Below are 144,179 nucleotides of genomic sequence, written 5' to 3'. Positions count from 1 at the left end.
CAAGTGTCCTATCTCCTTTTTGATAAACTGTACCTTGCTTCGGGGAACCGATAGGACAGCCATTCCTCTTCCTTCCTATTGATAACTAAATGTTCCAGTTAAGGACCTGTGTTATTAGTCATGTCTGGCAAATACACAGACTGCCTGCTAACTTACACCAGGTTTCAAGTATCAAAAGGAATTTGTGTTCAAATTTAGGGGCAGATTTACAAGAAACGGATGTATCTGTACAGATGCGTCAGTTTCCCTGCGCCTCCATAGGGAACCCTTGCGCCACCATGGATGCACCGTATTTACAATTTGGCACAATATATCGCAAGGATTGACTGATGTGTCAGATATTCTGACACATCTGTTGGCCCAAAAGTGATGCAATGCTGTAGTTGTTCATGAAAGTGACGCAACTCCAGCAATTCGCCACAACAGATAGGTGAATCCCATTCAAAAAGCCCTGCGTCACTCCTTACATCTGGTCTGAGCAGGCGTAGCGATTTTGACGTAGTGAAAGTGTAGAGTCAGTTCTACATGGCTTTTTGCTTTGGAACGCCCACCCTGCATACATTATACCTGACGCAGGTATAATGTGGCGCAGGGCTTTACAAGATAACGCATCTCCCTAGATGTAGCAAGTTGTAAATCGGCCGCAAAGTGGCAAATTTGTTTCACCACCACTGCCTCACAAAAAGTGACGCAACAGCGGCTCAAAAGTGTCACAAGGGTCTTGCAAATCTGCTCCTCAGAGATGGTGCCATTGAGCACTCGGATAATTTACAGTACTTCCGCGTACATTAGTATTCCAGGTGAACTGTGCCGCATAGTCATCTTGCCCCTCATTACAAACTCTTGTTATAAGTCCGTATACTCACTTTAGAGAGAAACTCCTTTTACTTTGACTGAAACTTTCAATGTAAGTTTACAGCAGTGCATACATGGAATGGATAGTAATCCCTATTAAAGAATAAAAACTGAAGAAAAATTATCTCTCTACTGCCTCATTGAAATCCCAGCAGGCCATACATGTGACAAGGGATACGTAATTTATGGCTGCCCCCAATCTCCGTATGCTTCATCTGAGCGTCTCATGTATAGTTATGAGGGAGTATTGTTAGAACTTTCCAGAAATCCATCAGCGCGTGCAGTCTGAGGATGAGCTGGAAATAAGCTCCAGGAAGACGGCGGAAGTCAGTCAAGTCCACCTCTCTCTGACAATTAGTAGCTCTCCAGGGCCTTCCCCTGCACAGAGCGGCTTCCACAATTATCTGCGAGCCTATTAAGGATCCAGCTGCTGCTCCTCCAAGAACGTAAGAGTATCATAGTTTGCCATCTGTGTCTCGATAATTGTCAACTGTGCCCCATATGTGACTTTCAGCCAAAGACGAGGATAAAGTGAAAAATCGCACAAGACACACTTTATCGGCGGTAACGGAAGGAAGAGAGTCAGGAGGTAGAGACTGTGTCAAGAAGCTGAACTTTCAAAGTTGTGCATCGAATGCACAACACACAGGGGCAGATTTATGATAACTGGCGCATCCCCAGGGATGCGCCAGTTATTTTGCGCCGCTGCTCCGCCACCCATGGTGCGCCGCATTTACAATGCGGCGCACCATGGGGCAAAAACGGCACAGATGCGCGACGCATCTGTGCCGTAAAGGTGGCCCATTGCTGGAGTTTCGTCCCAAGCGCGACACAGCTCCAGCAAGGCTCGGGGGTGCCCTATCTGTCCAATGCTGCGTCAAGCCTTACGCCTGCTTCAAGCAGGCGCAGGGTTTTGACGCAGCATTGGCCTGAAAGTGACTGAGTGAAATGTTATAGATTTCACTCAGCCACTTTTGCGAGGCGCACCTGCCCCGGAACGCCCACCCTGCGCAGGAACGCCCACAAGTGGCGCAGGGCTTTACAACGTAACGCATCTGCCTAGATGCGTCACGTTGTAAATGGGTCGTAGGGATGCGCCACGTTTACGCCTCAGTTGCGTGACGCAAATTTGGCCCATTACCAACATAAATCTGCCCCACAGTGCCTTATTAACAAACTGCAAGTTGTAGTACGTAATGCGATACTGCAGTCAGGTGCATAGCTGCCAAGGTTTCAGATTGCTATGTGTGACATTTTAATAATTTTAGAGTGATTATGAGTGACATTTCAATGACTATGAGTGACACTGTCTCGCGAGCAAAATCAAGCAATGAAGATGAGGGAAACAATATTATCAGAAATTACACACATTGAGGAACGAGAAACTAAGTTAATTGCTGCAAAACGTAAGAATATAAACAGCTTCCATTTATTAGACTCTAGCTAAAATTGCTGAAATTAGATAAAGCAGCTTGGAAGAGGTTCGAAGTGCAATCAGCTGTGACTTGCAGTCTCACTCAACTGCCGCCAGTGACCTGGGCAATAACGCAACTGAAAAACAAAGCAGAGACATACTGTGTGATTGACAGAGGAACAGGTAAACTAAGAATAAGTCTAGGGTGGAGTGCATTTGTTAGGAGGTTTCTGGGAAGGCATCTGATTGAAATGATCCACACTTTACACATTGAACTGGGTAAGCCATCAGCTGTTTGCACTGTCCGTTTCCATTTGTTTCAATGGTTGACGTTCTCTGCAGTTTAAGATGCCCTAATAAATCGAAAGTAATCCGTGGCATTTAATTGGGCGCCGTGAGCAAACAGGGCACAGCCTTTTCTATTTACTAAGACGCTCTAATAAATATTGCCCCGGCCCAGGCAGACTCAATGTAAGTGAAGGATCCGCCCCAACATTGTGCTTCTTCGGATTTCTTTTCCTCTACTTGTGAGGAAAAGAGACCTGACGCTCTGAACAAACAAGGAGATCCGATGAGTGGGATTCCTTTACCAAGAAATAAGAGCCTACAGGCGGCTACAGAGACCTGCAGCCTCTCCCAAGGCTCCACCGGGGAGATAACCGAGATGCAGCGGAAGAGCTGCACATGGGAGCTCAGTCAGCACCTTAACTCAGAGCACACAAACTCTCTCTCCCACTGACCACAAAAAGTCAGACATGAGGCAATAGCAAAGTTTCACTAACCTCACAGAAGAAGGGCCCTGCAGTCTGTCCAGGCGGCCCTGGTGCCACTGACTTCTCTCCGTCGGCTACAGTAAGATATTGAATTCAAGGTGGGAGGTAATAACAATTGCTAGCACGTGGGTTTCCCGAGCCGATGCAAGCCCGCGGCCCGGCGCCATAATTATAAGCAGCGCTCCCTCTAACCATGATTACATTCTGCGCCTCCGCAAACTATCCAGCCGCCTTCTAGATTGGAAAATAAAGTCCATGCGCTTCCGCAGCAGGATGTTACGTCCCCCGTGATGACATCAGGCTGCCAGTTAGAGCTGAGCCTCAGCAGTTAGCTTCAATTAGGATACATTGTAGCAGCTGAGCTAAAGCTACCTGTAGCCTTAGCTCAGCTGAACACCAAGCCTGCTTGAGCAGAGGCGCGCATAGTGCGCTGCCACACTCTTAGTTTTAGTCAGGCGTTCAGTGACAGCTGGCACACAGCATAGGCGTGACAATGCATTCCAGTGCGTTAATGCGGAGTACCACGCTGAAATGCGTCAGTCTAACGCCTGATGCGTGAAACTTTGCAGGACGGCAGGTGCTCAGCAGGTGCTAAGATGGGGCCCTATCTGGCTCTCCAGTTTTGCCCTCACCATCAGGGTAAAAAAAAAATCTTAGCTCGGCAGCAGTACCACATGTCATTGCTTTTGATGTCACTTCAAAGAGACTCATTATAGTTCTTTCACAGTCTCATCATTTCAGAACAGAAGCATTTTCAATATTCTATACAACTAAGCCATAGTTGTTGCTTATTTATCTTATGCAACTAACAACCATTAACAAAGCCAATAGTTCTGGCTTGTGGTAGATGTAATGTTACGTGTAAAATATATCCAGATGCAATGACAGAAGCAGAAAAATACCAGTCGAGTAAGCATGGGCGGAAAATCCGTTACGCTCGCGGATTTTGCGGATTTTCGGGAAATCCGCAATCCGCGAGATTTGCGGATTTCCCGCAAAATCCGCAAATTCGCAGGCAGCGGATTTTTTTGGCGGCGCGCGGCGTTGGTGATACAATTTTTGCGGCGCGCGGCGTTTATCATCGTTTGCCGAGTTGTTTTTTTCGATAGTTTGCGAGTGCTGCGCCATTTTGGATCTTGCTGTGTGATCCCGCGGGAATTGGCGAGCGCGATTACGTCATCGCGGCTTGCCAGCGATAGTTTGTCAACGCGAGTACGGCGAGATCACGTCTCGCGGTACTTCGCAATTGCGAGATTTGAGATGCGGCGAGCGAAAATATAAATTTGCAATTCTGCACAAGAAATCCACCAGCAAGCAGCATAAACCTTCTAGAAATGATGATTTTTATGTGAATAACTCCTTAGTTTGACATTTGCCTGCACTTTTTTAGCGAGGAGTCCATTTTGGGGAGGGGGGCAGGGGGGTGGGAGGAAGGAAGTGCCCCATAGTCTTCAACTTCCTGTTCCTGTTCAGCAGGCTCCTCCCAGTGCTTTGTCCATCTCCTGGTCACTTTTCATTTGGATGTGGAGCTGGAAGGATTACTTTTTGTGGATGCTGCTGGATCTTTGGATTTGAGGCCTTTTTGACTTTCTTTGGATCACTGTTGGATTAGAAATTTTACAAGTAAGTTTGTTTGGGGCATTACAGTTGCTGCAACTAAAATTTTGGAATTTTCGATTTTTGGGCTGTTTTGGGGCCTTTTGCCCAGGGGTACTCAGTGGTGGGTGGACTGATTCTTTCTGTGGGTTGTCTTGAACTTAAACATCATGGAGGCCATAGATGAATTGGGATTGTGCTGATTTTTCTGTGTTTTTCGATTTTTGACCTGTTGTTGGGGCCTTGACCAGGGGTAGTGAGTGGTGCATGGGCCTAGTCTTTCTGTGGGCTGTTTTGAATTTAAACATCATGGAGGGCATGGATGGAATGGGATTGTGCAGATTTTTCAGTGATTTTCGTTTTTTGGGCCTGTACTTGTGGCCTTTTCACCAGGGGTATTTGAGTCTAGCATGGGCCTAGTCTTTCTGTGGGCTGTCTTGAATTTAAACATCATGGAGGGCATGGATGGAATGAGATTGTGCTGATTTTGCAGTGTTTTTCGATTTTGGGGGGTGTTCATGGGGAGGGACATGCCATGTGGCTGGTGGCCATTTTGAGTGCAGCTACAGGCACTGGCCATGTGCTGGCAGGCAAGTGGCCATTTTGAATGCAGGCTTTGTTGTTAGGCCTCCAACCATTTTGCCTACTTTTCAACCTTTATTTATGCCCAGGGGTAGTGAGTCTTGCATGGGCCTAGTCTTTCTGTGGGTTGTCTTGAATTTAAACATCATGGAGGCCATGGATGGAATGGGATTGTGCAGATTTTTCAGTGATTTTCGTTTTTTGGGCCTGTACTTGTGGCCTTTTCACCAGGGGTATTTGAGTCTAGCATGGGCCTAGTCTTTCTGTGGGCTGTCTTGAATTTAAACATCATGGAGGCCATGGATGGAATGGGATTGTGCTGATTTTGCAGTGTTTTTCGATTTTTGGGGGTGTTCATGGGGAGGGACATGCCATGTGGCTGGTGGCCATTTTGAGTGCAGCTACAGGCACTGGCCATGTGCTGGCAGGCAAGTGGCCATTTTGAATGCAGGCTTTGTTGTTAGGCCTCCAACAATTTTTCCTACTTTTCAACCTTTATTTATGCCCAGGGGTAGTGAGTCTTGCATGGGCCTAGTATTTCTGTGGGTTGTCTTGAATTTAAACATCATGGAGGCCATGGATTTAATGGGATTGTGCTGATTTTGCAGTGTTTTTCGATTTTTGGGGGTGTTCATGGGGAGGGACATGCCATGTGGCTGGTGGCCATTTTGAGTGCAGCTACAGGCACTGGCCATGTGCTGGCAGGCAAGTGGCCATTTTGAATGCAGGCTTTGTTGTTAGGCCTCCAACCATTTTGCCTACTTTTCAACCTTTATTTATGCCCAGGGGTAGTGAGTCTTGCATGGGCCTAGTCTTTCTGTGGGTTGTCTTGAATTTAAACATCATGGAGGCCATGGATTGAATGGGATTGTGCTGATTTTGCAGTGTTTTTCGATTTTTGGGGGTGTTCATGGGGAGGGACATGCCATGTGGCTGGTGGCCATTTTGAGTGCAGCTACAGGCACTGGCCATGTGCTGGCAGGCAAGTGGCCATTTTGAATGCAGGCTTTGTTGTTAGGCCTCCAACCATTTTGCCTACTTTTCAACCTTTATTTATGCCCAGGGGTAGTGAGTCTTGCATGGGCCTAGTCTTTCTGTGGGTTGTCTTGAATTTAAACATCATGGAGGCCATGGATGGAATGGGATTGTGCAGATTTTTCAGTGATTTTCGTTTTTTGGGCCTGTACTTGTGGCCTTTTCACCAGGGGTATTTGAGTCTAGCATGGGCCTAGTCTTTCTGTGGGCTGTCTTGAATTTAAACATCATGGAGGCCATGGATGGAATGGGATTGTGCTGATTTTGCAGTGTTTTTCGATTTTTGGGGGTGTTCATGGGGAGGGACATGCCATGTGGCTGGTGGCCATTTTGAGTGCAGCTACAGGCACTGGCCATGTGCTGGCAGGCAAGTGGCCATTTTGAATGCAGGCTTTGTTGTTAGGCCTCCAACCATTTTGCCTACTTTTCAACCTTTATTTATGCCCAGGGGTAGTGAGTCTTGCATGGGCCTAGTCTTTCTGTGGGTTGTCTTGAATTTAAACATCATGGAGGCCATGGATTGAATGGGATTGTGCTGATTTTGCAGTGTTTTTCGATTTTTGAGGGTGTTCATGGGGAGGGACATGCCATGTGGCTGGTGGCCATTTTGAGTGCAGCTACAGGCACTGGCCATGTGCTGGCAGGCAAGTGGCCATTTTGAATGCAGGCTTTGTTGTTAGGCCTCCAACCATTTTGCCTACTTTTCAACCTTTATTTATGCCCAGGGGTAGTGAGTCTTGCATGGGCCTAGTCTTTCTGTGGGTTGTCTTGAATTTAAACATCATGGAGGCCATGGATGGAATGGGATTGTGCAGATTTTTCAGTGATTTTCGTTTTTTGGGCCTGTACTTGTGGCCTTTTCACCAGGGGTATTTGAGTCTAGCATGGGCCTAGTCTTTCTGTGGGCTGTCTTGAATTTAAACATCATGGAGGCCATGGATGGAATGGGATTGTGCTGATTTTGCAGTGTTTTTCGATTTTTGGGGGTGTTCATGGGGAGGGACATGCCATGTGGCTGGTGGCCATTTTGAGTGCAGCTACAGGCACTGGCCATGTGCTGGCAGGCAAGTGGCCATTTTGAATGCAGGCTTTGTTGTTAGGCCTCCAACCATTTTGCCTACTTTTCAACCTTTATTTATGCCCAGGGGTAGTGAGTCTTGCATGGGCCTAGTCTTTCTGTGGGTTGTCTTGAATTAAACATCATGGAGGCCATGGATGGAATGGGATTGTGCTGATTTTGCAGTGTTTTTCGATTTTTGGGGGTGTTCATGGGGAGGGACATGCCATGTGGCTGGTGGCCATTTTGAGTGCAGCTACAGGCACTGGCCATGTGCTGGCAGGCAAGTGGCCATTTTAAATGCAGGCTTTGTTGTTAGGCCTCCAACCATTTTGCCTACTTTTCAACCTTTATTTATGCCCAGGGGTAGTGAGTCTTGCATGGGCCTAGTCTTTCTGTGGGTTGTCTTGAATTTAAACATTATGGAGGGCATGGATGGATTGGGATTGTGCTGATTTTGCAGTGTTTTTCGTTTTTTTTGTGCTCTATAACTGAACTGATGTTCCTCTGTCTTCCATTTTTTTTAGGTGCACAAGACTCAAGAGAACCACCAGTGCCAGGAAGAAGTCCTGCAGCGGTGTGTGTGTGCAGCATAACGTCACGCGACGTCACGTCTGGCCTCAGACAACTCTACAATTCGTGCAACTGCGGCCTGCTGTCTGACCTGCTCTGAAGAAGATGGCCCCGCCCCCAAAGAAAGTTCTCCGTAGCTCCTCTAGCAAGAAAGTTGCTAGTAAGGAGCAGAAGAAGCAAGTTACCAAGGAGGCTGGTGTGCCACCCGCCACTTTTTTTGGGAGCAAAAAAAAAGTACGCCTGCAGCAGCAGGATCTGCTGGGGACCAAGCTGGGAGCAGCACCCCTGCTCCATTGGGTTCAGTGCCTCCACCACCACGCCAACTTAAGTCAAAGCCCTTGAGTGCTTCAGAGGCAGTCAGTGTACTTCTCCAATCACCATCGACCAGTGATGTTGGCTCATCGCAAGAAAGTAGCAGCAATGTCCCTGAATCAACACAGGTTGTTGTAACTCATCTGACAAGTGTTGAACAACCACAGCCGCAACAACAACACCATGTGCAAGTACACGCCCAAGTACATGTGGAAGGAGAGGCAGCAAAAGGAGATGCGCAAGCAAAGGTGCATGGAGGTTCACAAGTGCCCACAATAGTTGTTCCTCCCGAAGTAGGGGCACATTTGGAAATCGACAATGAAGCCGAGGTATCATTGGAAGCCACTCCTCCTGATGATCATTCATTGTCTTCCACATCCCTAGCAAGGAAAAGATCAAGGGGGGTGTCTACATCTTCTTCAAGCCCACCTCGTTCTGATGCAAGTGATCCGTCTTGGGAACCACAACTGCGGTCTGACAGTGAGGCACACCATGATCTGACACCGGTACCTAAGCGTAAAAGGAAGGTCGTCCAAAAACTCAAACCTATGGAGTGTGATGAGGCTCAACAAGAAGTGACAGATACTGCTGGTGATGAAGCCTCTCACGATGACGACGAGCCAGTCATCACAAAGGTCACTGCAGCCCCACCGGGCATGCAGCAAAGAGACATTTTGACCCTATCCCGAGAAGCTGCTGAGCGTGATGATGATGTCGGCGAGGAGGCAATGGAAATGGAATCATTAGATTTGGAGTTAAGTAGTACACCAAAACCTACCGCTTCCATATTTCTTCGCAAGAAGGTACCCACCTCGTCCTCGACCTCAATTCGTGGTGGTGAAAGTGCAAAACGTACTGAAGTTCGGTAATCCACATCCTCCACTTCATCTGGCTTTAGCAGCAGGACCACCACCACCAGTATCGCCGCCTCCTCCGGCCCCCGAAGACATTTCAAGTCTCCAGTTTGGGACTTCTTTAGTGTTTGCCCAAAAAAGGAAAACGTAGCCATTTGTAGCCTTTGTAAGCTTCGATTTAGTCGTGGTAAGCTTGGTTCTAACTATGGTACCGGAGGCCAGAGAGGTCATCTTGAGAGAAGGCACGCTGTCCAATGGTTTCCGCACCTAGAGGCGGTCAAGAAAGCCGGAATTGCACGTAATGAAAACGTTGATTTTTCATCTGCTGATGACGAGGAGGTAGAAGAAGACGATTCAAACACTTCACTTACACCCAGTTCCCATGTCAGCAGCACACCCCATGGGAGCCACACTAAGAGTGTGGGAGAGAGTGAGACATCAATGCGGTAAAAAGTTCATCAGCGAGCGTAACTGGGTCGAAGAGATCATCATCATCCCGTAAATCATTGGTCCAGGGCAACATTAAAAAGATGTTGTTTACAGAAGCGCAATATGAACGCAACCACCCAATGACCCGTCTGTATAACACTAAGCTGGCTAAAATGCTAGCTCTGGACCTACTCCCTTTTTCTTTTGTAGAAGGGGTTGGTTTTCTAGAATTAGTGACAGCGCTCTGCCCTAAATGGAAGGTTCCTAGCCGGTTCTATTTTGCCCGAGTTGCGGTTCCAGCACTACATGAAGATGTTCTGAAGGTGATTGGGGCAGCTTTGCAGAAGAGTGCTGTTCACACTATACATCTGACAACAGACATGTGGACCAGTGGCGCAGGCGCTGATTACATGTGCATCACTGCACACTGGGTCTCTTTTTCAGGGGCTAAAGCAAAGCTAAACTCAGGTGTTGACACTAACATTGTTTTTAAAGGTGCTCGGAAACATGCAACACTAGCCATGTTTGGTTTGGAGAAACGTCACACAGCAGAAAACATTTTGGATGTCTTTAACACAAAGGTCCTTAACTGTCTGTCCCCACTAAAACGCAAGGTTGGTTATGTTTCCACGGACAATGGCGCCAATATAGTTAAGGCCATGAGGGACGGTTACTATTTCAGAGTGCCGTGTTTGGCGCACTGTATAAACCTGGTTGTCCAAAAATTCTTGGGTAATAAACGCAGTGCAGCGTACAGTGTATTGGAGACCTGCCGAAAAATTTGCAAGCATTTCAGGCATTCTTTTAAGGCCCGGAAGCAGCTGAGGAGCCTGCTATATCAATGTCAAATGCCAGTGAAAGCACTCATCCAGGAGGTGGTAACACGTTGGAACTCAACCTTCTACATGCTTGAGCGTCTGTATGAGCAGTATACGGAACTCGATCAATATTTCTTGAAAGAGGGTATAGAGGAGCTGAGGATGGGTGGGCCGCAATGGAACATAGTTGAAAGCCTGACACGCATGCTTCGTCCTTTTGAGGTCTTCACGCGTGCAGTCAGCAAGGAGGACTCTAATTTGGGAAAAGCTATCCCATTGTTGTACATGCTGGAGGACCAACTGAAGGAGGTGTGTTCTGTGTTTGGAAAAGATGACAAAAAGCAAGACTCTTTGCTTCTGGCTGAGCAATTATTAGAGCTCCTACAAGGTGATGAACGTCTTAAAAAGATCCACTCAGAACAGCATTACATTTGTGCTACTATTCTGGATCCACGCTACAAAAAGGCGCTGGCAGGCCAAGCATTCTTTCCTTTTGATGATGAACATGTTCCAAAGTACAAACGTTGGCTAGCCTTGTCAGCCAAGAAGTTTGAAACAGAACGGCTGGAAATTGAAGGAAATGGCAGTACATCAGCAGGCCATCCCCAGTCAAAACAATCCACTTCTGCACCTGTGGCTGTGGCACAAGTGACCTCTCAGCCGTTAAAGACACCGGCAACCGGATCATCTGCACGAAAGACAACAGAAACATTGGAGGCTGAAGAGGATTGGCTAGCTCTGCGTGGGTATGGTTCTCAAAAGGTCAGAGGCACAGCAAGAGCTAAGCAAAGTGGAGGAACCTTGGATGAGGACCTTGAGTCGATGGTGAAGGACTATCTGAATGACTCAACAGAGGTCTATGTTAATTCTGTCCCATTGGCGTATTGGCATGGGAAAAAAGAATTGTGGCCACAGCTCACCAACCTGGCTTTAAACTACTTGTCTTGCCCACTCGCAAGTGTGTCTTCTGAACGGGTTTTCAGTGCGGCTGGTGGGATTGTAACTCCCAAACGGAGCCGCCTCTCGCCCAAAAATGTGGAGAGGTTAACAATGATCAAGATGAATCAGCACCTCATACCACCAGATTTCAGAGTACGAGAGAGCGTGCCGGATGAAGAGGAGGTGGCCAGCAACATAGATGAGGGAATTTCTACTCTGTCAGGTGACACTGACCTCACCCTGCCTGAATTCGCAGAGTATGATGACGAAGCCTTATTCTTATTCCTGGACCGTGATACCGACTTCGAGCCCTGAAAATGAGACAACGAATCAATAACTTTCTTTTTCATCCTTATTCACTTTTATTCCTGTGTGTCTGTCTTTCTTTGTTGTGCACAGTTAATATAATTCAAACTTTAATCAGATAATCACAAAAACAAGCCCATCAGCAGAACTGTCTTCACTTGTTTGCTAATTTATTTGAAGGTGCCGCAGTCTGCATTCCTCAGGTTCACAAGTTCAGAAGAACATGCTCCTCTATCCTCCTCCTCCAGACTCCTATTTCCATCAAAGCAGAGGGCTGGTTTACGCCCAATGAAGAAAGACTCAGCACTTGTGGGGGTGTTGTTCTACCTCTTTGCAGGTGAGTTGACGGGTCTGGGGCCATTGCTGGGAAGCACTAAAAGTGGTTTGGACCAAATCCGAGGCGGAAATTTTTTTGTGTTTTTGATGACTTGCTTGCCTTTGAGGTGCTCTTAGGGGGGGTTCCGTCTGTTTGTAGGTGAGTTTCGTGGTCTGGGAGCATTGCTGGGACACTCTAATCTTGATTGCATTTGCTTTTCAGGAAATCCGTCGTGCCAACCCCGACTTATGGCCTAGCTACGCAGCGCGTTTGGACCGAAGGCCCAGAAATATTGCAAGTATGAGATTTTGCTTTTGGCCTGTTTGGGGGTGTTATGCTTCTTGGCGGGTGGGTTGACGGGTCTTGGGGCATTCCTGGGAAGGTCTAATACCGGGTAGAAGTGGTTGGGACAAAATCCAGGCCGATTTTTTTTTTGGCTATTTCTGACATTTTGCTCTATGTAGCGTTTTCGGGGGTCCTGTTTGGGGGGCTTCCTGGTGTTTGTGGGTGAATTTCGTGGTCTGGGAGCACTGCTGGGACACTCTAATCTTGATTGCATTTGCTTTTCAGGAAATCCGTCGTGCCAACCCCGACTTATGGCCTAGCTACGCAGCGCGTTTGGACCGAAGGCCCAGAAATATTGCAAGTATGAGATTTTGCTTTTGGCCTGTTTGGGGGTGTTATGCTTCTTGGCGGGTGGGTTGACGGGTCTTGGGGCATTCCTGGGAAGGTCTAATACCGGGTAGAAGTGGTTGGGACAAAATCCAGGCCGATTTTTTTTTTGGGCTATTTCTGACATTTTGCTCTATGTAGCGTTTTCGGGGGCCTGTTTGGGGGGCTTCCTGGTGTTTGTGGGTGAGTTTCGTGGTCTGGGAGCACTGCTGGGACACTCTAATCTTGATTGCATTTGCTTTTCAGGAAATCCGTCGTGCCAACCCCGACTTATGGCCTAGCTACGCAGCGCGTTTGGACCGAAGGCCCAGAAATATTGCAAGTATGAGATTTTGCTTTTGGCCTGTTTGGGGGTGTTATGCTTCTTGGCGGGTGGGTTGACGGGTCTTGGGGCATTCCTGGGAAGGTCTAATACCGGGTAGAAGTGGTTGGGACAAAATCCAGGCCGATTTTTTTTTGGGCTATTTCTGACATTTTCCTCTATGTAGCGTTTTCGGGGGCCTGTTTGGGGGGCTTCCTGGTGTTTGTGGGTGAGTTTCGTGGTCTGGGAGCACTGCTGGCTATATATACTTTACTTTGCAAGAGGTTTGAAGCAAATCCATGGTGGCAGAGGGGACTTAGGGCCTAGCTGCAGAGCGCGCGCGGAGTGATTTTGGAAATTTGTGAAAAATTGACTAAGTCCCCATTTTTGTACTTTTGCTCTTTGGCTGTTTGGGGGTCTTCTACTCGTTTTCTCCTGGGTTGACGGCTCTGGGGCCATTGCTGGGAAGCTCTAATACCGGATAAAAGTGTTTTGGACCAAATCCCAGGCGGAATTTTTTTTGTGTTTTTGATGACTTGCTTGCTTTTAAGGTGCTCTTAGGGGGGGTTCCGTCTCTTTGTGGGTGAGTTTCGTGGTCTAGGAGCATTGCTGGGACACTCTAATCTTGATTGCATTTGCTTTTCAGGAAATCCGTCGTGCCAACCCCGACTTATGGCCTAGCTACGCAGCGCGTTTGGACCGAAGGCCCAGAAATATTGCAAGTATGAGATTTTGCTTTTGGCCTGTTTGGGGGTGTTATGCTTCTTGGCGGGTGGGTTGACGGGTCTTGGGGCATTCCTGGGAAGGTCTAATACCGGGTAGAAGTGGTTGGGACAAAATCCGCGCGGAAAAGCCTTTAGTTTTGGCACTTTTTGTAACTTAGGGTTCGTTAGGGTTAGCCCTAGCAGCAGGATTGCATGTGTTTCGGGGTGTTCTAGATTTTTCCAACTGAGTTCTGGGGTCTTAGAGCACTCGTGAGAATGTGTAATTTTGGTTGCAAGTCATTTGAAGAAAATCCATGGTGGGAAAGGGGGGATTTGGCATAGTTAAAGAAAGCCTTTGCCACTATTCTTAACTTAGGGTTCGTTAGGGTTTGCAGTATTTCTATTGCATGTGTTTGAGTGGGGGGGATTTCGAGTCTTGGAGCGATGCTGGCTATGGCTACTTTTGCTTGGTTGCTTGCAAGTGGTTTGAATGCAATCCACGGTGGGTAATGGGTAATTAGGAAGGGGGTACTTCGGCCTACTTTTACTTTCAAAGTAAGTTTTGTCACCAGTTTTCTGCTAGGCCTCGTTTTTTGAGATTTGATTGGGGGTCTTCTACATTTTTGCGACTGGCTTTAGTAAGGGTCTGGGTGGGAGCACTGCTAGGAAGATCTAATTTTGTTCTAAAACACAGTTTACAGTACACCTAGCTTGAGGGGCAAGATCCGCTACATTAATTTGCCCATACTTATTTATCCTTCAAAAGGTGACTCAGAGTACGCACTTTCAAAAATATTGTACTGTCTACTAGGAAAATCAAATTGTGACTTTTTGCACTCCACAGCCTACATACCTTATATTTATTTATCAGTGGTGTTGTAATATTATATCACTTCCTGTTTTTCGTTGAATAATTACAGGCCGGGTTTCAGTCTCTGCAATGGGGAAAAAAGGATGGAGTCAGGCTTCACAGTAGCGAGCCACAATTCAGCATCAGGCAGGCAGTGGACAGGGTGTCTTCTGGTGACCAACATCGATGGACGAAGCGTCGGCTGCAATGGAGGAGTGCCGCTAATAGGAGGATTTATTTTCTGCAGGCAACTTACTTACCACTTCCAACAGGACCACTACAACCACATAGATACAGTATCCCTTGCCTTTTTCTCTGACTGTGACTGCATTTCTTGGCTCTCTCTCGGCTTCTACATTGATCCCTTAACACATCACTTAGTCCACTCCACTATCACATCTGCACCACACATAGTCATTTGTAAGTGCTCCTACGTAATTCGCAAGTCGCAGCACGCCCCAGGCCGTAGAGGACTGGGATGGCCCCAATGATGAAGCATGTCACCAAGGGGCAACCCTGGTGAGTGAGGGGACACCTAGAAAAAAAGCAATTTCTCCTTTTCTATCTACTATACCTTCCAGACCAACCCCACTGAGTGTTGTTGTGAATGGATTTATAGTGACCAGCAAGGCTCTCGGGTATCTGGCTACAGAGACCTTATGTTGAATATCGTTATCAATAATTTACACATAGGCCCTTTACTGTTGCATTCTTTCTTCCACAGTTGTCGAATGTACTACTTACTTTTCACTGACATGCATGCAGTAGTGCATGCACTTTCAAAGATTGATGGATAGGTTTGTAGTGTACCCAAAGAATTGTTTATGTTCAATTGTTTGTCTATGCTGTGCTTTTTTTTGCAGGGTGTCTTCTGGTGACCAACATCGATGGACGAAGCGTCGGCTGCAATGGAGGAGTGCCGCTAATAGGAGGATTTTTTTTCTGCAGGCAACTTACTTACCACTTCCAACAGGACCACTACATCCACATAGATACAGTATCCCTTGCCTTTTTCTCTGACTGTGACTGCATTTCTTGGCTCTCTCTAGGCTTCTAAATTGATCCCTTAACACATCACTTAGTCCACTCCACTATCACATCTGCACCACACATAGTCATTTGTAAGTGCTCCTACGTAATTCGCAAGTCGCAGCACGCCCCAGGCCGTAGAGGACTGGGATGGCCCCAATGATGAAGCATGTCACCAAGGGGCAACCCTGGTGAGTGAGGGGACACCTAGAAAAAAAGCAATTTCTCCTTTTCTATCTACTATACCTTCTGTCAGGTTACGCAGCCCCTAAGCGCCTAGCGTACTATGAAACTACATTTCCCATGAGTAGGCGGGAGACTTGCAGGAAGTTTATCTGGGGAACAGACGCGCTTCCTGTTGCGCGTTATTCTGGTTTCTGTTCTGCACCGGCATGAGAGCGGACGCTCTGCATGCTTTTCTATCGTGTCTCCTGTGGACTATCACCTCCCCCCCCCCCTGAGGCTCAGTGGGGAGCGCTTCCGTGTTCTGTCCTTGGCGGTAGACGGACTTCACGCGTCTTCAGGTAAAGCCGCTCTAAACTCTTCGGCCGCCCGTGCGGTCAGCTGATTACTGCCTGAACGGATTGTTAAGGGAGGTTCTGTCACTGTTTTCTAACAGAATTCTACCTTTGATGAATTCCTGTTTGGTTGAATTGTGTGTGGCGGAGCACAGTGGCGGTCTATACCACGTGTTAGCGTTCACATCGGGGATCGTTTTTGTACTATTAAAACGGAGCGCGGTAGTAAGGACAACTACGCGTCTCCGTTGTATAACTGTGTATTTCAAAGGAAATCCATAACTGGGCATGTAGTGAGGTAACTACAGGCTACCCCAGTTCTCTTTGTGTAGTGCACCGTGGGGTGTGTTGTTGGCAGAATTCAGTGGTGGTCGCAACTACGTTTTTCTGTTTGACCTTCACCAAAGATTCTCTACTGGGTCATTACTTAGAGAGCGCAGTGTTGTAGTTCTTGCTTCCTACACACTACCGTTTCCCTCTTCCTTTTTGTTGGACCATACATCTTTGCTTTGACTATTTGGAACCCCCTTTGTACATTGAGTCCTCTACCATGTTTGTGGTATGTTGTGAGTAGTGGGTTTGATGTCTTAGTATAACGCGAGTGTGTTTGGTGCGACAGGAGTGTGTTCGTTAACTATATGTTTATGTGTTTCTTAGGCCTTCCTCACAGATTGTGGCAGAAGGGCTATAGTATTTCCTATCCAAGGTCATGTTTTCTTGGTGCTCAGGTACTTGTCTACTTCCTTGGTTATTTAGTGAGACTATATGAGAGTACCCTTGTATGTTAGGACAGCACTTCACTGATGCCTGTCTTGTCTTCTGTTACAGGTATCCTTTCCCTGCTGACCCTACCTTTACCCATCCCACATTTTTTATTTTAGTTTGTTATTTTTCTCCCCCGCCTAATGGCTCGAACACCCTGTGTTTACACTTCTGGGTGTTGGTGACATTTGGAGGTGGAACCATATTTGCATCGACTGGATCACGGGGAGTAAACCTGACACCTTCCAGACCAACCCCATTGAGTGTTGTTGTGAATGGATTTATAGTGACCAGCAAGGCTCTCGGGTATCTGGCTACAGAGACCTTATGTTGAATATCGTTATCAATAATTCCACACAGGCCCTGTACTGTCGCATTCTTTCTTTCCACAGTTGTCGAATGTACTACTTACTTTTCACTGACATGCATGCAGTAGTGCATGCACTTTCAAAGATTGATGGATAGGTTTGTACCCAAAGATTTGTTTATGTTCACAATAGTTTGTCTATGCTGTGCTATTTTTTCTTGTCTCCCAAAACCTTTCCCAAAAACCCCCGTACCCATCCATTTTTCAAACCCTAACCCTCTTCCCCCGGGCTGTGTGGTTTTGATTGATGTGTGACTAAATTATTATGACAGCAATAAATCCACACACTTGCTGGGGAGGATAAGGTGATAGCAACAGGCTGGTGAAGAAATCCGAGGATATATTCTTACTCTGCTTGACAAAGAACCATTGCTAATGTGAAAGAACTTCAACCGAATTAGTAGTTATACTTTACCATTTGTTAGGCTACAATGTGGCACTGCTCTACTGTACTTCTGTCACCTGCTATATTCTCAGTTGTACCGTTGAATTGCTCAGGAGGACAAACCAGATTTCATTTTCTTTTTTTTCATAGGCATGCAACTGCCACTGTGTCACACCACTAGTACCACCGCTATGAGGAAATTTTATCCGACCAAGATTGCCAACCTTATTCGGTGTTTCCCGTGGAGCCAGCCCTGGGTCTAGCCCTACTTTCAAACACAAATTACAGGTAAGATAAGCGTTTGGTGGTTTGGGGGTATAATGGAGTATTAGTACGAGAGACGAGAGACTGAAGGTAGTACTACTAAAGTCCTAGGACTCTTGGATTCACTTCACTTAGTCTGTGAGAGGCACCTAGTGTTGAAAACATTTGGGCATTTACACTTAAAGGAAGAAAATGGAACTAAACTTTCAGGAAAACAGTCAACGTTAAACCCCCACCCACCAGGCAAGCAGTAAAAAACAGGTATGCTCAGATAAAGTTTGAAAAAGTATATTTATATCCCTAACAAAATAATCTCCCGCAAGACCCTCCCTAACCCCAACGATTGTCCTTCAAAAGTCCCCAAAAACCCAACTCCCAATTCCCACCCCCCAAAAGTCTCTAAAAAAGGGGCAAGGGACACTATGGGTGGATGCTGTTAACTTTTTGGGCCAGGGCATCATGCTCCTCGCGGAGCAAGGCGAGCTCCTGCTGAAGGCGGGACACCATCAGGGTAGTGCGGCGCAGGCGTGCCTTCACTGCCTTGCAGGTGCAATGCCTGTGAGAGGCAGCTGTTGGCCTTGCTGCTCGGCGGTGGCGTTTGCCTTTGGCAGCCCGGCTCAGTCTGGGTGGACCACTGTGCTGGGTGGCAGCCCGTGGGGCCACGGAGGCCGATGCAGACGACGTTGTTGTTGTTGTCGACTGCACACTTTCCTCGTCCTCCAGGGCCACCAGCCGCCGATATTCCGCAACAGTGGCCTCGATCCTCCGTTGCCGGGCCGCTCTAGCCAGCTCCTTCCTCCTTGTTCGTTTGGAAGGAGAACCTATATGAAGAAAGAAAGACATAGTCTGTAACCAATGCTCTTTAAGATTAACTCAATCATTCAGCAGAAATTTGTGTTGCACTACAACTAGCAACTTGCAAGCGCATTACATAACTATTGAGGCCAGTATCTATCTAACCTCACACTTCTTCATCCTTGCTCTAACATTAGTGGGAGTTTAAGGAACAAATTCTACGAGCACTGTGGACTTCCATTGGAGTCGACTATGAAAGTACACCAGTCTTATTCTTCTTCTTATCTCTTGTTTTGGAAAATTGGTACGTTATTTTCTGCAAGCCGGCATAATGCCAGCGCAGTAAACTTGCACCCGAGAAAAAGAGACGCACGCCATGAGGAGTGACCTAGACTTGCGTTGCCGTTGCGTTACTGTACCCATCCAGTACATGCAGGTGGTGAAGCTCTTACTTTTCTATTACGGGTGGCACTGAGAATACTCTGTTACAACTCAAGGGCTACTGCTTAATTAATGTAACTTTCACCCTACAGTGGAAATGAGTACTAGAAATGGAAAATTGAAGAAGATAAATAATCTGATTATCTATCACTTCACATGGGATGTTTTTGCTTATATATGGGATGACTTTAGGTGCTTTGCTTTTTATTGAGTGACCAGTGATACATCCACACATGAATGACTGAGTACTACTAAACTTATTAAGAGAGGTAGGGAGTGGCCACCATAATAACCGGATCTATGCAGTGCTTGCAATACAAACTACTGCTACTATTTATGGTAGTATTTGGACAAAATTAAAAGTTCTTTTCCTTGCCTTTCCTACACTGGAACGGAAGTGCGGGTGCAGCAGTGTTACATGCTCTTCAAAGTTACACTTAGTTCATCCACTGACCGTCTACTCTCTCTAGATCATGGGTACTCACAAACTTTCTCTCAGGGGCTACATTTACAGTGTAGTTTGGGGCCGAGGGCGGCACTGGTGGGGGCGGAGTCAGAGGGGGCGGGGCTAAAGCAAAACGATAACTTGTGACCATGAGGTTGCACACAGGTCCCTGCAGCAGATGCCCTCATCCACTGAGCCACCAGACCCAGCATTTACATACATCTCTCTCCCTCCTGCTCTCCCTCCTGCCCTCCCTCCATCTCTCTCTCCCTCCTGCCCTCCCTCTCCCTCCCCCTCTGTCATCTCACTGTGTGAGTGTCTATCTGTGTCAGCCTTCAGCCCGGGTTGAGACCGCTTCCTCAACGCGCACACACAGACAACAACACCAAAGTACTTAACAGGTCTTTAAAAGACCATTAACATATTATTGAGGCTTTGTTTGTTGTAGCGCCCCTGCTTCTCCACCCTGACAATCACTGCTTGCCCGGCCCCACAGAGCAGAGGCTTTGTTCTATTTCACCTCTTTGTGGCCTTGCATCTCCACTCTGCTCTGTGGGGGCCGGGGGAGCAGTGATTGTCAGAGTGGAGATGCAGGGGCGCTAACAGGTGAAATACAAAAAAGCCTCTGCTCTGTGGGGGCCGGGGGAGCAGTGATTGTCTGCAAGGTCTGCGCACCGCCAAGGAAGGCTTCCCGGGCCACCACCGGCCCGCGGGCCGTACTAGGAGTACCCCTGCTCTAGATACACATATGCTATCTAAGAGTCAGATAGTAGCATGATCCAGGTATATGGACACATACAGTTTCTGTGTCACCCACCCAGGCTGTTGTCCTTCCACCCATCATTGCTTCATCATTCACCCAGCCATGCATCTCATATTCTTGCCTTCCCAGCTAGTCTTCAATCTCAATAAGTAAGGAATATATAAGAGCTTACCTCTGGCCGCCACCACCACCGTCTCAACTCTCACAGCCGCCGCCGCCGCCTCCTCCCCTGAAGAATCGCCCTCCGCCTCCGTGTCGAGCACCACCACCTCCACACTGGCCCCGCCACCAGATGTTCCACCTACAAAGTACATTTAAGAATGTTAGAATAAAGCACTCACTAGTCACTAGTCTTTGGTCTAGGAATGAAGACATGTGAAAACAATGTAATTTGTGACTGTGTACGTGAAAGTTAAAAAAAATGTCCCTTTTTCCAGGGAAGGTTGTCTTGCTGCACTTTTTGGCACAACTGATGAAGGCTGTTTTTTTAACACGCACCATTTTTCTCCACACAGACAGAAGATGGACTTCTAACAACAAGATCAAGTTGAAACCAGGTGAGAGCTCGGCTCGACCACAAGAAATGTCTTCAATTAATCGTCAGCACTAACCACTTTTCCATTATCAGTTAAACGTTTAGTTTTATTATGACTTCATTTTAATAAATGTGTTTACTTTTAATAAAGCTTTTAAACTTAAATACAATCTGTGTTTTTTGGTCCAGACTAGAGTGACTGAGCGAAAGGTTTTGCAATTTTTGCAAGCATGAGTCCAGATAGAACACTTCAAAAGACATTATGGACAATCCCAGAGGACTGCACTAAGTTGATAGAGCTATTGCTGACTAGAATCATGGGAGTTTCGCCAACCGTGCAATCTTAGTTAGCTACACAGACAGACTAATAAGAATAATCTAGTAATACCACAGGGAGTCATAGTAGAGGCAGGATAAGAATTTAGATACAGTCTACAAGAAGAGCAAAGACAATTTTGAAAAAAGTCAAATGAGGAACGCTAGGAAAAATAGGTACTAGTCTAAAATGAAAACTTACTGGGGCCAGCAGAGGAGCCCTCGCCTGCCCGATCCTGGCCCTGTTGAACAGCATCCGCCGCCTGCTGCTCCTGTGTCCTCCTCTCGCCCCTGGGGGGAGCTGACGTACAACATGAAAGAAAGAACAGAAAACATGGATGATTGTTGCTTGTCAATGTCAACCAAATCAAACATTTCAAAAGAACAATAACAAAATATTTCTGCGAAATTATATTGATTATGGTTACTTTTCATTTATTTGCGGACCTGTGACTTCGAAAGTCACGTAACTCACTAAACAAAGTACTGAAACGTTCACCTAGGACTGGCAGGCAGCAGTCCGCAGGCAAGACGCAAAGTGACAGACAAACTCCATTGTGATTTCAGTCAGATCAGTGACAACACTAACAGTTGCCTGCTACATTACCAGTCATTTAAATAGTCAAACTATCAATCCACCGCCACTATTTTTCTTATTGTCAGGGGTACAAAGGAAGGGGCAGATTTAAGCCCTTGCGGCTCTTTTGCGCCGTTCTTGCGTGACTTTTGTGACGCAGCAGCTAAACAAAAAAGGGCGCCATGGTGCGGCGTATAATATTATAACAACGTGACGCATTTGGGAGATGCATCCCGTTATAAAGCCCTGCGCCATCAGGGGGCGTTCCCGGCACAAGGGAGGGCATTCCTGCGCTGGAACACATCCTAATAGTGGCTGAGGGAAATCTACAAAATATCAATCAGTCACCTTTAGGACAATGATGCGTCACACAAACCCTGCACCTGCTTGAAGCAGACGTACAGCTTGACCCAGCATTGGGGAGATAGGGTACCCCAGAGCATTGATGGAGCTGCGCCATCGTTGCGATGCAACTCCAGCAGTAAAGCTTCGGTGACGTTTTGGGCCCATGGTGCGCCGCATTGCAAATACGGCGCACCATGTTTGGTGGTGGTAGCGGGCCGCACAATTAATGGCGCATCCCTGCTACTTTGCAGGGATGCGACGGTAATTGCAATTCTGCCCCTTAGGGGCATACTTACTTACGCGTTCTGGCGCATCTCCAGAGATGCGCCAGATCAAATGCGTCACGCAAAACTACCCTTGCGACACGGCAGATGTGCCTCATTTACAATGCGGCGCGCCCTGGCGCAAGGGTAGGCACTTGCGTGAGGCATCTCGTCACGTAAGAGCGGCGCATCGCTGGAGTCACGTCGCCAACGCAATGCAACTCCAGTAATGCTCAGGGCCACCCAATACTTAACATGCTGTGTCAGTCCTTTCTCCTGCTTCGAGCAGACATAAGGAATTGAATTGAGGTAGCAGCGTCGCAGAAGTGCCTGCGTTAAATCTTGTACATTTCACGCAGGCAATTTTGCGAGGCGCACAGCCGCTGGACCGCCCACCCTGCGTACTAGGAACGCACCCATTATGGTGCAGGCCCATGGCTTTATAACGTGACGCATCTCCCTAGATGCGTCATGCTGTAAATGACTCGCAGGGATGCGGCACGTTTACGCCGCTGTTGCGTCACGCAAGGCAACGTAAACGTGGCGCAAGGGGCTTGTAAATGTAATCTGCCCCCTAGTGTCTAGCATTACGCAGTTCTGTAAAGTACACTCATACATAATAGTTACTCAGGCCAATGAGACCACGAAATAGAAAACAAATAAGCATAGTAGCAACGCCACTGAGAAGGAGAGCAGTGCACCTGAAATGCACAGAAGATTTTGAAATATAATTTAACTACAATGTAATCGTCATCAGCGGCATTATTGGCTTGCTCCATGTAAAAAACAAATATTTGCAATACAACAACACAGAGCAGGAGAAAACATCATAGTAGTGAGTGATTAAATGGCTACTACTACTCACCAAGCCCGGGGATCTCCAAGCCGAGCTGGTCCAGCAGGTCGCGCTCGCGGTCCAGGAGGTCCGTCCAGCGATGGGTGACCTGGCTGTAGGTGCGCTGGACCCCGTAGAGGTGGGATATGGCCCAGCACACCTTCTCCCACCGCTTCCGGCGCTCCCGCATGTTGTAGCCGCCGGCCGCGATCCTGCCGCCTCCCGCGATGGTCTTGGGCAGGCGGCGCTGGACGAAGTAGACCAGCGCGCCCACTTCCTCCGGGCTGAATATCTCCCGTCGCGTCACCTGCTCCCCCCTCAATCTCCCGCATGCTGTCCTGCCACTGGGTCCAGCACTACTCCCCGCCGCCGCTGCGGCCCTCAAGTGCCTGGGCAGCTTCACGGCGCCTGGCTTGACCATGGTCTGGGCAGGTAAGGTAGGAAGAAGTAGAAAATTAAGAAAGAATAGGATAGGGAAGAAGAAAAGAAAAGAGTTTAAAAAAGTAGTTTAAAAGTAAAGAAAAATAGCAGAAAAGACAAAAATATACAGCTAGGAAAAATATACAGCTAGGAAAAGAGAGGGATAGATAAGAAGCAAAATCGTAAAAAAAAAACTGAAAACAAGCAAAGGATGGCAAAGATACCAAAAGGATTAAACACCATGCCCAGACACAGGAAATGAATGAAAAACAAGATGGCCGGCGCCCGTTCACGAGCGCAAAAGTAAGTTCGCGCGAGATTTTCCTCGCGATCTCGTGCGAACCTCTAGATTTCCCGCGCGATCTCGTGCGAACCTCTACTCGCAATGCGCTTACTGCGCGAGATTATACATAGCGGGCGGAAACGGAAATACGTCACGCAAACAAAATGGCCGCGCCCGTACTCGACCTTGGGGTAAATTCGCGTGTTGCGCTGCAAGCGGCTCGCGAATACTGCAAAAAAACTCGCGAAACAACAAGCCGCAAAAAAATAAAATGCTCATTCGCACGAATTGGCGGCTTCCGCGGTCGGTTTCGCACGATGCCGCGCCCCGTGAATAGCGCGAAAAAAAACGAAAAACGATTTCAGCAAAAGCAAAAGCAATGAGCAGGTGCAAAAGGTCAACCTCATGATTTGTAACGATTCTTTGTAGTGCTTCCTGAGGGGGCCCTCCAGAATTCGGTTGCCTGCTTGCAACTATTGTGTGACCCTGCTCTGACCTTAACTGTATGCCACAAAGGTCCTGATTTACAGCTAAAGGAGCAGACAAGCAGGTGCCAGGCTGGAACTTTAAATTCTTTCAGTGACACATTAATTAGCCCCTAATTCATTATTGTCAGTTGGGGCAGGGCAGGTGTTGTTAATAAACTAACCCCAAATTAATTCATGTCAGTTCAAGCAGGGCAGGTGGGCTTGCTTTTCCCCCCCATCTTCTACAGTGATGATGAACCAGAGGGTGGCATTGATGTAACAGATGGGTCAAAGAGAGGGTGCCAGTGGTAAAACAGAGGGTGCTGGGAGGCTGTGATGATGAACCAGACGTAGAAACAACATAGTCGCGACCGTTGCGAGCCGACAAGTAAGTTCGCAATTGCGAACTAGTACCAAATCCTCGCGAACTGGCAGAAACAATTGCGAACACAAAAAAAAAAAATCCGCAAATTCGCGGGAATTCGCGGATTTTGCGGATTGCGAGTTCGCAAATCCGCAAAATTCGCGAACGCGAGATCCGCAAAATTCGCCCATGCTTACAGTCGAGGGGGCACACACTGCTAAGCACAGATTTTTAGCTTACGCTTTTAGCTTAATTACATCGGCCACGGCCCTTTGAAAGACCCCCTAGTTTTTTCATCCCACTTAAAGCCCTGACTAACTACAGTAGTACTACTCGTATTACAAAAAGCTGTTCACAAACCTACAGGCACCAAGGTAGCAGAAATCTCCCCACATGTAGGCTTATGTTTCAGTAGTAAATGTGGGAGGAAGAAGGGGGAGAGTGGATAGAAAGCGGCAAAATACTTATTACTAAATAGGAGGATATTAGGTAACTTTAAGGAGTGTTTTAGTGAGGGAAATGCTAATAGAAACCAGCACCAATAATTGCTATTCACAAACTTCACTTTAAAAGATACTACAGCCCTAAAGGTGTTAAAACAAGTGTAAATGTTCTCCAGCCCAATCTGGGGGTACGACAAGCACCAGGGGTACGACAAGACCACTTAAAGGTGCAGCAGCACACTTCCTTAGAAAACAGTAGAAGCAGGGAAATTCTGTTTTTAAAAATATTTGCACTCTACACCACAGGTGGCAAATTTCTTGATGCGCGTGGCCAGGCTCCAGGCTCTCTGGCGAAACCCGCAGTGACTGTCCAACCCCCACTGCAGATGGCTTTTGGTTGTGCCGAATGGGGTTGACTGCAGGGCCAGGTCCCTTGCCAGGCCCTGTGCTCAACCAGCTTTGGGTGACCGATCCCCCACATGGGAACCCAACCATTGCTTTCTTCATATTTATTTAAAGAAAAAAGTTGTTTCTGTACTCTAGTAGTTCTGCAGTACCCGCCACCCAAGCTTCACCCCTTAGTATCGCTGCACTCTGCATGGAGTTTCACCGGGCCCGATTCACAGAACTAACTTAAGAGAAAATCCTAAACTTACTACCATTTTGATATTCACAGAAGGCACTTACTCATCTCGGTATTCACAGAAGGCACTTACTAATTTCGGTATTCACAGAAGTCATTTAGGAGTCCTAAAGCTAGGAGTCTTATATTTAGGACTCCTAAATCCCTTCTTTGAAACCAAAAGTCTTAAAGTTAGGATTTTTCTCAGTTTAGGAGTAGTAAAGTTAGGACTCCTAACTTCAGGACTCCTAAATGCCTTCTGTGAATACCGAAAGTCTTAAAGTTAGGATTTTTCTCAGTTTAGGAGTAGTAAAGTTAGGAGTCCTAACTTTACTACTCCTAACCTGAGAAAGATGAGGCACATAAGTCACAAAATCTTAGTGATATATTAGACCATGGTATACCACAATCATTTTCTGGTATACTGCGGCACATGCCAATGACAAAAGAGTAAATCCTTGGATAATGACTGCCCTTACAAAAGTAAAAGGCAGCCATATTGTTTGGACAACACTTTGGCTGTGTTCATTCCTCTAAGTGTAAATATATTATCCTACTGTTTTATAAGTGTATAGGAAGGGATGAGTCAATTTATATGTGTCTAAAGGTATGTAAAGGTATTTTATTAGTTTATATATGTTTTAAAAGTTTGCTGGGTACCATGGTACTGCCATATTGTTTAGAATGCACCTAGGGCCTAATTACAAGTTCCCCGGTGATTTGGATTGGACGAGGAAACGGAAACGGAAACATAAAGCATGAAGCCTTCGGATGTGGGCGTAGCCTTACCTCTCTGTGCTGTACATCGGCAGGAGCAAGGAATAAGCTCCGGTGCGGGTTCTAAGACTGGGAGAAGGTGGTGTTCAGCCGTGTTTCATGTCAGTGGTGGTGTAGAGTCAGGCCAGGGGGGGTCTGCTGCAGCACCTTGGCCTCCCTGCCACTTGCTGCATGGTCAGTCTCCAGACCGCTGCCGGTCACTCCCCTCCTTCGGCCTGAACCAGAGAACCTGAGACCAACCAAAATGCACTGCCAGACCCGGTCAGATCGCGGCAGAGACAGTGACCTAACCTGATTTGGCTATGGGCTTGATCTGCATCTGGAGGGCACCGCAGGAGTCTGAGTAGGCCATCAGGACTCCAGATAAAGACTCCAGATAAGCTGCAGTAAGTGTTTCCATGTCTTCTGCCTCATTTTGTCTTTCCCTGTAAAGCTCACTGATTAGCAGAAGCAAATAAACTGAGCCACTAGGTGTGAGCCAGTGAGTCATTGCGTGGGCTGCAGAGAGTGGCGAACTATGCACTAGGCCTTGGTTCTCCTTGGCAGTGGAGTGGACACAGCCAGTGTTAGATTGGTGTAGCTTGCTCCACGTCAAGAGATCCGGTAAGGAAATCATCCGGCCACTACCTGCCTCAGTCCGGACCCCCATTGCATCAGTAGCATGACAAAACCACAGTCAAGACAAAATTCACAGCAATAACCAATAAGCAGAACAAAAAATATTCTTGGGCCGGTCAGCCCATTGAATAATCCTCCAGCAGTAAGCAGATAAGCAATTTCAACAAATATAATCTTTAGCATAGACCTCACTGAATAGCTGGTGTGCCCATTCAGAGGGACAGCGCCCATACCAACCTGACCCTTTCATTGGAATAACAAGTTTCAGACTTGACTAAGGCAATATCAACTCTGATATTATCAACACTACTCTAACATGCTGATTTGCTGCTATTGAGCCCTGAGGCGGAAAGCCCGGGCTTTAGGCCATTGTTAAATGTATTTTGCTGCTACTTTTTAAACCATCTCGCACTTTTGCACAATTGACTTTTAAATACATTTTAACAACTGCTGCACTATCTGGGGCACTTTCGAACTTATCTGGATACTCTCAGCTGTCCCGCAGCCGATTTTGGGGCTGTTGTGAGACGCTGATTGGAACAACGCCATCTTGGGTGAGGTGACGGGTTGCGGACCAGCTGGTTATTCCGCCTCACCCTCGCCAGCATATAAGACACTTTTCTTGAGCCCCCCCTCCTGATTTGCTGCTTTTGAGCCCTGAGGCGGAAAGCCAGGGTTTTAGGCCCTTGTTAAATGTATTTTGCTGCTACTATTTAAACGATCTCGCACTTTTGCACAAATGACTTTTAAATAAATTTTAACAACTGCTGCACTATCTGGGGCACTTTCGAACTTACCTGGATACTCTCAGCTGTCCCGCAGCCGATTTTGGGGCTGTTGTGAGACGCTGATTGGAAAGACACCATCTTGGATGAAGTGACGGGTTCCGAACCAGCTGGTTATTCCGCCCGCCCTCGCCAGCATATAAGACGCTTTTCTTGAGCCCCCCTCTCCTGATTTGCTGCTATTGAGCCCTGAGGCGGAAAGCCGGGGCTTTAGGCCATTGTTAAATGTATTTCGCTGCTATTTTTTAAACCATCTCGCACTTTTGCACAATCGACTTTGAAATTAATTTTAACAACTGCTGCACTATCTGGGGCACTTTCAAACTTACCTGGATACTCTCAGCTGTCCCGCCGCCGATTTTGGGGCTGTTGTGAGACGCTGATTGGAACAACGCCATCTTGGGTGAGGTGACGGGTTGCGGACCAGCTGGTTATTCCGCCCGCCCTCTCCAGCATATAAGACTCTTTTCTTGAGCCCCCCTCCTGATTTGCTGCTATTGAGCCCTGAGGCGGAAAGCCGGGGCTTTAGGCCATTGTTAAATGTATTTTGCTGCTACTTTTTAAACCATCTCGCACTTTTGCACGATTGACTTTTAAATTAATTTTAACAACTGCTGCACTATCTGGGGCACTTTCGAACTTACCTGGATACTCTCAGCTGTCCCGCAGCCGATTTTGGGGCTGTTGTGAGATGCTGATTGGAACGACGCCATCTTGGGTGGGGTGACGGGTTGCGGACCAGCTGGTTATTCCGCCCCCGCTCTCCTTTCCCCAGGCCCCCCCTCTATTTCCCCTAGTATTTATGGCAATAAATTCCCGTCCGCGCACCGGGCGGGCGCAGCGGGCGTGCCGGTGGCGCACCAAAGGCGTGCCCGTCTGCGCCCGTCCGCGTCCTAACAGGCCCAGGGGCCATACCCCCTGGCAAAATTACTAAGCCTTTTCCAAGGCTTACTTACAGTGCCTGCTTGCTCCGTGCTTATAGGCCCCATTGCCCTGCAGACTGTTCAACGTTTAATTTAACAACTAAGTCTTCACAGTCTTGCTTAAACTGCTCTCTGTCCCTCGAGGCTCCTCAACTCTGTCATAGTTGTACACCTCAATTGCCGACTGTTTTTAAAACAGTATATAATTTTCTCAGCATGAACTGTCGCTCTGTACGTAAGCACAGACGTGAGATCTTTGACCTTCTAAACGAGGAACAACCGGATGCCCTCTTCATTACGGAGTCTTAGCTCCATGAAGGTTCGGGCCCGGATATCGCAGAAGCACTTCCAACTAACTATGCCATGGTCAGGTGTGATAGGGTGGCCAAAATTGGTGGGGGCATTGCTATTATTTTTAAACATGTGTATCAATGCTTCATAGACCGTATTAATTTACAAAACTGCGAATCTGCATCTTTTAGACTTGTTCTTCACCCTAAGTTCTCCCTAAATGGCATCCTTATTTACCGAGGTTTCAAACAAAGGAGGGAGAGAGAGAGTCAGTGGATTCAGTCTCCCTAGTTATATGAATAAACAAAATAGAATCCACTCAGAGTGGCGGTGATCCCTAAAGTGATGGGGAACACACAGTGTTGTTTAAATGCCCCTCACACACCAACAGGCCCCTTGGTGTCATGCTTCATCATCGGGGCCTTCGCACCCCTCTACAGGATGCGGCGTGCTACGACACGCGAATACGCAGGAGCACTATAAAGTGAACTATGTTAGGGGGTGTGTTACTAAAGTGTGAGTGAGGTGAGGTGAAAAAAGTGAAAGGTTAAAAAATACCTGGCGCGTGGGTGAAAAAATATTTTATTAAAATCCCGGCTGGTATTATTAAAAGAAGTGCAAGGTAGGGTTGTAAGGATACGTATTATGGTATAACAACCACTATGAAAGTGTCAACATGTTTCGGAGCGCGGGGGCTCCTTCTTCAGGACAAGGATAAGCACTTACCCTCCCCTTACTCACATGTAAATGTAAATGTAAAAGTGTTTTAAAAGTTACATCAATGTGTAATATACCTAACAATGTTATATATATGTAGGTGGATGTTGTTGCGTCCAATTGGCGATAGATGAGAACCTGTGGAAAGAAAGCACAATAAACACACTAGTCTACAGTGCACAGACCAAGGGAGAAGTAAATGCTTCTCTAAGTACAACAAGGTAGACCCAAAACTAAGGGTCAGAGAACCCTGTAAGGAAAAAATGAAAAGATGGACATACACAGCACTTACAGACACACATACATAACATTAAAATACTCTCTAGTCAGATGGAAAAAGAGAGACATAAAAAACAGGTAATGCCAGTCTTACTTATTGTTCTCAAAATAAAGACCTCATGAGCCTATGCGTGTTATTGGGGGATCCTTCCTTACTGCTCAGAAAAGTAACCTAGAAAACATCGATAATTGGGATTCAGTAGGTAATAGGCACCAAAAGTACTAAAGCGCCAGAGTATTGCTCCTTATCATGACCCAAACTCACGGTTACTGCAATGGCTAATCGCCTGCCTTCCTTCAACGCGGCTCCGATGAAGTGAGCGTAGGTCGCGTTAGTAACCCATTTATACTCCACCGAAAGGTAATTAGTGGTGGTAGATTGAATAATGAGGCCCGGTGAATGCCCAAATACGGAGACCGCACCATGAAGGAATACGGTGCTGCGCGATCGGCTTACGCTATCTACCGCGCATGCGCATCAACGACCTGTGATGCATCGAATGCGCATGCGCGGCAAAACGGAACGACCGCGCATGCGTACAGATGAGGCACTACGCCGGGGGGGAAAAAGACGCCTGCTAGGCGGATTAAAGTGGTGCGAGCATGCGCGCTGGATCTCAAAGTGCATTTATCAAGTGGTATTATAAAGGGCTGGTGTGATGGGGAATTCATCCGTAAATTAGCCCGATGGATACCTAAAAATGGCAGTGAATCTGATGGTAGTAAGGGGGGGATTTTATCCTACTGAGACACAAAATAATGGTTATAAATGGTCCCTTTAATTGTGACTGTTCTATAACAGGCTGGAAGGTCCCTAAAAAAAGAAACAGTATAAATGACTCATATGGAGGCATGATACCTTGTTGAGACACCAAAAATAAGATGTCAAACTGGATGCAGAGTTCAGATTAGGATGACCAAATACAGTTTATTTTAGGAGGTTCCAAGGGATGGAATCATTAAGCCCAGTGGTATCGGTTCCAAGACAGAACACCCACCGCTGTTCTTTTTCCAGAAGGCCTACTTCTGAGGGCAGTTGTTCAATTACTGTCCACTGTAACTCGTTGACGCAGTGTTGATGTTCAATAAAGTGGGCTGACATTTTTGTTGTAAGTTTTTTGCACCTGATATTACTTTTGTGCTCATTGAGTCTCACTCTGACTGGTCTCGTTGTCATCCCCACATATTCTTTTCCACAGGGACATGTGATCAAGTATACAACATTCTTACTGTTGCAATTAGTAAATGCACGTTGTTCCCAGTTTGTCCCATTTGAAAAAGTCAAAGTTAGGCTTTTTTTGGTGAGGTGGCAATTGTTACAGTTGCCACACGGGTGGTGGCCGTGTATGCCCTGCAGTCTTGGCTGATCAGTTTGTGTTGGGCTTGGTCTTGTGTGGACAAGCATGTCTCTCAAGTTCCTGCCCCTTCTGTGTGCAAACAGAGGCTTCTCCAGTGATAGACTGCCACTTGTTAGTATGCGCCAATGCTTATTGACCAATTTTGTAACTTGGTTTGTTACTGGGCTATATGTAGTGACACATACTGTTCTCTCCCCTTGATTGTCCCTCCGTGGATTGTCCTCCAGGAGGGCCTCACGGTTGTTATTTCTAGCTCTTTTCATAGCTTTTTGGATCACCGCATCTGGATACTTTCTCTGTCTTAGTTTTTTGCTGAGGTCTTTTGCTTGAGTTTTGTATTTGGCAATGTCACTACAGTTCCGACGTAAGTGAAGGAACTGTCCATACGGTAAGTTCTCCCTCAGATGACGCGGGTGGAAGCTGTCAAATCTGAGGAGACAATTCCTGGCCGTCGGTTTGAAGTGGGTCTCTGTCTTTAAGACACCTGCCTCATGATAAATATTCAAGTCCAGGAACACCATGTTCTTGTTTGACACTTGGTGTGTAAATCTGAGATATGCATTCTGGTTGTTGAGCCAATGAGTGAACTCGGATACCGAGGTCTCATCTCCTTCCCAGATAACCAAAATGTCGTCAATATACCTTCGCCAGGTGCGGATCCTCGCCCTATACGGATTGTCTGGATGGAGGATCTTTGTAGATTCCAAATGATAGAAATATAATCCGGCTAGGCTCGGGGCAAAAGTACTGCCCATACTGGCCCCATGTCTCTGCCAAAAGAGGCCCTCATACTCGAAAAAGTTTTTTGTAAGAGCCAGTGAGATGCACTCCAACACTACACTGCGGGGGTGTGGTATTCCCAACTTGTAGAGTGCAGTACCTCCTCAATAATTTGTAAAGTCTCATCATGTGGGAGGCTCGTATAGAGGCTCTCCACATCCAGGCTTAGGAGCATCTGAGAGGTGGGATCAAAAGTCTGGTTTTGTAACAGCTGTAGCACTGCTTTTGTATCCCTCAGATAGGTGTCTGTGGCTTGTACGAGAGGTCTCAAAAAGGCATCAGCAAACTTGGATAATGGTTCCAAGATGGATGAAATACCGGACACAATGGGGCGTCCTGGAGGGTTTTCGAGGTTCTTATGTACTTTGGGTATGGTGTAGAAATATGGGATTCGGGGATTTTTCTGAATCAAAAACTCAGACTCTTTTTTGGTTATCCAATCGTGTGCAAGAGCCTCCTCCACCATGCCACCTATTCGTACTCGCAGTGACTCAGTAGGGTCTTCAGTTAGGATTTGATAATTCCTATTGTCGGAGAGAAGTCTCCTGCATTCCTTGTCATAGGCTGGGGTGGTTTGAACAACCACTGCTCCACCCTTGTCAGCGGGTTTTATGGTAAGGTTCTTATTCAACCTCAATTCTTTGATTGCCTCATTCTCCATTCTGGTCATATTCTGAAACACCCTGTGCTTATTTTCCAAACATTTTAGTTCTTGCATTATAGCTTTTTCAAAGGCCTATACCTCGACCGGGAGTTGGTGATCCAGCGGTGTGAAGGTTGACCTAGGTTTCAAACCTGTGTCTGAGGTCTCTACAGGTGGTTCCTTATCTTTGAAAAAAGCCCTCAGCTTGATCGTTCTGAAGTCCTGCATTTCTTTATGCAGTAAAAAAATGTCTGGTCTGTTGGTGGGGACATACCCCAAGCCTTTATTGAGTACTTTTCTTTGCAAATCAGTAAGGGCCATGGGGTTATATTAATAACTAGGTCCCCCTGTTGCTCGTCGAAGCTTGATTCGCCGTCATGCTCCGCGTCAGCACCCGTGGGTCTGCCTCCTCTGTGGGCTGCCAATTGACGTTGTTGCCTTTCTTGTTCCTCCCCCTGCGGGATCCCTGGCCCCAGGATAAAAAAGGCTGTGCATTCTGGGGTGCATTGGTTTGATCAGGAACCCATTGGGGGTACATCTGTCCCATTTGTGGAGGGACAAACTGGTACTGTGGGAATTGGAAAGGGGTCTGATAAGGATTGAATTGAGGTCCTTGAAAGCCTCGCCAGCCTCTCTGGCGTGGAAATTGAGGTCTTTGGTGTCGAAACCCTCCTCTCTGCTTTTTTTGTGGGAAACCACCTGACCTTGTGCTCGAGTTGCTACCATCAGAGTTCACACTGTCCGTGTCGCTTGTATTGTCTTTCATGACATAGTCTGCTCGTGTGTATGGGTAGGCTCTTTCGGGGGTAAATCGATCTTTATCTTTTTTCAATTTGTTAAATTTACTTTGTTTCAAGGTTGCCTCGAATTCCTTCATTTGCTGGTTCATCTCTTCCAAACCTTTCTTTAAATCCGCTGGTGAAATGAAAGCTTTTAACTGGACTTCCAGTTTTTGGATCTCTACCTTCATTTCTACAGATTTTCTTGCGGCAGTTTGGACTATGAGCACCAGCCAATCCCTGGTGCAGTGCCATGAAATGAGTGACCATGCTTTTTTAAAAACAAGGTCGTCTTGGAAAATGAATGGTTCAGTTTTTACCAATAAACCCTGCGGGGCCATTTTATTTCTTAAGTATTCCCTCATTAGTAAGCCATGTAGAGCTGTTCTGGTTTGTGTTTTACGGGCATTCATCAATTCGTCCCAGTCTGTTACAGCTGGGCCTGGGTCAGTGTTGCTGAGGCCTTCAAAAGGATTGACATCCGCTAGGATACGGTCAATGTCATCCTCACTGTAGGTCAATCCATGTTCGTCCTCCATGGTGTTAGTGAGGAGAGCAGGAAGGTTCAAGATGATAAACTGTTTAGTATGAGTAAGTGTCTGTGTATGTCCAAAGGTGGTTAAATAACAATGGGAAGGGGCTCCCACAGCTGTGCGCTGTCTTTATCCTTGTCCTGAAGAAGGAGCCCCCACGCTCCGAAACATGTTGACACTTTCATAGTGGTTGTTATACCATAATACGTATCCTTACAACCCTACCTTGCACTTCTTTTAATAATACCAGCCGGGGTTTTAATAAAATATTTTTTCACCCACGCGCCAGGTATTTTTTAACCTTTCACTTTTTTCACCTCACCTCACTCACACTTTAGTAACACACCCCCTCACATAGTTCACTTTATAGTGCTCCTGCGTATTCACGAGTCGTAGCACGCCGCATCCCGTAGAGGGGTGCGAAGGCCCCGATGATGAAGCATGACACCAAGGGGCCTGTTGGTGTGTGAGGGGCATTTAAACAACACTGTGTGTTCCCCATCACTTTAGGGATCACCGCCACTCTGAGTGGATTCTATTTTGTTTATTCATCCTTATTTACCGCTCACCTGGGCCAGTCACTGACTGGGTCACTCATCTGTCTGAGCTTATTGCCTCCCTGTTGCCTAATGTTGGTACTCTTGTTGTTGTGGGTGATGTTAACATCCACTTGGATGACCTTAGTAATAGTGTAGCTAGAACCCTGATCACCGACCTCCAGCCGATGAACGTTATCTTACATAATCATGGTCCCAAACATAAAGATGGGCACCTCTTAGACCCCATTTTCTCCAATTTGCCTTATCTTCAATGCCTTCCGGCCTTGCCTGTCCTTTGGCCAGATCATTATATTGTAAACTTTAGAATTTCGGCTCTGACCACCGCAGCTCTTGATAGAGGCAACCGCGCAGAATCGAGCAGGGCATGGAGGAAATTGGATATTGGTTCTTTGAATAAAATTCTTGCCTCCCATTTCCCTTTGGAACCATCCACACTAGGCGATGGGGAAACCTCTGCTATGTTGATCAATCTTTGGCTAAAAAATGCCATTGATACCGTTCTTCCTACTTCTTTAAAACAGGGTGGTTCTCATAAGATGCCCGCCCCATGGTACACCCAGACATTAAAAGCTGAGAAATCTCGGTGCAAGAAGCTTGAGCATGTCTGGCGTAAAGACTATTCTCAGCATGCAGCTCAGACTTATAGATTTGCGCTAAAATCTTACCACAAAGCATGTGCCTCTACTAGGGCCAACTTTGTGATGAAATCTATAACAGATGCTATTGATAACTCCAAGGCCTTGTTTAGCTTAGTGAAAAATCTTGCAGGCTCTTCCACATTAGCTAAATCTCCTCCTTTGAAAGACAGGAAATGCGACAAAATTGCCCAGCGCGAGTGATCAGTGCCCATTCCGACGCCGCCCGGCTCCAGCGCGTAGAAGAAACCTTGGGATTCCTTCCTCCCGCACACGCGATTCAGTCTGCATGTGCTGACGCTGCCACCCCCTTCTTACAGCGAAAATCGGCAGAAGCTTTTCATTTTCGACCGCTTCTTATAGGACTCAGAGCGTATTTTAGCAAGCACGAAACGCCGCCATACCATGACCACGATGTTTTCATTCATCTTATAAGTCGACGCCCCACTTCATGGTTCACTCGACTGTGGCACATATTTCACTCCAAGATTGCTTACTTGGACATACTTATTCCTTTGCCGCCTGGGTTCACCGATTTTCACAGAGCGGCTTTGTACCATAGAGAAGTTCTCTTTATCCGGACCCACACAGGCTTTCTGGTTAGCAATACTTGTGTTGCCCGAGGCCCTGATGAGAATCTCCGACGATTTAAAGGGGATTTGAAACGCGTAGGCCTAATATCTCACTGGTCTGCTTTTGTGTATAGGAGTTACGTCTACCTGCATACTCCCTACAATTTCTTGTACATTACCTATTTGTATTAAATCGTAATGAATGTCTAAAAATGTAAAAATTTATGGTTTTGTACTATTTTCAAACAATTGTTTTGAATTTTTGTTTAATTGACGCAGACCCAGTTTTGTATTTCTCTCCTTTTGCAGCAGTAATATGTGGTATGCTTGAGTTAAGTCTGAATGTGTTGAATGTGTTGTGACTGTGACATGATTGAAGTTCTGAATGTTTGATGTGTTCAATTGAATGCAACCTGATGTGTCCGTTCTCTTCTTGATTTTTTCCAATGTTTTCTTCTCTAATGTAAAGATAAATTTTATAACAAATTGTTGATTTTCTACAAAATAAAATTGCGGCTAAACAGCAGTACCCTTTCTGGAATTAATTTTCTGTCTGCGGAGGACTAGTCCTAGCCCTAAGTAAATATTATCAGCACTTGCCCCTTCTTTTGTTATTTGCTAAGATCCACCAGGACATCTCCATCTGCAAATCTAATAATACGACCACAGCCCTACCCACTCCGGCAGCGAACGCACTACGACCCGAGACCTTTTTTCCCCATCCGCTTTTAGCTTGGCCTGAATTATAGCCTGAGGGTCTTCAGGAATTGCTCCGTAATGTAAAATCTGGCTCCCCACTGGACCCCCTCCCTATTACTGTACTTCGAGCGCTTGATCTCCTCCATTTGGCTAAAATCTGTTCCATTCTGAACCTATCACTAAAGACTGCTACGGTCCCGGCCATCTGGAAACACGCTATGGTCACGCCACTTTTAAAAAAGCCAACTGTCGATCCCGACCTTCTTGTCAATTACCGCCCAATCTCACTGTTACCTGCTTTCTCCAAGGTCCTGGAGCGTCACATCCATTTTCATCTTACCCAGCATGTGAATTCAAACAACTTACTTCATTCTTCTCAATCAGGTTTCCGGCCGGGCTTTTCGACAGAGACCACTCTTTTAGGTGCTACTGAAAAACTACGGTCCCTGATCGACAATGGTGAAACGGCCGCGCTGATACTACTTGATCTCAGCGCGGCGTTTGACACCATCTCCCACAAAATCCTTCTTGACGCCTTAGCCACCATGGGCGTGGAAGGACTAGCATTGGACTGGTTGGCCTCTTTTCTTTCTAAACGCACCTTTCAAATTTTCTCCCAGTCTGCTTCTTCTAATACTTATTCACAGCTCCACGGTGTCCCTCAGGGTTCTATCCTCAGTCCCCTACTTTTTAATCTTTATGTCTCTCCCTTAGCTCACATAGCTGATGATGTCGGCCTTACGTTATTCACACATGCCGATGACTCCCAGTTTATCTTCTCGCTTACGAACAGTGGCGCGCCTCCTCCTCCCGCCTTCAGTTTGGTCTCGGTGAGATAGCTAAATGGATGAATCACAACCTCCTCAAACTGAATGGCGAGAAGACGGAGGTCCTTGTCCTAGGTCAGAAGCCAAACCTGTGGACCTCGAGACACTGGCCAGCAAACCTAGGTCCCCTCCCTGTACCAGTGGAGCAGGTACGAAATGTGGGCGTTGTCATGGACAGGGGCCTGACAATGCAATGTCAAGTTAGCAAAGTATCTGCCACATGTTTCACCATTATACGCTGGCTTCGCAAGATCCTGTGGATGCTGCCTGATGACACAAGAAGGACGGTGGTGGGCGCCTTGGTCACCTCTAGGTTGGACTATGGCAATATACTCTACCTGAGGGCGGCCAAGGCTGTCATTCGACGCCTGCAACTAGTCCAAAATGCTGCAGTGCGCCTTCTCAGCGGTTGCAGCAAAACTGACCATATATCTGACCACCTCCGGGATCTTCACTGGTTGAGGGTCGAAAACCGAGTGAAGTACAAGGCCCTCACTTACATGCATAAGATCAGGTATAAGGTGGCTCCGAGATACCTACAGACCCTAGTAAAACCTTACTTTCCTTCCCGTTCCCTCCGCTCCTCTTCTCAATGCCTCTTCTCTGTTCCCAGGATTAAGATTTCCAGAATGGGAGGTCGTTCCTTCTCTTATTTAGGGCCCAAGCTGTGGAATTCCCTCCCTCTGGCCATCCGGTCTGTGGATAGCATTATATGTTTTCGTAAAGCCGTTAAGACCTGGCTTTTCGACCTATAATCTTTTGGCCAATCCATCTTTTGTTAGCTGCAGTATCTAAGCGCCGGGAGACCCTCACGGGTAGCTGTTGCGCTCTATAAGTTTAAATAATAAATAAAATAAATAAATAAACATTACAGCAAAACTAAATTTGGGAAATGAGAAAACGGAACTCAAAAATGTATATAACTGCCCAAGATCCCCACTCATCAAAAAAAGCTGCATTGGGGGAAACCCAGCTAAGCAGTGTTCCATAAGGGATTTGTGCTCTAACTAGCCCGAAGGAATGAACAACTTAATCCGGTTGAACCTGAAACATCAACAGGAACTCCCCCTAGAGAGGCCAGAAGAGAGAAGAAAAAGATCAATGAGTCAAGGCTGTCTAAAAATAAAATCTATGAATGGAATTCAGAAACAAACTAACCCTACACACAGGAGCCATTCAGTTAGCTTCCTCTGCCCAAATATTGCCAGCACAGAAAAAGGAGACCCCTCCAGCGGTGTTAAAGGTCACTAGGGAAAAGGGTACCATAGAACAAATCTACTCGCCAGACACTAACCACACATTGGAAAAAGTGATAAACAAAGAGGGAGGAAGTACACAGAGACAAACGATTGCCCCCAATGAACATAAGAACGACTTCGAACTTGAGTTATAGCTAAAGTGGAGCCCAATATCAGTAGACCCTTGCCTCTCTCTAGATATCATAATCAAGACCAGTCCTCTGCCTATAATGAATAGGACGAAAGAGACGACTTCTATCAAAACCAATGGAAAAGTGAAGAATAGCATTCCTCTGTGCATCACATCTCTAAATCAGATGAAGAGGCGGAGGAAGATCTCGCCTTCGCCACAGCAGCAGCAGCAGAATATGACTTACAAGCTCCTCAAGTTATGCCAAAGATGGAAAAGGATAAAGTTACAGAAGTCAATCTAACTTACCATCTTCCAGGAACACCAGAGTATACATCGATAGGATCACCCGACAATATAGAACTAGTAACAGGTGACACTCTAATTAAAACCCTCTCAGCTATTACAAGGTCCTGCATGCCGATAAACTGGATGCCAAGATAAACGTGTTACCAACTCTGGCTACAGTCACAATGGCAATTGATGCAAAATTGGATCGCTTAAACACATTAATAAGGCGGGCCCAGGATTTTGAAAAGGATAAAGCAATATACTGCCAGTGTGATCTGATAGTGGAAAAACCATCTACCTTACCAGAAATAATGCAAACAATCATACACGACATAAAAACGAGCACCGAACAACAAGTGGTGGTAAGCACACAGGGCAAAGAACTGTCAAAGGATTCCCTAGTAACCACTGAGGCTGAGACGAAGTCCACTGAGGCCGAAGTCCCCCAGTCTAAACTGAACTTTGCATGAACTGGCGGTCACGCGGATGCATCCCCATCGAAAGCAAATGAAAATGGGAGTGTGAATAAGGATGGGAGTAAGCTGTCCAGGAAAAACTCAAAATGGTTAAAGAAATTAAATAAAAACAACAAAAGGAATGAAAGGCTCGTAATAGCCACCAACCTCCCACATTGTAAAATTTCCGGTCCAACTCAACACAAGCCATGTCCCATCTTTCTAAGGACCGTCGGAAGCGCCGGAGGGACTCGGCAATAGTGGCTGTGGCAATTTCCAGCCATTTTTGGGACACGTGAAAATTTGGCACGGTGTCTTACAGAGTGGTGCCAGTACACGCTGACTTAGCACCCTCAAGGTCCAGATTCTTCTGAAAAGACTGAGAATAGATAACGCCTCTTATGCCCTGATGAAATCGCTGAAACTTGGAGCGATGAAACATGTCGGCTTGAGGATATAAATCATTATGGTATACAAGTAACCATTTTTAACTGGTGGGGCTTGCTGCAACAGAATAAAAAACGAAAAGCAAGCAAAGTCCTGCTACACACAATCTTTTTGTGGTTGGTTAGGGGTCTGTTTGTTTGTTTATGTACACAACATTTTGGTGTCATTGTTTATACGTTTGTCACTATTTGTGTCTTCACCACTATTCTCACGTTTGGACGATTACTTTATCTAGTGCACTTCTGTCTTTTCATATAGAGAGAGTGGCCAATGATGAGAAGTGGGTATACCGGCAATTGCTAACCGGGAACCCCCTCGGGTTGTTCTACCTTGAGGTACTCTCTCTATTTTTCACACCTTTTCTTGAGTGAATTGCATGTGGTCCTGTGTGATTTTATATTGAATTAGTACGCTTCTTGACCTAAGGATTAATGTTATTAGACACATCCTGGGAAGTGATACTGATAATCAGTCCCTGTCCCTTGGTCATGTATATGGATGTGGTTGCATATAGGTGAGGCCTCAATTGTTTGAATACTGTATGAGTGGGGGGCTGCCTTACCTATTACCTCCCCCCTCTACCCCTTGAGATTGTTCCATCTTTCTAAAAAACAACAACCCTGACAAAAACCATTCTAGCTTAATAAGCGAACTGGCAGCATGCCTCACGGAGTAGATATATCCAGCGACAAAACCAAACTCGCCCCACTAAAGGTAGGACTGAAGCATGTAGAGCAATATAATTAAAGTGAAATGGGAAGCGAGTATCTGATAGCTGGTGCCGTATATGGGATAGCCCACCTAACCAACAACATTGCAAAATGAGACCCAGCCAAAAGAAAGGGAGTCATCGCAGCAAATTTCACCATCATTTTAGATAACGCCCAAATGCAAATGCAAATGAAAATTAGAATAAATAACGGCAATGGGAAGCATTCCTTTCAATGCTCAGTAAAGTTTGATACCCGATGAATCAACAGAGGAAACCATCCAGCCCTATACTCGGGCCTCGAAATGGTATGAATGCTTAAATTACAACGTCGTACAACTTCCAAACATAAAACATATCAATGATCCACAGAGGCCGGAAGAGAGGATTAAAACAGAGGAACCCGTGATGAGAATCAAGACAATCCTATTACAACCAGAATATGTATCTGAAGGCAAGTGGGACATTCTAAATATGCAAAATATTCTCAGACTGGCAATCAAACTATGAGGTCTGGAAAACTCGAGTTTAAAGAATATGGAATAAGTTGCATTTGAATCCTGGGGCCCGGGCAGAGGAACGAGCGTAGTGAGATTCATTTCAAAGAGGAGAAGTTTGCTTTATGCTTTTTAAAACATAAAGACCAAGGGGCATATTACCAAGCAATAGCGATAATTATCGCTTTTGCTTGGTTAGCGTGAAAAAATTAACGCTGAGCTGCGGCGATTTTTATTGCAGATAAACCTTGGTATTACCAAGGTTTATCGCAAATGCGATAAAAATCGGCCGCAATGCATGAATATCGCTGAAAAGTCAGCGATATTCATGCATTAGCGAGCTAATGCTCTTAGCCATGTTATCCACCTCCCATTGGATAACATGGCTAAGAACTGCTCAGGGCAGGTGTCAGCTTTTGGAGATATTCGCGCTTAGCGCGAATATCTCCAAAACTTGGTAATAGGAGATAGCGATGTTAGCGACTGTTTTCAGTCGCTAACATCTTGGCACGCCCACTTTGCATGTCATTAGTGATAAATATCACTGACATGCAAAGTGGGGCCCAAGATGGTCGCTATCTCCTACTAGCTGTCGCTAACTGGTGGTAGCAACAGCTAGGTAATAGGGAGATAATTTTATCTCCGCTTTCTTGGCTTTTAAAGCCTAAAAAGCGGAGATAAACCCCCTTGATAATATGCCCCCTACTGCCTAGGTGGGGAATACACCTGTCATATATCCAGCCCAAGAGATACCCCACCCCTCCCAACCTCGGCCAATCTACCAAGAATAGCAACTGGTGCCTCTGCACCACATCAGTGCTAAGGAATACAAAATGAGCAAATTACCATACCCCAATGAATAGATCACCCCCAAAATCAACAGAGGGGCACCAAAACATGTGGAAGGCAGCTCAGGAAAAAAATAAACAAAGTGGAGGTTTTTCCTCCTATATTACAATCAAACTGGGCCTAGCTGGCCAGCTGCCTAAATAGCCGTTTGTAACTAACGCTATACAAGCAGAGAGAGCCCACCTATGAGAGTGATCAAAATCTGTTATTGGAATGCGAGAGGCCTATCGGAGCAAGAAGACAAACTAAGGGAACTTGAGGAACTAACTAAGCATGACATAGTCCGACTGCAGGAAACCTGGGACCTGGACCAAGAGCTATTTATGGAAATGCACACTTTGCATTCCCCACCCTACCATTCCAATGAGGCATACAACCCAGTGGAGAGTCTCAATCCAAGTAAAGATTGATCTAGCTGTAAACTCCACAATAATCTAGGCAGGAAAGGAGATTGTATTGTATTGTATTGTAAGGGGAACTTGTAAAGCGCACTGACACCGTGGGTTTCCTGGCGCTGGTTGGATGCAGAAGGACCAGAGGGACTTAGCTGGATAGAGGGAAAAGCCATGTTTCTAGGGATTTACGGAAAAGAATGAGAGAGATAGAGGTTTTGAGAGAGAGGGGAAAGGAGTTCCAAAGTTTAGGGGCCAGGAATGCAAATCTCCGGCCTCCAGATCTGCAGAGTTTGATAGGGGGGGTGGACAGGAAGTGAAGGTGGGAAGATCTCAGGTTCCGTGAAGGGCAGTAGGGCCTGGTGAGGGATTTCAGAAAGACGGGACAGGAGCCAGATAAAGATTTAAAGGTGAGGCAGCCGATCTTAAAGGCTGCCCTCGAGATGACAGGGAGCCAATGCAGTTTAGAGAGAAGGGGTTTGGCGGATTGCCATTTCGGAATCCCAAGGACCAGTCTCGCCGCTTGATTTTGAACAGATTGTAGTCTGGAGAGAGATGTTTTAGGCAGACCGTGGTAAATAGAGTTCGAAAAATCTAAGCGGGAGAGGACGAGGGCCATGATAACTTGCAGAAGGGCTTCAGGAGTGAGGAGATAGGCCACCTTCCTGATCCTGCGCAGCTGGAACATGCAGGAGGAGACCACCGTCCCCACTTGGGGCCCGAGAGAAAGATCTGCTTTTAACAAAAACTGACCAACACAAAAGCAAAAGTGATCCCACAAATCCTCTTCTAACAATTGGAAACATGTATCCACACCCAACGGTGGATAAGAAAAATGAGACAGCGAAGTTATTACTGGGCAATTAGAAGACTTGCAAATAGAATATCTCACAACACAGATACTAATCGGAGTGGATTTAAATGCAAACTTACTCATATACAAAAATATTAGCAAGGACCCACAAGTATCCACGCAGGATCCGAAGCAGGACAAATTTGCCTCCAACTTGGTGAACATCCTAGAAGCTGTTGGAATGCAACAGCATTAAGGGCTAGAACAAATTACTACCTATATTTTGCAGGTCTAACAATATTTCTGGAACTTTTCCTGGAAATGGTTTGATTAATACAAGGAGGAACCAAATTCTCCTAACATGAGGTGACCTCTTTTACACAAACCTTTACCACCCTGTTGAGGTTCCACAACTTTTACTGCATTTCCAACAATCTTGAGAACTTTGACTGGTTCACTGAACTTACTGTCACCCTTCTTAGTATGAACAGCAGATTTAATCTTAATCATGTCCCTCACCACAAGCGGATTAACTTTGACACCCCTTCTGAACTATTGCTTTTGTTTAGTTTGTGTACCCATCATATTTTCATTAGCAATATACATTAGCTGGGCAACATCAGATTCAGACCTGATCCACTTACCCGTTCACCCAGGCCTGAAACTTGTGTTAGGCTTCCATCCCCTCAAAAGTTGATAGGGGAAATCTTGGTGAATCTTAAATTTTTCTTCTAAATGACTGCATTTATTGGTGTGCTGGGACCGGTCCTTACTTCTTTTACTAAAGATGTGTGTTCAAATCTTCTTCTAGATTGAGCCTTTGAATTGAGCTCCAAAATATACCTTGATTCGAAGCGTCTTAATTTCTTTAATCTGTCTCCGCCTCTCACATTCTTTGGGACACAATCAATTACAAAATAGCAGAGCCCTGCTTCATTTTTATCATGTTTTGCTTCAAAGTGGCGAGCCACTGGGTATGATTTGTCAGCGTTGCGTCATTTAGAAGAAAAATGTAGAAAGTGTAGAGTAGGCAGCGAAACCTCAATTTTAGCAGTTTTATGTATAAGTTTGCATTTGTATGTCTGAGCACTATGTTTTCACAACTTATGGTTATTCTACTGGGATAATGTTATGGTGTAGTTGGTAGTTGTTGCCCACTTGGGCGATACTCCAAACAAACCTGCCTGGAACGGTTGATAAAATTATCACTTGAAGCATGTTGTAGGAGAGGCACTATATGCCCACTTGGGCAACACGAGTTGAATGTTTAGCATGTAACTGTGTTAGGCATAATAATGGTGAGCCTCGCAACAGCGCTTGTAACCAATTATCAATAAAGTTGTTGATCGAAGCAGAGAGGAAAAAACATCTCACGCTTCGAACTCGAGCGTTTATTTTCGCCCTATCACATTATTACGTGATGAGGTGACGGCGCCTTTGCGAAGCTTGATATGTATACATATTTTTGCCTCTCGCTACATCGCATTGTTGAACTGCTTTTAATAATGCGTTATCCCAGCAGATTTGTAATGAAATTTGATGTATTCGCCATTCAATTGAAAAACTACGAGTCTTTTCTCACTTTCATTCCCCCAGTAGTCCTTGTCACATGATTGTATGTGTTGCACACTGGTTAAAATGTCGATTGTAATTAATTGAAGCTTCGGTGATCAAGCCTGCTGGTCAGGCGAAACGCGTCCGAGGGCTGACTGAAAATAAAATACTTTGGCCAGTACATAGTTTCGTCAACTTGTGGTGTTACTGCTTGAGAGGAGGAGTGTTTTGAAGACCCGACTTCGGAGGTCTTTTCTACGACGAAACACCCGCTGTTCTGGCAGCCGGCAGTTAAATTCTGAAGTGAGGAGGATTTGAATATATATATATATATATATATATATATATATATATATATATTTTTTTTTTATATATATTTTTTTATATATATATTCACTGAAAAAACCATAGGTTTCACACACGTTATAGTTAAAAATTAGCATTTAAAAAACCTTAGAAATTCACTGACAAAACTAAAGGTTTCACACATGTTATAGTTAGCTGGACATTTCACTCATACAAAACCATTGAAATTCCCCCGTTATAGTTAGTTTAGTTAACTATAACTTGCGTGCCCGCAATGCACTGCTGATGACGTCACATACTACATCACTCATGACATGGTCAGTGACATCACTCATGACATCACTGATGACATCTCAAATGACATCACTGATGACATCATCCAGTGAATGTGTGCCTTTTTGAAAAATAAACATTTTTTATATATGTATATCTAAAGGTCGATGGAACAATAAATGGGTAAATAAATGTCTAAATGGATTTTTTTTGTAAAATTGATTCTATAACTGACTTATTAAGTGTATCTTAGTGAATACATGCATTAACGAGTAATGTTTAAATATGTAAATATCTGTATCAGTGTCTCACTTTGTGTATAAGTGGCTGCATGGGTTAGTGAGTAGCTACATGAGTGTGTATATGGCTTATTAGTTGGTTTTTTGAGTATCAGTATGAGAGTCTGTATGGTTCGGTGGGGTTATTACTTAGCGTATAGATGAATGAATGAGTGACTCACTGTTTGTATGTGTTTTGAAGACAGCATGTGTGCAAGACTGTATGGGTGGATGAGTTTGTGTATGGGTGTGTTAGTGAGTGAATGACTGTCCCAATAGTGTCTTTATGAGTAAGTACATATGTTTTAAAATAGTATATGTGAGTATTGATGTATATAAGTGAGTATATATGAGAGTGAGAGATTGGAAGAGTTCCTGTATAAATAAGTATTTGTTTCTATAAGTGATTGTTTAAGAGAGTAAGTATGTGTATGTTTCTGTAGAAGTAAGTGTAGTGTGGTGTGTGTATAACTGTATATGCAAGTCAATCGATGTTTGTTTCCCTCCCCGTGAAAATGCCAGTCGCAGTATACGCCCCCGTACCTTGCTCAGCCACACTTCTCCAGAAGTGCGGCAGGTCGCCTCGTGATGACGGTGGCCTTCTGGCTGGTCGACCTTCCTGGATCCACACTCCTCGGCGTTTGCAGCTTCTGTCTTCTTCGGGTCGCGCTCCTCCTGGTCTCCAATCTCCGTCTTCCTGGGGACTTATCAGCGAATGCTCTTCGGCTCCGGGTTCTCCGACGGCGCTCCTCCTTTAAGCTTCACAACACCGTCTTCCGGGTCCAGCGTTATGATGGCCTCCTTAATCCCCAATTTGCAGGGGACTGATGATGTTGTGGGTGAAGTTTCCACCCCCGGGAATGTCCATGCAGCATTATAGGGGCCGTAGGTATCCTGAGGACGTGGTGGAAAGGAAGAATCAGTAAGGTCCTCGGCCTGCCCACGACAGACAGAGCCCCTGCGACACATTCCACCCCCGGGATTTTCCCGATCGAGGGGAAATTGGAAAACGGGATAGAAAATCAGCGTTCCCTTGTTCCATGCCTTTCCGATGACGTACTTCAATTTTTTATGGCTGGAGAGCCAAGAACCATCGGAGTATGCGCTCATTGTGGCCGCGGTTTCTCTGGAGCCAAGTCAATTTGGCATGGTCCGTGTGTAATATGAAGGGCCTACCTTCTAGATAATAGCGGAGCTTGTCCACTGCCCACCGGACTGCCAGGCACTCTTTTTCAATGGTGGAATAGGCAACCTCACGGGGGAACAACTTCCTGCTAATGTAGAGTATGGGCTTTTCACAACCTCCCTCATCTTCCTGGGATAGGACCGCCCCAATCCCCAATCCGATGCATCCGTCTGAACAATGAAGGATTCACGGAAATCCGGGGAGACAAGAACAGGTGCGGAGGTGAGGGCGTTTTTTAAGGCCTGAAAAGCAGTAGATTCTTTTTCAGTGGGAGCTGGCAACCTGGGGGAGGATTGTGACTTCTTTAATAAATCAGTGAGGGGTCCGGCTAAATCAGCGAACTGTGCCACAAACCTATGATAATACCCCACAAGACCTAAAAAAGACCTCAGATCTCTCTCAGTTTTGGGATATGGTACCCTCATGATGGCTTTGATTTTCTCTGTCTGGGGTTCGACCAGCCCGTTACCGAGCACATAGCCAAGATATTTTACTTTCCTGAAGGCAACACGTGACTTTTTGGCATTAATGTGGAACCGTGTTGCCCTGAGACTAGAAAGGATGTTCTCTAGGTGTTTGGTGTGGTCCTCCCATGTTTTACTAAACACAACACTGTCGTCCAGGTAGGTGGACAAATAAGAACGGTGGGAGGCAAGCATTGTATCCATGGCCCTTTAAAATGTTGCCGGTGCACTGTGCAATCCAAAAGGGAGGACGGTAAAATGGAAGTGGCCAGAGGAGTGGAAAACGCAGTCTTTTCTTGGTCAGCAAGGGCCAGGGGAATTTGCCAATAGCCCTTGGTGAGGTCTATTGTGGTGATATAGGTAGCCTCACCAAGGCGTTCGAGCAACTCATCCACTCGAGGAAGAGGATAGGCGTCTTGTTTCGAGACCCTGTTCACGGCTCGAAAGTCAATACAAAACCGGATGCTGCCATCCGATTTTGGGACAAGAACTACCAGTGAACACCAGTTACTATGCGATGGGACTATCACTCCAGATCGCAACATTTGGTTAACTTCTTCTTGAAAGACCTGGCGTGACGCTTCAGGGATTCAATATGGTTTTTGTTTAACCACAACACTGGGAGGTGTAGGGATAGAATGCTTAGCTATTTGGGTTTTCCCTGGTTGGTCTGAGAAAAAGTCAGAAAAGCGGAGCAACAGTGAGAGGATATCTTCTTTTTGTGTATCGGTTAATTCAGGATTGATAGGGGTATCATGGACCGTGTGAGGGGACGTTAAGGTAGTGAGAGTGTGGACCTGTTGAGGGGGTTTACCCAGCCACTTCTTCAACAGGTTGATATGGTACATTTGTGTCTTCTTCCCAGCCAACTGTAACAGATATGTGGTTTTTCCTATTCTTTGGATGATTTGAAAGGGGCCCTGCCACTCTTTTCTGAGCTTGTGTGTTGAAGTGGGCAACAATACTAAGGCCCATTCACCGGCATTCAGTTCCCTCCATTTTTTTCCCTCTGTCATAGAAAGTTTTCTGTTTTGTTTGAGCTAAGGCTAGATGTTCGTGAGCTAAGGTTCTGAGCTTATGGAGCCTGGTTTGTAATTGGCGAGTATAGTCCAACAACGCTTCAGCGGCTCCTTCTTTCTCCCAACTGTCTTTGGTGATCTCTAATAATGTTCTTGGTCTCCGACCAAACAATAGTTCGAAAGGAGAAGTATCCAGGCTGGCCTGTTTTTGGCTACGGAGGACAAAAAGAGCCAGTGGTAGCAATTGGTCCCAATTTTTCCCATCCCCAGACAGGAGCTTCTTTAGGGTAAGCTTTAGACTCCCATTGTACCGCTCGACCAAGCCATCTGTCTGGGGATGGTAAACGGAGGTCTTGATATGTTCGATCCGTAGCTGGTGGCAGACCTGCCCCATTAATCTAAACACAAAAGGTGTGCCTTGATCAGTAATGGTCTCCCTGGAAAAAACCCATACGTGAAAACTCCTCCACTAGTCTTTGGGCTATGGCACAAGAGGTAGCGGCACGGAGGGCAAAAGCCTCCTGGTAGCGGGTCGCATAATCCACCAGTACCAACGCGTACTAGTGTCCCCGAGCAGACTTGGGTAATCGACCTATAAAGTCCATTCCCAAACGGTCGAAGGGCTTCCCTATAATAGGTACGGGATTCAGAGGTGCTGCAGGAGGGACATAGGGATTGCGTTGTTGGCAAATTTGGCATTCTTGACAATATCGCTGTATCTGCGCGTATACTCCCGGCCAAAAGAAGTGCTGGAGAATGGCCTGCCCTGTTTTCTCCACGCCAGAGTGGCCCGCTAATAAATGTGCATGGGCAAAGAAAAGTATCTGGTCCCTGAAGTCTGTCGGCACTAGGAGTTGAGGGACCCCATCGACTTTAGCTAGTCTATACAACAGACCATTTTTTTCAATAAAAGTAGGATAAGTCCTGATCGGAGCGGGCTTTTTGCCAAGCATTGGTGAGGCTAGCATTGTTTAGCTGAGCAGTCCTAAAATGTGTATCCCGAGCCCAGGGTTCTGATGTTAGGAGGGTATCGCATGATGTCTTAGAAATGGCATCAGACATGAGGTTAATGAAGCCGGGATTATTGATCCCTATAATGACAGGCTCGGGGAGAGATGCTAAAACCCCTACTACTACTTCTGTCTCCTTCCCTGAAGAACTACGAAGGGCTATTCTGGCTAAGGGATACTCTTTGATGTCCCCATGCACGCATTAGATATGAACTGTTTTCCCAAGTAACAGAGGAGAGGGGGGTACCAGCTCTTGTCTCACCACCGAATGTTTACAGCCCGAATCTAATAGTGCTTTTACCACCCTCCCATTGATAACCACACTCACATAGAACATTGGGCCAGTTGCTTGGGTGTATAGGAGCGAATGGGGGGCGTAGCTCACATCCATGGGCTCTTCCTCTTTTTCTTTCTTCCTGCGGCAGTACCGCGCTATGTGGCCCCACTCCCCACAGTCATAGCATTGAGGACCTGAAGTTGGTAGAATGTCAGGTTGAGGATATCTAGGTCATGGCAGCTCAGGAGGGCCTTTCACCAACTTCTTGTCGGGTTTTCCTGGTGTGCTTCTGTTGGTCTTTTCAGGTTCTTTTATGGAAGGGCGGCCTTGGGCCCGGGCATATGAGGTAGCCATCTCGATTGCATGTTCTAGAGTTAACCCTGCATGTTGTTTCAGCCAGCGTTGGGTCCCATAGGGTTGTGCCTCTAAGAACTGTTCGAGGTATATTTTATTCATAACCTCTTCCAGGTTACCCTCGTGTGGTTTGAGCCACAAATCTGCTGCCCCTTTTAATTTATAAAACAGAGTCTTGGGAAGGTCCCCTGGGGCTCCTCTTTCTTGGTGAAACTTTAACCTATGGGTCTTTTCGTCCACTCCCAGACGGTCGAGAATATACTGTTTGTTCACGGCATAGGTAGAGGTGCCATCTTTATTCACCATCTGATAAGCGGCTTGTGCCTCTCCTGTTAACAGAGGTGCGAGGTAGAAAGACCACCTATCTCCTGACCAAGCGCTGGCCCTGGCGGCTCTTTCAAAGTTCAAGAAAAACGCCAAAGGGTCATCCCCTTGTGTATACTTTTGGAGGGGGACGACTGTTCCCGGAACGGGGCGGTAGCTCTTCCTTGTCCAAGGACTGCCATAAGTTGGTTTTGGCCTTCTGCTAACTTTGTTAAATGGTCGGACTGACTCTGTATAGCTGTGGTAAAGGCTGAGCGATCTGCGTCCATTTGAGTAGACGTTTGTTCTATAGCCCAGGCCAGTTTTGCCTGATCCTCTTTCATTTGTTGGATTAAATTCTCCATCTTGTATCAGATGGTGGTTCTTCTCTTTTACCTCCTGGCTGGCTCGCCACTTGTGACAGGGTGATTGGCAGGGGGGGGGGACCAAGGAATGACCCTTCACAACTGTGTCCGTATAAGGTGGATGTGTTTTTATTCTTTACTTCCAACAAAAATAAAATAGGCAATTAAACATCCATCCGATGCTTTAAGGGAATGTCTGTAGTTTTCACGAGAAGCTGTAGACTTGTTCCTGCTCCCGAGTCTTTCTTTATCTTCGGGGGGCCTCTCTCACTGGATTCACCACATCTCCGTTATGGGCGTGAAAGGAAAAGAAACAACAAAGATTTCCCGATTACTGCGGGGGTCTGATTTGTAAGAATATTGAAGAGAGGGGGCGCGGGGTGTGTGAGGGATCACCAGGTTCTACCACCAGTTTAGAGTAAAAGTGGAGGACTGTGCCCTCACGTTTTGTCAGAAGTGATCCGAAAATGAAATACAGACGTTCTTTGAAAGTTTTATGTGCGTAGTTTTTATTTCATGTTATATCTGTGAATATAGAACAGCCGACAAGTGTTTCGCCCTGGTGGCCTATAGGCCGTGGGCTTTTTCAAGGCAAGGGTCTGGTGTTGGCGTAGGTCAAGATCATGATTCTGTTAGAAAGCTGGTATCTCGTCCCAGGAACAAGGACCGCAGAGACGAGATACCGGCTTTCTAACAGAATCATGATCTTGACCTAAACTTTCAAAGAACATCTGTATTTCATTTTCGGATCACTTCTGACAAAACGTGAGGGCACAGTCCTCCACCTTTACTCTATACTTACCCTTACAATGGCTCTTGGGTGAAGCCTTTCGCAAGGAATGTGCCACAACACAATTGGGCCCTGACAATTGTAGCACTGAGACCCAGCAATTTCCACCCAAACATTTATCCTCTACCACCAGTTTAGACAACAGAAAGGTCTCGTATCCTCAAAGGACATAAGTGGGTAGTGTGTTTAAAACGCGGTGTGCACTATCCTAAAAAGAACGAACACGAATAAACACACTCTCGACCCCGTGACCTCCCTCAACCCTCCCCGGACGCACTCCCTTCCCTTGAAAACGCCAGTCGCAGTATACGCCCCGTACCTTGCTCAGCCACACTTCTCCAGAAGTGCGGCGGGGCGTCTCGTGATGACGGTGGCCTCCTGGCGGGTCGACCTTCCTGGATCTGCACTCCTCGGCCCTTGCAGCTTCTGTCTCCCTCGGGTCGCGCTCCTTATGGTCTCCAATCTCCGTCTTCCTCGGGACTCCTCAGTGAATGCTCTTCGGCTCTAAGTTCTCCGACGGCGCTCCTCCTTTAAGCTTCACAACACCGTCATCCTGGGCCAGCGTTATGATGGCCTCCTTAATCATAAATTGGCAGGGGACTGATGACGTTGTGGGTGAAGTTTCCACCCCCAGGAATGTCCATGCAGCATTAAAGGGGCCGTAGGTATCCTGAGGACGGGGTGGAAAGGAAGAATCAGGAACCTCCAGTATGCACCAGGGAGCTGCTATGCAGAGAGGTGTAATGAGGGCCCCTAGTTACAACACTCTGCAAAGCAGCTCCGCGGCACTTACTGGAGGTACCTGGTGAGCTAGTTGGCCCCCAGGGACCCCCAATATGCAAGGGGAATTAGTCTCCCCTCAGTAAACGCGCCAGGGGACTGCGTTGCAGAGACTTGTAAAAAGGGGCGTGGCCTTATTAGACCTCTCTGCAATGCAGATTCCTGGTGCATACTGGAGGTTCGTGGTGGGCTGGTTGGGCCCCAGGGACCCCCAATATGCAAGGGGAATTAGTTCCACCTCTGTAAACGCGTCAGGGGCTATGTTGCAGAGACTTTTAAAAAGGGGCGTGACCTCATTACACCTCTGTGCAACGCAGCTCCCTGGCGCATACTGGAGGTTCCTGGTGGGCTGGTTGACCCCCAGGGACCCCCAGTATGCAAGGGGAATTAGTTCCCCCTCTGCAAACGCGCCAGGGACCCCTAGTATAAAAGGGAAATTACTTCTCCCTCTGCAAACACGCCAGGGGGCGCCTTTGCAGAGTGGTGCAGGGAGGGGGCAGGGCTTGAGGTGACAGATTGCACCACTCTGCAAACGCGCCCCCTGGCGCATTTGCAGAAGGGGAACTAATTCCCCTTAAATACTGGTGTCCCTGGAGGCCACCTAGCCCACTAGGAACCTCCAGTATGCGCCAGGGGGCTTAGTTGCAAAGAGGTGTAAAAAGAGGCGTGGCGCTTTACTCGTCTCTGCAAGGCAGCCCCTTAACGCATACTGGAGGTTCCTGGTGGGCTACTACCAGAGACCCCCAGTATTCAAGGGGAATTATTTCCCCCTCTGCAAACGCACCAGCGGGCGCATTTGCAGAGTGGTGCCTTTATGTTTTTTTGGGATCGGCAGGGTACGTGTACCCTGCATGTATCCTGGGATTTTTTCAACAAAAAAAAAATTGGGGGGGCCTTGGGGGTTCTTGTGGGACCCCCTGAGCAGCAGGCCTAGGGGGTCAGGAACCTCCAGTATGCGCCAGGGGGCTGACTTGCAGAGAGGTTTAAAAAGGGGTGTGGCCTCTTTACAGGTCTCTACAAGGCAGCCCCCAGGTGCATTTGCAGAGGGGGAACTAATTCCCCTTGCATATTGGGGGTCCCTGAGGGCCAACTAGCCAACCAGGAACCTCCAGTATGCACCAGGGAGCTGCATTGCAGAGAGGTGTAATGAGGCCACGCAACTTTTTACAACACTCTGCAAAGCAGCTCCATGGCACTTACTGGAGGTACCTGCTGAGCTAGTTGGCCCCCAAGGACCCCTTGTATACAAGGGAAATTACTTCTCCCTCTGCAAACACGCCAAGGGGCGCCTTTGCAGAGTGGTGCAGGGAGGGGGCAGAGCTTGAGGTGACAGATTGCACCACTCTGCAAACGCGCCCCCTGGCGCGTTTGCAGAGGGGGATCTAAGTCCCCTTGAATACTGGGGGTCCCTGGAGGCCAACTAGCCCACTAGGAACCTCCAGTATGCGCCAGGGGGCTTCGTTGCAGAGAGGTGTAAAAAGGGGCGTGGTGCTTTACTCGTCTCTGCAAGGCAGCCCCCTAACGCATACTGGAGGTTCCTGGTGGGCTACTTGGCCCCCAGGGCCCCCCAGTATTCAAGGGGAATTTTTTCCCCCTCTGCAAACGCACTAGGGGGCGCATTTGCAGAGTGGTGCCTTTATGTTTTTTTTGGGATCGGCAGGGTACGTGTACCCTGCATGTATCCCGGGACTTTAAAAAAAAAAAATTGGGGGGGGCCTTGGGGGTCCTTGTGGGACCCCCTTAGCAGGCCAAGGGGGTCAGGAACCTTCAGTATGTGCCAGGGGGCTGACTTGCAGAGAGGTTTAAAAAGGGGTGTGGCCCCTTTACAGTTCTCTGCAAGGCAGCCCCCTGGTACGTTTACAGGGGGAAAACTAATTCTCCTTGCACATTGGGGGTCCCTGGGGGCCAACTACCCACCAAGAACCTCCAGTATGCGCCAGGGTGCTGCTTTTCAGAAGGTGTAAAAAGGGGCGTGGCCTCTTTACACGTCTCTGCAAGGCAGCCCCCTGGCACGTTTGCATAGGGGGAACTAATTCCCCTTAAAAAAGCCAACTAGCCCACCAGGAACCTCCAGTATGCGCCAGGGGCTGTGTTGCACAGAGGTGTAATGAGGCCCGTCCCTTTTTACACCTCTCTGCAACTGTCAGAACCGTAAAGGATACACTGGTTCAGCCCCCTCAGGAACAGAAGCTTTTTCCTCAGTCCCCCTCAAGCCAAGACCAGACACCGCTTGATATTACAGTCTCTAGTCCTAACCCGCAAGGGAAAGGGGAAGTGGACAGTCAAAACAAGAGAGACTTCTTCCTCGACTGGTCTGCCTCGGGAGTCTTCTGGATGGACTCGCTAAAAAGGAAAAGACAATTCATTAACCCTCTCTACTTAACATTTTGAGTTACTCTGCTCTATATTATCTTCTCTGAACTCCAAGCCTTACCCAAGCAGACTAGGAAGATAGCCACTCTCCTTATTGTAATGTCTGAAGTGTTACTACCGGTTCACTGGAAGAACACTCAAAGGTCTTTGGAAATTTTTTGACTAGATAAGTTGCTGCGATACACTCTCTGAACTGTGATACTCAAAGTCTTGAACTCTGAACTGTGAAATCTCTCACACACTGGAATTCTCCTGAAAATTCCTTGTGGATAAGTCTTTTCGAAAACAGAGTCTTTACTATTTTGGCATACTCTGATGCTTCAAAGTTTTTTATCGAAAGTTTCTCTTCAAACAGTCTCTGATAGGCTCTAGACGCAAACGCTCTTCAGCCTTCTTGCTAAAATGAGTCCTTAGCGTCTTTAGTTCATTGCCTTGAGACTTCTCTTGAATAACCCAAAATTACTACGCTTACTTGAAAGTCTTTGAGGGAACTTCTCTTGACTGAAGTCTTCCCAAAACTCCGACTCCTCCTCACGGCTACTTCTCTTGACTCCGACGTCGTGATGCTTCCTGGTCACGAGATTACTGAGGGAAAAAATGTGAATTAGGAAATGCCATTTTCATTCTGAGAAAACGTAACTCAGTTACTTTCCTTGAGGTTTCAGTTCGGAAGCCTTATCTGACTAACTCTGGTCGAAAGGAGAATTTTCTCTGAGGAGAGCGTGAGGAAACACTCTTCCCCGGCAAATTCTTCAGTTGAAGTGCGCAGCACGAATTGCGCGCGTGCGCGAAATACAGACGCTCTAGGAACAACTGCAAGGCTAACCGCCGAGCGGAAAACGGAATTACTTCCGCATTCCCAAGATGGCGGACCTCCGCAACGCTGTCACTAGAAATAGCAGTGAAGTCTTCCAGCAAGGGTTTCTTAGCTTGTACCTTCTTCTTGATCTACCCTTCTGGCGAGGAGATGGGCGGATCCTGACAGTACCTCCCACCAAGGATGCTCTCCCCAACCTGGGTTTGGAAGGATGAAGCTTATGAAAATCTCTGAGCAATTTTGGAGCATGTATGTTTTCACTAGGCTCCCAAGATCTTTCCTCTGGACCAAAGTTCTTCCAGTCAACCAAATAGTATAGTGTGCCTTTTCTGAACCTTGAGTCTAAAATTTTATGTACTTCAAACTCTTCCTCACCATCTATCTGAACTGGCTTAGGAGTCAAACCTACTCTCAAATGCGCTGGACTTTTCTTAATCAAAGAAACATGAAAGGTAGGATGAATTTTCAGAGATGAGGGTAAATGTAGCCTAACCGTTACAGGACCTAACATTTTCTCAACTGTGAAGGGCCCTAAAAATCGGGGTTGGAATTTCCGATTAGTTTTTAATTTCAGATTTTTTGTTCACAGCCACACCTTTTCTCCAGGACAAAAAACTGGGTCTTCTCTCCTCTTTTTGTCAGCATGTTTTTTGTACGATTCCTTGGCTCTGGACAGATTTTCTTTAACTTGAGCAAGGGACCTCTGAACTCTTGAAACTATGTCATTCATTGCAGGGACTGAACTCTCTTCTTTTTCCACATTTAGGGTAGGGTGTCTACCATAATTTACATAGAAAGGCGAATGACCAGTGGAAGAGTGAACCGAGTTATTATAAGCAAACTCTGCAGCCCACACCATCTCAGACCATTCCATCTTTTGATCCAATAGGTATAGCCGAAGGTACTGCTCAAGTTCCTGATTCACTCTCTCAGTCTGGCCTTCCGTTTCTGGATGGTAGCTTGTGGAGAACCGAGTGTCTATTCCTAGCCTGTGGGTGAAAGCCTTCCAAAAATGCGAAACAAACTGAGTTCCCCTGTCCGAAACCAGAATCTTGGGAATCCCATGCAATCGCACAACATGCTGGGAAAAAGCTGTGCCAAGGTGGGTGCATCAGGAACCTTTTTTAAAGGGATGAAGTGTGCCATTTTAGAGAATACATCAACAAACACTAAAACTGTAGTGAACCCTAGGCTAGGAGGTAGCTCCACTATCAAATCCATTGACACCGTGTGCCAGGGATAAGGCGGCACCGGTAAAGGTCTTAACTTCCCTTGAGGTGATCTCCTATCAGCTTTCCCTCGCAAACACCTCTCACAAGAAGTTACATATTGTTGAATCTGCGGTCTCATGTCTGGCCACCAAAAGTTCCTTTCCACCAGCTCTGTGGTCTTGAGGATTCCTTTATGCCCTGCCAATAAATGATCATGACAAGATTCCAATGCCTTTTCTTGGAGCTCTGATGTCGGCAGGAACAAACGTTGATCTTGATATGGCAAACCATTCTTAATTTCTCGACCTTTCTCCTTCTGAGACCAATCTTTCATTTCTTGAAGGGACATACTTTTCTGCACCTTGTCTCCCAGATCACTCGCCGTAGTCACCATGACGATTTTTTCCTTCGGAATGATGCTCTGTTCCTCTCTTTCTTTTTTCTCTGAAGTGGTCGAATCAATTCTTGACAATGCATCTGCTTTGGCATTACTCTTTCCGGGACGGAAGGTAATGACGAAGTCAAAGTCCGCAAAAAACAATGACCACTGCAATTGCCTTGCAGTTAAGGTACGCGCTGACTTGAGGAACTGCAAATTCCTGTGGTCCGTAAAGACTGTCACTTTATGCCTCGCTCCCATTAAATAGTGGCGCCATTCCACAAAAGCACTCTTTACGGCCAAAAGCTCCTTGTCAGCAATAGAATAATTACACTCAGGAGGATTTAACTTTCTAGAGTAATACGCCACAGGATGATGCTGACCTGAAACGGGATGCCGCTGAGACAAAATTCCTCCAATGGCTACATCAGAAGCATCAGCTTCTACATAGAAAGGGTCTTCAGTTCGTGGATGTAACAATATTGGAGCTCGAGTGAAAGAATTCTTCAGAAATTGAAAAGCCTCCTCAGCTTCTTCTTTCCATTCAAACTTGATTCCCTTCTTAAGGAGTCGAGTAATGGGGGTTACCTTCTGAGGGAAATCGGAAATGAACATTCTGTAGAAGTTCGAGAACCCCAAAAAACTCTGAACTTCCTTTACAGATCTGGGAGAGGGCCAATCCTGGACCGCTTTAATTTTTGTGACATCCATACTCACACCTTCAGGGGATAGCACAAAACCCAGAAACTCAACTCTGGTAACATGGAAGGCGCACTTTTCCAACTTGACATAGAGATGATTCTCCAGTAACTTACTCAAAATTGCCCTCACATGAGGAATGTGTTCCTCCAGGCTGTTGGAGAAAATTAAAATATCATCGATGTAAACCACAGCCACTCGATCCAAAAACTCTCCCAACACATCGTTCACAAAATGTTGGAAGGCTGCAGGAGCATTACAAAGGCCATATGGCATCACCTGGTATTCGAATAGCCCATAATGTGTTCGAAACGCAGTTTTCCACTCATCTCCAGAGGCTACTCTGATTAGATGATATGCCCCCCTAAGGTCCAGCTTTGTATAGACCTTAGCATTCTTGACCTGATCCAGCAGTACTGAGATTAGTGGGAGCGGGTACCTATTCTTAACAGTCACCTGATTTAATGCTCTGTAGTCAATACAGGCTCGCAGATCTCCATCACGCTTTGGGATGAAAAAAAGAGGCGAGGAGACAGGAGACTGCGAAGGACGAATAAATCCATTGGCCAAGTATTTGTCTAGGTACTCTTTCAAAAATCGATTCTCAGTCTCTGTGAGAGCATAAATTCGACTGCAGGGCAAAATAGCTCCAGGCTCAATGTCTATCTTACAGTCGTAAGGACGATGCGGAGGAAGCGTTTCTGCCTTTTTTTTTTATCAAACACAGTTGCTAAGTCCTGATACTCCGCTGGAATCGATTTTACTTCCACCACACAGATTTGGGCCGGGTGAACAGAGGCTAAGATCTTGACCTGTGACTCATCTTCTGGAATCTTCTCAGCACCAAAACAATTTTCAACACAATAAGGTGAGCTCATTTCTATCGTTCTTTGACTCCAATCGATTCTCGGACTGTGCTCCGTTAACCAGGGAAGTCCCAAAATTAACTGGAACTGCGGAGCATCGATCAAATTAAAAGTGATATACTCCGAATGTTCTTTTAACCCTGTTAATTGGACCAACTCCGTTTCATGAGTAATGGGCCCCGAGGACAAGTTGGTGCCATCCACCGCTCGTACAGGTTCAGGGGTAGTTTTCTTCACAAATTGAATTCCATGTCGCCGAGCATATTTTAGGTCACAAAAGTTGCCTGTTGCCCCAGAGTCAATCATGACAGATACTTCTTTGATCTCTTGATCTCGAAATCTCACCACAAAAATTGCGATTAAATGTGGAGCAGCAGACTGGAGGGTATTCATAATATGCTGTGATTCTGGAGTTGACTTTGCTGTCGCTTCTACCCGTGCAACTCTCTCTACGGGCGAAGCCGATCTTTTACTGGCAGCGAAGTTTTCAACCTTTTTGGACATTCTCTGACGAAGTGCCCAGACACACCGCAATATAAACACAATTGTGAGTTCCTCCGTCTCTCCTTCTCTTCTTTTGACAAAGGACCTCGAACTGATCCAATTTGCATGGGTTCTTCAACAGACGATGCCTCTGAACTCTTTTGAGATTCACTTCTTATCCGATCAAATTGAGGAGGTATGGGACGAAAGTCCTTTCTTTTTTCATGTTTTCGTTCATTTAGCCTATGGTCCAACTGTAAGACCAAGTCTATGAGAGCGGAAACTTCTGTGGGTCGTTGCGGGATTTGGGCAAGAGCATCTTTTAATTCGTCCCGAAGGCCTCTGTAAAAAATTGCCGCTCTTTTCTCCTCAGGCCAGTTAGTTTCCACCACTAACTTATTAAAGTTAGCCAAATATCCAACCAAGTCTCGACTTCCTTGCTTAAGGTCCAGCAGCTCATTATCGGTAGATTGAGCACAGGATCGTCGATCGAATATTCGGGCAAACTCCACCTTGAAGTTTTCATAATTGGTTAGGATCGGATCTTTTTTGGTGACCAATGACATGGACCAAGCAGCAGCATCTCCCGTCAGATAAGACAATATGAACGCTACCTTAGCCTGATCATCAGTAAAAATTACAGGACGACACAGAAAGTGTAATGAACACTGCGTCAGAAAAATCTGAGCCTTCATCGGATCCCCCCCATATCTCTCTGGGGACGCTAAAGGAATGACTGGGGAGATGGAATGAATTACTTGAGTTGAAATCCCTGACGAGGATGACTGCTGTGGTGTCGAAGTTCTAGGTAAGGACCCTGCCGTCACTAAACTTTCTAACCTCTGATGAGTCTGCATGGTCTCTAAACTAGATCTTTTAACTTCCTCCCTTAAGGCCTTATTTTCCTCTAAAGCGTTATTTAACTACACTTGCATGCTACCTAAAACTTCATTTAAAGCCTTCAAGTCAAAGCCTTCCGTCATTCTGTCCGGGAGGGGACCTGATTCCTCAATAAGAGGCAGGCACTTCAATCTGTCAGAACCGTAAAGGATACACTGGTTCGGCCCCCTCAGGAACAGAAGCTGTTTCCTCAGTCCCCCTCAAGCCAAGACCAGACACCGCTTGATATTACAGTCTCTAGTCCTAACCCGCAAGGGAAAGGGGAAGTGGACAGACAAAACATGAGAGACTTCTTCCTCGACTGGTCTGCCTCGGGAGTCTTCTGGATGGGCTCGCTACAAAGGAAAAGACAATTCATTAACCCTCTCTACTTAACATTTTGAGTTACTCTGCTCTATATTATCTTCTCTGAACTCCAAGCCTTACCCAAGCAGACTAGGAAGATAGCCACTCTCCTTATTGTAATGTCTGAAGTGTTACTACCGGTTCACTGGAAGAACACTCAAAGGTCTTTAGAAATTTCTTGACTAGATAAGTTGCTGCGATACACTCTCTGAACTGTGATACTCAAAGTGTTGAACTCTGAACTGTGAAATCTCTCACACACTGGAATTCTCCTGAAAATTCCTTGTGGATAAGTCTTTTCGAAAACAGAGTCTTTACTATTTTGGCATACTCTGAAGCTTCAAAGTTTTTTATCGAAAGTTTCTCTTCAAACAGTCTCTGATAGGCTCTAGATGCAAACGCTCTTCAGCCTTCTTGCTAAAATGAGTCCTTAGCGTCTTTAGTTCATTGCCTTGAGACTTCTCTTGAATAACCCAAAATTACTACGCTTACTTGAAAGTCTTTGAGGGAACTTCTCTTGACTGAAGTTTTCCCAAAACTCCGACTCCTCCTCACGGCTACTTCTCTTGACTCCGACGTCGTGATGCTTCCTGGTCACGAGATTACTGAGGGAAAAAATGTGAATTAGGAAATGCCATTTTCATTCTGAGAAAACGTAACTCAGTTACTTTCCTTGAGCTTTCAGTTCGGAAGCCTTGTCTGACTAACTCTGGTCGAAAGGAGAATTTTCTCTGAGGAGAGGGTGAGGAAACACTCTTCCCCGGCAAATTCTTCAGTTGAAGTGCGCAGCACGAATTGCGCGTGTGCGCGAAATACAGACGCTCTAGGAACAACTGCAAGGCTAACCGCCGAGCGGAAAACGGAATTTCTTCCGCATTCCCAAGATGGCGGACCTCCGCAACGCTGTCGCTAGAAATCGCAGTGAAGTCTTCCAGCAAGGGTTTCTTAGCTTGTACCTTCTTCTTGATCTACCCTTCTGGCGAGGAGATGGGCGGATCCTGACAGCAACGCAGCCCCCTGGCGCATTTAGAGAGGGGGAACTAATTCCCCTTGCATATTGGGGGTCCCTGGGGGCCAACTAGCCCACCAGGAACCTCCAGTATGCGCCAGGGAGCTGCATTGCTGAGAGGTGTGATGAGGCCACGCCACTTTTTACACCTCTCTGTAACGCAGCCCCTGGTGCGTTCACAGAGGGTGAACTACTTCCCCTTGCATATTGGGGTTCCCTGGGGGTCAACTAGCCCACCAGAAACCTCCAGTATGCACCAGGGAACTGCATTGCAGAGAGGTGTAATGAGGCCATGCCCCTTTTTACAACACTCTGCAAAGCAGCTCCATGGCACTTACTGGAGGTACCTGGTGAGCTAGTTGGCCCCCAGGGACTCCCAGTATACAAGGGAAATTACTTCCCACTCTGGAAACACGCAAGGGGGCGCATTTGCAGGGTGGTGCAGGGAGGGGGCAGGGCTTGAGGTGACGGATTGCACCACTCTGCAAACGCGGCCCCTGGCGCGTTTGCAGAGGGGGAACTAATTCCCCTTGAATACTGGGGGTCGCTGGAGGCCAACTAGCCCACTAGGAACCTCCAGTATGCGCCAGGGGGCTGCGTTGCAGAGAGGTGTAAAAATGGGCGTGGCCAACTGACACGTCTCTGCAATGCAGCCCACTAGCGCATACTGGAGGTTCCTGGCGGGCTACTTGGCCCCCAGGGACCCACAGTATTCAAGGGGAATTGTTTCCTCCCCTGCAAACGTGCCAGGGGGCGCATTTGCAGAGTGGTGCCTTCATGTTTTTTTTGGGGATCGGCAGGGTACGCGTACCCTGCATGTATCTCGGGATTTTTTCAGTTTAAAAAAAAACAAATGTGGGCCTTGGGGGTCCTTGGTAACCCCCTGAGCTGGCTTAGGGGGCAGTAACCTCCAGTATGCGCCAGGGGGCTGCCTTGCAGAGAGGTGTAAAAAGGGGCGTGGCCTCTTTACAGGTCTCTGCAAGGCAGCCCCCTGGTGCGTTTGCAGAGGGGGAACTAATTCCCCCTGAATACTAAGGGTCCCTGGGGGCCAACTAGCCCACCAGGAACCTCCAGTATGCACCAGAGGGCTGCATTGCAGAGAGATGTAAAAAGGGGCGTGACCTCATTACACCTCTCTGTAATGCAGCCCCCTGGTGTGTTTACACAGGGGGAAGTAATTCCCCTTGCATTCTGGGGGTCCCTGAGGCCAACTAGCCCACCAGGAACCTCCAGTATGTGCCAGGGAGCTGCGTTGCACAGAGGTGTATTGAGGCCCCGGCCCTTTTTACACCTTTGCAACACACTCCCCTGACGCGTTTACAGAGGGGGAACTAATTCCCCTTGCATATAGGGGTCCCTGGGGGCCAACCAGCCCACCAGGAACCTCCAGTATGCACCAGGGAGCTGCATCGCAGAGAGGTGTAATGATGCCACGCACCTTTTTACAACACTCTGCAAAGCAGCTCCATGGCACTTACTAGAGGTACCTCGTGAGCTAGGTGGCCCCCAGGGACCCCCAGTATAAAAGGGAAATTACTTCCCCTCTGCAAACACGCCAGGGGGTGCATTTACAGAGTGGTGCAGGGAGGGGGCAGGGCTTGAGGTGACGGATTGCACCACTCTGCAAATGCGCCCCCTGGCGCGTTTGCTGAGGGGGAACTAATTCCCCTTGCATATTGGAAGTCCCTGGGGGCCAACTAGCCCACCAGGAACCTCTAGTATGCACCAGGGAGCTGCATTGCAGAGAGGTGTAATGAGGCCACGCCCCTTTTTACAACACTCTGCAAGGCAGCTCCATGGCCCCTACTGGAGGTACCTGTTGAGCTAGTTGGCCCCCAGGTACCCCCAGTATACAAGGGATATTATGTCCCCCTCTGCAAAGACGCCAGGGGGCGCATTTGCAGAGTCGTGCAGGGAGGGGGCAGAGCTTGAAGTGACGGATTGCACCACTCTGCAAACGCGCCCCCTGTTGCATTTGCAGAGGGGGAACTAATTCCCCTTGAATACTGGAGGTCCCTGGAGGCCAACTAGCCCTCCAGGAACCTCCAGTATGCGCCAGGGGGCTGCGTTGCAGAGAGGTGTAGAAAGGGGCGTGGCCTCTTTATTCGTCTCTGCAAGGCAGCCTCCTATCGCATACTGGAGGTTCCTGGTGGGCTACTTGGCCCCCAGGGACCACCAGTATTCAGGGGGAATTATTTCCCCCTCTGCAAACGCACCAGGGGGCGCATTTGCAGAGTGGTGACTTTATGTTTTTTTTTGGGATCGACAGGGTACCCTGCATGTAACCCGGGATTTTTTCAAAAAAAAAATTGGAGGGGCCTTGGGGGTCCTTGTGGGACCCCCTGAGCAGGCCTAGGGGTCAGGAACCTCCAGTATGCGCCAGGGGGCTGCCTTGCAGGGAGGTGTAAAAAGGGGCATGGCCTCTTTACAGGTCTCTGCAAGGCAGCCCCCTGGTGCGTTTGCAGAGGGGGAACTAATTCCCTTTGAATACTGAGGGTACCTGGGGGCCAACTAGCCTACCAGGAACCTCCAGTATGCGCCAGAGGGCTGCATTGCAGAGAGGTGTAAAAAGGGGTGTGGCCTCATTACACCTCTCTGCAAGGCAGCATCCTGGTGCGTTTGCAGAGGGGGAACTAATTCCCCTTGAATACTGAGGGTCCCTGGGGGCGAACTAGCCCACCAGGAACCTCCAGTATGTGCCAGAGGGCTGCATTGCAGAGAGGTGTAAAAAGGGGCGTGGCCTCATTACACCTCTCTGCAACACAGCCCCCTGGTGTGTTTACAGAGGGGGAACTAATTCCCCTTGCATATTGGGGGTCCCTGGGGCCCAACTAGCCCACCAGGAACCTCCAGTATGCACCAGGGAGCTGCATTGCAGAGAGGTGTGATGAGGCCATGCCCCTTTTTACAACACTCTGCAAAGCAGCTCGGTGGAACTTACTGGGGGTACCTGGTGAGCTAGTTGGCCCTCAGGGACCCCCAGTATTCAATGGAAATTACTTTCTTCTCTGCAAACGCCCCAGGGGGCGCGTTTGCAGAGTGGTGCAGGGAGGGGGCAGGGCTTGAGGTGTTGGATTGCACCACTCTGCAAACATGCCCCCTGGTGCGTTTGCTGAGGGGGAACTAATTCCCCATCAAAACTGGGGGTCCCTGGAGGCCAACTAGCCCACCAGGAACCTCCAAGGGGAGCGTTTGCAGAGTGGTGCCTTAATTTTTTGGAGGGATCGGTAGTGTACGCGTACCCCGCGATTTTGTCCTTGTGGGACCCCCTGAGCAGGCCTAGGGGGTCAGGGTGATTCCACCCTGCCCCCTTTTCTTTGATTTTACCTTTGTTTCCCTGTTTTCTTGTGACTCGGTTCTACCAAGGTACAATCAAAAACAATGTCCCAATAGGTAAAAATAAACAGTCAATTAAATATGCATGCACATCGCATTGCTGAAAGGAAAGAAGGAGAACACTCTTCAAGTTTAAGACAAGATAATCAATCATCTTATTTTATGATATACGTGCATGGTCAATAATATACAGTTATTAGGCAGCACTGCATAAACTCAATTAAGTGACAACCATATAAAACTTGGTGCTCTACAAAAGTGACTATCGTGAAGGTGGCAACGCAAGTGAGGGAGTGGACAGCATAGACGGTGCACTGTGAACAAGGTGCAAGTTATCTACAGTGGGTGGCTCAGATCATGTGACAAAGTGATATCACAGATTACAGATTTTTTCATTATTGGAACCACAGTAGTAAAGTACGCCAATTATTAAGCTGTAAAGTCGACGGCGTTTCGATCCACGTTAGTAAGGATCGTCATCAGGACTTGGTTGTCTGACTTGGGACGTTACTTCACGCGGAAGTAAATCTCCATTCTGCACGAACACTAGCGTTCAGCAGACCCTTGGATTCAGTCCGGATCCGACACGCAGATCCTTAGGACTCGTGCAGTTTTTTACGGCGGATTGGAGACGACCACCCAGCCCTCCCTTGCCTTGCCTCCACGCAGGCTTCAAATTCAATTCCTGACGATCGCTTCTGGTCGCCCCTTATCAAGTTCTTTCCCAGCACGCCCCAAGTCAGACAACCAAGTCCTGATGACGATCCTTACTAACGTGGATCGAAACGCCGTCGACTTTACAGCTTAATAATTGGCGTACTTTACTATTGTGGTTCCAATAATGAAAAAATCTGTAATCTGTGATATCACTTTGTCACATGATCTGAGCCACCCACTGTAGATAACTTGCACCTTGTTCACAGTGCGCCGTCTATGCTGTCCACTCCCTCACTTGCGTCGCCACCTTCACGATAGTCACTTTTGTAGAGCACCAAGTTTTATATGGTTGTCACTTAATTGAGTTTATGCAGTGCTGCTTAATAACTGTATATTATTGACCATGCACGTATATCATAAAATAAGATGATTGATTATCTTGTCTTAAACTTGAAGAGTGTTCTCCTTCTTTCCTTTCAGCAATGCGATGTGCATGCATATTTAATTGACTGTTTATTTTTACCTATTGGGACATTGCTTTTGATTGTACCTTCCTTACCCAGTCCTAATTAGGTATATGGGTCATACTCCTGTTAATTGTACTATCGGTTCTACCAAGGCACAAGATGGCTACCAACACTGGTATCAAGTGTTGACAGACAGTTGACAGCCAATCAGCATGCAGCTCGTGCTCGGGAAGGTACGCGTACTGTACTCCGTCTTTAGATATTGCTATGATTTTACTTTTGATTTTCTCAGGAACTACTGAACGGATTTACACCATTTAACAAAAAGCACAATCTGCGAATCAAAGTCTACCTCTCTGCCAAATTTGGCATATATATATGCGTAAAAAAGTATTTTTTTATTTAGTAGAGGGGGAGATGTAGTGTGAGTTATCAATGATGGGACCCTGATTTACTGTTTAGTGGAGAGGGTACTCAGTTGCAACATAGTCGGTGTACCCCTTCACAAAACTGAGGGTTCTCCCATTTAGATTCATGCAGACCTTGATTATGTCAGCAATGGATACTACTCTATCTCCTACAAGCTCCTCTGATGGATCCATGGAGTAATGGCAGTCAGAGGTTTTGCCATTTGACCTCCTGCATGATTTAGAGTGGGTGATAAAATGGCCAGTTTTCCATGTCCGTCACCGCTGGTAATGGGCAGCAAAAAGTGCAAAATGATCCTTAGACCACGGGAGAAAACTGCTATGAGGTGGGAGTTTTATTTTTTCTTTTCAAAACAATAATCCTGCTTTGAGATTTTAGATTTGAAAATAAAAGAAATGTGTTAAAAGTTTGACGGACTGTACTGTCATGTTGACAGAGCTGTCCATCAACTCTTTAATACATCGACAGAAATCATAATGACGGAGGTTCCCGCCAATGTAAAAGATGTCCGCTGGGCCGGCAAACATCTCTGAGTGTAGAGTTTGGTTACTCTGTTATACCTCGTAGGTGATTTGTCAAAGGTATAACCTCAATGTAATTTCTGTAGTATAACCTCATTTCTGCGCCTTCTCAGTATGAAGTGAGCAGGAATGCCTACTTCACATTTTATTACTCTGCACCTATTTAAATGTGGACTGTTCATTCTTGAATGAGTTTAAGTTTAGTGCAGGGCTCTTATTTATTTTCTTGCACTCTTAATCCTCCAAGCATCTCATTGTCCTCTTATATGACTTCTTGATTTTGTAGCATTCTACTTACTTCACTTATAACGTAATTATTAGTATCCCTTTTTAGGTTGAGCCTGAGACACCGCGCAAGCACTGCTCTGAGAATGATCTGTGGTAGTTCAGTACAGGAGAGAAGCCACGTCCACTCCCCTGCCAATATTTTTCATTGGCTTGTGTCTTTGTCATTCGTAAATGCTGTCTTCTGATTCCCTAATAGGTTGGTAGTCCCTTCTTAGTACTGCCACGTCATCAGTTGTATACTCCCATGGCTACTGCCCCCTTTACTTGGCTGTAACACCGTATGTGTTCTATTTTGTTAATTGCCTTTCTCCTACGTTAGGCACAGCGCGCGCCATGCCCGCTTTCACTTGTGAAGCAGCAAGGACAATGGCGGCCCCTTGTTTGCAATGCCATAGGTCTCGCATTTATATACAAGACCTATAGCATTGCAAATGGTTTTGTTGTCAGGAGTTTCACCCAGGACTGTAGCTATGCGTGTCACCTCCCACTACCGATATATAACCCCGGGTCAGTGGGGAAGGATTGTTTTCCGTGGTTGATTGTACTGAGAAGGAGCTCTCTGTGTGTGCAGGTGTAACCTGGGCTTCAAGCGCAACTACGAGTTTAATAGCCCCTCTCCTGCAGGGCTCGCCTCGTGATCTTGGGGCCAGGAAACAAGTTGGGCTAGTTTCACCTGAGAACCAGAGTGAAAGAAAGCAAGGCTACTTCGCGCCCCGAGAGCTGACCGGAAAAGCTGTTGGATCTTCTAGCCTTATCCCAACCGAGACCTCTTCATGCTTGGGGAGTATTACGGTGCTACTGGGAACTCTGCTTTTTCTTTTCATCGCAGTCGTCTGTGCGCAGAATGGTGAGTACTCTCCTTTTGTGTTTGAAGACTTTAAAAAAATATATAAATATTTATTTTAACTGTGTTGTTTTTATTGTGTGAGCTTTAGCACTCTTTTATTTGTTTTTCTGTATGGCCACAGAGGGCGTGTGAACCATGCCCTTCTGCTTACAAAATGGTGTCCGGGCCCTGGACCATAGCCCACGAGCCTCCAAAGTGTGGATTTATTTGAACTGTGCACCATCGGGGAGTGCAACTTTTTATGTTGGTGCGCAGACGGACTTAGACTTCATAATTTCAGTGCCTAATGGAAGACCGGATACTGTGAGAAGACGGCCCAATGCTAAAGATGGGAACAGTTGTAGGGTGGGGCAGGGGAGCAGCATGCCAGCTGGTTACAGCCAGGTCTGTGCAGGACGTTCATGCGCATCTAGAGCATGTGCATAACTTTCCTATAACGAGAGAAGGCTGCTGCCAGGACACTAACCGGTTTGGGATGCCATTATGTATTCAGAGGATATGTGGGTGAGACGTCCTCACGCTTTCTGCACAGCGTTTTCACTGCCTGAATGGAAGGGAAGTATGGTGGTCTATTTATGACCAGCAGTTATATTTGCATATTAAGCAGCCTTACAGAGACCTGACATTAAAAGAGGCCTAGTGTTCATTGCAATCTCCTTAGACCAGAGGTCTTCAAACTTTTTTGCTCAGAACCCCCCTAAGTAAAATGTTTTGAGGTCGGGCCCCCCTCCACAATTTATGGCAAGGATTGGGGTAGTAGGAGGGACATGGCTGCATGCCGGGGGCGGGCTTATGACATACTTTCAGGAGTACTTTTTCTATAGCTTATAAACCGCACTACGAGACATATAAAACAGCAAATGCATCAAACAAAAACATGTATTATCCCAAACATACTTCTCCCCATAATTGGGGTGTTATAAGGCCCTCACACTCTTGGACCCCCAATGCAACCACACCTGCTGCACTAATCATAAATACAGTCCTGAGTAGCAGACAATAGCCTCTAAATTTTTGACCTCTTCCCCACCATGACGAACCATCACCTCGGTCCTAATGCAAGAAAGGAAAATACGCTGCCATGCCCTTTCTTTTAAAGGTACACAGCCTTAAATGTAAATGAAGACAGCCTGGAAATGTAGCAAATAAACATTGCTGCACTTCCAGGTCATCTTCATTTACATATACTTGAAGAGGCATCTGCGCCCACCTGGAACCCATCGGCGCCCCCCAGAGGGCCGCGCCCCACACTTTGAAGACCTCTGGTTTAGATGAACTGAACTATTACCTTTTTTGGTCCTGAAGATTTAGTTTGTTTCTTCTAGCTATGCATTCATGAATAATGTGATCCCATCCTGGGGTTACAATACACAAGCTGTCACCAGTTTGTAGGAAACTATGGATCTAATGCCGACTAAAGATGAAGGCGAAATGAGTCTGTGCTATTGACAAGCTGGAGTTGTGTGCTTATAGGATTCATTCTGTGGGCATTGGTAATTCAGTAAAACAAAAGGAACCCCTCTGTGGTGAAATATGGGCAAAGGCGACCGTGAGAGATAGTGGCTTGAAACCATTTATGTTGCCCACTGGTTGAGCAGAGACAAAGAGAGCTATTTTCGTCCTTCAGATGCTAATGTTCACACAATATTGGTTTGCAGAGTAATGATTTTGAGTGTACTCTTTTGAAATGCAAATATTATCCAGATAGGTTGGTAGATACGATGTCCACTTATTTTTTTTTTTTTTTTTTTAAGAGCAATGGTCCCAAATTTTATTTAGTTTCACAAGTAATAAGTCAATTGATCACACAATGTCATAAAAATTAACTACTACAATCGTTACCCAGCTAGTAGCATGCTTTGACATGCTGGTCATACATAAGTGAAAATAAACAGTAGCCAGGGGAGATGCATTAGTCCGCAATCATCAGTGCCAGGAAAAGTCTTGGGGTGCAGTGCTTGTAGCATGCAGCACTGCAAAAGGACCAAGGTGGTCATGAAAGCCAACAACCATTGTCCCTGGTCGGCACAGATGTAGTCAAAGGCAGGAATCACATCCCATATTGTCATATGGGTTGCTGGGTTACAGTCTCCTGATCTTGGCAGTGTCCAATAAGCATTGTGTGAAGAGTAAACGTGGAGGGGAAATCGAACATCATCATGAGTACAGCAGAAACAAACTCACTGTCAACCAAGAGACACAACAGGGAAATAATGAAAGAAGAAGAAAAAAAAAGAAGAAGAAAAAAAAAAAAAAGGGGGGGGAGGGAGAAACGTTTCAACAACAGTTGGACTAGTATTAGCGTGTGCAGTAATGTATCAGTGATCCTAGCTGTGTATGTTGCGCCCTATATGGACCGTGTGGGGGTGGGGACGGCTGTGGATTTTAGGGTTGCTGTGACCGCAGGGCGGGGGGGGGGATGACAGGGGACAGCTCTTGTTGGGTATGACCTCGGCAGCCGGGGGGGGGGGGGGGGTTCACGCCACAACAGGACGGTGGATGACAGGTCCCTCACTGTTCCGTGTCAGGGTAGTCACGCTATACCGGCCTGGGTGCACGCCCGGTGGTACGCAGTCAGGGTAGTGTCCCAGTCTTGGGCAATCGGGTACTTCCGGAGGCCCGCTGTCTCTTCCCTGTGTAGAGACACACTCTCCGCGCAAGCCCAGTTGTCAAATGAGCGACGCCAGTCAGCAGGGCGCGGGGGGCGACACTCTTCCATCGTTTCGTGATGAGTCGCTTAGCCGTAATGAGCCCTAGGTCCCAGAAACGTGCCCTTAGTTTGGTCTGTTTGGTTCTCTTGTAGAGTCGCAGCAGGCATGCTTCCCACGTCTTGGGGAGGGTATCGCCCGTGGCCGCTGTCAATGTGTTAGCGACCTCCGACCAGTACAGGGTGAGGTGAGCGCAACTCCAGAGTGCGTGTAGGATGTCCGAGTTCAGGAGGCCGCACCTGGGGCACGCTGACGATGTGAGTCCGAAGTAGCGGTTCAGTTTGTCTGGGGACAAATATGCACGGTGTATTATGTAATATTGGATGATCTTAAATCGCATGTTGCGAGGAATATTTCTGGCGCCCGCCAACACCGCGGCCCACTGTTTGTCTGTCCATTCACTACCCCGGTCGGTCGTCCACTTCTCCCTTAGCCTTTGGGAGGAGAATTGAGTATGGCTGTTTAGCGCCTGTGCTAACCAATGCACTATATGGGAACCATCGCCCATCACATGTAGGTACTGAATAAGCATATGTGTGGTCGGCTCGTGGGTCAGGTCACCCCATGCCTCCGTTAGCGCATGAAGAAGCCTGGCACGTGCCAGAAATTGGCCTGCTGGCAGACCGGTGTCAGCGGCCAGAGTCTCGAAGGGCAACAGCTCTCCGTCGCTATACAGGCTGCCCAGGTCGTCCAGGTCTGCCGCAGTCCAACTGCGTAGCTCGGATGAAGACAGCGCGCCAGTTCCCAGGGGGGGTCCCCTGTAGAGGTAGGTTCGGGGCATAGGGTACCGTACTCTTGGTGAGTCTGAGGCTCCGCATAAAGCACTGCCTTGCGACTGCCACATGGACCTGAATGGGGGGCCGGCCCCGCGTCAGGGGGTGGAAGAGTGTCAGCACCTGCATGGGGGACAGGGTAGTGTCTACCGTGGCCGTATCCATCAGGTTCTTACCACTCAGCCAGTAGGCAACCCATTGTAGCTGGGCCGCTAGGTAATATAGCTCCTGATTGGGAACCGCCAAGCCTCCAGAGTCCGAGGCCGCGTAGAGGGTCCTCAATGCTGCCCGGGGGCGCCCTTTATTCCAGATGAGGCGCCTGGTGAGGGCTTCCAACCCCTTGAATATGCGTGTCGGTTCATACACCGGTAGGTTAGCATAAAAATAGAGGAGCCGGGGGAGCATTATCATCTTAGTCAGCGCCACTCGGGCTGGCACATTCAGTGGGAGGGAGTTCCAGAACGTGACCTGGGCTGACAGCGAGGATATGGCTCTCAGGAGGTTGCCCTCCAGGAGATCAATGGAGTCTCGATATATGAGGATCCCTAGATACCTGAATACCGTCGGGTGCCATCGGAGCATCTCTCCCATCATGTGCACATCACATTGTGGCATTGTGTCACTGAATGCATAAGCTCCCGATTTAGCCCAGTTAACACGGAGCCCGACATGCCCACGAACATTTGAAAGATGTCCGTGATTGCCGCGGGTATATGGGCGAGGTCCCTGATATATAACAATAAGTCGTCGGCATACAGAGACACCAAGTGGATGCCATCTGCCAGTGGGATACCCCAGGTGACGCCGGAGGCACGGAGCAGTTCCGCCAATGGCTCCATCACAAGGGCGAATAATAGAGGGGAGAGGGGACAGCCCTGCCTGGTGCCCCTCCCAATCCGAATTCTGTCAGAGAACAATCGCCCAGTCCGGACTCGTACCTCGGGTGCCTGGTAGAGGAGCCCCACCATCTGGACATAGGCGTCGCCCAGCTCGTACTTCCCGAGGACTCGGAGGAGATAGGGCCACTCCACAGAGTCAAACGCCTTTTCCAGATCAAGTACTATGCATCCTGAACGCGGCCAGGTGGAAGTCGCATATCGTTGGACTCTGAAGAAGCGGCGTAAATTGTAAGATGTGCTTCGGGTGGGCACAAAGCCGTTCTGGTCAGAGTGCACCAGCGTGGGGACTAGGGGTGCAAGCCTCCGAGCCAGCGTCGCTGCTAAGATTTTGTAATCGGTGTTGAGAAGTGCTAATGGTCTGTACGAGCCAAGCTCACTCGCCTCTCTACCCGGTTTTAGCAGGGAGATCACGTTGGCTTCGTTCAAGGACGCCGGAAGTGCAGCATCCTCAGATGCCACCTTATACACCTTTAACAGTTCCGGTATTAATACCAAGGAATAGGCCTTGTAGAATTCAGCCGGGAGCCCGTCTGGGCCCGGTGCCTTGCCATTAGAGAGGGAAAAAATCACCTCCCGTAGTTCCTCACTGGTAATCTCAGCTCCTAGCTCCGCCTGGTGGGCGGGAGTGGCTGTCGGAAGTTGTAGTGTCGCCAGATAGTCCGTGATCTCCACCTCAGTGGCCCGCAGTCGTGAGCTGTATAAGGACCTGTAATGCGACGTGAATGCTTTGTGTATCTGTTTCTGGGTGAAGACTTCAACGCCCTGAGTCGTACGGATCGACAGTACCGACGTGGACTGAGTGTCTTGTCGTATCAACCACGACAGGAGGCTGCCAGGTTTGTCACCTGTGTTGTGGGTGCGTGCGGAGTGTGCTGCGAAATTAATGTTCTTCAGCCTCTCCATCAAAAGAGCGTGATCTGTCCTGGCCGAGACCAGTTGGGAGTCATCGCCCTCCGCCGCCTCCCGTTCCTTGTCTAGTAGCGCCACTTCCGCTTGTATCAGATCTCTCTCCACCTGTCCCCGTAGGCCCGCTTGCACGCCGAGGCAGCTCCCCTGGGTCACTGCCTTGAAGGCGTCCCACTCAATTTTCGGGGACGAGGCCGAGTCGCTATTGTCCTCGAAATACTGTATTATCCTCCTAGATATCTCCTCTCGGAATGGGGTATCGAGTAAGAGATCCGGTTGTAGGCGCCATGTGGGTACAGGTGGGCATGGGCGTCTCCATCCATAAACTAGAGTGTGCGGGTTGTGGTCTGAGTGTGTCCGCCCCAGGTAGTCAGTGTCTGTTACGGAAGTAATCAGGTCGCGGGACATCATATATCTATCTAGTCTGACGTGCAACGAGTGTGCTCCAGAGTAGTAGGAATACACCCGGGCGGTGGGGTTTCTGACTCGCCAGGCATCCTGTAGGTTCCACTGTGCCGCCCAATCAAGTAGGGCCCTGGAGGTTGCCTGCGCTGGGGCGATGGTCGCCGGGGGAGACGAGCGGTCAAGGGAGACATCCAGTACACTGTTGTAATCACCACCCAACAGTAGGGGCACGTCAGGCCAAGGTGCAATCACCGCTGATAATCGTGTTAGGAATTTCCCCTGTTCGACATTAGGTGCGTAGATGGAGGCTATAACTATCTGCTGCCCGTCTAGTCTGCCCTGTATGAAGACATAGCGCCCCTCAGTGTCAACGTTGCTGTGTGTCAGTGCAAATGGAACCCCCGGCCGTACCCAGATCAAAGACCCTCGTGCAAACGCTGAAAAGGTCGTGGCGAATATTTGCCCTCTCCACCTACGGCGAAGTGTGGCTACCTCTGCGGCTACCAGGTGGGTCTCCTGCAGCAGTGCAATCTGTATCTGATGTCTTTTAAGATAGGAGTACACCTGATATCTACGTGAGGGTGTGTGCATGCCCCTGACATTCCAGGTACAAAATGTAACCGTAGTCATCATAGTATCCATCTCGCCCAAGCACTCGCCCCCCCCTCCAACCCCCAGCCCGCCCCGCCCACACATGCACAGCAGCAGATATCAATGACCTTTTTTCCAACCCGCCATCCCACACAGACCCAGGAATGTGCGCTGTAACACTTCAGTGCCAACACTAGTCTCAAAAAGAACAGTAACAGAACCATAATACCAAAAGGGCAACAACAAAACAAGTCGCCGCCCAAACGCTCTAACGAGCTTAATCAATCCGTGAGTTCAGTGGGGGGATGACAAAGTACGTTACTTAGGTAATACAAGATAGTTCACTAGGCCAAGAGAGCCGTGGTGACTCCCCTCCACGGGCAGTGGGCCAAAGGGCATCAGAAGTCAATGGCAGTGCCCACAATCAGGGCCAGAGTGTCTAATGTCACAGGATTTGGATGCTTAGTTCCGGGGGGGGACCTCCTCTGCTTTCCCCCGAGGGGGCACTCACCTCTAGGGGTCCGTCCACCCCTTCAACACCATGTTTCCGGTGTTACTCCAGTGGAACGGCTCCGACCCCCTTCCCGGTTGCAGGGGCAGCCCAGAGTCCATCCGGGAGGTGGGGGGGGCGGAAGCAGAGCACAGGCCCCGGGGACGGAGCCGGTTGTGGCCACCGGAGCCTCTAGTAGTGCCGGTGGGGACCCCCAAGTTGGCCAACCATTGTAGTGTATAGACTGCTAAATGTCGCCAGCAGCAGTAGTCCAGCCAGGACTAGGGTGAGGAGGGTTGCTATGCTATTAGGTCCGCCGTTTGGGGTGTGACATCTGGTAGGCCCTCTGTATTCGGGTCATCCGGCAGTCCGTACAAGTATTCGTCGTCTACCGTCGTGGCCCGCCCTTCCGCATCCTCCGCTCTGTCCTCCGCTCTGTCCTCGAGGAACTCCACCCGGTTGAGGAGGTCGCGTATGTGCTTGTCTGTCTGTGCCAGCTTGGGCGAGGCCTCCGCCATTGTTTGTTCCAGGACTGTGGTGCGTTCGGATAGTTTCTTGTGGTCCACTCAGAGATGCGTCAGGTCCACCGCTACCTTATCGATCTTGGTCTCCAGTGATGTACGGGTCAACTGCATGGATTCCTCCAGGCGCTCCATGGCCGCCAGCATAGTGTCGAGTTTGGAGGCAGTCTGGTCAGCCTCGGAGTTCTTCACCATCTTTCCTTTGTTCAGTGTCCCACCGGTGCCGGTCTTCGCTCTAGTCCCCCCTGACATGGGGCTGGTCGACGCTGCAAAGCAGCCGGGTGGGTGGGCCCCCGCGATCAACACTGTTGAGTCCCGTGTGTGATGGCCACAAGGTCAGGCACTCTGCTCCACTCGTTCCGGGCGGTGCGTGGTCAGCGAGGGGACCGCTATACTGCCAGGGGCCCTCAGGATCCTGCTCTATGACACCGTCTGGGGAGGGCGAGATGGCGGCGTCGTGACTGATGCAGGAGCTCCTGTGCGTCACCGGGTGTCACTGCGAGTGTCTCAATGGCGAATTGCCTCCTGGCAGTGCCACGTGTAGGCCGGCTAGGCCGGACCGCGTGGTCTCTCTGGCCGTTCCTGTCCCTCGGGTCTGGAAGGTTACGCCTGTCCGGGCGACCCTGGACACCACCCAGCGCAGTGTAGGGCTCTGTGCGTCTCAGCGTGGGGCAAGCAGTGGTGATGAGTGCGGGTCCGCACTGGTTCTGTACCCGCGCGGGCAAAGGTCAGTCCCCCCAATATAAGGGCCGGCCGCCGGTGGGGTTTCTCAGGTGCGGTCGTGGTCTGCATAGAGCGCAGGCTGGGTCTCAGAGGGTGGGCCAGGTCCGATGCCGGTTAGTGACTGCTGCAGGGTGGAAAGTGGGAACAGGGGCCCAGGATATGGGACTTCACAGCCTCCGTTGGTGGTTGCCGGAGCCCAGGGGCAATATGGTCAATGAGGGCCCCCAATCGGTAGAACACGATCTCCCTCCGGAGACCACGAGTCTCGGCTGGGTGTTCCCGGCGCCGCCGGGCAGGAGGGCCGGTGTCACAGCCTTCGGTGGGCGAGGGTGTCGTCTCCGCTCTCAGCTTCTGGGGCCCCCGAGTAGTGGGGCCGCCGGGGGCACCAGGCGCCATGGCGCGATCCCGTTCCCCACTCTCTGTTGCGCAGGGGAGGGTGCACGCGTCGCGGCCTACCTCGTAGGGCCGGATCCCTGGCCTCTGGTAGTCAGGTTCGCCGGCCGGAAGTGAGCCCAGGGCGGGTAGATGCCGGGATTGCAGTCGGTCGGAAGGTCCGTCGCTCCGATCTGCTTCAAAATCGCACTGGCGGTGGATTAGGCTCCGGGGTGCACTCGGTCCAAGTCTGGGCCAGCCATAGCTAAAAATGACGGAGAAGTGGCCCGTGGTAGGGGAGCTTCACTCGGAGCTCAGCCCGGGCACGTCTGTTCACATCGCGCTCTTAGCCACGCCCCTACGATGTCCACTTATGAGGAATCCTTAGTATGAAGCATGTATTAGAGATCTCATATTCAAGAAACTGGTATTTGCATATTACATGGTTGATAAAGAGAATGCTAAAGAAGAGTTTTCCATACAAACTATTTTGAACACATAGCATTTCTCAGAGCTGCCTGGTTGTATGGTTCATGAGGTACAATACAATTCCAAATGATATAAGTAAGATTTATGTTCTGCATTTTCAAAGAGGGGGAACAAGATGCATCCTCTAATGGTATCAGCAAGTATTGTAATCTTTAAGGTTATATTCAGGGCAGAAGCATTATTGTCACCTTTACTTTGGAGCTAGAAAGAGACATGGCCAGGACAAAGTGAGCCACTGGGGTTTAGTGATGGGCTGTACCAGCAGCGATCAAGAGAAAAGAGAGAGAGAGAGCCAGAAAGAAAGGCAGCCCCACGGCACAATACAAAGGAAAGGCTCGCCTACGTGAAATGGACTCACTGTCACTTACATTGCTGCGCAGACACCTTTGCTTCACAGGTTACAGGGATTTTTGCAAGAAACCACCCAAAAAATTAATTTATCAGAGATAAACAGCAAATTTAAATCTATTATTCAACTATCATTCAGAGTGTGGATAGATTTGCACCAAATCCACATCAGTCGTCGTACAAGAGGACCCCACCACCCTTGGCACTCACGTGCCTCGGAGTGTGCTTTCGGCAATCATGTTTGATTCCTTCGACCTTCACTTAATCAACACTAATTGTTCTGAGCATTTAAACTGTCACTGCCGGTGTGAAAGGAAGAAATGCAGATACTCGGACATTGATTTGTGGTTTTATCAATGTTCGTTAAAAGAATACATGTGCTTCTTTGCTGGTGCAACAGCACCATTGTGACCTCTTAGTCCTGAAATGTGCCGTAGTCTGCTGTGTAAACACCCATTCTCAGCCCATTCAGAGTTGCAATCCGTCTCCTCTGCTTATGGGTTCAAGACGAGTCTATCCCCCCCACCCCCCAATTCCTCCTTCCCTCCCACTCAATGACTAGCACGTGAGCAATGCCTGGAGGAAGCGACACCCATCGCTTTCTTCATTTACATATACTTGAAGAGGCATCTGCACCCCCCTGGGAACCCATCGGCGCCCCCCCAGGGGGGCGCGCCCCACAGTTTGAAGACCTCTGCCTTAGACAATGAGCAAATAAATAAACGGATACAGCGTGTGCTCCACCCACATACACAAGTTGTCTGTTGCACTCCCATATATTGAGCCAGCGTATTCGGAGTGGGACAGCAAACAGACACAGACACCAACATAAAAGAGGCTGCAATTAGCGAGTCACAGGTAAAGGAGTGACCCACATCTGCAAATCGGGGCAGTTTTGAACTTGTAAAGCCGTGTTTGTAGGTGATATGGTAATTTCAAGGAATTCTCTTCTTTTTATCTTATTATTTTATTAGGTCATGATATCAGCGTGAGGCAATAATTAATGTCACTTATAGCTTACACATGAAGAATGAAATTCAGTATTTACATATATACATAATTCATACATAATATTACACAGCCATATTACATATTAAAACAAACAACCACCAAGAACAATTGTTTATAAGTAGAGCAGTACAATAGTACAAAAAAGTAAATAAATAGACTGTGCAATCAGGGACTAACAGGTATGATAGATATCCCTAAAATACTAACGACACAAAGAGTATATAAATCATTGATTTCCACTTTCATTATTCACATAGTCTGCTATGGCTCCCCATACCTTTAACCCCAAGTTCCTTCTCTGAGAACTCTTAAGGGAATACAGATTGTACTCTAAACTGAAAAAGGCAAAGACCCTCACCTTCTACATTTCAAAAGAGAGTGATTCTGCAGCCATGCTGATGTGATGCAAAGCCGTGCTGCAGCAGTAGTCATAAAAATTAATATACCCAACCTTTGGAGTGCCACTATTAGCCAATGATTCCTCTGCCAAGCCTAACAGCATGGATATCGGAGTTAGCTTGATTTCTACCCCAGTTACGGAGGTTAGGAAATTCTCTATACCCAAAAGAAGGGGGTGCAATTTGGTACATGCATAAAACACATGGAGGCTGCCAGCTTCCTCGGTTCCACACCAAAAGCATTTACAGTCATTAGCACCACCCCACTTTAGCATCTTTAGGGGGGTATGAATGAAAATTGAAGATGTTTTTTTAATGCTAGGACCTGAGACTTGAGGAAATCAGTATTTCCCCTGCAATACTAATCAATCTCTGTATCAGACCCTCACCCTCACCCTGCCCCAACCTCACATTCCATTTCTTATCCTGCTCTTTCAGATCATCCCCTTGTAAGTCAACCAGGTTCCCATAGCTTCAATCATATCTTTTTCTCGATATCAGCCGGCTGCATTTTTTTTCTAGATAATCTCTTAACTGAAGATAGTTAAAAAAATCTCTATTTGACAACCCATACCTTTCCTTAAACTGAGGAAAACAATACAACTTACCCTTATCAAAAATATCGCCAATAATCGAAATCCCTTTTCATTTCCATCCACCCATGATAGTATCCCAGAAAATGGGGGTGGAGGGGTAATAGCTGTGTCGCATCAATAGGAGTGTAATAATACATTTTCCCAAATTTCAAATATTTGCGAACCTGCTTCCACATTTTGAAGGCTGTTCTTAATACCTTAAACCAGGTCTTTTTGTACTAGTTGGGCTTGATTAACTTTAAAAAGCACCTCTCAGCTTCGGTCCCTAACAGCACATAGAAACTAGAGGGAGCATCAGCTGAGTTGTTCCCCTTTTCTCTCGTTATTAAAATGTTCACATCCTGAAGAAGAGATGCATAATAGTAAAACCAAAGCTAGGGACTGCCCACCCTCCTCGGGACAGTAGAAGAGTCATATACTTCATCGTTCTCCGAACTTGTTTCTGACCCCACATAAACCTTCCACAAATGGATTGTAACTTTTGTAGCTGTATTGTAACTTTTGCAGCTGTATTCTGGTCAGCTCTAATGGGACATATCTGAAAAAATACAATACATTAGGGAACATATTAATCTTCAGTACATTACAGCGCCCTACGAGTGAGAGATGGAGACACTCTATATTTGCCAGTTCTTACTCAATTCAAGCTAATAATGTGTTGTACTTTGTACATGAAGACACTGGTAGCCAGGTTGTAAGTTCTTAACCCCTTAAGTGCTGCTGACGGCCAATGGTCGTCAGCAGCGCTACCTCCCCAGTGCTGCGCACGACCATTGAACGTCCATTCAGCACTAGTGCTAATGGACAGCGCAGCACTGGGGAGAAATGTTTACACGCAGCTAAGGTGTTAAAGTCTTCTTTATTAATCCATGTCAAGTGGTATCAAACAAGGATCAGCCATGTAACAGCTCTTAAACCAGCTCCCATATATCCTACGCCAGCCCCACCAGGAGCAGCCTGCCTAGTTGCTCAGCCCATCTCCAACTGTCACCCACTCATACACACAGTCACCCAGGCATTCCATTCATCACAATCACACCAACTTTCCATCACCATCTCTCACTCTGGCTGAGCAGCTAGGAGGACCTAGGCTGATTTACATATACATGTAAACCTTAGGATATAACATTATCCCTTTCCTTTTAAAATGAAAACAAAACTAACAATTTTAAAAGAAAAGAAGTATACACAAAAAGGTGATAATGTTCATAACTAAGGGATGAGAAAGAATTCAAAACATCACCAAAGAGAGAACAAAGCAAACAAGAAAAGATGGACATAATACGACATATTAAGAACATGCATCAAAATCCCCCATCCTCCCTCATGAAAATTGTTAAGATTTATTAGATATAAACAAACAAACAATTGCAAATTGGGAAGGAAATAAAACAGCAATATTACATTTCAAACTAGCAATATTATATTTCAAACTAGCAATAACCCCATCCTTTCCAAAAAACACAAAAGAAAATATTGTAGTGAAAGGTGCACACACACCACAACAAACACCCGCGGCCAGAAACAGACAACAAGGGTGAACCAGCACTACAAATACACGTGTACCACAATATGGACCACATAGAGGGTACACACAGTGGGGCGCAGGGCGACTTACACAAGACAACATCTGAAGCGCGGGGCGACTTACACAGGACAACATGTGACGCGCAGGACGACTTACACAGGACAACACGTGAGGCGCAGGGTGACTTACACACACCAACATCTGAAGCGCAGGGCGACTTACACAGGACAACATGTGAGGCGCAGGGCGACTTACACACATACAAACATAAGATGTACAGCGCAAGGCGACTTACCAACACATAACACAAGAAAATGGAAACCACCCACCAAGACCAGAACCACCCACAATAACATGTGATGTCCACCCTCCAGGAGACCAAGACGTCCCAAGCTATAAATAGCGTAAAAACTGTGGCATCACAACATAAACACAATGTAGAGCATACACAATATCCTTTAAAAACACCATGAAATATACGATAATGCCGCTCATAAAACTCATGTGCCCTTAAGCAACACGTCGGCAGGTGATACCTAACCCGAGCAGCAAAACTCAGTAATAACAGGGCAGACAGAAAGAATAATTAGCCCCAGGGTGAGCGCTCAACATGTGAGCGCCTAATCGATGTCACACAGCAATGAGAGCGGTGCGAAGTGATAACAAAACAAGAACACTACAATGCTGCACTAGACCTTACTATAAAGACGTTTGACATTAATCCTTTTTTCCCCCCAATAAACAGCATTGTAAACCTGTCTTTTACATCAATTACACAGCATCATTGACAAATCCCTTGAAATAGTCAATTTCAAGGGATTTCTTGGATTCTCTTGTTTTGAGAATGTAAAACATCCCAACAAAGCAAACAAGAAAGCACCAATACAACAGCCAGACATTTTATAGATTTTACAACCAAAGTCACAGCGTTGATGACTAATCTCTTGAAATCGTCTCATCATGTTTATTCCTTTTTAACAAACATCTTCAAAGACTTCGAATGAAACTACTTTCCGACATAAACGAAACGGAAATCCTTACCCAAGGAATGCCTCTTCGATGATAGTACATGCAGATTCAGCAGGCAACAAAAGAATGCGTTCGCTTTATTTGCCCGAACTCTGTCTCGAAATTGGAACTTTATTGAGACTTCGAGACTAGCGTGAGACAGCGTTGTTGTTAAAATGCATAAAAGTGAAAGGCCGCCAAACACAAGATGGCGCCACGTTTTCTCCGTAGCTGCAGAGTGGCACACGGTGCATACATGCACCACAGCATCCTTTCAGTCGATAAGCAGAGCCAGATCCGAAGCATGAACACACAACGTACATTTAGGACATCAGAAGACTCCATGGTAACAGAACAGGAAACATCGATTGGAGGTAAGGCTGCGCGCGGTGTACAATACACGTTGAGAGAGAGCGCGCTGTTGATAGCTCGAGGAAAGCTGCGTGCGGTGTTCAATACACATTGAGCAAGAGCGTGCTGTTGGAAGCTCGAGGCATGATCTGAATTCAATCGCTGAGTCCCAACCGCCAATAGCCCAGGAAATGCCCGCATTAAATTAAATTGAATAGACTCATCCCCAAAATACCTCAGGAATCCAGGAAATAATGAATTAGCCGGTGCAGCAAACACATTGGCAGGAAAATACCACAAAGAATTCAATTGGTAGAGTTCTTCATCCCAAATGCGTGCGCTTCCCTGTGTTACACAAGCGATCAATAAACACAACACCACCAATCCAGTGTGGCACTTAGGACGTCCTCACACTGGCAGGAATACTCCTCGCAGTTAGCAGTGGCTTCTTATACCAGAGAAGTAGCAGTGGCTGGATCACCGACATGTGGCATTGGTAAGCCTTACGCCACATACACACCAATCCGTATTGTAAATCCAAAGAAGTGTTACCAAGGTGGGCTGTAACAACACCTCCACTCACTGAAATCTCCTGTAGTGAACGCTGTGGCTGACTGATATGTCAGATGTAATTACAGCTTTCTATGCATGATGAAGACATCAAACTTGGCATAACCACACAGCTCATGTGTGGTACATGTGAATTCTCTTCACTGAGTTAGACCATAACTCATATCTTGATCAGCCACAGTTCCCTTGCGCAGTGGATACATCCATACAGCAGGTTCAAAGGGAAGTGGTAGGGTGAAAGTCAGTACATTCATACCCTAACATACAGACCATACCTGTGGTCAAGTCCATGGAGTAAGATCAGGCAGGGCACAGGTTGGGGCCGTCCGATGACAGGACACTGGTGGGGCTGACTTGCCTTTTACTCCATACCGCTTCATGTATTTTTCTTTCCTTTTTTTTTTGTAGTTGCGCTGGTTACAATGTTTTCGTAATAGTCTGTGGATTACTGTTCAATCCATATGTACGCTTGGGTCCAGGTCCGCTCGTCGCCAAAATGATGTTGTACTCTGTACATGAAGACACTGATAGCCAGGTTGTAAGTTCTTAAAGTCTTCTTTATTAATCCATGTCAAGTGGTATCAAACAAGGATAGCCATGTAACAGCTCTTAAACCAGCTCCCATATCTCCTATGCCAGCCCCACCAGGAGCAACCTGCCTAGCTGCTCAGCCCATCTCCAACTGTCACCCTCTCATCCACACAGTCACCCAGGCATTCCATTCATCACAGTCACACCAACATTCCATCACCATCTCTCACTCTGGCTGAGCAGCTAGGAGGACCTAGGCTGATTTACATATACATGTAAACCTTAGGATATGACTTAATGGGTCCCAGTTCACAGTAACTAACTCATCTAGGGATGTTTTAATTTTAATACCTAAATAGAGTGCCTCCTGGACAACTCTCGGATCATTAAAGACAGCCTCCTTTGTACATATAATCTGTGTTTTGCCATTGTTCTATTTATACCCTGAAATTGATCCAAATGAGGCTGCCAACCGTTCTATCTCGGGCATGGCTATATCAGGTGTTGGAGTGACAATTGCCACATCGTCCGCATACGTCAGGACTTTATATGTTTCCGGCTGAATCTGTATAGGTTGTATAACCATATTCTGTTCTATTAGAACCAACAGAGGATTAATATGAAGTGCAAATAATAAAGGTGAACATGGGCAGCCTTGCCGAGTTCCACAGGTTATGAAAACAGGTTCAGACACCATCCCCAGCATACATATCTGAGCGACTGAGAGCCTATACATTGTTTTGATGGCATTAATAAACCCACATCTAAACCCTAAGCGGTCCATAACTGCCCATAAAAACTTCCACGAGACACGGTCAAACTCCTTCTCAGCATCAAGAAGTATCAGTCCAAGTGGAGCCCGATGGACTTTTGTTATATCAAACATGGTCACCACCCGACTGATATGATTGACCATGCCTCCTCCCTGGATAAAGCCATGCTGGCGTATTGAAATCAGAGGAGTTATTACCCGAGATAGCGGTGCTGCAAGAACTTTGGCATAATTCTTACTGTCGCAATTTAAAAGGAAAATAGGCTAATAAGAGCCAGGAAGAGTTAGGGGTTTGCCCGTTTTCTTAAAAACAATGATGTTAGCAGTATCCTATGATGCTGGGGCCTGTCCTTGTTGAGCAGCTTTAAAGATTGTCAATGTTTCTGTTTTAATTTCAGGGAAAAAGACCGTATAAAATTCTAATGGTAGCGCATCAGGGCCAGCTGCTTTACCCATTGCTAGTGCATTAATGGCACTCTCAATCTCCTCCTGAGTTATAGGTGTCTCTAATTCTGCTGTATCTTCCCTGCTCAGTGTCTGGTTAAATCCATTTTGTGGTAAGCATAGAGCTGCATTTCCATCTGGTATATCCTCCCCTGCATATAAATCTTGATAAAAAGATCTTAGAGCTGCTAAAATCTCTGTAGGTCTGTCAACTAATTTTGCAGCTGAATATTCTATTTCCACAATGCCATGTTCAATCTTCCTGTTTCTAATTCGTTTAGCTAGCCATCTCCCAGCCGTCTCCCTGAATTCACAGCATTCTCTCCTGTAGGTTAAATATTTACAAGGAATGTCTTTGGACCATAATAGGTTAATCTTCACCTTACAGCAAGCTACATTACGTTGCGCCACAGAGCTTGATGTCTTTTGAATTACACATTGTGTCAGGCCACATTCGGCTCACCTGAGCTTATCATAAAGTTCCTGGAAAATAATAATTTGCTGTTTTTGCTTGTATTCCCCCCTGAGACCTGCTTTCAGTGTGTCCCATACAACAGCGGGCGAAGCCGTATTCCTGTTCATCTCGAGAAAATTCCTAATACAGTCTCTCATATGAAGCACAAACATATCGTCTGCCAATAATTTCAAATCAAAAGTGAAGCTCCACTGTGGCCTGAAAAAGCTTTGAATTGGTAAAACCATCACCACAGGGCTGTAATCTGAAGTAAATCTAGGAAATATTTGAATTCTAGCCATGGAAGCCTGCCCTCTGGAGATAAAGAAGTAGTCCAGTCTCACCCATTTCTTATGGGGGCAGGAGAAATATGTAAATCCTGGATCAGGATGCCTATTTATAAACGAAAGATCTTCTAGCCCATGCTCTAGTATTAGCTGCTGTAAAGCCTTAAAAACTTTAGGTTTCCTCCCCTGATAAACCCCATTATAAGTTTGCAATTCTGGTCAAGCTAGATGTATATTAAAATCTCTGCAGAGTATTAATGGAGTTGCCCATGACGCTAGCTCAATATTAAGCAATATTAAAATCTATGCCCTGTCCATATTTGACACACACACTGAGCAAATGACAAATTTCCATTCTCCCGCAGCACATTCAGCTATAGCCCACCAGCCATATTTATCTGCCCGAACCCTTCCCACCAGTTGCATATAAGATTTGGCCAGTATAGCCACACTCCTAGTTGTAGTGCTATGTTGCGTATAGACTACGACGGTATATCCCAACTCAGCCAAGACTCTTTGTTTCTCCCATGAGACACGTGTTTCCTGAAGACACACTACATCTGGAGAGAAGCTTCTCAATTCCCGGCTGTTCTTTGTCTCTTAACCCAATCATTTAAACCCGAAACATTAAATGTGCATACCCATAGTCTTCCTGTCATCATTCTACCCTCCATCTTCTCACAACATACTGCTCCTGATTAGTCATGTCCATTTTCAGTAAACATTGCTTCTCACGTCTCCACCATGGCCTCCTTTTTAGGTCTCGCAGAGAGACCTATTGCCACCCATCCACAAAGCTGACTTTTTACGATGAGGATTTTCAACAGTTCACGTGAATCACATGACCACAAGCTCCTCGTGCATGAGCTTGCATTCGATCATCAAAGGCACACAAGCTTCTCCCAGCTGGCAGCCCTCCCCCCTCCCTCTCCATATGGTCGCTCGAGTTGCAGGCAGCCCACTCCCTCCCTCTAATCTGACATCTTCCCCGAGCCTTCTGCATATCAGCCTCCCTCCCACCTCCCCCCTAATTGCTTTTAATTTTCACGGCCTCAAGGCCGTGAGCTACTTCAAAGAGATCCGCTCCGCAGCTAATCAGCCTGCCCACCCCCTCCCTACATCTGACAGAACATTGCAAACGTGTCCTGCAGAACTTGTTGTTGAGACTTTCAAAGATTTAAGCAATTCACTGTTATATTGTGCCGAGATTGCTTTAACTGGTCGTGCTATTATGCTTGTTTTCATTAAAGTGAAAGCATTATGGAGACAGCTTGTTTCTTATTTGCAGGCACGACGTGCTTTGCTACATTCAGCACGCCATGCCTGCTTTCTGCCCAGTTTGCCCACCCCATCACCGTTCCGAGATCTCAACTTTACATTTTTAAACTGATGCGGCTGTTTACTATGTTTGCTGTGGTTTCTGTCCTCTATGGGACACTGCACGCCAGGGCTTTCTTTGCTGTTCCTAAGCCGCCTGTCCTGACAAATGCGTTATCGTTCTGATTGCAGTGCAGGGGTAAGCGTGACGGTAACAGCTTGTGTTCCTTCCTAACGGCGGGGAGCCCAATAGAAACCCAGCTGATGTGATGTCCTCTCATTGTAGACTGCATGTCAGTGTCACCGGGTTCAGAGACCTTTAAACCATCGCAGGGAGGCCCCGGGATAATAGAATTCATTCCAAGCACGCATGATGACCGTTTTAGGAATATTGTGGGTCAATGAACTGCTCTTTAGGCAGCTTTGGGGTTTTCAAAACTCACATAAAGTTGGAGTAATCTTGGCTGCCTCTTTAGACACTCGTACAGTTAGACAGCTTTTAGGCGCTTTCTCCCGTCTCACATGTGGACTCAGAAGACGTTCCTATCAATGCACCCGGCACACACACACAGGCTCCATCAGAGTCCTCCGTGCTGTCTCTTTAGACTCACACATTGTCCCAGTGCCTCTGGACTGTCTGTTCAGAAGAGCAGACTGTCAAGGTGCTTCCTAGCTGTCTCTTCAGTCTCACAGAATCTCAGAGACCTCTCGACAGTCTACTTAATACCTCTGTCACATACTGACAGAGTGCCTCTTCTCTGCCTATGCGGATGCACACGTACTGTCGGAACGACTCCGGGCATTTCTGGAGTCTTATACACGATCTCTGAGCCAACACAGGAGCTTCTACTCCCACACAGCTGTACTGAGCATGCCCGCAAGTTCTCCGCCAGATCAGCTTAGAGGTTGCCTATGTGAGCTGCATGCATGTAACCTGCTGCAGGAGACTACAGTTCCCAAGCTGGCAAGTAATTTTCTAAACGATGCTTGCATTAGTCAAGCTGTCTCTTCAGTCTCACAGAATCTCCAGAGACCTCTCGACAGTCTACTTAATACCTCTGTCACATACTGACAGAGTGCCTCTTCTCTGCCTATGCGGATGCACACATACTGTCGGAACGACTCCGGGCATTTCTGGAGTCTTATACACGATCTCTGAGCCAACACAGGAGCTTATACTCCCACACAGCTGTACTGAGCATGCCCGCAGGTTCTCCGCCAGATCAGCTCAGAGGTTGCCTATGTGAGCTGCGTGCATGTAACCTGCTGCAGAACACTACAGTTCGCAAGCTGGCAAGTAATTTTCGAAACGATGCTTGCATTAGTCACCGGTAAACAAAATACAAGGAAGAGCATCCCCGATCCAAGGACAACGGTGGTGGTAGAAGAATATTATAATATTGGTTGATAAGGATGCCCCCTACCTTCTTCTGTACACACGCTCTAATTCATTGAAATATAAATACTAACAGCAAAACCTGAATGTACCCATCGTTCAAGCACGCAGTGCTGCCCCCCCACCACGCACTGCAGAGAGCTTGTTAGCTTTACTTTCTCTCTCCTTCCTTGATCCCTTTCTCCTTCTCATCTCTCTCTGTCCACACTGAGTCACACGCCTTTGCAGTCCTTCTGTTTCCACCGTCTGCTGTTCCCTGATTTCCCGATGCCTTACTTGCTCATTTCTTCTTTCTCCTCCATCTACCCTCCTGCTGCCTCTGTGCCACCTCGCATTTCTTGACCTGTGTTCGTCACCTCTCACGTACTGCACCTTTGTCCCGTGCCATCTTATTTGCTTCGCATTTCTGCCTTTTCTTGTCTATCTAAAATTCCTTACTTTACCCTATTTTGCCGCCACACACATACAAAACCCCCCACACACAACCCCACACACACACACACAACCCCACACGCACGAGCCCACACACACACACACAACCCCACACACACACAACCCCCTACACACACAACCACCCACACACACAACCCCACACACACACACACAGCCCCACACACACACACAACCCCCCCACACACACAGCCCCACACACACAACCACACAACCCCACACACAACCCCACACACACAACCCCCCCATACACACACAACCACACCCCCCCCACACACACAACCCCCCCACACACACAACCACAACCCCCCACACACACAACCCCACACCACAACCCCCCCACACACACAAACCCACACACACACAACTCCACACACACAACCCCCCCACACACAGCCCCGCACACACAGCCCCGCACACAACCCCACTCACACAATACCACACACACAACTGCACACACACATCCCCACACACACACACACACACAACCACAACCACATACAACCACACACCAGGATAGGAAAACATAGCTTAGCAAAACAAAACATAGCATAGCATAACAAAACATAGTAAAGCATAATAAAACACAACAAAACATGGCATAACAAAACACAACAGAACATAGCTAGGGATAACAAAACATAGCATAACAAAACAAAGCATAGCATAGCATAACAAAACACAACAAAACATAGCTAGCATCACAAAACATATCATAGCATAACAGAGCACAGCATAACAAAATAAAACATAGCATAACATAATACATAGCATAGCATAACAAAACACAACAAAACATAGCATAGCATAACAAAACATAGCATAGCATAACAAAACACAACAAAACATAGCATAAAAAATATAGCATAGCATAACATAGCATAGCAAAACACAACAAAACATAGCATAACAAAACACAAAAAGCACAGCATAGCATAACAAAACATAGCATAGCATAACAAAACACAACAAAGCATAGCACAACAAAACACAACAAACCAGAACAGCATAACAAAGCATACCACAGCCGAACAAAACATAGCATAGCATAACAAAACACAACAAAGCTTAGCATAGTATAACAAAACATAGCATAGCATAAAAAAACACAACAAAACATAGCATAACAAAATATAGCATAACATAACAAAACAAAGCATAGCACAACAAAACACAATAAAACATAGCATAACAAAACATAGCATAGCATAACAAAACATAGCATAGCATAACCAAACACAACGAAGCATAGCATAACAAAACATAGCATAACAAAACCAAACACAGCATAGCATAGCATAATAAAGCACAGCATAACAACACAAAACATAGCACAGCATAATACATAGCATAACAAAACACAACAAAACATAGCATAACATAGCATAACAAAACATAGCATAGCATAACAACACAACAAATTATAGCATAACAAAATATAGCATAGCATAGCATAGCAAAACACATCAAAACATAGCATAGCATAACAAAACACAGCATAGCATTGCATAACAAAACATAGCATAGCACAACAAAACACAACAAAGCATAGCATAACAAAACACAACATACTATAGCATAACAAAACACAACAAAGCATCGCATAACAAAACACAACAAAACAGAACAGCATAATAAAGCTTAGAACAGCATAGCAAAACATAGCATAGCATAACAAAACACAACAAAGCTTAGCATAGCATAACGAAACATATCATAGCATAACAAAACATAGCATAGGATAACAAAACATAACAGCATAACAAAACACAATAAACAGCATAACAAAACATAGCAAAACACAACAAAACATAGCATAGCATAGCATAACAAAATACAACAAAACATAGCATATCGATTTCTTTCTTTTATTCTGATGGGGCAGGATAAATTGGCTGTATGTACATGGAATGTATGCGGCCTCAACGAGGGTAAAAAGCGGGCTCTCTTTGCTAAAATTGTTTATTTGCTGCGGGCAGACATCCTTTGTATACAGGAGACTCATGTACCATGGGGGAAGCGGAATTTTCTCAGGCTGGCTGGCTATGAGCTCCTTATTTGCTCCAAACAGACCTCTATGATTAGAGGGGTCGCTATACTTATGAAGCAGGGTTTAGGTTCTTGCAAAAGGGCATTGGGGTATAGAATGGGCAGGTGGGCTATAGTTGAAGCTTGTATAGGTGGTAAACATCTAACGATTTGCAATGTGTATGGGCCGAATTTAGATGATCCGGAGGTGGTGCAACAGCTGGATGTGGAATTGGCAGGCTGGCCTACTCCACTTCTAGTGTGTGGCAATATGAACAATAATACTTTAAGTAATTTCGATTTAGCTAGAGATCCAAAATATGTGGGCAGAAAGCCAAAAGTATTTAAAGCGCTTCAGGCTCTTCTACAGGAGCATGGTTTGGTAGATCTATGGTTCCTACATAATAAAATGGAAGATGGGTATACGCATCACTCTATTCCCCATAACAAAAATGTTAGGTTAGACTATGTTTTCCTTACAGAGCAGGTGGCAATTGTTTCTTCTATTTCTTGTTTTCCACGACTTATATCGGACCATAATCCATTGATAGCAGAGTGTGAATGGCCTCGAATCAGGTACCCCCTAGGGAGTGGACGTTCGAAAGGAAGTTGTTATGTGAAGATGAGTATCGGGCCCATATTAAAAAGTGGATAGCACAGTTTCTAAATATAAACATTGGGTCGGCATCTGATCAAGTGGTATGGGACACGCTGAAAGCTGGACTACGGGGGGAGACCAAAAGTTTCACTTCATATAGGTGGAAGTCTGAACAAGAGCAGATGCGTAGTCGTGTTAAGGAGCTAAGGGAGGCAGAGGTCAAACATACTTTGAATATTAAGAATGGCTACGAAACTCTGTTGAGTCAACAAAAAGTAGCAATTTTGAAAGCCCAATTATTGGAGTCATTCGGAAAAGATCTTGCATCGAAGTACTTGCAATATCGTACAGAGATGTTTGAGTTTGGGGAGAATTCTGGTAGGGTTCTAGCCAAGAGACTTCGCCAGCGCAGTATACAGAACCAGGTAGTAAAAATCCAAGATCAATATGGAATAATACATGATACTCAGGAGGCAGTTAATAGAGTTTGGATTTTTACTCCTCTCTGTATAGGGAATATATTCCTAGGCTGGATATTGAGAGGGCCATTGAGGAGTTTTTTATTGATATGGAGACAATTAAAATATCTCAAGAACAGGCTGCATTTTTGGGGTCACCTATTCAAATGGAGGAATTGGAGCTGGCTGTTAAATCTCTAGCTAATGGCAAGGCCTGTGGCCCAGATGCTGTTCCACTGGAATTCTATAAAATATTTTTAGATGATATTAAATTGTTTTTTCTTGAGGTCCTTAGAGCAGCGCAGAAGGGCATAGTGCCGGAATCATGGCAAAATGCAACTATAGTTTTGTTTAGGAAAAAAGGGAAACCAGAGCTGCTCCCATCATCATTTAGGTGATATTACTAATTAATGGTGATTCGAAAGTTTATTCTAAAATCTTGGCTTGCCGACTTGCGCAAGTGATTACTCCCTTGGTCTCCATATATCAGCATGGATTTATTCCAGGCAGGGATACAGCGGATCATGGCAGGCGCTCCATAGCATTGCTAGACTGGACCCATGTCACAAAATCTCCTCTTGGGTTGATCCTGTTGGACGCCGAGAAGGCATTCGACAGGGTCTCCTGGGAGTTCTTGTGGGTGGTACTCAGATGGAAGGGGTTTCCAGATGAATTTGTACATGCAGTTTCTGCTATGTATCTTTCCCCAAGAGCCCAATTGCGCATCTCAGGGCAACAGACTAGCTTTTTTCCTATTACTAGGGGCACACGGCAGGGGTGTCCCTGTTCACCCTTGCTGTTCGCCCTATACATAGATCCGTTTCTCTCTAAAATCATGGCTAATCAGGCTATAGTTCCAATAAGGGCTGGTGATATCTCCCACAATCTGTTAGCCTACGCAGATGATATAGTTGTAATAACATCCGATGTTCCATGTGCATTCCCTGCACTGAAAGAACTAGCAAAACAGTTTGGAGCAGTGTCGGGCTATAAGCTCAATGTCTCAAAAATGCAGGTGGTTCAGACTCCTGATATGCCTACGTCCGACGCTCCTGTTGTTCTTGAAGCTATGTATTTAGGGGTGCGGATAAGTCCCGCAGCTGATAGGATCCCGGACTTAAATATCCTCCAAATGATAGAAGTAGTCAACACTAAAGTGGAGAGACTCGATAATCTACACTTATCCTTATATGGTCGCTGTAGCGTCCTTAAAATGATAGTCCTCCCGAAATTTTTATATTTGTTTAGAACCATTCCTTTGTTATTTTCTCAAAATAGCTTGATCAAGGCAGAGAGGGCGTGTAGTAGGTTTTTGTGGGGCTATAGGCGCCCGCGACGAGCAGCTAAGTGGATGTACCTTCCTCGAGATCGGGGGGGGGGGCTGGGCAGTCCCCAGCCTTGTTATGTATTATTGGGCAGCAATGCTACAAATTATGGGAGTGCTGATATGTGGAGATAGGGCAAACGTACCGATGCCCAACCAACCTACTATTTATGAGATAGGGTTGGGTGAAGCTGCCAAGGGTATATTGTTGGAGGTTTTGGAGCCTAGTTATTACAAAAGGACACACTTCAAAGTTCTGATCGCTGCATGTTCTATCTGGCGGAAAATTTGGAAGAAATTAGCCATTCCAAATTTGAATCTCTATACGCCATTTAAAAGCAGCAGAGTATTTCCTAGTGTCTTTCAAGATTAATTAACGCTTGGCTGGCAAAGGCAGGGTGCCAATACGTTGGGTGACTTAGTAGAGGATGGGCAAATTCTAGCATACAGTGATATTAGGAATAAATACAAATTACCCCGCATGATTTTTTAAAATATTTGCAAATACAAAGCTTTGTGTATAAACAATTGAAGACTTCACCAGGCATACTGGATAAGATACCAATCATTGAGATGATTAGGAAAAGAAGTAGAATAGGGGTACTTTATCAATATATAGTATCAACCTTCCCGGATGATTTGTCAGCTCAAAGTGCTAAGTGGGAATCTAAATTAGGCAGGACAGGTATTGACCTAGCCCCGGTAATGGACTTTGCCAGCAAGGTCATTGTTTCAGGTTCGTTGAAGACGCAAAGCTATATGGCTATGTTAGATCTTTATTACAAGCCAATGAAAATCGCAAAAAGGTGGTGTTCAGAAGGGTAATACTTGTGCTCGCTGTAATTCACTGACGGCGTATATAATACATATGCTTTACGCTTGTCCAGTACTAGTAGGGTTTTTTGATGACATCGAGCACTTTATCAATTCCGCACTTAAGATAAGCTGTTTATTGACTCCAGCACTAGTGATATTTGGGGTTGACGTGGGTAATAGCTTAGCTGGTACTCACTCCTTTTACAAATCAGCTTTTCTATTTATCGCTATGTCCCAGGCACGTCTGTGCTTACATCTCAGTGGTTATCTGCGGAAGCCCCAACTTTCGCACAATGGCGAGCAAGACTGTTAGCTCTTCATAGGTTAGAATTCTCTGTTTTTTCTTGTAAAGGGGGGAGGAGCCGACAATTGGCAACCAGGATCTGGGCGCCGGTGTCCGAATGGGTTGGCTAAAGACTTACTGTGTTACGAGGTACTGATTGATTTGTTTTCTTTTTCTTATGATTGTTCCCTATTCTGCCTTTGCCGATATTGATTTCTATTTTGTTAACTGCTCCACAAGTGTCTATTATTAGATTATTTACATGGATGTGCAATGTTATCCTTTAGCAATGTTTTCTGGGTCTAAAAACCAACTCTGCAGTGTCGTAATGTGTTTCTCGTATATAAAAAAAACAAAAAACATAGTATAACAAAACAAAACATATAGCATAGCAAAACATAGCATAGTATAACAAAACACAACAAAACATAGCATAGCATAACTAAACATAGCATAACAAAACATAGCATAGCAAAACAAAGAATGGCATATTAAAACACAACAAAACAGAATAACATACCAAAACATAGCATAGCATAGCAAAACACAACAAAACACAGCAAAGCATAACAAAACATACCATATCAAAACAAAACATAGCATAACAGAACATAGCATAGCATAACAAAACATAGCATAGCATAGCATAGCAAAACACAACAAAACATAGCATAGCATAACAAAACACAACAAAACAGCATAGCATAACAAAACAAAGCATAGCATAACATAGCAAAATAACGCATAGGATAGCAAAACAAAACATACCATAACAAAACAAAACACAGCATAACAAAACATAGCAAAACACAACAAAACATAGCATAGCATAACAAAACGTAGCATAACAAAACAAAACGTAGCATAGCAATGCATAGCAAAAGAATACATATCATAGCATTGCAAAACATAGCATAGCATACCAAACACATCAAAACATAGCATAGCATAACACAACACAACAAAACATAGCATAACAAAACATAGCATAGCAAAGCATAGCATAATAAAACAAAACATATAGCATAGCAAAACATATAGCATAGCAAAACATAGCATAGCATACCAAACACAACAAAACATAGCATAGCATAACAAAACATAGCATAAGACAGCATAGCATAGCATAACAAAACATAGCACAACAAAACATAGCATAGCAAAACAAAGCATAGCATAATAAAGCACAACAAAACAGCATAGCATAACAAAACAGCATAGCATAACAAAGCATAGCATAGCAAAACACAGAAAAACATAGCATAGCATAACTAAACACAGCATAGCATAACAAAACATAGCATAGCATAACAAAGCATAGCAAAGCAAAACATAGCATAGCATAACAAAACATAGCATAGCATAACAAAACACAGCATAGCATAACAAATCAAAGCATAGGATAGCAAAACATAGCATAGCATAACAAAACAAAACATAGGATAGCAAAACAAAACATAGCATAGCATACAGCATCAATCAGCACCACCACAGCATCACTCAGGGGCACCACAACATCACTATGCGCTACCACAGCATCACTGAACGCAACAACATCACTCGTTTGCCACCTCAACATCACTCAGCGCCACCACAGAATCAATCTGTGCAACCATTCAACAACAACTGGTTCAAATATGTTCTCTCAATGTTTCAAGCCTCATTACAAATGTCACAAAAAGATGTTAATAATATTTCACTTCTGTTCTTGGATTTTCATCACAATAAAATACACTGAACATAATCTTCACAAGTTATTTACAAAAGTTTAAACTATTGCCATTATAAATTACAATAACTTTTATTTAAGTATTAATTATTAAAAATAAATAAAAGCCATTGTTATTTGTAATATCAATACATGTAAGTCACAGAAATACAACACATATTGCATTACAAATGCTATAGGTGTCCCATTTGTGAACGTTATAACTATTGGCATTGTAAATGACAAAGCTATTTCCCTATTTTCAAAACCAACACATAAATAACAAATTTGTCATTTACAATACCAAAAGCTCAAACTTTCCTAATGCGAGACCTATTGCATTGCAAATGCTTGTTTCTTTTCTCTCCAAGCCCACCCACCCCCATCCTGTGCTCCCCAGCCTTCTCCCCCTATCCCCTCTCCACCCACAAGAACCCCCACCCTTAAGAGTCCCCCCCCCCCACAAAATAAGGCATAAGGATTCAAGGTCCCTGGTATGGAAAGCTGAAAGTATCCCCCCCTCATAGCTACTCCCACCATTGCATCAAAGACCAAACTGTATATCTGCTAAGTAAACAGCAAAAATAAACCATTCAATTACATGTTCCGGCCTGACAGGTCTACATTCTTTAATGAGTGTAAATAGTCCTTGGCGAGAATTTCAAAAGTGAAGAATTGTGTTTGACCTTTACAGATTACTTTCAATTTAGCGGGATTAAGCAGAAAAACCTGTGCTGCTTTGGCCTGAGACATTGGCATTAATTGCCACAAATGCCACCTCTTCTCTCTGTCGCTTGACAAAAGTCAGGCCGAACAAAAAATTCTGTCCCCTTTCCATTCCTTTTCCTGTCTGGTCGTGCAATGTCATAAATAGCTTCAAGTGCCAAGAAATTATTCAAACAGATTAATATAGCTCTTGCTTTAGTTACAGATTGCCCTGTTCTGTGTTGCTGCTTGAAGGGAAATCTATGCGCCCTTTGCACCTCTATTCCAGTTCCATTGTGTGAGCTCGGGGAATGCATCTGTAAAGAGCTCCATAATAAATGTTTACACATCCATTCCCTCTGCCTCCTCGGGGATACCCATGACTCTCAAATTATCCCTTCTTAGTCGGTACTTCTTATCCGTTAATTTTCAGGCAATGTCATCTTTCTGTGATTTTACCCCCTACGCTGCAGCGGTAATTCCGCTGCGGCGCTGGTGGGGAGGGGGGGGAAGTGCGGCACCGCCATGCTTGTGACGGAACCACGCCGGCATGAGCCATGGGCGAGCTGTGCTCATGACGGTGTGGTTCTGTCACTACTCCACAACAGAGAATGTGACACCCTGCACACCTATTTTTTTATCTATACTTAATTTTTCAAGATTCCTTCTTAATCCTTTACTTTAATCCTTAAGCCATTACTGTGTGCAGGTTGTACACTACTTTGTTTGCATGGTAGGAGCACAGTAATGGCAGCGCTGTTTTTGACTTTGGTTTCATTATGACAAAATCACACAATGACAGCATGAACACGGGGTTGGTCGTGGACATCCCGCATTATAGGTTTAAGATTGTACAACTTATGTTTTTGTTGGTTTCAATTACAGTATTCCCCTGACGAAGGTATTTTATACCAAAATGCATTGGGATTGCCTGAATATGATGCTGTGACGAACACATGTACATGATGTAATGTGCAGAAAAATCAAGAAATAAATGTGTTATTAAAAGACAACGTCTTCAAGAAACAGAACTTTTGTTATTGTGGATACAACAAACTTTTTCATGAACATTGAATTTGGAATTTTTTTTAGTCATTACTTTGTGAATAGCAAACGTGTATAAGGACAATGACGTTTCAGATATTTGCACCCATCAGGGGCATGTGAAAAGTGCGCCATTCTCAAACAGTATCTGTTTGTTTGTATAGTCTGTCACAACTCCACCCACTCACTAATTCGCCCGCACAGGCGGAGAATCAGTGCCGCGTGGGCAGAGCGGCCACAGCATGACAGAACCATGCCATCATGATCACACGCCGCCCATGGCTCATGACAGCGTGGTTCCTTCATGAGCGGGTAAGGGGTTAAAGAGTCCGTAAGAGCCCTTTGGGCAATGAGTTTGTCTTCCAGTGTAGAGATCCTAGTCTTTGCTTCCCCAATCCTTATTGCAAATTCTGTGCAAGATTTAGCCACTCTCCGGATGGAGTTCTGTACATTTTATATATGCGTCTTGTGTCCTTAGACTCTCTGCCCGCGTCTCTATGCTATGTGCCATAATACGTTTATAAATATTAGGGAGCAACATTTCCTCTGTGCTTTCCAATCCCCCAGCCAATGGATTGTCAACAGCTATATTATCATCACATCTAATATTGGGTGAAAAGGAATAATCCCATACCAGTGAGCCCACAGCCCCTTTCGATTCTGTCAACATCTTTCTGCTTTCAAACAGTTAGCGGGCTAGTTAAGGGTCTGCCTCCAGCGGCTCCAGTGACCTCCTCCTTGGGGTGAGTATTACTTATATCACTGCCATCACTCTGAGTGAGTTCTTCTCCTGTCCAATCTTTCATACCACCCACGCTCTCATCACTTGATGAATTTGAGGGGTCTGACATTGAGAAAAACGTATCCCCAGAATCCACCTCTTTCAAGGAGCCCCAGATATCAATGTTACCATCTTGATCCTCCCTTATCCCAGCTGGGCTATCTACTTTCCATTTTCCTTTTCCCTTCTTCCCCTTAGGGGTTCTTCCTGCAGTCTCTTTTCATCCCTTAGTAGGTGCTGGTTCCTCTTTCTCCATACAGGGGTTGACCAATACAACCTCCCCCAGAGCTCCGCCATGCACGATTCCCCCGGCAAGGCTTCGAAACCCAAGCTCAGCAGTGTCTCCCTCATCTTTAACTATAGACTCCACTTTGTTCAGATTGCTCACCTCTCTGCCACCGAGTGTTTCAGATGCAGTGGGCTGTTGTATTACGTATATGTTCAGCAGGGGTCTCACACTGCCAGCAGCAGCGTGTACCTAAGCCATGGTTGCCTGCACCTTCTTGGCCGTCTGTACTTGAAACATTTCCGGTAAAGTGTTCCAGCCGCGCACAGAGGAGCTGGTCTTTAGTATCTCTCCTCCAGCCCACCCGGGGCCCCTGCCACAGCTATAGTTTCTTTTCCTGCACCTGCCTCGCGGCCGGCACTTGCCCCTCTCGCGGGCTTCGGCTGCATTGGGGCCACCCTTGTACTCTGTGGTTGCGGCCGCGACCGGGGAAGCAGCAGCCTCAGGTAAACAAACGCCCTGGTGCGAAATGCCCCTCGCGGTTCGTGGCGTCCCAGCGAGAGTCTCCACAGCATCCCAGGAGCACCTCCAAATGAGCAGCCCTCACATTCAAGATGGAGTAATAGCAGGTAAGTGGGGGGAAGAGTAGCTCAGGGCGAGAGTCAGCTCACTTGGCCGTGTTCATGGTTGCCATCTTGCCTTCCCCATCCAATTTCATGGAATTCAAGTAAAACCAACATACCAGCCCCTAAAATATGCCCACTCACAGCCAAAAACCGCGACCTGTCAGACCAGCCCTTCTGGCACTGCCAAATTGCCCTATAGATCTGTCCCGTCTTGTGAGCAAGGACCTTTCCAAGAGGATAGGGAGAAATAGCAAAGCTACAGCCATAGCAGCCACATTTGCAAAAGTATTGTTAGGGCACCAGTGCTCTCAGCCCCCTATCTCTTCTGCTTACACACCACCCCATCTTGTCCCTGCCCTTAGGTTCTGTCCACACACTACCGCCTTTGCTCACACTTGACATTTTGCTCATACTCTGCCCTTTTTGCTCACTCACTGCCCCTTCTGCACCTACACAGCCTCTTTTTCTCTCACGTTGCCACTCTGCTCCTTAACCCTCCTGCTCATACAATACCCCCTGCTCACACTGTCAAATCTGCTCCTTGTTCCATCTGCATGTACACTGCCGCCTTTGCTCGTGCACTGCCCCCTCTGTTTACACACTGCATTGCTGCGCTCTGCCCACTGTCTTCACACTACCCTTTTTCTTCACACTCCCTGGCCCTTCTGCTCACACATAGTCCTTCTACTTCCTGACTCTTCTGCTCTCACATTACCCCTCTGACACTTACCCCTTCTGATCTTACATCCCATTAGTTCACACACTACACAATATGCTTGCTGCCTCTTCTGCCCACACATTGTCCCCCCAACCTTTTGTTTGTTTTATTTGTACATAGCGCTTTTTGCTGGCACACTACCCTCTACTCACACACTATTTTCTGCTACCTGTCTCTTCCCCTCACACAGTGTCACTCTGCTCCCACACCACCCCCTCTGGTCACATACTGCTCCTGCTTCCTGTCACACTTTCCTTTCAGTTCTCTGCCCTAGTAGCTCCTCCTACAGAAGTACCACCTCTCACCAACTGTCACTAACACACTGATTACTTCTCTTGAGTCTTCCTTAACAAAGGTGTTTTGATTACAGGGCTTCCTTTCTTCAAGAGCAGTGAGTAGAACAAAGGGATTGCTCAGACCTTGTCCCAAGTAGCATGATTCCCCTAACATGAGAACATTGCTGGGGCTCATGCCCCAGAGCCCCATAGAACTTGATGTCCATGGCTAGAGCAGTTATGTACAGAAATATACATGGCTAGCAAAATATGGAGTACATTTGAACTCTGTAGTAGATAAGGCCCAGTTACTTGAGATGTTCCATGCAATAGTGGAGTAGGAGCTTAAAGCAGCCTTGGAAAATGTTCATGCCACCCCTACTATACCTATTGAGCGCATGGAGCATGTTCGACTGCAAAGAATGTTTGCGGGAGTGGCACAGTTTTATTCATGTCTTCAAGAAAAATGTGCATGTCCCCTCAGTGTTGTTGCAGGGCACTATAGCTGATGATCCCTACAATCAAGTCATATCAACAGTGATTTTTCTCAATTGGATAAATCACCAATTGCCCTTTTCCTTCTTTTCCTCACCTAATGTTGTTGATACTTTTGCCCATATACTCATCAATGAAACTGGCTCCCAGTTGGGTACCTTCTAAGAGACCCTTTCTCTCACATAGGTACATATTGCACCTGCTTCACAAAGAATCACACAAACATGCAGAAACCTACAACTCTTAGACTCCATTTTTTGATTTAGTTTTCAGCTGATTCAACTGAAGTAGAAAAAGGCTGGGCTACAAATGGAAATCTGTGGAGAATTTACATATAAGGCTTAAACTGACATTTTTTCTACCACCAGAAAATCTTCCAATTTACCTTTGCATATACCTCAACATTTTCCCATTTTTTCCATTGGAAGAATATGTTTCCTTGTGTAAAGACTTCTTTTTACTATACCTCATGGAACCTAGGGACATGTGTTTGCTGTTCACACCCACTTTACTCACATATGGCAGACTTTGCTGGCAATAACTTTATGTGCTTGAATTGTGTTTGAAAATCATCAGCAACGTGTGAATAGCAACAAATGTTAAGATATTGTGGGTATGATTTGCCTCCTAATTCGTCCTTAGACATCCCCTTGAAAAATGCATGTTCTACTTGTACGCCTCAAATTTACTCTAGGTTATTCACCATGCTACGCTCCATCTGAATCTCTAAGTCAGGATTCTCTTGAGTCAGGATCTCATAATTTTCGCTCACAGATTATTGTGCATCTAACTTTATCTTGGTCATTCAGAAAACTCTGAAAATTGGTCCCTGTGTGTTTAAGTAGGGAACATGCTTGCGATTTAGGAGTAAATTGGCAAGTATTCTAACCAAATTTAGTTCAATAATGCCTGTTTATCACTTGCTTTGCCATGTGGCTCTCACCAATGCATTTTATTCTCAAAAGTTAACGATTGAGTTCTATTTTGCACCAGAGTGGCCTCTGGGTTTAAACTTTTGGCTGCTAGACTTTGTTATTCACGCAAACCGTTGCATGTGGATTTTGGGCTCGTATCCTTACAAGCCTTTGTTTGCATAAATCCATAGGCGTAAGAAGTTTATGCCCATCAGGTAAATGCTGATATAACTATTGTTTTTTGTATGACCTGGAACAAACACACAGTAAATAGTGCTTATTATGAGCTGGAGGTTGCAAGTGGAGCCCACTGGCACTCAAGTTTTTTGGTAATTGGCAATGGCTTAACACAGGCCCCCTTATACTCCACGGTGCGGGGTGTATGACCTGGTACAAACACACAGTAAATAGTGCTTAATTAGAGCCCAAGGTTGCAGGTGGGGCCCACGGCACTCAAGTTTTTGTGGAATTGGCAGTGGCATAACACAGGCCCCCGTATCCCCCACGGTGCGGGGGGCCCAATCTCCATGGAGCCCCTCAGCACAGCACTCTGGCCGGAGAGCCCTTGATTGAGTTCAGAGGGGCCCCTCCATGTACCTTGTAGGGGAGCCCCCTCAATATACTTTACACCAGTGGAGATTGGCACTTACTTTTCTCATGAAACTTTGAGCAAGAGCTAGAGAAACACAAAAGGAGGAAAAGAGGAGGAAGAGAAAGAGGAAACAATGGCAAAGGGAATAAGACTTTCAATTCAAGAAGTCTCGCATTTACGCGAGTTTAAGCTATTGGCAATATAAATGACAATAGCATTTATTTATGTTTTAAATACGGAAAAATAAATAAAAGACATTGTAATTTACAATGCCAATAGCTCAAAGTCGCGTAAATGCTATACCTATTGCATTGCAAATGCTTGTTTGTGCTGTGAAGAGTTTTGAGCAAAAGTCCACTATACAAAAAAGTACAACTTCCAAATTAATGATGCTAAAACATCGAATATTTTCTCTGTGTTATCAACATATTTGCAATATTCATGTTTTCTAATTGGCAGAACAAGGCGGAAGGACCTTTCATCCATTCAGAAGGAATGACTACTGATTTCTGGGCACAGATTTCCCCAGACGGCTTCTCTTTCTAATTACATTTCAGCTTCATGTGGTAAATGACTTGGTGAACACCTCACCTCCCCTGCACTAACACCCCCCCACTAGAGTACTTTAAGCAGACCACATCCTTACTTCAGGAGAAGCCGAGCTGGGCTTAAGTTAAAGCATGTATGCCCGTGGAAAACTAGCCTTAAATGTTCTGCACATTTATACACAAAATAACTAAGTCTTCTGATTTGTATGGGCATAGCATAACTACAGCACTGCATAATTTTTTAAGCTGTTTGGTGCATTGCATACTAAAACAATACGAATCAAACTGACTGGTAAAGCCTTACCGAGTGGTCAGGAAGATGAGAGCAGCAGTATGCTCGTGCTATACAAGTAGACAAATAAGCAGTCACGTGCTCCCCTCCGTGCAACATTCAGCTGTAATTAATAGTCTTTGGATACAAATCCATGCTCCTGTTGCAATTAGAGTTGAATGGGCCAGTCATCCTGAAGTGTTTTTCTGTTGTTAGGTAGTTTTAATTGGATTTACAGTTGCCAAACTGTCTTCGAGATGGGCGCTGGAAATGGCTGTTTCAAGAGCATTTTCATGCCTAACCAGACAAAATAGGCCCCACATCACCCTTATGGTAGGAGTCTCAATGGCCGTACTGAATGCAGACGAGCTGCATCCCTTTAGGAGCAACGTGACCAGACCGCACGCATTTCACCTAACTGTTCCCAGTGGCCTAACAAAACTTATGGCCCGCCCCCTGCTAGGTACAGGGAGGAGGCATCCGAAGCTCCCGAGTGCCAGGAGCTGTCAGGCCGCTTGTGCACAGGCTGTAGGCGGCCCCCTGAAACTCGAATTTCCCCACCCCCGCATCGCGTGGGCTGCTAGGGCTGTTGTTATGCCAGTGACTGTTCCCACGTAGGTCATGCCACAACCACGCACTACTGCAACCGAGCAGGAACGTCCTCATTTACCCGGTCCGAACAGTTAGAGTGCAGCAATGCTACATTACCGAAACATGCACACTACTATGTAAGTGGCATACAGCACTATGCAACTTATGTCAATAATTGGCTCTCCGTGGCACCATTGCATGCTCTAAGAGCTGAACAGATCTGGGGCCCGATGTAGGTAGGCCGTTACCGATCGGTAACGGCCGAAAATACCGATTTTCGGCCCTTACCGATCGGTATCCAGCCATCGAGATGTAGGGCAAGGGAAATCGTCCAAATCGGTATATATACCGATTCGGAATGGCTACCGAATCGGAAATAATCTGAATCGGAAATACCCCGAATCGGTAAGAGAACGAATCGGTAACATACCAATTCGATAAAAATACCGATTCGGTACATGTACCGAATCGGTAGTGACACCGAATCGGAAAAAATACCGATTCGGTCCATGTATCGAATCGGTAGAGACAGCGAATCGGAAAAATTCCGATTCGGATAACCTACCGATTCGGTAGAGTTACCGAATCTGTAAATCACCGAATCGGACAGAGATAGAGATGTAGGGAAGCATAGAAATACCGATTTAGGCTCAAAATCGGTATTTCAAAATCGGTATTTACCATGGATTACAATCAGGTGGTAACCAACTTCAACCTATAAAAATAGACCCAAAATGCATTGCAACTTGCAGGATGGCTGCTTTTTATGTCATTGCAAGGCGGCTACGGCTACAGCAGGAAGGAGAGAGGGAATGGCAAAGAGAGGAACAGGTCTACAGACAGAGGATCACCCTGTTCATGCTCACAGAGGCAGAGATCCTACAGAGGTACAGGCTGGACTCAGACACCATTCTGGAGCTCATCAGGGACCTCAAACCACTGTTGTCCACCCCACCCCAAGGGCACACGCCATCCCAGCGCACGTGCAGGTGCTCTGCAGCCTACACCTGCTTGCGTCTGGCAGCTATCAAAGTGGAGTAGCTGCGGTAGGAGGGGTGACCCAGAGCAGCCTGTCAAGGTTTTTCCACAAATTCCTTGACGCCATGATACAGAGGATGGACCAATACATCTCTTTTCCTGCAACCCACGCGGAACTGGTACAAACAAAAGCTGACTTTTACCAGATGGCACAATTTCCCCAAATCATCGGCTGTGTAGATGGCACGCACATTCCGATTTGCCCCCCCTGCTGACACAGAATACATATACCGCAATAGGAAGTCGACGCACACCATCAATGTTCAGGTGATCTGCAATGCGAAGTGCACCATCACAGACCTGGTCGTTAAATTCTCAGGGAGTACCCATGACTCCTACATTTTTCAACAGAGCGGCATCTATGCACGGCTGACGGCTGGCGAATTTGGTGAAGGATACCTCCTAGGTGAGACACATCATCAGACCCCCATAACACAAAGTAGCTAAGTGAAATACATGTATGCATGTGAGTGATGTTACCCCTTTTCCTTCTAGGCGACAGTGCATATGCCCTCCGCTCATTCATACTCACCCCCTACCTCAATCCCTCTACACCCAGCCAAAGGAGGTATAACCGGGCCCACAAAAGCACAAGGAATGTAGTTGAACGGACCTTTGGCATCTGGAAAAGCAGATTCAGATGCTTGCACAAGAGTGGAGGTGCAAGGCAGTATACCCCCATCACCTGCTGCAAGATCATAGCTGTCTGTGCAATGTTGCACAACCTTGCGGTTAAGAAGGGCACTGAGGTGGAGTTGTCAGACTACGAGGACCATGACAACGACGTTGCTGTGCCACAAACACAACCTGCTGGGGTGTCTACGCCAAGTGATGGCAGATACAGACGTGAGGAGATTACAGAAAACTATTTCTGAGTGAGTACAGATGCACAGACAGGTCAATGGATGTTAGGAAAAGAAATATTTAATAATGTTGCAACAACGTTACTGCACTGATGTGCAACAAAAGAAAATGTTAAGAAAAAGTGGTTAAATGTCAATTGTCCGGGTTGCCTCACCCGCCCTGGCAGTCTTATTTTTTGCTGCGCTTAGCAGCCCCACTGGGATGTGCCTCTCCACCTTCCGCATGTCCAGCAGCCTCAGCAGAGCGCCTGCTGCTCCGGCGTGGCTCAGACACTGCGCTGGCCGGGCTGCTGCGGCTGTTGCTGTCCCCAGCCTCGCCCAGGTCCAGGGCTGGATTGACAACAGTGTTCGAAATGATAGTGCCTCCATGGCGGTGGTAATGCGGGCCATGCCCCTAGTGACCTCTGCCGTGTTCTGGGTCAGGCTGGCCTCCATGTTTGCCCCACGTTGGCATAGCTGGGCGGTAGCAGCAGCAAGGCGGTTGATAGCCCTATTCTGCACGCGGGCATCCCTGCGGCGATAGAGCTCGTGCTCATCCAGTTTTGTACAGAGCTGCGTGATGGCAGTGGCCATTCGGCCAAGACCTGTAGCAATGTCCTTATTGCTTTCTACAAATGTCTTGAACCCCTGCGCCATCTCTCCCATCTGCAGGTTATGCACCCGCAACTGGCGCTGGCAGGCCAAGATGGATTTAGCCTGCATCCTCTGGATCTTTACCATACTGCCCTCCAGCCCTTGAAACACGATGCCCTCCCGTGCTGGAAGTGCACTGCTGGATGTTCTTCACCTCCGGGGATTGCTGCTGCCCTGCTGTGTGGGCTGGGGTGCCACAGGTGTAACTGGGTTGCTAGCTGGGGCCTGACCCCCTGCTCCCTCGATGGGGTTTGATGGAGCTACAATCATACTCCTGGCAGGAGATGTGGCAGGTGCTGGGTGGCTCTGTGGTGGTGAGTTCTCTGGGGAGAACTGCAATGGGGGCGTGCCAGATAGTCGGGGGGAGTGTGGAAATGTGAGGGAATGTCCAAGGTCTTCCTCATTTTCCAGGGCACTGCTGTTCTCATCCTCCTCCTCCTCCTGTGCTGGTTGACTGGTGCTTGGCCCTGCCACCGCACTGGCAGATGGTGCTGGTGCTGGTGCTGGTGCTTGAGTAGCTCCTGCTCCTCCGCCTGATGGTGCCCCTAGGTATAAAGAAGCATTTGTGAAGTGAGTGCAGATGTATTACAGTCACTACAATTAAAGCATTGCACATATCATTTCAAATACTTTGATTCAGTTTCACAGTTCTTTTAATTATGCTTCTGCACTGGCATTTTTGCCTACTTCTGCTGACTACATTTACCATGATGCATTTCTCATGTCTGTTGGTAGCAGTACTGGGCTGGGGTTTGGCTGTGCATTGGGTCTAAAGGGGAAGTGTCTGGTAGGGTGTGTCATGATGCGCATGCTTCTTACCTTTAGCTGTAGCTCTGGCTGAGCTATCCAGGTTCCCAACTCCCACCTCACTCTCCCTCTCGATGGTAGTCGCCACAAGTTCCTCCAGGTCAGTGAGGGGTGGCGCCGGGTTCCTGCCTCCACCAGTAAGTCCTGCCTGCCTCTGCAGCTCTGCCAGTTTCCTCTTTGTGAGGCTGCGGATATCGTAGAACCTCTTCTTGAGGTCGTCCAGGCTCCTGGGGGTGACACCAACAGCGTTTACTTTCTCCCCTATTTCGCTCCACAGCCTCCTCTTCGTGCTCTCAGGTACAGTGAGGGACAGCCTCCCAAACAGCTGCCTGTGTACCCTCACCACCTCCTCCACCAACACTTGCAGCTCCATGGTGCTGAATTTTGCTTTCCTCTTGTGCACAGCCTTCTGGCTCTCAGTGCTGCTAGCCATGTTTCACAGTGCTCTGGATACTGCTTCCACTGCTGCTCACTGTCAATGCTCAGCTCAGGCTGCCTCTCCAGAAAGTTCTAATGAGTTGCACCTGCCTGGGTAGCCAATCCCTGCTAGGGTGGGGAAGGGTGGTTCCACCTCATTGGCTGTTGTCTTTGGTTTCAGTTTGACTTGCTTGCCGAATCGGCATTTACCGATTCGGTATTTACCGATTCGGATTTTACCGATTCGGATTTTACCGAATCGGTAAATACCGATTCGTATTTAGAATGCGTTCCTATGGGCCTTTTGGCCATGGGGGTGTATTGCGATTACCGAATCGGTATTTGCCGATTCGGTTGTAGACGATTCGGTAAATTCCGAATCGGTGAATGCCGATTCGGTACGTATCGAATCACATTACCGATTACTATCGAATCTGTATTTTTCCGATTTTTTTATCTACATCTCATTTTCCGATTTCAAAATACCGATTCGGTACGATTCGGTATTTTAAAATCGGAAAATGCGTTTTACCTACATCGGGCCCCTGGTACTTTCAGATGAGAACCACACCACAGTAAACCCTATTTTATCCTCCTAGGAAATTTTAGTGTCAGTGTTTTTCGGCAAAAGCAAAAGGAACACATGATGGACGGAATGCTGAACAAATCCAACATTCACCCCCGTCACAGATCTGGGTTTAATCTGTTGTTTTTTTTGCTCACCACACAACACCAGTTTGGACCAAGCCGTATGCAAATCAGTCTTGACCCTGCACCCAGTGTGAACAGTCCAGACCGAACTGCCAGGCCAGGCCTCTCTGTACCAGAAACAAGCATCTTGGGACCGGTTTCAGGGTATCACCCCTAATCAGTCAGGCCAGGGAGGACCTGGCCTGGCAGGTCAAGCTGGACTTTTCCTATGCAGAGCAGGGTCAAGACTGATTTGCATATAGCTGGATACAACGTGGGGAGGCATGGTGAGCAAACGAAAGACGGATTCAACCCAGATCACTTGTCTGGGGGTTAGTGGTTGAAAGGTTTCAGCATCAGCACTCCGTTCATCACCTTGTTGTGTTTGCTAGTCTTTTTTGACAGCTCGTGCAGTTTCTGGCACAACTAGGTAATATCAAAGGTGGGAGTTCTGGTGCAGACAACTCTCTAGAGGTCAAAATCCATGCTCTGCAATGAAAAGCCGTCTTTCTGAGCTTCCTTGATTCTTTGGGTCAATGAGATGTAGAAGTACAGTACACACAATAATTCCGCTTGCAATAGACGTGATGTCTTCAGGGTACTGAGAACCCATTACTGTTATGGTATTTCACAATATAAATATATTTTACAGTGTGGAAGGAAATTCAATATTAACAAGCATATAAAACACAATAAAACATTAAAAAAACACAGTACAGTGATAAAACATGCCTATAAGTACCATACTTTAATCAAATCACTAATTGATAATGAACAGCAGAACACTTACAAAAACATAAGTAAACTATATTAGCAAGCAGGTATGATGGTGTGGTTCGAGCAGTGTTCTCAGATATAGGGCCAGACTTACAAAGGTGCGTTCGCATGTGGAGAACTGCTCATGTGCTGATCTAGTCCAACATCTAGGTGTAACTCTCCACTACACTTTCCGAGTGTAGAATTACGTCTAGGTGGACGTAGACTTTGGAGTCTCTGCCCCCTCAAATAGCGGTTTAGAGCCACCTACCACTGAATTTAGAGTCTCCAACCCCTCAAATGAGGGAGTGAAGACTCCGGCCACTGAATTTGCGTCCTCAAATGAGGGGGTAGAGACTCCTAACCCTGAGAATCTCTGCCATCTGGATGGAGAGCTCACTGTAGTATAATACAGGAAACATGTATTCAACTTTATTTTTTATTAAAACATAAATACAATTAATTGAATGATTGATAGAAACGTAAACTTTAAACAATTCATATTAACCTAGGACTGCGTAAAGAAACAGAGAGAAAAACAGTACCTCCTAAATGTATATGTTTAGGAATTTGTAGATTCATTTAAATATATAAATACATTTTGTTGAATCACATTTTTGGAAATATTTTACAAGTAAAGTTACCCATCCTCGATTACAAATCTTTGCATTTAATTTTTTAACAAACTTGACTTTGTCAATTTTAATACTACTGATAATAATAGTAATATTATAGTTATTATTAGGATGGTTTATATGGTGTAAGAAGGGAGTATGGTTTATACGTTTTTTCCATTCTTCTTTTTTTTGTTCTCTTTTTATGGATGTTTTCTCTTTGCTGTTCCTTTTTCCACTTTTGCTCAATTCATTTGCTTTCATTTCCTCCTGTTCTACGTTGCTATTCTTGGCTTTTTGTTTTCTGTTTGAGAGGAGAGGATAATGTGGTATCTTGGCATTCTCTATACTATCCTTCTCTGCCTCTATTGGAATGTTCATCTGATGCACCTATCAGAATGTTGGTGTTCTTCCTGAGAGTTCACAGTTGGCTGGGCTGAGCACCATGCTGGATGCTCCTGGTGGGGTCTCTCTATACAACTTGGAATAAAGCATCTCTAAACTACATCTTCTCTTGTGGACATCTCATCCCGCTGCATTACACTGACTAAACAAGAGAGAGACAGCTGAGAACTTGAGGCGTTGAGGTGTAAACAGCGCTGAAAACAAACATGGCGGCACGCACAGTGACGCATGGCAGGGTGGCTCACGGCGCTTCAGTGCACCAAACCACATCGGGAGATCGAGGAAAGAGGACAGCACGTCAGAGAAGCTCCGACGAAGGCAGCGTCACTGGGACTCCAATGAAGGCTCCGATGAAGACAGCAGGTAAGAGCGTGACACACGCGCTGCATATTTAAACAGAGTGAAGCAGTTAAACTGTCAGTGGCTTCAGTGGCTCGATTTTCGTTGAATTTCGCTCGAATGAAAGGCAAAAGAAATGTTTATTTTGAGAAAATCACCAACACAAAAATTAAGATTAAGCTTTGGTGATAAGCCGGTGAAAGTGTCTAAACGTCATCAAACCACCTCCTTAAATCCACTTATGAAAAATGGGGCCAGATCTACAGCGAAAAGTTTCCTCAGGGCAAAGGGAAACATTAAATAATATAATTTTCAATAAAGAAAAGTCACTGCTGCATGTATATCCATACTAGGTCAGACACAATTCTTCCCCAAACAGTGTAGTAAGATTGGAAGAAAGTTAATGCCTACTCTCATGTGAAGGCATAACACAGGATGAGCCAGGAGAAATAACGATTCTGGTTTAACCCATTAAAGGGCACAGCTTCAATAGAGGGCACAGCTCCAATACAGCATAAAGTAGACTCTCCTTGTAAATAGGACAAAATGCAGAGTTGCCCAATAAAATGCTTACCCTCATGTGAGGATAAAGCGTGAGTCCCAAAGTCAAAACAGACAGGCTTACCCAGCATCAGGGCACAGCTCCAACTTAAAATTTGAAGACTCACTGGTACACAGGACAACTGCCAGACTGCTGTGGGCGACCGGTTGTAGGTCACTGGTGGGGTCATGCTGGCAGTTGGGGTAGCTTTTCTTGTTGCAGGAAGTCCTTTCATACTTTGTAGATTTCTTTCTTAATATCTCGTAGTTTGAAGTACTTCTTGACTTGACAAAAGTAGGTTCTTTCTTAAGATCGTCGCTAATAAGTAATGATGAGATGTCCACAAGAGAAGATGTCGTTTAGAGATGCTTTATTCCAAGTTGTAAAGAGAGACCCCGCCAGGAGCATCCAGCATGGTGCTCAGCCCAGCCAACTGTGAACTCTCAGGAAGAACACAAACATTCTGATAGGTGCATCAGATGAACATTCCAATAGAGGCAGAGAAGGATAGCATAGAGAATGCCAAGATACCACAAAACAAAACTTCAAATTATGAAAGGACCTCCTGCAACAAGAAAAGCTACCACAACTGCCAGCATGACCCCACCAGTGACCTACAACCGGTCGCCCACAGCAGTCTGACTCACGCTTTATCTTCACATGAGGGTAAGCATTTTATTGGGCAACTCTGCATTTTGTCCAATTTACAAGGATAGTCTACTTTATGCTGTGTTGGAGCTGTGCCCTCTATTGAAGCTGTGCCCTTTAATGGGTTAAACTAGAATTGTTATTGCTCCTGGCACATCCTGTGTTATGCCTTCCCATGAGAGTAGGCATTGACTTTCTTCCAATCTTACTACACTGTTTGGGGAAGAATTGTGTCTGACCTAGTATGGATATACATGCAGCAGTGACTTTTCTTTATTGAAAATTATATTATTTAATGTTTCCCTTTGCCCTGAGGAAACTTTTCGCTGCAGATCTGGCCCCATTTTTCATAAGTGGATTTAAGGAGGTGGTTTGATGACGTTTAGACACTTTCACCGGCTTATCACCAAAGCTTAATCTTAATTTTTGTGTTGGTGATTTTCTTAAAATAAACATTTCTTTTGCCTTTCATTGGAGCGAAATTCAATGAAAATCGAGCCACTGAAGCCATTGACAGTTTAACTGCTTCACTCTGTTTAAATATGCGGCGCGTGTGTCACGCTCTTACCTGCTGTCTTCATCGGAGCCTTCATTGGAGTCCCTGTGACGCTGCCTTCGTCAGAGCTTCTCTGACGTGCTGTCCTCTTTCCTCGATCTCCCGATGTGGTTTGGTGCACTGAAGCGCCATGAGCCACCCTGCCTTGCGTCACTGTGCGTGCCGCCATGTTTGTTTTCAGCGCTGTTTACACCTCAACGCCTCAAGTTCTCAGCTGTCTCTCTCTTGTTTAGTCAGTGTAATGCAGCAGACAGCAAGACAAGCGACATTTACCCTTTTTGCGCTATGATTAATCCAAGGTACTGTGCATTCCCTTCTTGATAATGCCGGAAATGGGAAATAGAAGGTTTTTATTTTAGTTTCGTCTCAGCGGATCGGGGGCATGGATCGAGCTCCGGCGATTAAAAAGATTATTGTTTGCACTTCTGTGTTGAACTTTTTCACGCATTTATCTGTGTTTACATTAACGGGAATTGCAGCGCGTACATTTGTGATAATGTTGTGTTTAAATGTCTAAGAATTGCACTTTGTAGGCGCAGGGCGGGAGGAAGTGTGCTTCGTTTTTTTTTTCTTGTTTAGTATTGTGGTTTTCATCCTCACAAGCCACATATGCTGTGCACTATAATGTTCTGTTTCTTTCATTTGTACTGGGTTCTAGTCCCAGCTGTTTACTTTCAATGTTCTGCTTTGGGTCCCAGTCCCATTTGCTTACAGAGGGTTTTAGTCCCATCTGTCTATTTTTCAATGTCTTTGCTATGGGTTTCAGTCCCATTAGTTGGGTTTTAGTCCCACCTGTGTTATTTTAATGTCTTTGCAATGGGTAACAGTCCCATTTACTTGCAGTGGGTTCTAGTCCCATCCTTTTCATTTAAATGTCTTTTGCCATGGGTCCCAGTCCCATTTGCTTACTACGGGTATCAGTCCCACCTGTTTAATTTGCTATGGGTTCCAGCCCCATTTGTTTGCTGTGGGTTTTAGTCCTACTTGCGCAATTTTTTATGTATTTGCGATGGGTTACAGTCCCATTTGTTTGTAGTGGGTTTTAGTCCCATCTACTTTATTTAAATGTTTTTGCTATGGGGTTCACGTCCCATTTTACTGTAGTGGGTGTTAGTCCTACTTGCGAAATTTTTATGTATTTGCGATGGGTTACAGTCCCATTTGTTTGTAGTGGGTTTTAGCCCCATCTACTTTATTTGTTTTTGCTATGGGTTTCTAGTCCCATTTTGCTTAAGTGGGTTTTAGTCCCACCTGGCACTACGTCAGTTGTCCACACGGACCTCGTTTATTTTTGTTTTGTGCCCTGTTTGGTGTGCGTATTTTTTTTGTCTCCTTCTGAGGAGCTATGCTAGAGTTATAGTCCTATAGCATTATTGTGATATTCACATTTGCTTATTTACCTGTCACTTTTAAGAGTCTTGGTTTTAAAAGTTTTACATCCACATATTTAGCTTATGCTTTCTCTATTTATGTTCTTTTATGCTTTATATGCTAAATATGTTCAGATTTAAATTTGTTCAGATTTGATGTATTTTTATTGCAACTTTTTGCACTGTTATCTCTTGCATTACATTATTTTATTTTGCTTAGTGGTAATAGTGTTTTGATGAGGTTTCTCCTCTACTTTTCCTCATCTTCTTGAAATGAAAGTTTCTTTTGTTCTTTCTTTTTTCTACTGCCTCCCTTTGTTTTCTTCTTTTTAAAGTTCTGTAAGAAGAGAGGATGGTTTATATGGTGTAAGAAGGGAGTATGGTTTATACGTTTTTTCCATTCTTCTTTCTTTGTTCTCTTTTTATGGATGTTTTCTCTTTGCTGTTCCTTTTTGCGCTTTTGCTCAATTCGCTTGCTTTTATTTCCTCCTGTTCTCCGTTGCTGTTTTTGGCTTTTTGTTTTCTGTTTGAGAGGAGAGGATAATGTGGTATCTTGGTATTCTCTATGCTATCTTTCTCTACCTCTATTGGAATGTTCATGTGATGCACCTTTCAGAATGTTGGTGTTCTGCCTGAGAGTTTACAGTTGGCTGGGCTGAGCACCTTGTTGGATGCTCCTGGTGGGGTCTCTATACAACTTGGAATAAAGCATCTCTAAACTACATCTTCTCTTGTGGACATCTCATCATTACATAGTAGTAGTATTGGTAATAGTCATAACACTCAGTCTGTGTAAACTAAGTTCAAACGTTAATTTAATTTACTTTAAAGTTTAGTGTAACATTAGATATTATACATTTTGGTATGAATCATATTTAAGTTATTTTTACAGATTTCCAATACGACATTAGTTCTGTAGCCTTCATATTTATACAATGGAAGCAACCTGTATATTTTCCTTGCAATAAAAAAATGAAAATAAACAAAGGTACAAACTAGCTGTTTTATGGTCTTGTCTTACTGAAAGAGGAGAAGAAGAAGGAACATAATTAACAAATAAATCTCTGTTCTTAGTAAACCAGGGCCTAAATTAAAATGTGGTGCACTGTTCGGGCCTGGCAGGGTAACTCTGGATGTCTAAAATCGAAAAATGACCCTTATGTTTGGACAACTTCGGAGTAAACTCCAATGATTTCAGAGCCATTTATTTTTACATTTGCAAAATAAACTTCCAGTTTAGGAGCTGTTTTTTGGAAAGCAAAAGAAAAGTTTGGTGAGTGGAGCCTGATACATAGCAGTTGCTCAACAAACTTTAAAAAAGAGAGAAATTACTAAAAGGTAGATGGAAGGCTCACACAGCGTCCTCGTGATGCCTCATGGCAGGGGCTGAGGGAGCCAAGGGTGGCGTACCACCATGAAAGAGTAGATGTGATGCTCCTGCAGGACGCTTGGGATGCCTCACGGCAGGGGTACCGGGGAGCGAAATGAAAGGACTCAGCCTCAGGAAGAATAGAGTAGATGCTCAAGCAAGGTCCTCGGGATGCCACACGGCAGGAACCCCTGGGAGCAGGGAGGGCCCATGAAAGGGTCCAGGGCAAGCAGGACGGAACTTGCAGCCCGGGCAGGTCCTGATGGACAACCTCGAAGTCGGTAGCAAGTTGAAGCCTTGACCCGTAAAACAGAGGCCCATACAAGGGACCCCTCCCTTCCCTGGAAATTGAGGAGGCTGAGTCAGTACAGCGACAAAAAATGATTCCAAAGACAATGAAATGTGTTAACATGGATATTAAGAGAGCAATTGGTATGACCATGAATTTTGCAAAATGTATAGACATGTTATGTTGAATAAACTGTGACCTTTTAAGACTCCAATGCACGTTGTCAGTGGTGTACTTCGAGGGTTAATATGGAAGCAGTTATTTGGAAGCAGGGTGGGGGGGCAACTTGCCTCCTGGATGATGTTTAGTACAGAGCTCTTATTTATTTTTTGTACTCTTACTCCTCCAAACATCTCACTGTCCTCTTATAATACTTCTTGATTTTGTAGTGTTCTACTTACTTCACTTATAACTTAATTATTAGTATCCCTTTTTTGTGCAGCGAAGAGTTGTGATCAAAAGCACAGTAAACGAAAAAGCACAACTTCAATATTAACGATAGTAAAAAAATCGAATATTTTCTCCGTATTATCAACATATTTGCAATATTCATATTTCCTAATTAGCAGAACAAGGCGGAAGGACCTTTCAACCATTCAGAAGTAATGACTATTAATGCCTGTGCCCAGATTTCCCCAGACGGCTTCCCTTTTTAATTAAATTTCAGCCTCATGCGGCAAATGACTTGGTGAACACCTCACCTCCCCTGCACTGACACACTCCCACAAGAGTACTTTAAGAAGACCACATCCTTACTGCAGGAGAAGCCGAGCTGGGCTTAATTTAAACATGAATGCCCGTGGAAAACTAGCCTTAATTTTTCTTCGCGACATTTAATAATAACACGACTAAGTCTTCTGAGTTGTATGGGCATAGCATAACTACAGCATTGCAAAAATATTATAAAGCTGTTTGGTGCATTGCATACTAAAATAATACGAATCAAACTGACTGGTAAAGCCTTACCGAGTGGTGAGCTAGATGAGAGCAGCAGTATGCTCGTGCTATACAAGTAGAGTAATAAGCAGTCACGTGCCGCATTCAGCTGTAATTAATAGTCTTCGGATACAAATCCATGCTCCTGTTGCAATTAGAGTTGAATGGGCCAGTCATCCTGAAGTGCTTTGTAAGGTAGTTTTAATTGGATTTACAGTTGCCAAACTGTCTTTGAGATGGGCGCTGTGAATTATTATTGTAAGAGCATTTTCATGCTTAACCACATAAAACAGGCCCCACATGCCCCAGCACTGGGCTTATACTTGGAGTCTCTATGGTCGTACTGAATGCAGACGAGCTGCATCCCTTTATCAGCGACGTGACCAGACCTCACTCATTTCACCTAACTGTTCCCACAAGGGCCATGCTACAACTACACATTTCTACAACCAACCATTGAGCAGAAATGTGCAAGGTCACAGTGTAAGTGGGTGGGGGAATGTGGGATGTGCTATAGCTACCTATTCAAACAGATGACCTCCTTGTTTGCCAGAAAAAGAGGTCCATAAGGTGGTATTTTCCAGCCTTATCTGCCCTCCTTGTAGTTTGATTCTTTCCCCACAGTGTGCGAAATCACGGGAAAGGGTGTGCAAAGTGCTTGCAAGGGTATCAGGAAAGGGAATGTGCAAAATCTTAGAATAACAGTAACTTTCTTGACCAGCAGATAAAGTCCTTATAAAAGAAGGAGTCCGGAGTCTGCAATCCTAGCGAACTGTGTCAGTTGTTCAGAGTTCCCCAACTCCGCTATGTGCGTAATTGATTTGTGCAAGTCTCGAGGGCCAGGAGATATATGTTATGTTATGTTATACTATTTATAGAATGCATGGCTGCCCCAGCCAAGAGCATCCCAGCGCTGAGCTCGGACATAATAGGTGACAGAGACAAAAACGCTGCAAACAATTATTTAGAATAAAGATGAGTTTTTATGGCCTTGCGGAATGCAGCATGATTTTGAATGCTTCTGATACTCACCGGGATGGAGTTCCAGAGTTTGGGGGCCAGAGCTCGGAAGAAGCGTCCTCCAGCTCTGGCTCTCTTAACCCGAGGGACAGATGCTAGGTGCTGGTTCAAAGAATGCAAAAGACAAGTGGGGGTATAGGGTACAAGAAGATCTGCTAGGATTTCACGGTAATGGGCATTTAAAATTCTATAGGCAATACACAGAGCTTTAAAAAGGATATGCTTCTCCACTGGGAGCCAATGAAGTCTGTTGATAAACTCCAAAGTGTGACAGGTCCTGGGAAGCCCAAACAGTAGTCGGACGGCTGCGTTCTGTATTCTTTGGAGGCACTGTATCTCTGCTCTGTTAACCCCTAAGTACAGAGCGCTAGCGTAATCCAACCTAGATAGTATAGTGGACTGAATAATACCCTGTCCAGTATTAGCATCAAAGAAACCCAACAAAGGTTTGAGACGGCGAAGGAGCCCAAAACAGACTCGTACCACTGCCTTGGTTTGAGGCTGGAAGGTAAGTGCTGTATCAATCCAAACGCCCAGGTTTTTAACCATCTGTTTGGGTGCAGGCGGGGAGCCTAAGATAGAAGGCCACCATTGCTGGCTCCACAAATGAGTGTTTTTCCACACCAGCAAGATTTCCGATTTGGTGGCATATAGTTGGTGGCAGTTTGATGTCATCCAGTCTACAACTGCTGTTAAATCCTCTTTGAATTTAGGTGACATCCCGTGGTGGGTTATCGGATAGCGCAATTACTAACTGTGTATTAACCGCGTAAGAAACTACAGTCAAACCCCTCTGCTTTGCCACAGCTGCCAAGGGTCTAATATAGATGTTAAATAGGGTCAGGCTCAGAGCAAAGCCCTGCGGGACCCCTTGGTGCACACTGTGTGACTGAGAGCAAAAGGGGGGGGAATCACTAAGAAGGATCTCTCTGAGAGAAACAAAGAGAGCCACCCCAAGGCCGGGCCCCAGATGCCAATGTCCTCAAGCGCTGCAAAAGAATCTGGTGGGACACTATCAATTGCAGCGCTTAAGTCCAATAGGATCAAGGCAGAGGTTCCTCCCAAATTCAGTGAGAGCCGCAGGTGTTCCGTGACCAACAGAAGGGCATATTCGGTACTGTATTGTGGACGGAAAGCATTCCGAAAAGGGTCAAGGAGGTTATTAGTGTTGATATAGTTGGTAAGGATGGAATTGATGTGGGCTACGGTGATCTTGGCTGTCAAAGGGAGGAGCGAGATTGGATGGAAATTCGTTGACTCTGAGTCATCTAAAGAAACCCAGGTGAGTAAAACAGTGACTAATCCATGTGCGACAAACAGAAAAAGAGAGGATAAATGTAGCTCCACCGGGCAAGTACCTGTTAAATACAATCTTGGGTGCTAAAGACATCAATTTTTTATTAAATTAAATTAAAAAGTTGGTCATGTACCTGTAACACAGGAGGATCTGAAGAAGTTAAGAGGGATCAGCCGGTCTCAGCAGTGAAGGTAGTGTCAGCATTCTCCCTTCCATTTTTTTGAGGAACTTCACTAGGCAGCAGCTCAGCTGTGGGTTTACAGGGGCAAAGCACTCCAGCATGGCCTGCCTTCGTGTGCAAATTCCTCTTTGATTAAAAATTACTTTTGGAAATAGTCTCCGATCACTCATTAGTTCTTTGCAAGTACACATTAGAATTGGCAAAACCTGTGTTCCTCTGCCACGCAGGTAGGCGTGGTTGCAATGGAAGTATGCCAAAACAGAGTTTTAAAAACTTCCCTTTAACATTGTTGCTATACCCTGCATGGAAGTACGATTGCAAAAAGGTGGATCTGTATATGTTCAAAACTATGTTTGTACCAGAGAGAGAGTAAGGGTATTTTGTAGATACCTACTCCTTAGGCCCCTAAATAATGTTTCAAAAATCGGAGGGGCTGGGAAGGGTGCAGCTTAGCGTTTGCAGACCTCCCGTCCCCCCAACTTTGGTCCTGAAGAAAACCTACAATCATATAAGTTTGAAACATGTAGACCACCTTTTAATTCACATTTGTGATACTACTTGGCCAATATAACCATGAGAAGTATCTCACTTGTTTTTACTTGTGTTACACTGGCTCCAGAATAAATCCATTTGAGGAGAACATGATGTACACCTTTTAATAGCTCACTATTTCTTTTTTTCACATTTTCACCCAAAAAAACAGCTCCGCTGCAATTGCAGGCATCGCAGCACACCTAAGTGGCACTCGGCTACTTGGGTGGGCCCCGATGATAAAGCATGTGACCGACCAGGTCGGTGAGTGAGGGGTTTCTTAGAAAAATAATTTTTGTTTTTCTTTTTTCCTTTGTCTTCATTCTTCTCCATTCTGGATTGCTAGGATGTCTTGTCCAGGTATGTTCAAAATTAGCCATGTGTGAACTCTTCAGGGTTGCCTCATAGTTGGGCCAGATCGTTTATTCTTTAGATTTTTAAAGGCAATAGCCAGTACATTTCATTTACTTCTCATGGCCTCTTTCTGTGGGACGAATGACCCATTTCTTTTTAGGATGACTTCAAGGTATTTATATTCTTTCACCAGGTCAAGCCGCTTCTTGTCCAAGTACCAGCTCTAGGGCCTTCTCCTTGCGCTGTTGAGTGACATGATTTTTGGATTTTTTAGATTAATAGCTAGGCCATTTTCTGTGGAATATTCCAGCACGATGCTGTGTAGGTTCAGCAGCCCTACCTGGGAATGACTTATTAGAACCAGGTCATCAGTGTACAAAAGGCTGGAAAGTACCATGTTTCCTAGTTTGGGGGCATGTGAGTCGTTGATGTTTACCTTCGGTATTAAGTCTACTTCAGTATTTGGTAGTTGGAATGTGTCTGGAGAGATTAGATCCAGTGCCCAGTTTGATCTGTACCCATGTGTCCATGTGTAGAAAAATTGATACAGGTTTAGAAGGGCTGGTGGAACATTCCAAGTTGCCAACTTCTGCCATAGTTTCCACCGATCAATGTGGTCAAAAGCTGATCTGTAGTCAATAAAGCACAAGTGCAGTAGCTGACTTGTTTTTATTGCTACATTGATCTCAGAAGTGATAGGGCCATTATATTAGTTGTAGTTCCAGTTAATTTTGAGAAGCATGTTTGATTGAGTGGTATGATGACATTATCTGAAGCCAAGGTTGATAGTTCCTCGAGAAGTGTGCCTGCAAACTATTTGACTTTGTGTCTGATAAGTGCTACAAGGCAGTAGCTTTCGGTCAATGTTCTCCCCCTCCTTCAAGATAGGAGGTATTATGGACCCTCTCCATGAGGCTGGTATTGTTCCTTCTGTAAAGACTTGATTGAAAATGGTTGCAAGATATTCGGCCCAATAAACTGAATCAAGCATAAAGAGGGCCGGCGGGACAGGGGCCTTATCACATCTGCCATTTGTTATCTGATTTCTGATTGATGAAGCACATTCAGAAGGATACTCGTAGGTGGGCCTGCTCTTGGTTGAGGTGAGGCATTTGGTAAGAAAGCTGCCCTTGGTGCGTAACAGTTGATGGCTGTTTTCAGTGTTTCCTTGTTTGCCAATCTGTTTTTTCCCCCGGGGACTGGCTGGTTGCAGTGGTTGATCAGTTTCTCCCAACGAAGGTAAAGACTCACCCCTCACCAAAAACGACAGACCAATTTCCCTAATTAATCTAAACTGCAAAATATATGCAACGATCCTGTCCCTGCGTGTACAACAATAAATTGCCATTGAATTTGGCAGCTCAATATTCAAAGTTGCTGCCTACGTGGGTGACGTCCTAATAGTGTTGAAGGAAGCTACGTCTGCTATTCCCACCCTAATGAGAGAGATACATGATTTTGCTGTGGTCTCCGGCTACACACCCAATAGAGAGAAGACTGAGGTCAAGCTCCTTAATTCTCTAGGGGCAAAGACATCTTGGGAGATTTGGGCCTAGCATGGCAACCGGATCCAATTAAATATCTAAGTCTACTATTCACCAATGACCTTATCTACACACTAGAAGTGAATGAAGAAACCACATTCAAGAAAGTCTCTGATCTACTCAATAGTTGGTCGCCAAAGTTTTATCGTGGTGGGGTAGGGTAGAGATGATAAAGATGATGATTACACCTATCGTTACAAGTATGCTTCCAATGACCCTTTCAGAAGACTTTATAAAGAAAATCGACAAAGCCTTCAACAACTTTTTATGACAGGGAAAGAAGCCTAGGATATCTTTGTTAAAATTGAAACTTTGCAAATCCAAAGGTGGAGTTGGTCTACACAATTTTAGAAACTACCAAACTGCTTTCCTCTGCAGACAATGAGCAGCCTGGTTTACAGAAAATCCACCGTACCACCCCGTGTGAGGACGCTGAGGCAAATCTAATTAAAGGCATCCTGCTCCTACCCATTATGACTATGACCTCATCAATCCCTCCACACTCAAAATACGTTATTCATAACATTAGGCAAGCTCTCATGCGCTTAGAAGCTTACTCTGATGCCAGGACAGACAAATGCAACTTGGCAGCACTTTAGAATAATCCTAGTCTGAGTATAGATAAAATCCCAATCTATTGGGAGGATTGATCACAGAAAGGTACCAATATGATAAAAGATTTGTGTGATGATATCACCCCTAAGTACTTTGCTACCCTGCAATTAGAATATAACATGAATAACATAGAGCTATATACATTTTTGAAGCTTAAAGCCCAGATCTCTAAACATCCCATAAAACCAATAACCCCTTCTCTTCCCATCAAACGGAATCAACTAGCTATAGCGGGCCACATAGTGTCTAAAATACATAAACTAATCATGTCTAAGCCAGGTAAATTACACAAAGTTAATGAAAGGAAATGCAAAAGTGAAACTAATACTGATTGTATCTTGTGGGACTGGAAACACTTTCACATGACTCCATTTAGGAATAATATCTCGCCATCCCTCTCACAGATAAAATATAAGATTATCAATAGGTCATATTGGACACCGGCAAAGTTACACAAACTTAACCTCACTCAATCTCCCCAGTGCTGGAATTGCTATTCGCTGAAGGAAACTTACCACATATTTTATTCTACTTTCCTCTCTTGCAATCCTTCTGGGATAAGATCTTTGATTTCATTACGCATAACTTACATATTCAGTTCAGTCAAATCTTTATTCAACTATCAAAAAAGGTAGCCATAAAAGTACAGTCATTTTATATTTAAAAGATAATTTTAAAACAGATACAATCACAGTTTTTAAAATTGTTTAATTTCTTATATCAGGACACATTCATACAATTAATAGGCTTTGGAATTGGCATTGTATTATTATCATTTAAAGAAAAAGTATCAACAGAGATAGTAAAATCAATTCAATTTTTTTCTACTCTATACGGATATTTTTCTCTCATTAATTGGTCTCAAAATGAACAGGGCAATACCGTAACATATCAAGGCTCACCTAGTGTTACCACAAATTTCATTGCTACTTTATGTAACCTAAGGTTGCTGGCAACAAACAACGGTTTAAGATAAAAACATCTAAAATTCTGAAAATAGTTACAAAACACGACATAGAGTTCCACAATAACAGTGGTCTGACCAACCTACATATTAAACCAGCCAGAGACATCTCATATGTAATCCTAGGTTCCCTAGACCCCCAAATTAAAAACGACAAGGACCGTGACCTCCTAGACCTAATGTTCACTCTAGCGTGCAAAATAATATTGAGAAACTGGAAAAACTTCAAACAGATTGCCTACAAATCATGGCAAGAAGTACTAATCTTTCTAGGGGGAGCGAACAATATAGAACTAAAACGAATTCTCTGGGGATCTCCTTGTAGGAAAATGTGGGGCACTTTGGACGCTTTCTCCCTTACCTTCAAACCACCATGAAGTCCCTCTAAGACACCTATCTAATCACACCCAATCTCAGTACACCAGACACCAATCTTCTGGAGTAATAACTCAATCCCTTTCTATACACATCCTACGACCATTGTAGCGACCCTTGGGAATTAATTCCTTCTTTTTTGGTTTAAAATACAGGGGTTTATCACTCACCCTGGAAGTTTTATATTTCAGGTATAACAGGGGTTGGTCAGCATGCAATGAGTATTCAGTAGACAATCAATACTAGAAGGTGCACTTATGTATTTGTTGAAACTTCGTGACATCCCTTCCACCAATGATAGAACAGAGGAACATACTATTAACTATGTCTACACTCATTTTATTTGTCAATATATATGTTAATGGTTCTGCCTATTTACACTCATACTAAGTGAGTTTAAAATGTATAATGACTACCTTCATTTTTCTTCTTTTTACTTCTCCTTTTGTGTTGTATACCATATTATGCCAATAAAAATGATTTGAAATCAAAAAAGAAGTTTCACCCAAGTTTTGATGTAGTAATGCCTTTGATGAATCCGGCAGACTACTTATTGCTGAAGGGGAATATTTGATCCTTTTGTTGTCAATAGTAAATGTTGGGCCAAAAACTTCCATTGACCATTGGATTTCTCTAGTGGCTCCTTGGACAATCACCTCTTGAGGGAGGTGGTCACTACCCCCTTCTTGTCAAGCTGAAAGGAAGATACATGAGATGTTAGTGACAGGCTGACAAAGGTGTAATCTATTATGGAGCTGGCAGAGTTTGAATGATACAAAGCAGCAGGTGGGTTATCCTTCGGGAAGTGTCCATTGGGTGCACATAGGTCTAAGTGCTCTAGGTCGCCTAGAAGCAGAGTTCCAGTTTTTCTTAGTTTGCTAGTTCCATTTCTACCTTGAGCTGGTATGTTCCAGTAAGAGGATTGCGCTGATGTGAGTACATCTTTAGGGGAGGATCCCAAAAGGTAAAGTTTTAAGTCGCCTGAGATCACAAGGTTTGTAATTTGTTCTTGTTGCTAGAACCTTAAGATTTCCTCTACCAACAATCTAGATGCCTTTCACCTTCTTTTAGAATGTATTTAAATATTGATGATTGCCACCTGAGTTTTAACGTCCTGACAGTTGTTTATAATTCCAATTGTGTTTATAGCCAATGAGTTTGAGTGTAAGGCCCTGCATGTTTCTATGCTTGTTGCAGATATATATTACTAGGCTACACTCGGATGACCATATTTCACTTATTTGTAGGACCGCACAGAGAAATGAATAAACCCCTGTATGTGAAAAAAGTCTTCAAGCTAAGTCTCCAATAAGAGAAAGATGACAAAGGTTTGCAGGTAGACTAAAACTTCTGGGTCAGATGTTTTAATTGCAATGCCATTTATATTCCATGTGCACAAATGTATGGAATGGAGCATTCCATTTGTCATTATGTAACTATCCCAGTTTTGTCATAGATTGCATGAAGTGCAATTTATTAATCACACGAGCCACCTCAAGTCTGGTTCTACAGCCCTGAGTGTGTGCTTCCGCGTCCATTTCAGAATACTGGGACAAGCTCTTGGTGGTGGCACTTTCCCCAGAGCTCCCTTGAGGCCTGAGTATGCGGCAGCGGGTGGATGAGCGCCCACGCTTGGTAGATCCGAGGCTAATAAGGGAAGAGGGTTCCATGGTTCATAGAACAGCCTCAGTGTTAATCCCCATTTCCCGAAAGCTAGTCACTCATTTAATACCTTCTGAGCAATGTCATCTGTTCTCCAGGCTGTCTTAGTTGCTTCGTTTTCTTAGGGGTTTTCTATCACAATGAATTATATTGAAGACAGGTCTGTTGACCCCAAAGTTTCCAAACTGGGGATCCAAGCTAGTAGTTGTAAGATATTACCTCTGTTCAAAGTGTCACATTTACCATTGGATTTGTTAATAGGTAGGAACGTTACTATATTTGTGTCTGATGGAACTGTTGGCACTCTCTGATGATCACCTTGGGTTGTTCTGGGCTTGTGTCCTCTGGGAGAGAAAGTGTCTCACAAGCTGAAACAAGTAATCCATGGTACTAGGAGATTTTCTATCAGGGCATTGGGTTTTGAGACTTTTGCAAGGTTTTGCTCATATTTTGCATGAGACCTTTCATTTGCTATGTCAGGCCACATTGGTGGTTGAATAGTTCCTAAGAATTTGCCTCCCGGTAGGGTGCTTAGGGGCTCTTTGGTTTTTGGTGCAACCCCTGCCATTATGCTCTGTATGCCACCTGGCTAATGTAAATCTCCTCTTGGCAATAACCTGCTTGCGTCTGTTGGGATTCGAATTTTCTCGCTCAAGCCATCAGAGTTTGTAGCATACTTTGCATTGTTTTGCTGTGGCTCTACTCACTCAGTGGTTCTCTGTTGTTTTCATCTTGATGTTCAGGGCAACCTTCCTCAGATCTCTTGTTGAACGGATTTTCCCCTTGTGCTAAGATGTGTTATTTAGGTTTTGCTACATGATCCCTTGCTACTGCACTAAAATGGGCTATGGTACAAGCTGATTGCTTGTATCATTTATTTTATCCCGGCCTTTCCACCATTGCTTACATAAAACTTGAGCCTTAACATATTGCCCTGAAGCCTAAGGGATGTTTGGCAAGATTGTGTTAGTACCAGCCAGGATGTTCTCCTGTGTGATAGAGTGGAAATTTGGATCTCCTGTGGGGGATTGTGTGTTTGCATGATTGCAGCATTAGTTTTTTGGTCTGATCTTCCCTCATTTGGAGAGTTGTGCATGAAAGTTTCTGTTAGCTCCTGGGATTCCCCGTTAGAGTCCAAAGTCTACTCATTGATTGTTGGGTTAGTGTTTTGTTTTATGTCCATTAATAGACCACTCTGCATGGCAGGGAGGGGGAATAGCTTGTCCAGGACTGGGACACAAGAGCTGTGTGGTTGTGGTTGTGGTAGTTGCACTTCAGACTGGGCTCATTTAATGATCAGCCATTAGATGGGTAAATCATCCAATTTCCTATCTATGCCAGCAACAAAGACCACAAGTGTGTTAAGCAGTGAAATCGGTGCGCCCATTTTACACAACTGATATTGTAGAGCATCCACTGTTAGCTGCATTGTGTTTAATAAAGATGACCAGGCGCTATTTGTCTGCAGATCCTCCTTTCTCTCTGGTTTAGGTTTAATACATTGTATACTGCTTGTGAGGGATGTTCCCTGAGTTTCTGAAGATACCATTTGCTCCCATTCATGGGTTGTCAGGTAGGACATGTAATTTGATGTTGCCTGAATGTCCTCTGAAATTTGCTGGTCGAGGTGCTCTTGCCTGGCATTGGCCTCTAAGCAGCATGTAGGTCATGTGTCTATTCCTTTCCTGTAGGTTTCAAGAGGTTCTTCATGATATTAATGAGAAACATTGTTTGGGAGGGTTGTACTATACATTTCTTCCTGGAAATCCTGCTGGAAATTACCCCCTGACCTGCCCTGACCTCATTGGGTTTGTAGGATATTGCACCCATGCTCATTCCTTAGTAAGCCTTGGTAAGGAAAGAATTCTGTGAGAGAAGCTTATCTGCTGACTTAACTACCAGCTGCAAAATGTCCATCCTCTGATAGTGTCAGCTCATGGATGCTTGGGCGCTTTCGCCTCTAATGGGGGAGAGTATCTGGCTCCCTGACAACAAAACAGTGCAGATATACAAACAGAAATGGTAACATGGACAAAGGGCGCACAGCTCCGAGTATGGCTGATATTAAGGTTCCAAGATATTTAAAGCGACTGCTACTAGGCTGGAAGGAAGGTTACCAGACTTCCTTAATTATCCTGGAATGATCCAAGATATAAAACTAATTCTATATTCCTGCCGAGCAATCTAATTTCCAAATAGATGTATTCAAAAACATTAAGTGTGATATCAATCAAAATTTAAGTAACAAGTATAAGAACTATAAGTCCAAATTCTCATCCAATGAACATTCAGACACCCGAATCTTGAGGTGCGTTTGATCCGTATTTAATTTCCAAGTTTCAAAGTTCAATCCAAAAAGTCCTGTATTCAATCAAAGAGCGTATTGGATTTCAAAGTTCATTCCAAATTCTCAAATCAAATTCCACACTTCACAAGTTTCAAAGAACATCCACTGCAGCCAACACGTGTTTCGTTGGGCATTTATCTAATGCCAACCAACTTCCTCAGGGCTCTCTGCTTGTAGACCCTGAGTTTAAAGATTGAAGTGAAAGTGACATACGGGAGCAGAGTGTTTGACGCCCATGTACCAAGTTACTGGTAAGGGGAGTTTAGCGCAAATCAATTGACACTTACTTGATTATATTGAAATAAGTAGGAGTCTGATTCTTTGAATGCTTTGTGATAGATTCGTTGAGGAACATACACATCACTATTGAATAACGTATTACGTGGGAGTGAAGAAGTGGAGAGGTACCAGCTTTTTATTATTAATTTACTTTTACTAGTTAAATGTTTGGATACATTTTTTGAACTAATGGTTGAATGTGAAAGAGTGTTATAACTTACAATTAATCTGGCATAGCTAATTGGTATAAAATAAAATAATGGACAAAGTGGTGACAGAGCTAAGAGCCCCCCTGTGTTATTCCAGATACTGTTGATTCTCTGGATAAATGCTTGCCGAAAGGAATTTGATAATGAAGAATATTGGTTCATGACTTAGGTAAAAAATCTTTCAAAAATCTTTTTGTTAACACGAATTTGGCGAAAAAATCTGATTGTTATGCTGTTGTTTTTGACTTGACACCGGGATCCACATGAAATGATTTTTGATATAAATTGTCACTTAAATGAGGGCACTATGTTTTCCAATTCACCTAGGTGGTGATTTTTATCTAGTATAACTTAACACTTTACAAATAAGTGGACTATTACTATTGTTGATATTTGTCTTTATAATAGCATATATTTTGTATTAATTTGGCTTGCAGCCCTGAGGAAGTTGGTTGGCATGAGATAAATGCCCAACGAAACACGTGTTGGCTGCAGTGGATGTTCTTTGAAACTTGTGAAGTTTGGAATTTGAGTTGAGAATTTGGAATGAACTTTGAAATCCAATACGCTCTTTGATTGAATACAGGACTTTTTGGATTGAACTTTGAAACTTGGAAATTAAATACGGATCAAACGCACCTCAAGATTCGGGTGTCTGAATGTTCATTGGATGAGAATTTGGACTTATAGTTCTTATACTTGTTACTTAAATTTTGATTGATATCACACTTAATGTTTTTGAATACATCAATTTGGAAATTAGATTGCTCGGCAGGAATATAGAACAAAACAGTGCAACTGTTCCCTGAGGGAGGAGCGGGCTGCAAACCACTGGTATGCCCCGCCCCTTCCCCTAGCTCAGAAGCCATAATGGTGGCCTGTGCTGCTAGGGGGCTGGCACTCACCTCGAATCCTCATATCTGCAAATTGTGAGTTGCAGCCTGCTGTGCGCTACGTCAGTTTCCAGCTGCTACCATATCATGTTTTCAAAGAAGTAGGCTTGGGGCAGGTTAGGCATGGAAGTGGTGGGTGTATGCATTAGGTGCAGACTATAAATGTGGGCCACTGGCAGCTGGATGCGGTGGTGCTAAGGCTGGAGGTGGGATTAGGAACTGGGGGTAGGGGCAACATAAACAAGCCACAGGGATGAATGTGGTAGTGGTGGCAGTAATGGGCCGCCTGCTCTCTCCTCCTCTGATTCCACCAGCCAGTCAGTCAAAGAACCTAGCCACGGCAGCCACGGCAGCCACGGCAGCCACGGCAGCCACGGCATTCGCATAGCCGTTTGAAGGGAAACAACTTTCACAATGTGGCCATTAGACCGTGATACCTTTACAACGCGATCGTTACAACAAACACGTTGTTAGAACGAGATGCCATTACTACACAAGTAATTCCATCGACTTGCAGTAGATGGCACTCTAATATAAGGAATAGCACAATTTACTATTCCAACACCTTCCATACTGTTGCCTAGGCAGGAGTTGGAAAAGTAAATTATACTATTCCGAATGTTAGAGCACCATCTACTGCAAGTCGATGTAATGGCTTGCGTTGTAATGGCATTGCATTATAACTAAACGGTCGTAACGACCGCTTTGTTAAGGAACGCATTGTGATTGCATGCGTTGTAGCGTGCTATATTACCGTTCAACACCACTGGAAGCTGCCTGCCATTGATCTCTGCCACACTGTGGCTGACCTCTGTATCACGCCTCTTCCGTCTCTTCTGCTTTTGGATCAAACAGAAAGCCAAAAAAAAAACAAACAAAGAAGGTTTGTGCAACTCATGACAACAAGATTGGTTTCCCAGTAATTAAAATAGTCACAAACTTAAGAAAATGTCACAAAACAAATGTGCTCAATGTATTTGTCAGACATTACTACCTCCAGAATTCTGTTTTTATAATACCGTGGTAAAACATATTTAGACCAAGTTCTTTCTTAACTTTACATCATGAACATAAAATATCTCAAGTCAAAATATTTTGTGATCTAGCCCAGTCTATTTTTGCTTGCTTTAAAGAAATCCCATCAGTCCAAAAGATGAAACGTGTGTTGTCTGTCTCTCTGTGCATGTTTGTTTATATAATCTATGAAGAAAACATAAACAAACACTAGGAACTAGACCAAAGTACCCTTCTGTGAGCTGTTACTTACCAAACAGTAACTTTGAGTGTATCCTGTTCTGAAAAACTGATGATTGTCTTCACTTGAATTCCACAAGTCAAGCCACACCCTTACAGTTAAATTTATATGCATTGAAAAAATTGTTTATAACATTACATAACCAATATTTTTCCTTCATGTTAACCCCTACGCAGCTAGGCATTTTCGCACCTTGTGCTAAGCCTTTTGTTGGCTATTTGGGGTAGTTTGTGCTTAGGCCCCTGTAAATATTTGTCCACATAAGGTATCCATGTCAAATGTGCATCCTTGTTTTCCAACAACCTGAGGATTCTAAAGGTACCCAAGGTTTGTGGATTCCCCTGGAGTGGACCCAGAAATTAGGCTCAATACAGCTAATTATTTTTGTTTGTTGATAAAATAGGAAAAATGTGCTGCAGAATAAAGCGACTGGTTTTTCCCCTGAAAATAGCATCAACAATGGGTTTATGGTGCTGAAATCAGCATCTTCTCAGCTGTCAGGGACAGGCAGACTTTTGCCAGAAAACCAACATTTTCTACAGTTTTTGCTTTTTACTAGGACATGGCCTATTTTCTGCCATGTTTTGTGCTTTCAACCTCCTCCCAGTTAGTGGTAGAAATGAGTCTGAAAGCAGTAATGGATCCCAGAAAGTTATACATTTCTGAAAAGTAGACAACATTATGAATTCAGCAAGGGGTCATCAGCCTAGATCTTTCACGTTTTTTATAGAAACTAACATTTGAAAATAAAAAATATTGAGATTGAGTTGAAAAAAACAGCCATTTATGTCAATGTTTTCACCTGTAAATTATGACAGATTTTTTAAAGCACTGAACGGCTACATCTGCTGTACCCTTCTGGTTGTGGAGATATATAGGACTTGTAGTTTTACTAAGAACCTGGGGAACCCAGAGCCAATAACTGAGCGAATCTTGCAATGTTTTTTCATTGTGTATCGGGTATATAGCAATTCATTTGGTAAATTTTGAGGAATGAAAAATAGGTACCAAGGAAGCCTATATATTTCTGAGATGGAAACAAAATATAGAGTTTAGAAGCAGTGGTTATTTGCGCATTTTCAAATTTGTGGGTACCGATACAAGCATGTGAAATAGAGGTCATTTTTTAAAAATATTTTTTTTTACAAATTGTCTTACATTTGGAAGGCAGAAATGCAAAGAAAGTCAATTGGTAATAACACTTGTTCTTCTATTCTGTGTTTCAATAAGACTCCCAACAAAAATGGTACCTCACTTGTGTGGGTAGGTCTAGTGCCCGCAACAGGAAACAGTCCAAAACACAATAGGGGCACATCAAATTTTTCCATTGAAAACTGACCCTTTTTTGCAATTTCCCTAGCTGTGGATTTTGAAGCCTAGCTCAACCGGCATCGAGCGAAACCTAGCAAACCTATACATTTTTTAAAACAAGACACCCAGGGGAATTCATGATGGGGTGACTTATGTGGCCCCCACTGTGTTCTGTTACCCATAATCTTTTGCAAACCTCAAATCTAGCAAAAAAAAACACACTTTCCTCACATTTCTGTGATGAAAAGTTCTAGAATCTTCGTAGGTATACACACTTCCACACAGCATTCCTCAAAGTCTCCCTCTAAAAATGATACCTCACTTTTGTGGGTAGGCCCGCTATTGCCCCCGATCTGTCTTCCGGGGAAAGAGAATCGTCTTTTGGAGTGGGGCATTAGCATGCCCATTCTGGGCAGCCCCCACCCCTACGTATTAAAAAACAACAACATAATCTGTGGTGCCTAATAGGCTTTCTATCCCCCTCCCCGGGGAGACAGATGAGGAGCTATTACGCCATCTGCCTCCCGGGGGAGGCTGAAAGACTGAGGCCAATTTTTTTTGGGGGGGTGGGGGCATTGTCATGCCCTTTCTGGGCACCCCTTCCCACACGTATAATAAAAAAGATATTCCCTTGTGCCTAGTGGGCTTTCTGTGCCCTCGGTGGCAGATATCTCCCTCCCGGGGGGCAGATATACTGTGTCAAATTTTTTGTGGGGATGGGGGCATTGAAATGCCCATTCTGGGCAGCCTCATCCCTATGTTTAAAAAAACAACATAATCCCTGATGCCTAGTGGGCTTCCTGCCCCGGGTGGGACAGATCAGGGGCTATATTCCCCATAATGCCTCCTGGTGGAGGCAGAAAGACTATGGCAATTGTTTGGGGGTCAGGGCACTGGCATTCCCCATTCGGGCAGCCACCCCCCCCCCTACGTATAAAAAAATTCTCTGGTGCCAAGTGGGCTTTCTGCACCCCCAGGGGCAGATCAGGGGCTATGAGCCCCATCTGCCTCCTGGGGGGGGGGTGCAGAAAGACTGTGTAATGTTTTTGGGGGGAGGGTGGCTGCATTGGAATGCCCATTTTGGGCTGCACTCACCCATATATACATGGAAACAAAAAATCCCTGGTGCCTAATGTGCTTTCTGCCATCCCCCCCAGGGTCCAAATCGAGGGCTATTTCCTACATCTGCCTTTCAGGGGGCAGAAAGACTGCATTTTTGGTAAAACATTGAGGGGAGCATAACCCTTGCCCAAAGGGCCGCTTCAGCCTCCCTGGTGTCTAGTGGCTGGATCCCTGTTTGAGGATCGCTCTCCTGTAGCTATCCTCAGCAGGGATCCACTAGGGAGGGATACCAATGGAAAGGGGAGATTATTTCCTTTCCAATGATAGCTCTCCTGCCTGTTTTGCTGCTCAAGGGGCTGAGAGAGCCCCCTCAGCACAGAGGCAGTGAAACTGAATCAAGCCGATCGGCTCAATTCTGTTTTGGTTTCTCTGGAATTATGTCAGCGTGACGTGCACGCTGATTGTCTTTTCAGAGAAACAATCAGAACAGAAAATAAATCCCTCTGGTGCCCTCACCAGAGGGATTTCCTGTGCCATGTGCGTGGACAGCTGGGAGCCGTCCGACGCACATGAGCATTGTGGTGTTGCACGGCTCCTGGCCATCCGACGCACAGAACGGGTTAACTTGTCTGAAATTTAGGGCCAGATGTATGAAGCTTAGTGTTTACAATGACCAAATTGTGAATTTATGTGATTTGCTTTTTGGTAATCACAAACACTAACATGTTTTACACTTTCTGCGATTCTCAGTAGGTAACAAAAATACCTACATCATGAATATTAATAAGGTAAGTCTCAGTTTTCAGCCCATTGGGAATCTCCTAAATTACAGAGATGGTGGTCTGCTGAGGTGAGCAGACCACCATGTCTGTGATTGATTTGAAACAAAGCAATCTTTTTTTTTTTATGAAGTCTGCTTTTCTTGGAGGAATATGGGATGCGTTTCAAAGAACAAAAATGAAAAGGTTTCTCTTTTATTTTTAAAAGTAGGCAGTGGTCCGTGGGACCACTGCCTACTCTTAAAATTTTTTTTTTTTTCATTCTCAAATGGGGAAAAGTCCCAATGGGACCCATTCCCTTTTGCGATTGGCTTACCACTTTGAGCTGGTGGTAAAATGCAAATGTTTTGCCATCGTATTTCAGTGGCAAAACATTTGTACATACAAGTGCTACTCGCATTTGGAAGAGGCCCCTCTCGAATTGCAAGTCGCAATTGGCAACCACACCCAATCTGCGATTCTCAAAAATCTCAGTTTTGGCTTAGTACATACAGAAAAACATTTTTTCAATCGTAAACAAACTGATTTTGCAAAGAGGGCTGTTTACAAACGCAAAAAAGCTTTGTACATCTGGCCTTAAGTGCTGGTCACTTTTTGTTTTTGTGTTACGTATTTTACTATATTTGTGCGAGGAGGATATTTAATCTATCAAGTGCTGTGAACGTGGTACAAACATATTGCAGCACACATAGAAAGAGAAAAATGTCTCTGATTGTTTTTGTGTAGAAAGGTGCCTCTTACTTAACAAAAACAATCCTGCTGCAACTGAGGCACCCTAGCACAATGGCACAAGGGTACCTGCATTGGCGCTAGGCAGCACATTGTGCACCAGTGCAGGGAAATTGCAGGAATTCACCATATAATGTTGAAAATAGCGCCTTCCTGGCCGTTCACGCAGCGCAGCAAGGTGGCTTCCTGCGTTGCGCTGTGTGAACGCTTGATAAATGTGCCCCTTGGAGTTTTAGAAGGATTGAAGTCAAATCCTGGTTAGGCAGGCTCAACTTTATGAAGTGGGTGATAGATTTAGGACAATAAAAATGGTAATAATAACACCTACTATTGATAATGTAACAAAACCACAGGCTTGTGGTATTTAGTGCTAAAAACGTTATTATAATTAAATAATCTGAAAATTGGTCGATGCCTTTCTTTGCATTTGGTAACAAATATCAATGTCAATGCTTGCTACTTTTGTCTTTTCTAATGTGAATGGTGTTGGTGTGTTCATGAATTAAAACATACAAAACCAACAATGGTTAATTGCACCCCACACCACTTGTACAACATTATGAACTATGGGCTTTGTCAATGTTTATTCTCTCACCTTTACCACATTTCAGGTCACTCTAACTTATCGTTTACAGAAGCAGAACTAATGTGCTCTTCTTGTGCTAGATATCTTTTAAGCAATTAACATAGCTGGATGTGTGACTTGACTTAATTGAAGATAGGGACAGACAATGAACCCTTGAAGTCAGGCCACTCAACATATAAGAATATCCTGGAAATGTTACAAATGTTAGTAAAATGGCCTAGATTTGCTTTAGTAAGGTTGCTCAAAAATGCCACTTGTCAACTATTGTACCATAGAATCAAACCTTATCAAAATCACATTCTTATCAGTATTTAACTTACAACAGCACATTTGAGATTGTTGAGGTTATGTCATTTTGACAGCTTGATATTCTTCAAAGGTTTAAACAGTGAACCTGTTTTAAATGCTGTCTAAATTCGGGGTTTTCTACTTGAAACGCTTGTAATTTGCTTGCAAATAGCTTTACTTGATTATATAGTACGGTTGCCAAGAACTGGTATTTTCGGACAATTCCAAGGTAAACGGCCTCGAGAGCATTATTGCTTGCTTCCAGCTTGTATCATTCTGCGCTCTAAATATTTGCAGCTTGTCTGAGATGTAGGCGGATAATTCACTTGTCAATTACTGGACGAGTCAGTCACTTTTATGCAATTTTCCCCTGAAGTATTCTCAAAAACTCGTTTCATGCTCTACTCCAGCTATTTCCTTTCGTGGAACAGTGTGTAGGTAATATATTCTTTCAATGGAAAAATGCAGACATGAAAGTAACTCCTTTTTTTAATCACTGCTTTCCCCGACGTTTAATCAGAATGGATTTTGTTAGAGTTATTCAACAAACCTTTATGTAATCTGATGTAATAATCTGATGTAGACTTGGATGCTAGCTACTTTCTTTATGCGTTATCAAAAAACTAGGAGCCAGATGTACAAACATTAGAAATACAGATTTCCTAATTGCTATTCTCTCTGAATCGCAGTTAGGATTTCGGTAATCCTAATGTATGAAAGTCTTCTGAGTAATGATTCCTAGTGGTTCACAAATAGACCTACCCTAAGCATATCAATGAGGTTGGTCGTAATCTGCGCCCTATTTGGAATTGGAGCCATCAAACGGATGGTGACCAGATGCGTTCAGAAGACCACCATATCTGTGATTGTTTTTTAAATTGCATTTAAAAAGAAAAAAAATATGCAGTTTTGTATTTGAGGGGTAGGCACGCTCTCCTAAAAATATTTTTTTAATATTTTCAAAGAGAAAGGGGTCACCAAGGGACCTCTCCCCGTTTGCAAATAGGCTGGTAAAGTATTACTGTTTAACAACCAGAATTGTGTCACAAAACATTAAAACATACCATTTTGATTCGATATTAGGAAGGAATGCCCCTTCCAAACACTGAATCGGTATTTGGTAGCAAACGCAAATTGCAATTCAGTAACAAGTTACCCAATTGCAATTTCCCTTTTGTACATTATAAAAATCTTTTTTGTGGTAGCAAAATGCCCTGTTCTGCTAACTAAGCCGTTTGCGACTGCAAAAAAGCTTTGTACATTGGCCCTAAAATGTTTATGTTCTTCTGTTTGCCTGAACACCTAAGAGGTTCTTTTATGATGTATAAGGTCTGGGACTCCTCAGGATTGGATACACTAGGAATGTTTGCCTCTTAAAATGAAAATCTGCTCAAGCTCAATTTTTAAGTCTTGCTTACTGACAAGGGGCCAAATGTACGTATGTTCAGGTAAGCAATTTACAAATAGAGATTGAATCCAAATGTTTATTTGGAAATTGCTATTTGGAATATACAAATGGTTGTCATTCCCTATATGTTAATCTTTTCCATCTGCATCTGCTATTTAGAGATTTCATAATAGGAATATCAAAATAGCGAATCGTTATTAGGAAATCGCAAATAGGACAAGTAGCTTTTTGGTTGCAGAATGATGACCTCACAATGAGAAAGTCAATAAAAACATCCTCTTCCAGTGTTCTGTAAATCAGAGGAAAGCAGTGAGTGACAAGAGATTGTGTGGTGGCAGAAAGATATTTTGGAGTGAAAAGAAGAGGCACCAAGTAACTGGAAGAAGTTGACAGAAATCTTGGTGGCACGAAACGCAAAAATTATGTTTTCTGAGAAGGAGGTAGAGGTCCTAAGTGAGGAGTGTGTGCCCCATAATGAGAAGCTGTTAGGGAAAAGTTTCTTCAGTGTGCCGGAATCCCAAAAAGCAAAAATATGTAAAGACATCTTGGACAAGATGAACTACATTGGTGTGACTTAGCGTACCATTCATTACATTTGTAAAACATGTTAAGATAGCGAACTAAAGAAAAGGTTGCAACTCACTTGACGGGGCACGTTGTACAAGTGGAGGACCATCTCAGCAGTCACGACCAAATTCCAAGGAAACTCTCATTGAGGGAGCAATTCAGCCTGAGAGTGTTGTGGGTGTTTCCAATGTTGATACATCAAATTCTCTATCTACTACTCAAGGTAACACTTTAAATTGTGTATGTCACTTCCCTAGATTGGCAATCACTAATGCATTATGGAAGTTGTTGTGAAACTATCTAAATATGTGTAGCAACCTATGTACATTGTTTATTCTTTAAAAAATGTCACAATTAAAGCAGTCAGAAAAGAGAGAAATAGATTTAACTAAAGTTATTTAGTTTAAAACTTCTGTAAAATACGTGGGCAAGATTTGCTCGATCGAATCAAACATTCTTCATTCGCATCTATCTGGCACAACCCATTCATAAAAATGTACTGTCAAGCCCTACACTGGCACCCCTGGTCCTCTCAAAATATTCTATGCATCAAGGATGTAATCAACATCAATATAACTTCCTAAAACTCAAAGGAGCAATTAACCACAACCAGCATTTCAGAAACCCTCAACTTCTGAGTATCCTTAAGAAACTTGCCTCACTCTCGGTCCATACTCAACCAAGCATCAAAAATATACACGATTCTCCTAGAATCAGCTTCTATCCCATTCATAAATATAAAAAGAAGTGATCATTCACCTGTTTTAGGGAAGGTTACTCCCACCCACCGTTCCCTCTAGGGGGCGCGCGTGCGCGCGCACCTCCCCTGACGTCAGCGTGCAGCACCTCGCGTGGAGCGCGCACACAGGACGTCGCTAGAAAGAGTCACGCTGCCGGCCTCTTCAAAGAAGCGAGCGGCGCGATTCATGCGGTGGCGGCAGAGCGGGCGAGAGGAGTGCAGGTAAGGAGGCGGAGGGGGCTGGTGGGGATAGTGGCGCTTGCGGCTATGTGGGAGCGCGGAGCAGACTAAGGGCCTTTTGTTTAAGTATTGCTGTTAATCAGAGCTCCTTCACGGGCTCTGATTAACATCAATACTTAAACAAAAGGCCAGTCTGCTCCGCGCTTTACTAACAAAAGCGTAGTCAGTTTCCAAACACAGCGCATACTTTAGCACAAGCTGTTTTTGGAAACTGACTCTACGCTTTTGTTAGTATAGTGCGGGGCAGTCTGTGTTCTTTTGTTTAAGTGTTGATGTTAATCGGAGCCCGTGAAGGGGCTCCGATTAACAGCAATACTTAAACAAAAGGCCACAGTGGGCAATCAGGAGGGCGGGGCCGCAGGCGGCACAGCGGCTGGGTAAACACGTGGAACAGAAGGCAAGAGGGCAGAAAGGCAGAAAAAACGAGTGGGGCAGAGGGCAGAAAGGCACACAAAACTAGTGGGACAGAGCCAAAGGGCATAAAGGCACAAAAAACGAGTGGGACAGAGGGCATAAAGGCACAAAACAAGTGGGACAGAGGGCATAAAGGCACAAAAAACGAGTGGGACAGAGACAGAGGGCATAAAGGCACAAAACACGAGTGGGACAGAGACAGAGGGCATAAAGGCACAAAAAACGAGTGGGACAGTGGGCATAGGCACAAAAACGAGTGGGACAGAGCCAGAGGGCAGAAAGGCACAAAAAACGAGTGGGACAGAGGGCATAAAGGCACAAAAAACGAGTGGGACAGAGACAGAGGGCATAAAGGCACAAAAAACGAGTGGGACAGAGACAGAGGGCATAAAGGCACAAAACATGAGTGGGACAGAGGGCAGAAATGCACAAAAACCGAGTGGGACAGAGGGCAGAAAGGCACAAAAAACGAGTATGACAGAGGGTATAAAGGCACAAAAAACGAGTGGAACACAGGACAGAAAGGCATAATAAAAGAGTGGGACAGAGGGCAGAAAGACACAAAAAACGAGGGGAAAACAAAGTGGAACAGATGGCAGAAAGGCACAAAAAATGAGGGGAACAGAGGGCAGAAGGGCACAAAAAACGAGGGAAAAACAAGTGGAACAGAAGGCAAAAGGGGCACAAAAACGAGTGGCAGGAGGGCAGACGGACAGAAAAAACTAATGGCACAGAGGCAAAATACAGAAATATAGGGGCAGCTAAGAACAGAAGACAGAACAGGCAGAGAGGCACAGGGCAGCGAGGGGAACAGAAGGGAAAACTGGGCAGAGACATAGGCAGCGAGGGGTACAGAAGAAAAGACCGGGCAGAGAGAGCACGGGGACAGCGAGGGGAACAGAGGGAAGAAAAAGGGTCACGGACCACGTACAGACAGCGGGGAAGACAGACAGCAGCAGTCACAGGCACAACAATGAAAATACCGGCAATACAATACATTTGCAAACTACCCTTAAAACCATTATTGTGGCGCTTTATGTGTGAAAATGCACCATCTTTTCACTTTTTAAAGTAAATGTTTTGAGTGCCATTTGGCGCCGCAGACATGCGCGGTTTAGTTCCTGGCGCACATAGCCATGGTTGCAGCGAACAGAGACCCTCCACTGCCGCCCACAGAGGAAAAGAATTAGAGGAAACATTGCTCCTACCTACTGATAATAGCTAGTCACTGATTTGGAAACATGCTACCATGTTTAAGATATCTCTGAATATACGCCAGTGCAAATATTGGTTACTATACCGAAATTTGTGGACAGCTAAGCTCTGCAAATTAGGTCTTAACTCAGAAATCTTTTGGAACTACTCCTTGAATTGGGCGATCTTGATGACATGATCTTTTATTGTCCCCTACTCCAGTCATACTGGGAACACATTAACAAAACTATCAATGACATCTTCCACTGCAAGGTATCGCTGTATCCAGTGTTAATCTCCTTACGCCCCTGGGTTCTCCCCCGAACACCCACCACTAAACAGAATGGAGCTACTACTATTCCACCAGTTACTCACGCTGGGTGTAAAAAAAATATTTGCAGCACTCCGAATCATGTAGAGAAACAAGATGCACAACATAAGAGAGCCAGCTGAAGTCGCACACTTGCTGGAACAAATGAAGGATCAAATGAGAGGTCATGCAGAGGACAAACAATGAATGTAAAAGTAAAGAAGGGAGTAACAAGTTAATGGAAGAGAGACAGCAAATAAAAGGACGTAACGTACTAAAAGGGTCATACACGGAGCTCAAAATGGGCCATTAATGCAGCCCAAAGAAGTCAATAGGGAGGCTTCCCCAGGGTGGGCCATTTTCAATAATTGGAAAAATAAAACAAAAAATGCACACAAGGGTGGGCAGCAAAATAGGGAAAAAAAGGAAAAAAAGTCCTCAACAGACGAGAAAGGAGAAATCGAAACCGCCAAATAACGATAAGAGCCAGTAGGAAGATATGGCAAATAAGAGGAAAAGGGAAATATGGTGAATAAAATCAGTATAATGTCCTGTAATGTAAACGGACTCAGAACACCGAGCAGAAGACGTCGAATACTAGAATATCTGACGGTAGTAGATAGCGAAATCATAATTTTACAAGAGACTCACATTTTAAAAAAAGAATGGTAAGACATTATAAAACACTAAACTGGGTTGTTTGCACAAACCAAGAATGCATTGTAAAAGGAATAGCAATACTTTTAAAAAAATGATTAAAAGCCAGAATCGAAAAAACAGAATTAGATAAAACAGGCAGGTGGGCGGTTGCTAGCGTAAAAATTCACAATAATCCGTACACTATTGCGGGCTATTATGGGCCCAATTTGATGACCCAGCCCCCCTACAAAACTTGTATGCGCAACTGATATCAGCTACCTCTCCGGTAATACTAGGGGGAGATTTTAATTTAGTCCCAGATCTTAAAACTGATTGCTCCCCCCACTTGAGACAATCAAACCTGCCTAAAATGAGGGACTAGCTGGGGATTTGCAAAAGAGACCTGGGTCTGGTAGACATCTGGAAAGGAAAAGGTGACAAAACACACGCATTCACTTTCGAGAATAAAAAATTTAACTTGCAGTCTAGAATACACTATTTCCTAGTAGACAAAGCTCTGGTAGACAGCATTCAAAAAGTCGAGCATCGGCCTGCTCATTTGTCTGACCACTCTGCGGTGATTTTAAAATCACAACTAGGAATGGACAAACTGACTTCAAGGTGGACTGTTGATCGCACCATTTTAAATGACCCACAGAATGTAGTTGAACTCACAGCTGAGACAGTTGCTTATTTTGAAAATAATAGAGAGGGAACATCACCGCAAGTCACGTGGGACGCATACAAGGCAGTAATTAGGGGGAAAATAATAGGTCTGGCATCAGGCAAAACAAAAACAACAAAACAAGAGATAGGGAACCTAGAAAACACTATAAACACTTTAGACGCACAAATAGAGGCTGAAAAAGACTCTGATAAAAAGAGAAATTAGAAGTAGACAGGACGAAACAAAAGGAAAACTTAGCAGGAGTTCTAGAAAGTAAGGTGAGAGAGAGGTGGGCAATGAGTAAACTGTCTCACTACGAGTATGGGGAAGGGTGCAGCAAGCTGCTGGCTTGGAAAACGAAAACTGACTCAAGTAGGAACAAGATAGTCAACATCCAGTCACAGGGTTCCACGGAATTGTGCTCAGAGGAGGCTGTGATAATGCAAGAATTTGTAAAATTCTTCACAGAACTATATACTGAAGACACAAATACAACAAACGAGCAACTCATGGAATACCTAGAAGCTTAGGAACTCCCAAAACTAAGAAACGAGGAAAAAGAAGAGCTAAACTCTGAAATTACAAAGGAAGAAGTTAACAAAGTGCTGAAAGGATTAAAGAGAGGGAAGGGGGCAGGACCAGACTCACTCCCAAATGATCTATATATTAAGCTTAGCGAGGTTCTGACCCACCCACTCACAGATCTACTAAACAAAATCTATCAAGAGAAAGAGTCAGTCCCAGAATCCTGGAATGACGCGACAATAAATATTATTCAAAAGCCCGGGAAAAATTCTGCCAAATGTGAGTCCTACCGTCCAATTTCTTTACTGTATTGTGACTACAAAATATTCACACAAATCATGGCAAAAGGGCTAGGGAAAACAGCCGGAACTCTGATTAAGGTAGACCAGAAAGGTTTCATGAAGGGCAGGCAACTGCACGATTTAACACATGAGCTCATTGGGGCCATAGATGTAGCAGTGGTAGAAAAAATCCCCTTGACTATAATCACTCTTGATGCTGCAAAAGCTTTTGAAAGGGTGAACTGGGACTTCCTAAATAACACACTAATTAAGTATAACTTAGGAGACAAGTTCCAGGGAATGGTCAAGGAACTATACAGAGCCCCTAATGCCAATTTTTTAATTAACGGTAGTCTAACAGAAAACATTGTGATAAAGAGAGGGACGAGACAGGGTTGCCCCCTCTCCCCACTGCTATTTAATCTATATATTAAGCCCTTGGCAAATAGTTTAAGAAGCCACCCTAACATAACACCTTTTTAGCAACAAGAATGTGGAAAAAAGGTCACCCTTTACGTGGATGACCTAATGATTTTTACTAACAACTATGGGAGGTCTATCAATAGAAGAAACTTTGTTTAAATTTGGAAAGGTTTCTGAATATCAAACTAACCAGACAAAAACAGAGGTCATGAGCTGAAATTCCCCGAAAAACAACACGCACAGCAGGGATAGACCTATTTAAAGATCTGGATAAAATAACCAAGATAAATCTTGATAGGATTACTGTAGAGGTCAGAAAACTGCTAAAAGCCTGGGGAGGTCTCCCCCTGACTTTTCTTGGAAGGTCTAATATAATCAAAATGTCTTTACTATCCAAATTTACATACATTTTCGACGCAATCCCACTGGAATTTAAGAGGGATTCCCGAAAGAAGATACAAGGGGAACTTGCAAGTTTTATTTGGTCAGCAAAGAGCACACAAATAGCCTGGAGTAAATTGAGGCGGAAAAAAGCCCAAGGGGGAATAGCAAGTCCAGACTTATTGGAATATTATATGGCCTTCCAATTTAAGAACATAAAGATACTGCTGAAAAACTACGACGAGTATCCGGAATACCTTCAAGCAATGGCAGGAAAAGTTGGGCACTTCTTATACAAATTTGGTCACCCAAAATACTTTAAAAAGGTAAAAGTAAAGATGCTGGAATCTTCAGCAAAACCTGGTACCAGATAAGAAGCATCCTGAATATACCTTACTACAGCGAGTTCGCTCCAATATGGGACTCTCCTGGATCACCGGAGTGCCTTAAAGACAGCTTGGCAACTCCCTTGAAAACAGCAGGTATTCAGGAATGGGGCCAACTAATGTCTGACAAGGCCATAGTAGACTGGGAATCTCTGACTACAAAGACAAATGCGTCCCTTGCAAAATTCAAGTACTACCAGGTCTCCAGCAGGGCAAAAACTCTGAAGGATAACAAAAGTGGTAACCCGGCCTTAGAGACAGAGATGATAAAGAACACTCCTATAATAAAAAAAAAAATTCCTGCTGGTACTGGGCCGTTATTTTAGCAGGGGAGGAGAACTTCATGATTCCAGAGCCGACCTGGGGGAAAGAGCTGCCATCGCTGGAGGTCCAGAATTTGTGGCAAGTATCTATGGAAAAATGTTGGTTTATTGTGAAATCTGCTGCCTTAAGGAGAAACCATCTTTTTACCACACATAGAGCTTACTGGATCCCGAAGAGGCTATCCAAATTCAGCGGGTCAAATATAAAGAGCTGCCCTAAATGCGGATATGAGAAAGCAGGTGACTTACATATGTTTTGGCAGTGCCCCCAGCTCGACGAATTCTGGCAGGAAGTGGGTAAGACTCTAGACAAAGTACTGAGAAGAGCTACAAATGTAAGTATAGATCTTGTTATTTTTGGGGTGACCTTTTGATTATGTTAATTCACCAGGCACGGAGAGAAATCTGTATTAAGTGGATAAGTTCAGCACCCCCGTTACATCGAGAATGGATAGCCTCAGTAAATAGAATAAATATGATGGACAGGAAAGGAAAACCCAGTAGGAAGTATAACTTTTGGGATATATGGGAGGAATCACAGTTCGTTACCTAAAGGTTGATTCTTAATGCACAGTACAAAAAAGGGCAAAATCCTTGGGATTATGCAATGGCAATAAATAACCAGGCAAAGTGCCGGTATGAGTGGCCTGGCAGGTCAGCTCCCCCCCAAGAAGGAAACATTTGTTGAATATGGGTATGGAACCAAGGGGACCTCCTCTGAAAACACTATAGGGAAACTCTCCAACCACAAATTCCGGAACACAAAAGGGGCAGTGAAGGAATAGAGAAACAGAGGCGCGGTTACCTGAAAACTCTGTATACCTACTATTGCAGAATGAGGATTAAAAAAAAAGAGAGACTGATGTTTTCTAACTAGACATGCTATTTGTATGATTCCAGGGGTCTCATACAATAAGAGACATGATTTGTTGGCTCCCGGAGAGAAGTTAAGGGCTGGAGCGCAGGGCCCGCAGATTCTGTAATACAGAATATTCTTCTAAGAGCAAAAGGTTCCCCGAGCTCCCCCCATCAGGCCAGAACTGCCGGATTAGAGGAGGATTGACGCCAGAGGCCACCCCCTCAGCATCAGTAATAATGGGAAATTCCTGTCTTTGAAATACAGTACACATTCTCAATCAGTACATATTCATTAACAAACCTGTACACTCTTGGGCTGCTGCAACTCCTTGTGTCTCCTTTCAGATAACAGAGGGAGAGATTGAAGTGACGACAAGGACAGGCTAGTAAGAAATGAATATGCTACCAACTAAAGGTGGCAGTAGAACCATCAGAAATAAACGACAGACAGGCCACAGTAGAAGTGTCCATCTCCTATTTCCAGCCCTGGCTTCTCCCCACCCCCCTGTTGCTGTGCGTGATCGGGGTGAACCAGCTCAGTTCACAGAGGCCTCTGATTATCCTTCCAAGAACTGGGAAGTGCAGAGACCGGTGCATCTCATGGGGTGAGTGTGCCTGCTTTTCTAGGGGGAGGGAAGTAATAATGGATGTTTATGACCCTTCAATTGTGAATGGGAGGATTTGCAATGAGGCCTCCACTGGGTTACAAATTATTAGCCTAATTCCACTGAGTTTTTCGGTACCTCCGTGAGCTCTGCCCAGGCCTAATGATAATATGTAAGGCTTAACTCATGAGAAGAAGGTGGCAATGACTTCTTGACGTAAGTTTACTTCTTCCTCTTCATCACTATCATCTTCATTTGGCATTTAACGATCCTCACCCAGTGGCTCTTTCTGGTCTCCATCCTCTATGATGTAAGGGGTGTTCCATTGCAGAGCGATGTTGTGGAGCTTGCAGAAGGCCTCTGTCATTTGACACACCTTTTAAGTTGAGTAGAGGGGGGATCCATCAGGTTTGTCCAGGCAATGAAATCTAGCCTTTAGGAGTCCAAAGTCCTGCTCCACTGGCCGCCGTGTTCTTCCATGGGTGTCATTAAAACGGACTTCCCTTGGTGTTCTTGGATTCCTCAGCGGTGCCAACAGCCA

The sequence above is a fragment of the Lissotriton vulgaris genome, chromosome 4_1 (assembly GCF_964263255.1).
Source record: "Lissotriton vulgaris chromosome 4_1, aLisVul1.2, whole genome shotgun sequence".
Lineage (NCBI taxonomy): Eukaryota > Metazoa > Chordata > Amphibia > Caudata > Salamandridae > Lissotriton > Lissotriton vulgaris.
The sequence above is the reverse complement of the archived record's forward strand: the minus strand, read 5'-3'. Positions refer to the sequence as shown.